The 111,775-nt window shown below is 58.4% G+C and overlaps 1 protein-coding gene across 5 annotated transcripts; it reads left to right on the top strand.

Moving 5' to 3' along the window:
• Window positions 1–7,301: 7,301 nt before the first annotated feature.
• Window positions 7,302–100,390, top strand: Scube1 (signal peptide, CUB domain and EGF like domain containing 1). 5 transcript variants are annotated; one of them, XM_003470559.5, is made up of 23 exons: window positions 7,305–7,462; window positions 10,394–10,525; window positions 23,997–24,125; window positions 45,162–45,296; window positions 60,325–60,450; window positions 63,742–63,858; window positions 66,223–66,312; window positions 74,089–74,205; window positions 78,540–78,662; window positions 79,603–79,719; window positions 80,851–80,973; window positions 88,213–88,332; window positions 88,646–88,750; window positions 89,557–89,673; window positions 91,407–91,544; window positions 92,681–92,884; window positions 94,698–94,859; window positions 96,066–96,233; window positions 96,599–96,760; window positions 97,670–97,867; window positions 98,764–98,916; window positions 99,130–99,209; window positions 99,577–100,390. In XM_003470559.5, exons 1-23 carry the CDS (start codon window positions 7,375–7,377, stop codon window positions 99,727–99,729), a joined length of 3,057 nt encoding a protein of 1,018 aa, XP_003470607.1. In that variant the 5' UTR covers window positions 7,305–7,374; the 3' UTR covers window positions 99,730–100,390. The 5 variants fall into 5 exon arrangements, with proteins under 5 accessions (XP_063099991.1, XP_003470607.1, XP_003470606.1 ...); XM_003470558.5 differs by lacking the exon at window positions 66,223–66,312 and having other exon boundaries at window positions 7,306–7,462; XM_013153140.3 differs by lacking the exons at window positions 7,305–7,462; window positions 10,394–10,525; window positions 23,997–24,125 and adding an exon at window positions 41,712–41,850.
• Window positions 100,391–111,775: the final 11,385 nt, after the last annotated feature.

Genomic DNA, 111,775 nt, shown 5'->3' on the forward strand with positions numbered 1-111,775 from the left:
TGAGTATGTATTTTGCAAATCTGGAACTCAAACCCAGTTCCTAGCACATGCTGGGCCCTAAAGCAGGCATTTTACTTTTTTTTTTGTCTTTTTCATTTTTATCGGTACCAGGGATCGAACTCACGACCGCCTGCTTGCAAGGCAGGTGCTTATGCCGCTGAGCTAAATCCCCAGCCCCATAGAGCAGGCATTTTAAATGTTGATAGTTAAGCATTCCATAAAGGCTGCTCCCAAATGCTTCCCACAGTGGTGCCCACTCCCGCCGTGGCCCTGGATGCTCTGATTCTTGTCACCTGTGCCAGCCCCTCGGGGAAACTCATCGTGTGTGTCATGATTTAGATTCAGATGTCTCCCTGAAACATGGATCAAAGCCAGGACCTTTGGAAGATGATTGGATTATGGGGCTGCCTGGCTGTTGGGAGGTTAGGGTCAGGGTTTGGAAGACGGGTCCTGGGAGGGGAGACCGGAAGGTTCTCCTTCCTCCCCCAGCTCCCCCCTCTTCTCTTGCTGCTTCCTGTCTGCTGTGCTACGGACTGTTTCTATGAGCCTGAATAAACCTGTTCTCTAATTCATGGGTGTCGGGTATTGTGTCCGTTACAAGAACGGTAACTAAGACGGTGTCTCATCGTAGACTTGGCCGAGACCTCGGGTGAGAGTAAAACCTTCTCATCCTCCCCTGGAGTCGCCTGTCCAGCCCTTTACCCACTCACCACAGCCCCCTGAGACTCATCACCTTGCCCTGAGGGTTGGGAGTGGCGGGAGCTGCTTCCCCCCTGCACTCGGCCTCCTTCCCCACCCCACCCCACCCCTGCACCTCCATACTCCTCGCTGGCCTTGTTAGTGAAAGGGTTGGCTTCTCCCTGGTGTCACTGCCCTGGAACACCACAGACAAGTCATCGACCCTCTCTGATCCTCAGTCTCTGCATCTGTAAAATGGAGTCATCGGGCTTTCGGGCAAGGATGTTTGAAGAATAAAGGGAGACAATAAACAGACTGTCCACAGGAAGAACTTATCTCCCCAGCTTCTGCTGGGTTACAAACTGGGAAGCTTCTGGACTTGGAGCCTCGATGCTGAGAGGCCAGAGAAGACTGGAGATTCAGGGCTCCGGGCCCACAGGGTGAGACCTCCCTCCCAAAGCCTCATGCACTTGGAAGTGGAGCTTTGGGGAGCTGATTGGGTCATGGGCTACTGTACACATTAATGGGTTAGTCCACTAACAAATGGGGTACGTTGGAAGAGGCAGCCTGGGGGCCCGTGGCCTGGAAGTGTGGATTTCCCTCCTTTCTCTTCTTCCTGCCCACACCGAGGTGGGCAGCCGTGTCCTTCCGACATGCTGCTCCTACCTTGGAGCATGTGGTCATGGACACCCCTCGAAATGCAGGACAGCCTGAGCTTCAGGCTCCAGGAGGAACAGGCCCCAGATGCACAGGGACTGGGCAGCCAGCACGAGGCAGCCGCACGGTCCAGGGGTGAGGAGTCAGGACCAGCTCCCAGGAGTGACGCTGCCCGGTTCACGGGCGCCCGGAGCAGCACAGGGGAACGGCGCAGAGAGGAGGGGACGGCAACCTATGCTGCACGCAAGGTCCGGCCTCCACCCCTCATGGGGCACACCCATGAGTGCATTTTAGGGCTCTGCGAAGTGTTTCTCAGTCTACTGAAGCTGGGGTAACACGACGCACAGCCACAGCCTCCTTCCAATGACCGTGGCCGCTTCAGGGTGCCCAGGTCTCCAAGTCACATGCCTGATCCACCCAGGCTGGCCTCCCTGTGCTGGCCCTTAGCCTGCCCTGCCTCAAATTTATATGGAGTGCCAGCTGCAGGACCAGCTCACCTGGAACTTCAGAGGAGTATTTTCCTTTCAAACGGAAGGAAGCAGAGGCTCAGAGAGGTTAAGTAACTTCCTTGAGGATGCACAGCTGGTGAAGTAGCTCCACTGGCCACTCCAGTACAGCATGGCTTTTGTGGTCAGCTGTAGGAGGTCAGCAGTACAGCCATGAGGAGCGCAGCTGGACCCAGGGGCAGGCCCTCAGCTGGCATCCATGCCACTCCGTGGGATACACGGGCCCAGTGGCTCCCGCTCCCTCTGGGATTATCACGGGCAGAGCTGGTCGCTTCCTGTGTCCCTAGCAGCGGCAGGGGTTCAGTGCTCAGTCAGTCTCTTTGCAGATGGAATGAACTCTCTCCTCTCTGCCTGCTGGGTGCTGTCACACAACTGAAGTTTTTCTTTCTTTCAATACTTAGCGGGGACCAGCACAGCCTGGGGTGGGGACACCTAATATTTCTCAGTCCCAACTTCCCCATCTTCAAAGCAGGGGACTCGAGAGTCCCAGCAGGTCTGGAACACTCCATCCTGCAGGTGTCCGCGGTCACGCTCACCGTGACCTGCCCCGGCTCCATCACATTCACAGGGCTAGACGTGGAAGGGCACAGCTGGCCAGGGTCCACTCCCGCAGCATTCCTCAGAGATATGGATGTCAAGACGAGAGGCCACAGCAGCTCATGTGTACGGGGAACCATTGCACGGTGACACTCAAACCTCCTCCGTGCCGGGGACAGTCTAGAGCTGCAGCAGACTAGGCCCCGAGAGGACCGGCATCGTCCGTTCAGAGTGGCACTCTGGGGCAGGCCCCTGAGCATGGAAAAGCTGAGGGTCCCTGGGCAGAGAGCCCTTGACTTCTTTCTGGATCCCAGGGACCCCACCCTGATGCTGCCGGCCAGCACCCCGGTTTCCCATCTAGATACCACCAGAAGTGACGATACTAAGGAGTCCTGAGGAATCTCTCAGGGAATCCAGACCAGCATCTCCTGCCACGTCTCTTCTCAGTGTCCTCCGTGTGAGTCTTGGGTACCAAGAACCACTTGCAGCCAGCTAGGTGGGGTCCAGGGAACAGGTCATGACCCCAAGGGGCAGGGGAGCCAAGGTGGGGAGGACACCACGGATCCGAGAGGGACTCAGAAAGTCAGATCCACAGGACTTGGTAACATCTTTCAGAAAAGCAGTGTAGAGACAAAAACTTGATTCCCTTCTGCCTGATGATTCCTCCACTCTGAGTTCATTTTAACAAAATAACCAGACATTCCCAGACAAGCGTCCTTTATAACAGAAAAAAAAAATCAGAAGCCGTCCCGACTAGCCAGGGAACGATGATACGTTCCTGTCTCAGAACAGCGTTTGAAAACCAATTTTCAAAAATGTTAAAAATCACATTTTAAGGGTACCAGGAGAGGGAGGGCGGGGAGAGGGAAGAAACGGAAAAAGAATAAAACCTGTTACATCCCGTCATGAATGTAATCGTTGTGTGCTGCAAACCTGCACTCACACAAATAAAAACTTTAAAAACTGTTTTTAAAGACTTCACACTTATGTTCTGGAATAAAATGAGAGGAATGGACGGCACGAATGCACGTGTTGACTCAAACTCCAAAACATGTCAAATGAAAGGACTCGGGCAGGAAAAGAAGCCGGATCGGTGGTTTCCTGGGTTGTGGAATTGGGGAAATTGTCTGGCAGGGCCAAGGGGAAATTCTGGGCGGGTAAAAAGTGCTCTCTCTCTCTCTCTCTCTCTCTCTCTCTCGACGGCAGTGGGGATGGTGCAGGTGTACGTGCTTCAAAAGCCCACTGAATGCCGCGGTGACTCAGAAAAGGGGCATTTTCTCCCCCTAAAAATTAACCGTAGAGTTACCATGGTCCAGCAAAGTGTATCCTCCATGGAACTGAAGGGGCCTCGAACCAGGACATCCTCACCAATGTCCCCAGCAGCCTTGTCCACCAGACGCAAAAGTGACGTGTGTCCGACCATGGGCGAATAGGTAAAGAAATTAATGGCATAAAAATACAACAGAGCATGATCCAGACTGAAAAGGAAATCAAATTTTGATGCACACGCCACATGACTGGACCCCAAAAATACTATGTTCTGCTAAGTGAGGCAAATCAAATGCAAAAGGACCAAGGCCCTATGTGTCCACTACGGCCGTGCCAAACTCCCAGGAGCAGGAGGTCCAGCCAGGCGCTGGGCAGGCGGGCGATGGGAAGTCGTGCTCACTAGGGACCGAGTTCCGTGTGGGAAGACACAACACGGGGAGGTGGTGGCCGAGATGGTTCCACACCAGTGTCGGGGGTCTTAATGCCACTGAGCTGTTTATTAAAAAATGGCACATTTTACATCATGTATATTTTGTCATAATAAATAAAAGGAAGTTAACTCATTGAATTACGTACTCAGGGCAGTGCATCGTATTGACGTGTAACAGGTTCTTAATGTAATTTTTTTTACATTTAAATAATGTAATTTCTAAAATGTATAAGCTCATGGGGAAATGATCGGAAGGAAGCAGATCAGAATGTTAACGGATGCCCCCTCAAGGCCTTTTTAAAACTGAATAGATGTGACTTTTTCAATAGGGAAAAGTGTGAATTTCTGTGAACAAGGGGTCCTTGCATGATTAGCAGCGGCAGGCCCGGCAGGTGAGTTCTGCACACTGGTCCGTTGTGCAAGCGCACCCCTGCCCTCCTCCGACCACACGGCAGCCCAGACACCCCGAGAGGAGCCCGGGCACAGCTCCCTGAAAAGACAGGGCAACACAGGCTGACACAGAGCCCTAAGGAACAAAGGGAGGAGGAGGGAACTCCACTTCTCCTCAGAGTCATGTGAGGCGTCACCAGGGGGAGCCAAAGGGCCCCAGGGCCCTTGTCACCTGCTTTGGCGCCCAAGGCCGTGGGTCCTGCTGACCCCCATTCCTTCCCACGGGGCAAAGAGTCGGGGTGGTCAGGGCAGGATGGGCCCCGCCGGATGGCCACAGGACCATTTCTCTGGAGCAGTAAGCATCCTCGGTTACCTGATATCTGTCCGCCTGTTTGTTTGTCCGGGGCACCGGCTTGTTCATGGGATGCTAATCTCTCCAGCCCTGACTAGGGTGCCGGCCCTGGGAGTCCCCCGTGTGGACAGAGACAGGGGAAGCACGAGGTGGGTAGGGTCCGAGGCAGGAGGCCAGGGGTTTAGAGATTCCCAAGGAAGCCCTGAATCCAGCTTGAGAGCAGGGATTGGGGTGTGGACAGAGAGAAGGGGTGAGCCTTGCAAAGAAGGGAGCGATGGAGGCTGAGGGGATACTCAGGCAGAGGGCAAAAGACTCAGGGCATCTTTGGTGCCAGGCCTACTAAGGGCACGATGCTGAGTTTGCCAAGCAAGGAGCGCGCAGGCCTTGGGAAGGTGACATCTCCTCCCTCAAGCTCAGGGGACACCGAGACCCCCTTGCTGGTTGCTGGCATTTAGATTCCCTCCCATCTACCCATCCCAGCCTGGTATAGCACACCAGGCTCTGTGGGTGGCCCTCCATCACGTCTCTGTCACACGCAGTGTGGCCTCACTGGACAGCCTGCGAGGGCCTTGTGGGAGGTGGACCTTGTCAAGGGTGTGCTCCTGGCCGTCTCTATGGCCTTGGCACATTCTCTTCGCCCATTCAATCTGTCCGCCAGGAAATTCCCTTCCTCCTGCTCCATGCCCAGAGGAAATTTTCATACATGTGTCTGCAGTCGCTACCACTCTGTTCCCTGGCTCTGCTCTACCGACCGCACTTGATTCTCTTCTGACAGGAGCCACTCTTTGTCTGTCTGTACATCCGGAAAGGGGAGTGGTTCACAGTGACCTTGACCGGAGCAATTACTTAAGGACAGGCCATGGACCAAACTTCCATAGAGGTAAACTCCCTGGGCCGTGGCAGGAGTCACAGTGTAACAGGCCACAGCTTGTCTCCACCCCCACTTTGGCTGTGGGGGCAAAGCCTGGAAAGCTTCCTGGTTGCTCAAGTTGAGAGGGTACCTGGCCAGGGTTGGGGGCACAGTAAGGGATGCTGGTTTTGGTAAGTCAGATCCCCCCAAACACAGGTGTTGTCCTGTTGCCCCATGCACAAGATAAATGTAGTTCTGGGGGAGAAACTGGAAAGCCACATGACTAAGAAAGGCATGGTATCTATCCTAACACCTCCTTGGGGCAGAGGGCACCCTAAATAAAACACCGCCAGGAGCAACCTTGAGGAAACTGTGGGTGCAGAGGCAGGGTAGGAGCAGGAGACTTAGCAGAAGCCAGACCAGCCCTTTCTGCCTCTCTGGCCTCTTTGGGTTACGCTGTGTGAGGGATCTTTGCCTCAGCCACCAGGCCAAGGCCACAGCTAGCATGCAGTGAGAGTGGACACGGGGAGGGGGCGGCACCGATTCCTCTCTGGGCGCAGGAGATGCAGAGGGAAAGGTTGGGCCCGCACTGGCGAGCAGAGGACAAAAAGAAAAAGTCCTGCCTTTGAGCCGGGCCTGGAGAGCAGGAGAAGAAAAAAGGAGCTCTTATTGGTGGTTGTCAAGGAGATGGGCCTTGGGGTTTGCTGAACTTTCTTCCCTGAGAGCGTCCAGCCTGGAGCTGAGAAGGGCCATTTATTCCCAGGCCCGCCGCCTGGCCTCGTGGGCTGGGTGGGCGGGGTCGCCGACTCCAAGGCCGAGGGCGTCAGGTGGAGACCCCGGGCAGCCAGAGCAGGGTGGCTGCGATGCTCCCTCCCGTTGTCCCCTCCACCACCCTCAAGTGCCCACCGATGGATTGGGAAGCCCAGGCCTCACCCTCACGGGCTGCACTAATCACTGGCCAGGCAGACGGCGGCGGGAGCTCCCGGATTGTCATCTGCCACCCACCACTCTGTCGCGGACGCAGGTCCAGACCCACGAAAGCCCACTGCACAGACACTGTCCCGGGGAGTGGCCAAAAGTTCTCTAAATGCACGCGCAGTCTTCGAGAGTTTGCCCCGCTGGACTTAGTGGCTGCCGGGGCAGTGCTGGGCAGCATCAGGAGCTCAGGCAACGTGGACAGATGACCGCGTGGACGGGTGGCCGCGTGGACAAGGCGTCGTCTTCACTGCTCGCCGCACTCCGGGGCTTCTGTCCATCCCCAACCTCAGTCTGCGGTCCCTTCCTTTGCATTGCGAGGGTCCCAGCTGGAGGTAGAGGGTGCTGACCCCCACCCTCGATGCCCGGGCTCAGAACTGCAGGGTTCCGGGGCACGAGCACAGCCCGGCCCCCCGCCGAGCCCCGCACCCGCGGGCCCCACCCCCCACCTGCCGTCCGCCCCGGGGGAGGGAGTAGCCCCGAGGCCCCCGCCCATCCCCCCACCAGCCGGCCGACCGTCTGCGCCCATTGGTCGGCCTCACTCGTAGCCCCGCCCACTGAGGCCGCGGGCCAATCAGCGTGCGGCTGTCAGCCCGTCCTCCGCGCCGGCTCTGTGGCTCGGAGCGCGGCGCCCGCGGAGCGGTCAGCAGCGCGGAGCGCTCGGAGCGGCGGTGATCAGAGCGTCCCGCGCCCGGCACGCCGGCCCGGCCCGGCCCGGCCCGGAGCGAGCATGGGCGCGGCGGCCGTGCGCTGGCATTTGTGCGTGCTGCTCGCCCTGGGCGCGCGCGGGCGGCTGGCTGGGGGGAGCGGGCTCCCAGGTAAGCCGCCGGGTGGGGTGGGGTGGGGTGGGGTGAGGTGGGGAGACCGTGGTGTCCGGGTGCGGCGGAGGCGCACTCCCAGGGGTCCCCCTGACCCCGCGCCCTTGGAAACGGCTGCAACCTCCGATCTCCCCGCGCCCTCCCCGCCTCTTTGCAAAGTAACTTCTGGGGCTGGCCCGGGGCCCCCTCTCCAGCCCCCCGGCGGGGCGCAGCAGGGGCGGGGTGGGCCGAGGCCTGGGAGGGGAAGCGGGGCGGGGGGAGAAAAGGAAGCGCCACGGCTGTGGCCGAGGGGGCCTGGGTGGGGAGGGGACCAGAGCCTCGAGGGGCGCTGCCCGGGGCAGAGGGGCGCGGGCAGGAGGAGGCCAGAGCCAGCCGAGCGGCGGAGGCCAGCACGGAGGAAAGGACAGGACGAGAGAAGGAGGGAGGGGATGGGGGGACCGACGGACAGAAAAGGAGGCGCAGGGGAGCAGACAAAAGGACGCAGGAAGACGGCGGAGAAAGACCGACGCGGAGGGAAGGGAGGAGAGCAGAGGGCCAGGCGCTGGACAGCAGGGAGGGGGAGGACAGGGGGAAGCGGGGGCCGGGGTCTTCGATGCTGCCCGTGGAGAGCTGGGGACGCTGGGGACGCGGGGCCCCGGGTGGACACGGAGGACCAGGACCGGAGCGACGGTGTAGGATGCGGGGGGCAGGGAGGGGAGAAGGGCGAAGGAGCGGTCGCCAGACAGAGTGAGACGGGAGCCGGGAGAGAAGACAGACTGACGGCCACAGGAGGACAGCAGAGGGGAACAGAAGGAACCGGACCAGACATGGACCTTAGAGCGGGCAAGGGGTGGGGTGTGGGGAGACCAGGCAGAGGTGAGGATGGGGAGCACCCCGTGGATTTCACAGGGACTCCTTGCCCTCCTGCTCTGTCCCCTCCACTCCCTGGTTGTCTGGAAGTGGCTTCTAGGCAAAGGCAGCCTCACAGCCTGTCTGTGTTCGGAGGTGGCCGGGTTTCTCCTTAGCCCGACCCGAGAGTCCTGCCAGTCCCGAGCTGGGTCCCTGAGGCTGTGATGGAAATCCTAGGAGTCACCCTCGGTGTGAAGGTGTCAGGCCATTTTTCCTGCTCTAGAGTTGGGGTTGAGCTTTTGTCCCGGCCCCATCTTCCAGATGCTGAGTTTTGTGGCACGTGCCCTCCCCCACAGCCAGGTTTGTGGGTGTCTCTTCCAGGCTTTGGGGGTTTTTGCTTCCATGTGTGCCCGCGTGCACCTCTGTCTCCTGACCCCTTCTCCCTTCTATGAAAGCCCAGGAGGGTAGGTGGAAGCCTAGCAGCTGGTCCCCAGTACCAGCAAACTAAAGTCCAAGGGAACCTGTGACAGGGATCAGGCTGCCCTCCCAGGGGTCTGCAGCTCAGGCCAGGCAGCAGTGTGACCGCGGATCGTGTGTCCACCAATCCCCCCACCCAGTGAAGAATGTCTGTAAGGGGGCGCCAGACAGCCCCCCCACCCCTCACCAGCACCCCCCTTTCCTGATGTGGAGGGGAAGATTAGAAGGCTCCTGTCCCCCATTTCCATGCGCTGACCCCAGGAAGGGGTGGGAGCCATGTCTAAGATCGGATGCCCCTAGGTCGTCTCCCAGAAGCAGCCCCACCCTTGCCCTGAAGCATGTACATCAGCAGGGCACTGACCACTGGCCTTGAGTCAGTCTCATACCTGCACAAGGGCCCATGGGTGCTCCAGGAGGCCCTTGTCCATGTTCCTGCCGGTACCGCCCTGTTGTGTTTGTTGACTGCCTTGCAGCCTCTTTCCCTCATGGTTTGGCTTCTGCCCAGCACATGCAGCCACCCTGACCAGTGTATGTGTGTGCGCGTGTGTGTGTGCGTGTGTACACGTGTGAGTGTTTGCACACATGTGTGGGAATGTCGGGTCCGCTGTGTTTCTTTTACTATCTTTCTTCCTCCGGGTGTGGACTGGAGCCTTGGGCTGGGTTGGGAGCTGGGGAGAGGCACCCCCACAGGTTTAGCAGCTAGATCCCTGGCAGGGAGAGAACCCACAGTGGACATTCTTGGGGTCCCAGCGGTCTTGCATGTAGCCAGAGGGATGAGGGGTGAAGATACTCCAAGCTCTCCCTGGGGACTCGCTGGCACCACTTACCGGGGTGCTTCTGTTTATTCCTTGTATGTGATCCGTGGCCGGGCGAAGCAGCACGGCTTCCAGAGCAGCTGGCTCTGTGGTGGGCACCAGCCTCTGCCCCCAGGAGCTGCCCACCTATATCACATGCCCCTGGGCCCCATCCTTAGCAGAACCCTGAGGGGAGAGAGCTTGACTGCTGCCAAGGTCCTCCTGGCCCAGCCGTCCCTAGAAGCTGGAGGGTGAGGGCAGGTCCACACCTTGATTCCAGAGTTGGGGAAGGCAGGATGCACGTCTGTGCTCGGAAGCACAGCTGACCTGGGTTCCCTGGTTGGAGGCCTCTGCGGGCTGGGGTGCGGAAGCCAGGAAAGACTCGCATGGCCACCATCTCTGGGCTAGACTGGATCCCTAATCAGGTCAGCAGCGTCCCCCAGCCTCAGTGTCCCCATCTGTAACCCAAAGGGGCTGGATCAGAGTTCCTCCGAGGATGCTGTGGCTCTGAACTCTTGAAGCAGGAGACTAGAGGCATGTTGGAGCGCTGTTCATGGGGAGGCCAGAGCACAGGGAGGATTTCCTGCAGTTCATTTTCCCGTCTCTGTAGTGGGAAGCACAGCCACCCTCAGCAGGATTGTTGTAGAAATGGATAAGTCCAAAGGCATTGGTCCAAGGTGGCTGCCCCGAGGGTGCCACCAGTCGCCACTTTGGGACAGTTGTCGCTGATCACCCCAGTGATCAACGGAAGGGATGATGGCGAAAGCTGCCCCGTCCACGCCACTCTGGCTTCTTCCTGACCACACTTCACCTCCATCTCCGTGCCCTGCAGGAGCAGTTGACGTGGACGAGTGCTCAGAGGGCACAGACGACTGCCACATCGATGCCATCTGCCAGAACACGCCCAAGTCCTACAAATGCCTCTGCAAGCCAGGCTACAAGGGGGAAGGCAGGCAGTGTGAAGGTGAGTGTCCACCCAGGCCCGCAGCTGCCCGGAGGTGGCCAGTGCCACCATGAGTGGTGACGGCACAGGCTGCTCTAGGTCCCCCCCTGCTGCCCCCAGGAGGCTGCGGGCTGTCCCAGGATGTGGGCTGCTTCCCCGAGGGTGGATGTTGGAGACGAGACTCTCACCCAGGTTTCAGAGAGTTCTGGTTTTTAGAGAAGCTGAGCTCGAATACCGTATGTATGTACCTGTCCCTAACTGGATATGGGGGTTGGTGGAAGCCCAGGGTGATCCACTCCCCCTGGAACCCTGACTTCAAATCAAAGCCTGTAGCTTCCTCCAGGAGCCCTGGCTCAGGTCCTCTGACTCGAGTGCCAGATACTGGGTTTGTCTGTCTGTCTATCCAGCCTCTCCTTTCTGCACCTGGGGTGCTGATTTGACCACCTGGCATTAGAAACTGGCAGGGAGAAGTCAGAGAAATGAGCACTCACATGCCTGTAATCCCAGCGTTCTGGGAGGCTGAGGCAGGAGGATTACAAGTTTGAGCCCACTCTGGGCTCCTTAGTGACTTAGTGAGACCTGTCTCAAATTAAATAGTGGAGGGAGGTGCTGGGGGTGTAGCTCAGTGCAGGTCCCAATAATACCCCCCACACACAGCAGCCATAGTGCTTTTGGGACCCAGGCCCTTCCAGATGGAGCCTACGGGGATCCGTATGGTCATCCAACCCTGGGCATGTGGGACAGAGGTTTGGCCTTGGAGATGCATGTGGCCCTGGTGAAGTCACTCATCCGAGTCTTCCCTGAGAGCACCCACTATACAGACGAGGAAGCTGAGGCTCAGAAAGAAGCATTCCGTGCGGGGTCCCCAGGTTTTACAGCAACATGGCGAGGACTGGACTCCAGGCCTTCTGTCCTCCCTCGGCCATGCTCTAGCAGCTCCTTCCCTTTGTCCTGCCCCCGCCAGCTCAGGTCTTCCAAGTGCGAGTTCATGTGAGCTCAGGAGTCGGGGTGACACTGTTCAGCTGTCTCCTTCATGGAGCCTCTGCCTGCGGCTGAGCGCTGGCATGTGACACCTCCTGGGTCGCACCTGCTGTGGGCATGTGCCCTGCTCAATCGCTCAGGGCCCAGAAGGTGGTGCCCACCCAGGAGGAGGCCAGGCTGCAGGCCAGGAGAGCAGGGAGTGAGTGAGGGGCCGGGTGGGTGGGTGGCCTGGCCCCTGGCAGCGCCTGGAGTCGGCCAGGGGAGGCTGCAGGTGAGCACTGTCTGACCCTCTGCTGGCCCCCAAACCCAGCCCCCCTGCACGGGAAGGCCAGGAAAGCCAAGGCTGACCTTCTGGCTCTGCCAGTGTAGGGTGCCAAGCTGACCCCTACATCCCCGATCCCAGCCTCTCAGGCCCATGCCTGCCTCTCCTGGCCCCTCCAGAGTCCAGCAGGAAATGTTACCTTTGCCCATCGTGGAGTTTGCATGAGATGAGCCCTTGTGAGATGCCCAGGGAGGGGTGCTGTGGGGAGCATGCAGTCCTGGGCCAGGGAGGCCCCTTCTTGCATGGTGTACTTGTGACCCATGTCAAGCCTTGAGTGGCAGCCCACTTCTGCCGTGAACGCCTGGCAGGTTGCCCTCACTGAGCCTCAGTTTCTCCTTTGGCTTTGTGAGCCCACGCTGCTCCCCACCGCAGCTCAGCCTGAAGACTAAGACACAGCACTGTGTCCTGGGGACCCGCCAGTCCCAGTGCGTGGCTCGAGGTGCTGTGTGTGGGACCATGTGCAGCTGTTCATGTTGTTACAATCCCTGCAGTCCCTGCCACCCCACCCTCACTGGTCCTCGCTGCCTCTCAGCGGCTGCAGCCCCAAGGGGGTGATGAAGGCTGAAGCTGTGTGACATCCCGCAGGGCTGGGCACCTGGGAGGTGACCGTCGTGGTACGACCCAGTCCCTGCCCCGCAGGAGCTTGCCGGCTGGTGTCACTGCGGACTGAGATTATGTGTCAGCAGCAAGTCTTCGTGCATACGTTTAGGACGTTGGTACCAAGAGCAGCCTGCGCGTGCCCTCAGCTGTCTGTTTATCGGCCGTGGGACAGATGCTTAGTGCCTGGTTCCTGGAGCATAAGGGTGACTTGAGTGAGGGTAATCAAAGCCTTTGAACACAGCCTGCCGGGGTGCTGTCACCGTGCTGATGAAACGGCAGGTGAAGGGGACTTCGGTGCTGAGGTTGTGTTGCTCGTGGCGACGGTGATATCTGTGAGGAGGAGGGCGACGGTGCTGATGGGGATGTGGGTGATGGCGGTGGTGACCGTGAGTGAATCCTGATGAGTTGGTCATCATAAGACTGTTCAGTGTGTGGAAAAAAACAAAAGGTGAGCTGTGTCTTCCCGAGGATCCCCTGGGCCTAACCTGGCAGGAAGTGGGGCACTCCGTAATGAACCCTGTGCATGCATCCGTATCCCCGTGGAGACAGACATCTGTGCCTCTTGCATGTAGCCACCTACTAAGAAGACCCAATTAAAAATTCATGGGCGGGAGGCTTCCCTTTGTGCTCCCGCAGCAGACATCAGTAATCGATCGTCACACCATCCAGGCACTTCATTTGGAGGTACAGGAAACCCGTTTTCTTCCTCTGGACTCCTGCATCTGCAGCCCTTGAGCTGGTGTGGGGCTCTGCAGGGGCTGGAGTTTTAGGGGGACTAAGTCCCCTGTCCTGTAGAGCTCAGAGACTGCTGAAGACTGCAGTGAATCCAGAGGGGTCACGGCAAAGCGTTCCTTGAGAGCCGGTGGCCCTCACCCCAGTCCTTCACAGGAAGTGAGGTTGGGTTAGGGGCCCTTAACTGTGTCGCCTTGGAGTTTCTGCTCGTCCTGAAACCCCCGTAGCAAATCCAGCACCCAGGGCAACCCGCCTCCATCCTGGGGGTGGATTTTAGTGCAGCTTCCATGGGACAGGTGACCTTGGTGTGCACAGCTTTGTGGAGGTGCAGCCTAGCACCCGTGGGGGGCTGGCTGTGGCAGGCAGAGCAGCTCGGAACTCGGGTAAGGCTGTGACTGAGGTGGGGGATACGTCCAGGTGTCCTCGGTGATTCACTTCTTAGCCGAACTGGAAGTCACTTGGGGTAAGCACATGCGTATGCAGACTTGAAAGAAACTTCACCATGTTTGGCAGGGAACCGTCTTAGTCTTCCTCTCTAGGTCTGTCCCCACCTCCATGGTAGCCCGTCACGCTGCATTGAGCTTTTCCTGGGCTCCCTCCTGGAATGCGGGTTCCTCTGGGGCACAGCCCATGACCTGATCCGCTCCCAGGCACCCAGCCGGGAGTGGAGGGCTTCCGCCCAGGGAAAGGATGGGGTGTATCCTGAAGGTCATCACCTCCGGGAAGCCCTCCCTGTGCACGTCCCTCCTCAGAGCCCCTGTGCCTAGGTTTTGTGATGACCTGTGTGGCTGCTGGAGGGCAGGCGGGGTGTCAGATTTGCCAGAGAAAACTGGGTCCAGGAAGTCAGCCTGCTGCCAGGTGTCCCAGCTGACAGGTGCAGGGCTGGATTCCAACCCCACACTGTGACGGCAAACCCCCAGCAGCCTGTCTGAAGGCATGAGGAAGGGTTCCCATCACTACACAGTGATGGAGCAGGCTGTAATGACCCTTTCATATCTTCCCAGCTGGCCCCACCTCCTTTGAGACAACTCCTGTGAATATGGGCTAGAATTGTGTCACTCGTCCCCGAGCTCAGCAGTGATGTCCCTCCGGCTCATCCGTGCACTCATCTCTCCCACACTGAGCTGTTTCTTTATCCTTCCCTCCCTAATCTCACCCCAGAAGCACTGTCTTGTCTTAGTCCCTCAGATTTGCCAGATCCTTCCTACCCCAGGGCCTTTGCACATGCCCTTCTTCTGTCTCTCTTCCTTTGGCTAAACCTGTGCATCCCTAGCTCACCCAGCCCCTTGAGAAAGGGCCTTTGGAAGCCATGAAGGCCAGCTTGCACTGGCCTCCTGGTCTGCATTAGGCAGGCCTGTTTGTGCTTATTCTGTTAGAGGGGCAGCCTGGGGTGAGGACGGAGCATTTCATTCTCTTTAAATACTTCAACTCATTTAACCTTAATTGCCTTGTTTTCATAGACATTTGCTAAGGAAAAGGACCAAATTATAGCTTGAATTGGGTCTTGCTAATCTTAATTAAAAGCTCTCATTTATAATCAAGACCAGGCCTCAAACGAGGAGCAAACCACCCTCCAATGGCTTGTTTAAACCACGGAGACCCTCTTGCTAATAACTGTTTAGTCTGAACCGGCAGCTCTCATCACCCCTTCTATGTGGACTTAATTTTTTTGACCATTTATTCAAGTGGATATTCCACTTGCAAATTCAACTCGGGCCTCTTCCAAAATGCTATAATTAAAACTCTTAGGGGAAATAAGTTTTTGTTTTGGCCACCGTATATTAAATGTATTACTATTTTCCTTTCTGTGTATGTGTTTGTGTGTGTGTGTGTGTGAGAAGAGGAAAAATGACAACCTTCTGGGCATCAGAGATCACAAAATGAGCATGTATGAGATGAATGTAAACAGTCACTTCCTGAATGTTATGTCCCCGGGGCCTACTTGTCAATCACTGAAGGCAGGCAGATTACAGACTGTGTCATTAAAGTGTTTTCACAAAACTCCTAATAACCTACCGGCCAGCCATTTAGTTTAACATCAGAAAAAAGAAGAAAAAAACCCCTGTAAACCCATCAGCCTTCCTCGGGAATAATGTCCGTGACCTTATTAAATCATTTGCATCACCATTACCGCGTGCTTTATTGAAGTCCAGATAAACTTCTGCTTCGGGGGAGGCCAGGACAGGCAGTGGGAGGTAGGCTGGGGGTGGCCCCAGGAGGAAATTCCCCTTCAAGTCTTAAAACATGCAATTAGCCACGCTAACCTGTGCTCTGCCCAAGATGAAAGCGCGCAAGTCCAGCATGCTGGTGGACCGGAAGCGAGTGGACGTCACTTAAAAACTCAAAGATGCTGTCCGCTGGCAACTAGCTGGTGTGGCTCGGAACCGGCGTCCGCTCCTCGGAGAGTCCTGGGAAAGCTGTGCGTTTGTAGAGGGGAGGATTAACGCACCCGCCGATGCTGCGAGCAGTCAAGCCCGAGAAGCAGGTCCACCCTCCGAGCCTCTGTTGGTGGGCATGTGGAAGGCCCACAGCGCGCCCGCCCTGCCAGGCTCGGGGCTGGGCCCAGGTTCTATTTCCTGCCCTTGACCTCCCGGGTAGTGGGAGAGACGGATGGGGCAAGACAGGATGACAGCGAGCAGGCCATTCAAAAATGCAAACCTGTGAAAATTGAAAATGAAAGAAATGCAGTGGGGGGAAGAAGAGGGAGGAGGGACGATGCCAGGGCGGAGGCCAGAGGGCGCGTGGAGGCTGTGGCCTCGGTGCCGGGCCAGGAGGCGGCTGGAGCCGGTCTCTGGTGTGCCTTCCAGCTCTGACGGCCCGTCCAGGCGGGCAGCACGGGGTCCGAGGCCATCTCGAGCCCGGTTTCCTCATCTGCTGAAGGCAGCCTGGTGCGTGCATGGTGTTTTTTGTCTCTAAACCCCTCTGAGGTTAGGGGCCTCTGTCCCCACCTCCCTCCCACCCCTGAGTCCCCAGCTCTGCAGGCTGCAGCCCCTCGGCCTCCCTCCCTGTCCTCCAGGCCCTCTCGCCCCCTCTTACCACTTCTTATTACAGTGGCTGTATTTGTTTTTCCATCTGAGGAATGCTAACCAGAAAAAACCATTATTTCTAAGAAAATAAACTGTGGGCTCGCTGGCCTTTGAATGCTACTGAAATGGATGTCGGCCTTCCCCAAAGACCTTGAGACAAAGAGGACCAGGGGCTTGTGTATACGAGACCAGGTCAGGGGGTCTCGAAGATGGATCTGAGGGGGTCCAGCAGATGGGCCGGGGCTGCGGCCCTGGGAGACAGCTCACAACTCCAGCTGGCTGCCGCAACTTCTGGCCCGGAGTCCTGACAGTTGCTGGGATTGACCGTGTCCCCTCCCTCTGGGTCCCCCAGACACACCCCGTCCCTATCCCTGGAAGACGTGAATGCCAGCCCCGGCCTCAGGTGTAAGTGTGTTGACTGCTAAGTTTAGGGAGGTTGGGAAGTCCAGGCACCTTGGGTGTCCGTCACGAGCTTTAATGGCACCTGACCCTGCCTCAGGTGGGGTAGTTGGAAGGGTGGCCGGCCCCACAGAGGACTTGCGCCTGGCCCGTCCACAGGTGGCCCAGACTCTGCTCACAGGAGGCTGACGAGCCCGGTGTGGCCAGGGGCCTGGCCCAGGGAAGCACAGGCGTGTAAGGAAAGAAGGTGGCAGGGACTCGGTCCCCCACAGTGCGGCCACTGTCCCCACATCCCTGGTCTGCCGACATGTGGGGCTGCTCTGGGCCATCGCCGCCCACCGGGGAAGGCAGAATCGGGAGCCGGCTTGCATTTTGCTCTTGGCTTTGCCACTTATGTGATGGGTGGTCGCTCTGGTTGTTTTCTATGAGTAGGAGGAAGTCACGACCTTCCCGCCTGGACCGTCCCGAGGGGGAGACCAGTTGCCCATCGGAGGGTCTTGGGGGGCCGTGGCTGTTATTATTATTGCTGTTCAGGGGAGAGTCCAGCAGGAGGCTGGGGGTGGGGAAGAGTGAAATCGGCAGCCCCGGCGGCTCGGGAGCTGTGCCGGGGTGGAGGGCGGGCTCGGGCAGGCGTGGAGGCCCGAGTGGGCAGCTCTCGTTTCCTCCGGAGGTCAGGCTTCCAGCTGTTCTATTTGGGGCCTCAGTTTCCTCTTTACGCAGCCTGAGGCAGCGAGTCGGAAGAGCTTTGGGGCTCCAGCTCTGCAGCTCCAGGTGGCTCGGCCTTGTGGCAACTGCACGTTCCCGACTGTCCTGCTGCGAAGTGCAGAGTGGCCCTCGGGCCTGCAGGTCTTCCCTGCCTTTCCCAAAGGAGACCAGGGCGACTTGCCCGTGCTTGGAAGGAGGGAGCAACGGGAGCCCCTGCTCCCAGCTGTCACCTCAGACCCTACTGAGGGTCAGTTTCCCTGGCCAGATTGCTAAAGTGTCCAATTAGGCCGGCGCTGGAGCCCCAGAGTGGCTGCCATCAAGGGTCCGGGACAGGCCAAGGGAGAAAGGCGTGATTACGCGGCCCTTCTCCTGTTGTAGTGGTCAGGGCGTCCCCCGGGTGCCGGGAGCCACACCCCCACTGTCATCCCAGCAGGTGGCATTGAGGGCCCTTCAGTGTGAGTGTCCTGTGCTTTCCCTGCATCCCGCCAGAGCCCTGCAGACCCCGCCAGCAGCTAAGAGCCACGGCAGCAATGTTAATTTGGCTTTCTACATTTTTTAAAGCCACTTCATTGAGATAGGACTCACCCCTCCTGTGACTGACCCGTGTCCAGCACACCAGGCAGTGTCTTTTCATAAATTCAGAATTCTCATCGTCGGGCCAGTGTTGGACTCTTCCCACCACTCCCCAGCCCTGCAGCTGTCCCTCCCCCCTCCCCCCTGCAGGCCTCCAGCCCTGTGGCCCAGGAAGCCACCAGTGGCTTTCTGTCTCAGTGGACTTGGCCCAAGCTACGCTGTGTGGCCCTCAGTGACCGAGACAGCTTTCAACCCGAAGCAGCCCACCCAGCTCAGTTCCAGGATCCCCACGTATTCGCCGTGTGGTCCTGCACAGGGCGGGCACATCTCTGACTCTTGGTGTTGCTACACATATTGCCCCGTGTATCCGGAGGTCGGCCAGCGGGCTTCAGGTTTCCACAGACGCTGGCGGAACACCCTGTGGGTTCTAAGGCTTAAGTAGAAGCGGGTGCCATTCAACATTCTTGTCCCCATGGGACCACAGCGTCAGGGTGGGCATCAGGAGAGCCTCTGCTGGGGTGCAGGGGACCTAGAGCCGGGTGACAGCTGTGTCTGTCTGCCAGGAGGTGGCAGAAGCTTCAGGGACTGGGAAGGAGCTTTAGGCACGGGGAGTACCCCAAAGCCACAGTAGTGGGGGGGCTGGGAGAGGGCACCCAGGAGCCGGAACCCCACGGTTATCTTGGACCACAAAGTGGGGTGGGGGAACCTTCCCACCCGCTGGCTTGAGCCCCAGTCATTGTGTGGGGTTAGGAATGGCAAAGCCAGGAGATGGGTGTTGGTTTTGCGTGACCTTTGACCTTTCCCGTAATTAACTGCTGGGCCCACTTCTGGCATGGTCCCCGCCTGCCGCCAAAGGGAAACGTGATCAATGGATGCCAGGGGTCCTCAGAGAACGGGGCTCATTACTCAGTCATTACAAACCCGGAGTTTAACCCCGCACCACCGGAGACTGGGGACTTAATCCTTCCTGCCGGGCAGCCAGAGACTATCTTCCCGAGAGCAGAGTGCAATTAGCCAGCAAACCGGATTAAGATTTATTCAGCAATAAAGGCTCAGCTCCCTAAGCCGAATTCTCCCCCAGAATGGGTGTCTGATCTGAGGAGTGCGTGGTTCCCCTAAAGCCCCAGACAAAGGAGAGGCCGAGCTAGCCCCGGGCTGGGCGGGAGGAGCTTTACCAGGGCCCGGGCTTTGCCCTCCTAGAGGAATGTCTAAGTGCCAATTTTAGGGCAGTGTGAGGAATGAGAAGACATTTTCAGCAATGATCTCCAAGAGCGGAGGGGGCAGCGCTTCAAAAACCCTCATCCTGAGATTTGGGGGGCAGTCCTGATTTTCAAGAAAATATCCCCCAAGCAGTGTTAAAATATCACGAGAAGGTGTTCTGGTTCCTTCAAAGAACCCTTTAGAACCCAGGCAGCATGCAATTCATAGGCATTTTATAGGGCAGCTGGGATCAATTTCGAATTAATTGGGGGGCATCCTATTTGGGGTGCACCACCACGGCTGCGGGATTGCGTGTGCATGCTACAACTTTAATATACAGCAAGTGGGACCTGGTGACCTTTTAAAATCCCACAATGAGCCATCAATGTGCCTGCTGTTTTTCTCTCCTCTGTCGGATGTTGGGAGCTGGCTTCTCTTTGGAAATGGAGTTTCTGTTAAAAAAGAAAAAAAAATCTCTAAGCTGGAAGGAGCAAGGATGGCCCTCGTCCTCAGGGGAGTCCCCTGTGGGGTGGACTGGCAGGCCGGTCACATCTTTTGCCTGCCCACTCCCTGCTCCCGTTAACTCTGGCTGTCCCCACGGATCTGCCTTCCCACCACCCCTCCAGGGGGTTCAGAGGTGACATCTGTCCCTGCTTTCCTCCTTGATGAACTGGAGGAACACGGGAACTTTGAAACCCCATGCACCCCAAGGATGCGGCTGGCAGCTTCTGGGGGCGCACAGCTGTCTCCTCCCGGGTGCCTGTGTGTGTCCTCCCACGTGCTGTCGGCAGGGCCCCTGCATCCGATTTCCGCCTCCTCAGAAGGACTCCAGCCGTTGCACAGGGCTCGCCTTTGGCCGGGTGACCTCCTCTGCGCGTGACCCAGGCCACAGGCACGAGATACAGGAGGTGAGGGTTCAGCTGACCTGCCGGATGAGCAGAGTTCACCCCCTGCTGTCCCTGGAGAATAAGTGTCCAGAGCTCTGCTCTGTCCCTCTTTCTCTAGCAGTTGTGGTTCTTTAGAGCTAAGAGCCTCATGGTTGTCCTGGAGGTCATCTTCCAAGGGTCGGTGACCTCTGGGTCATCATAAGTGCACTCTGGCTTTGCCAGAGATTTTTAAAAATTAGTTTGTGCACTTCTGTCTTCTATGTTAAGGCAAGAGGTTCGCGTGGTTTTAAAAACAAAAGTTCAATACACAGGCAGGAGGAAGGGGGCAGTTCCGCTTTGAGAGCCGGTGTCCTCCATTCTGGGTGCTGGGGAGGTCAAGCTGGCTGTCACAGATGCCTGCAGGAACACGTCACACCTGTCTCCCGGGTGTGATCAGAGAACTGATCCTTTAAGAGTTGCTTGGGTCTTGGGGAGCTCTTTGGGTAGCACTGAGGCAAGAGATGTGAGGAGCAAACCCTCCCGTGCTCTAGACCGTTTCCATCTTCTGTGGCCCACCCTGTGCAGCGGTCCGAGGAAGGAACAGTCTAGACGTTTCACTGCCTTTTCAGAAGCAGTCAATTGATGATGCCTTTGGTACGGTGGTCAAAGCACTGATCACCCTAATAGTGAAAAAAACTCACCAGAAATAATTTCACCCAGACAGTAGGCATAGACTGGAACGTCTCCTGGGCAAATTGAGATAGATGCATGATTCTCCTATCAGAGGATGCGACTGCCCGTCATTAGGCGGCCTGAGGGAATCTCAGACGTCACCCCCTTAAATGACTGCTTCAATTGCATTTTATAGGTACACTGACTCTGCAATAGATTGTCTTTCTTTGCTTCGGTTTATGGTTCATCTTCGTAAAACTGTGTGGGAATTACCAGATGTATCTCTGATCCTGTCACTAGCTCAACTTACGCATTTCTCTTTTCTCTGTGCTAGCAGCTTGTTCTTTTTAAAATCTTTCTTTGTGCGTTTCTGGATCGTGTTCGAAGGAATGAGTGAGCAGACGTTCGGGTAGGGGAGTGGACGGGTGTTTGAACGGTGGGTACGTGAGTAAGTGGGCTGGTTTCGGATGTGTGTGGGGACAGGGTGAGGGGCAGGCAGGTGTTGGGTGTGTTTGATGGGAGGGTGGGGGTTTGGATGCATGCATGGGGGGTTAGGCATTTGGATGGATGAAAGGGTGAGCAGATGTGAGGATGAGTAAGCAGATCTTCAGGGCAGTGGAAGAATGGACATACCGGGCTGAGTGTTTAGACAGATGCATGCATAAACATCTGGATAGGCGGTGGATTTCTGCAGAATCAATGGGCAGGCGCATATGTGACCGAATACAGGAAAGAGCGGCCAGCTCAGTGGACTTCGGTGGGTTATTTTAATATAAATAAATAATAAAAGAATGCTTGGGTGGGTATTTGAAAGGATAGGTTATGGAGTAAACAGATGAATGGGCAGTTGTGGGTGGATGGGTGGCTGTTTGGATAAATGGATGCCTGATGGGCCAACTAGTTAGCTGTGTGGGTAGACAGACAAACATGGCTGCGTGTGTGTGTGTGTGTGTGTGTGTGTGTGTGTGTGTGTAAGAATGGATAGATGGGGAGCCAGTGGGGCGCGTGTTTGGGAATAAGTAGGATGGAGGTCTCTCGGCACTCTTTATAAATGTCCTAAGGGTAAAATAAAGTGTATAAAGCAGCTTTGCCCGTGGCTGCTGTGCGACGGACATCCTGGCTCAGGAGAAAGGATTCGGGTTCTGCAGACTGAAAGGCCTTGGTTCCGGTCCCTGCCTAGCTGCTTACCTTGTGGCCGTGAGCCATGACCCATCCCTTCTGCACCTCGGTTTGTTCACCCATAAAAGGGGAGTCCGAGAACCTGTCCCAGAGGGCTGCCGTGAGAGTCACAAGGGCTGGCGTTGCTTTCAGGAGCGGATACTGGATCACTTTCTTCTGAGGTACAACGTGAGAGAAAATCCTTTTCCGGAGTATGAAATAAAAGTCCTTCTGCCCCGTCTAACTAATCCCACGTGAGTCACACACGCACCGTGGGGCAAGAGCCGCAGCCTGAATCAGACTGGAAAGCCTCCACTCCCAGCCAGGGGAGACATTGCTGGGCAAAATCATCCCAGGTGGTGCCTGTGCCAACAGTAATGGAAATGGGTGCCCAGTGGGCACCCGTGTCCGTGTCAGGGGTACAGGAATTCACACGGGTAGCCGATTCGATCAGACAGAGTGTGGAGGGAAAACCATATTCACTGCAGTGAGGAGCCTCCAGGAATTGAAGTTGGGTTATTTTGCCTTTGCAGTGTTACGTAGATGGGGGGCAGGAAGTGGGTGATTGTGGAGCCTGGACTGTGAAGAAAGGTCGGGGCTGAGGAGGGGAGCTGGGGAGCAGTCGGCGCCCCTCGGTTTTTATAAATCTCTGCCTCCTTCCAGTACACATGGTCCTACCCTCCTCCCTCTCACAGTCACTAAGGGAACTCAGTCTCGGGATTCAGAGCAAGGCACATGAGTTGCAGAACGGGGTCCTGATGCACCTGGCCGTCCCGGCAGGGCCTCCTGCTCCTGGACCTTCAGAGACCTAGGCTATCTGTGTGTCCCTCACTGTGGCTGGCAAGGTCCACTCCGGGAGTCGGTCAGTAGCCCAGATCTTGTGTCCGCTGTCACTTCTGCCCTTTTCCATGAAGTCATCCGGTCCACTCTGGGTGTCCTTGGCAGGCAGGAGTCGGGGCAGTGCTTGGTCACCTCTAGGGCAGTCAGGGAGCTTCCTGGCTCCTAAGCCAGCATCTGGCTCCAGGCCGACCCCTGCTGTGAAAGTTAATTGGCCCCCATGGCTTCCCCCATGGCTAGCAGCTCTGCCTTCTGGACCAGCTGGGAGCTCAGGTCTCCCAGGGCAGCTCCTCGGGCCATTGGGGAGCAGCCAGAGCTCCTCTTCAGGCTCTCCCCTCTCCACCGGCTGGTACCTCCCTGCTGCTGAGCTGGAGCTCCACCTTAGACTCCTCACAGCGGATGAGGGAAGGACTGCTTCTTCCTGCAAGACTGCCCCACAGTTCTGTGTCTGCTTAGTGCGGAACTCCCGCTTCTGGTTCTGCAGCGGGCCCTTCCGGAGCCTGTGGCAATCGTGCTAAGGTGTAGGTTGAGTTGCATCAACCAGGGAGTATTTGGCCCCAGAAGAGCCGGTGCCCCCAGGCCGTGGCTAACAGCGGTTCTCTGTGCCTGGACGCCTTCCCTAAGAGTCCTGTCCTGGGTTTAGGATCCCGGGGCCCGGAGCCAGGCTGCACTTGGGAATCCCTGTGCTCCGCTGCCTAGGTGTGCGCTTTGGCCAGGTTTAGCCTCCCTGTGCCTGCGTTTCTTCCCTGCCCTTGTAAGGCTGGACGAATGATTCTGGCGTCCACATCCAGAGTCAGTGTGGGGATAGAGGAGACAGTGACACATAGTCTTGTGACCGGGGCCTGAGTTCCGAAAGGCAGCTCCCTGAATGTTAGCTGGGCGAGTCCCTGTTCCTCCCGCTGGAACTCCAGAACTGATAGCCCTTTGACCTCCGATGGAAAATGCTGAAAAAGACTTATGACAGCAAAAAGGGTGACCTTTCCAGAGGCTCTTGGCCATTGTGTATGAAACAGAAGCTTTTGTTATACCAAGGAAGCCAGAGCGGTTGAAATGCCCACAGGGAAGGAAATTATCTGGGGGAGTTGGTGGACTTTCCTTTCATTCGAGAAGTCACGCTTTGTAAGTGCTGTGTAAGTCCCTTCCCTCCCTTTCCGGGCTGCAGGAGAGCCAGTGTGCAGGGTTGCAGACAGGGCCCTGCACGCCGTTGGTGCCAACAGGCTTCCGAGGAGCCAGGGCCAGGTTCCTGCCTGTTTCACCGAGGTAGGAGATGGCAGTCACCAGGAGCCCAGCACACGGCCCAGCCAGGGTTTCATGTTTGCGGCCTCTAGGATTCTGCAGAGTCCCCGGGTCTCACTCACATCCCGACAGCTGGGGGGCGGGGGCCCCAGGCTCTTCCTCTGACGCCTCTCTGTCCCCTGCAGACATCGATGAGTGTGAAAATGACTCCTACAACGGAGGCTGCGTCCACGAATGCATCAACATCCCCGGGAACTACCGGTGCACCTGCTTCGACGGCTTCATGCTGGCGCACGACGGGCACAACTGTCTGGGTGAGTGACGCCCCGTCCGCCCTCGGGCTCACCTGGCTGCCCTCAGCTCCGGCTCTCAGCACACCGGGAGCCGTGGGGAGTCTGGCTCCAGATTGTGCTCTGCTTGCCGTAGCAAAATGCTGCAGGCTGGATGCTTGAACAGCAGATTGACGCTGGGCCTGCAGCTCCGGAGAGCGGAAGTCCAAGATGTGGGGACCAGCGCGTGCGGTCTTTCTGTGGCCTCTCTCTGGCTCGAAGGGGGATGCCCCCTTTGCTCCGTCGTTCTGCTGTGCACAGCTGTGTCCCATGTCTCCCTATGTCTCAAGCGGATACCTGTTCCTTGAATAGGGCCCATCTAACAGCTCATTTTTATTTAGCTACCTCGTTAAAGGTCCCATCTTAAGTGTAATCATATTTAGAAATACAAGGGATCGGATTCCTTCAGTGTAAGAATTTCGAGGGGACACAGCCCCATAGTCTTGGATACCTCCATATTCCCTGGTTTCAATGTTGTGAGCAAGTTTGTAAGATGTGTAAGTGTGAACTTGAGAAACGGAAGGATGGAGTGGAAGGCGTCTCAGGTCTGCTGATGTATTTGTGCACCGCTGTCTCCCCGCCGCAGTGCTGGACAAGCCAGACAGCACGCTTTGCCCTTTTGTTTTCTTTTTGACATCGCGGGCACTCTGAGCGTCTTCACGTAGCCCCGTCACTGTTTTCCTCCTTGGGTCATCGTCTGATGAATAATTGCATGAGTTTCCTGGGACTGCCGTACGAATTTAAAAACTGCTTATGCATAAAGAGTTATGATCTCACATTTCTGGAGGCTCGGAGTCCAAAATCGAGCTATAGCAGTGTGCTTCCACCTGAGGGCTGGGGCTCCTCTGCCTCAGGCCCCGCTGTTAACACGCGCTGGTGACCTCAAGCATGCTTTGGCTTGGAGCTTGTGATGCTCTCTGTACGTTCCCACTGTCTCTTTGCCCAGATTCCTCCACCAGAAGCACCCCATCTTCACTGATCGCACCCAAGGCCGTATTTCCGTAAAAGGTCATACCAGTGCTGAAGGGGTGGTGGTGCACCCCTGTAATCTCAGCACTAGGGAGGCTGAGGCAGAAGGATTCCCACGCATTCAAAGCCACCCCAGGCAACATAGTCAGCTGAAGCCCAGCCTAACTACGTAGGGAGACCCTGTCTCAAAAAAAACAAAAACCCAAGCACCGTGGCCCAGAACTTCAGCCTCTGCTGGGCTCAGCACATAACTCCTCTGGTCCCCAGCCTGCCCCGCGGAGAAAGTGATTGGCTGTCAGAGTCCATCTGCCTGTCCCCACGGGTGATGAGGGGCCCAGCGGCAGGGAGGTAGAGGGCCGGAGCGTGGGTCTGGCAGCACTGTGGCTGTGGGTACATCGTTGGCTCTTGGTCCCTTGCTGGTGGAGGGAGGCTGTCAGGGCAGCTGTTTCCAGGGCCGCTGTGAGCAGGAGCCCAGAGAGTGTCCCAGCCGCTGAGCTCAGGCCTGGTGCAGGACGCTCAGCCGCGTGGTCCTGTGGTCCTGTGGTCCTGTGACCTCAGAGCTGCATCACCACTGTGGATAGAATCACGAGGCTGCCCACGTCGCCAGGTTGTGTGGAGGACGTAACAATGACATAAAGCCACATGAACGGTGCATAGTAGGTGCTAAGTAGCCAGCACACAGGTGCTGTCCTCACTCCGGATGGTGAGGCCACCTGGAGCGGGGGTTCTGATTTGTGCCATCAGAAGCCAGAGGGGATTCTGAGCAAACACTGCTTCTTTCGAGCTCCTAAAGGTTCCTGCAGGAACACTTCCCACAGTGGGACCAAAGGGTTTAAAGATCGTTAGGACTTTGTATGGGCCTCTGTGGTCTGTGCTTCTCAAGGGGCTCGCAGACCCCTGTCACGCCTGCTGGCTCGCTCCTGGATGCTGCGTGGGGTGGGCGGCCCGACACCCGCCTGCTGGGCACTTGGCCTCTTCCTGGCGTGGCGGCCTCCGAGTTCCCTGCCTGTTTCTGTTTAACGCAGATTGGGCCTCAGACCATCTCGTTATGGGAAACAGATCTGTGAACATGTAATTATGCTCCCAACAAGTACCAGACAGAGGTCTGCACAGCAAGCCACCGAAGCCCAGCAGGGCCTGCGCAAAGAGTTAAACCAACACGGGGTGCAAGGGGGTGAAAGCTGGGGCTTTGGAGAGGCAGCGACACTCAGCGGGGTGTCCAGGCTGGGGGATCCTCCAGGATAAGGGCCCGGTGTATGGAGGGCGGTGGCTTCTCCAGGCCGGTCTCAGGTGTGCTGCAGGGTGGCACTTCCAGGGGCAGCAGAGCCCGGTAGGACCCCTGAGCAGGGGCAGTGTGACTTGTGCTGGGCCACACAGCAAGTGAAGTCATTTCCGAGCATTTTCTGACGCAGCCCTCCCAGAGCCAAGGGCTGAGCTTCTCCAGTGTGTGCAACCTTTCAGGTATTAAAGGGCGGTTGGGGAATTGAGAAGCAGGTGGGAGCCCCCTGTGGCCTAGAGGACAGACCGTGGGGACTGGCATCCTGGGGTCTCACCATTTCCCCACTGCTCCGTGCCTCGGTTTCCCCACCTGGAAAATGGAGTGCCTCATCCCTGCCCTGTGAGGACTCGGGGAGATCACAGATGTAGAGCAGAGAGCAGTGAACAGGCACCGACCAGCCAGAATGCTGCAAGTGACCATCTGGCACCAGCTTCTGGGAGAGATGGGCTGGTTGGCTGCCTCCAGGACCTTGCGGGGTTCTGTAGGCTGCACTCTCTGTCTGCCACTTGGGGCGCCCTGTGGCTCCAGCATGCTCCTCTGTTGGCCTCAGCAGCGCCCAAGCCCGCCAGCCTGAAGACTGGTGGCAAGGTCCACGCAGATGTTTGCTCCGACAGCGACATGTCCACGTGAATTCTGGTCACTCTGAGCTGGCCGGACACCCTCCCTCACACCCCACCCGATACCTCTGAGAGCGGCCTGCAACTGGCTCTCCAGCTCCAGCACGCACGGAGAGCCACCAAGAACAGGACCTTTCTGGGCCCTCCACTCACGGCTGCGGGCAGACCTTTTCCAACACAGTTCTTTTTGTTTGTTCTTTTTCCTCCTCAAGTCTAAACTCCGGCTCAGAGCAATGAGACCTCAATTCCAGGCAGCTCCAACCCAGCCTGACCTTGGGAGCCCCAGCCCCTTCACCCATGAACCACCCTAAGAATTAAATGCCTGGTGTGGTGTCAGACAAGGGAGCCCCATACACTCTGGCCAAGACCAATCATGCTCCAAGGGCGAGCTGGGCTTGGAGGAACATGACAGCTCAAATTCTGGTGGCCCTGTGATGCACACTGTGGACTTTTGGACCAGCTCCTCAGACCCTGTCAACCTGAGTCCCCTGCCGGCTGAGGAATGGGTCAGTCAGTCTGGCTGCAGAAGAGCGGGGATTAAACAGGAGGCAGGGGTGGCTGTAAAGTTCTGTCCTGGGCTGTGAGTTCTGTCATCACTGTATCTCGGCACAGGTCCAAGCCAGCAGCACTGCCTTCACCTGACCCACCAGCACGTCTGTGTGTCCCACCGCGGTGGCGTTTGTTAGGTTTGTGATGGTTATCTCCATGTAACTTGTCTGCTGGGGTGTAAAAAGTGGTGTCTCCAGCATCGATCCCACGAGGCCACAGCCAGCCAGCCCCCGACAGCCGTGGGACTCGGGACAGAAGTGCAGACAGGCCTGCATCCGGCACAGCTCCTGACGGTTCCAGACAACACCGCCTCGATGCCTGCCGCTGCCACCTTGGCACATTCCTTCCTAGTGAGCAGGAAGCCGTGTTTGGAGTCAGGGTTCTGGGATTTCTGTGCCGGGATCTGTACTCTGTCCTGCCCTGCAGTGAGCCTGGGGGCTCCCTAACCTAAGTGTCGGCGCTCTGGCCTTTTATCCCCAAAGCAGCTGACCCTTTGCAGGGCTCAGACTTCAGTGACATTTGTGTGTCTAAGAACTGGAGACTTGGGACCCCTTGGGGGAGGAATCTGAGGGTCTCAGGTACCCAAGCTATGTGCTCCGGATATCCACGGTCCCTCCCCGCTCCGGATGTGAGACCTTGTGGGGTGCGTTGCACTACAGGCGGGCAGAGCAAGGATAAAGTGTGAGCTCGAGGACAGGGGTGCCCTGATTGAGCCCGTCCCTACCAGGGGTCCAGCCAGCCGCCTTGGTCACTTAACCACCTGCCTGGAATTTGGAATCGTCTGTGTGCTGCCCGGCAGAGCATCCAGGACAAGCCTGCCAGGGACCGAGCAGGGGCTTTGAGGGGCTGGCTGAGCCATTGGCTTGTCATTGTCTCCTGGGGTCCTGAGCCCCTCTGGTCATCATGACCCTCAGCCTGCGGCCATCACAAGTAGGAGAGAGACCCAGCCTGGTGCTGTTCTGTCTCCAGAATTTGGGCCAGGATTTTGTCCAGCTGTAACAATCCTCTGGGAGCCGCCCCCTAAATTCCTCAGGGGTGGTGAGCGGGACAGAACCCGGAGCACCCCAGAAATAAGTACCGAAAGCATTCGAGTTGCTTAGCAGACGTGCGTGAGGTGCATGGTGGATCGTTTTTTCTGGCCTGCGTTTTTGCAGTTAAACCTTCTGTTTTCTTTTCAATAAAGGAGGTTTTTTTCCTTGTGGAGATGGCTTGCCTGGGGCTGTGTCCTGGAGTGGGGCCAGGTCTGTCCTCCGGGAAGTGCAGCCCTCTCTCTATTTGACATCTTTATTGAGGAATTTCTCAAATATAACAGAAAATGACACCAGAGGGAATTGGAACCATGATGAGACCTTGCCCAAGCCCAAATGGCTGCTTTTAGCGGCATAATTACTTGAAATAGCAGTAGTTCTGTTTGAAAAATATTATTCCAAACTCCACGCAATTGGACAGCAGAGCAATATTTAGGCTAATAGAATAAGATATTTTTTCATCTTAAATTAAAACCAGCAGTGGATAATTTTTTTCCCGTCTCCACAAAGCGAGGCTCCTTTTTCTCCAGAGCCATTAGTTCACTTAGCCAGATGTTTTCTTCGACCTCGAGCTTTACCTTGACTCACTGAAAAATATGTTCTTTGAGTTCCTCACAGTTGGAGCCGGGCTTGTCTCTCCTCACTTTTTCTCCCTGTCGGACAGAAGTCATCCGTGGCCAGGGCTCAGCAGAATCAGCGATTTTTGCAGTATCGCTGGAGTCCCATGGGCACTTAAGGGGCACCTACTGTGTGCACAGCCTCAAGCTTGGACCCCTCTGCTGAGGTGAGGTGCAGGCCCTTTGGTCAGGGCTCCGCAAGCTGGAGCTGCCCACGAGCCTGTGTTCGTGTCCTCTCTTGGGTCTTCGGAATACCCTGACCAGCAGCCAGGAGTATTCTCTTTGTACAAACAAGGAAACTGAGGCTCAGACAGGGAAAGTGACCTTTGCGAGGTCACAAGGACCAGCCAGTGGACTGGGCCCAGAGTCCAGCCTGTGACTCTGAGCCTACCTACCCTGCCCTGTCAGGCAATGCTGCGCCCCACTCCTCATCCAAACCCCCCTGCATCCTCGGGAGCACCCGCTCACCAGCTGATGGCTTCCGGGGCCCCGCAGCCTCTTTCATCCCCCCAGCCCCGCTGCACTCTGAGCCCCTCGAGCCCTCTGCACATCTCTGCTGTTGAAAGCTGCTCCCTACAGCCCCCCTCAGCACTCAAGACCCTGCTCGAACCCCCACTGCCCGGAGTCTGTGGCCCTGCCATGCTGTCCCCCCCTCCCTCCCACTGTGCTGTCCCTACTTCCTGGGTCTCCCTTTGTCTGTCTCCCAGAATCCAGTGCGGTACCAGGTGCATCATGGGTATCTAAATACATATCCATAGCACAAGGGAAGGGAAGGTTTGTAAACATGGCCCATCACCGCAAACGCTTCACCCTGATAGGGGAAGAAGGCAGTGACCTTCCCAGCTGTAATGGGAAGAAGAGGCCCGGGCTTAGTGGTGGTACCAGCCCCCTCCACTTGCCTTTAGCTGATCATTTAAGCAAAAGAATCCATCTGAGCACCTGCCGTGTGCCGGGGAGCTGGGTGCTGAAGGTCCATACTGGGGGGTCTGGAACTGAAGCCGTTCCGGTACTTCAGAGCTCACAGAGCGAGGAGCAGAGAGTAAACACTTGTAAGGGAGCCGGGGCAAATCGGAAAAAAGTACCAGAGGCAGGTGGCAACTTCAGATGGATGGGATTCCAGCATACAACCATCTTGGTAAGTGGTAAAAACACTCTCTAAGGTTGGGCATGGTGGTGCACGCCTGTCATCCCAGCACTTGGGAGGCTGAGGCAGGAAGATCATAGTGCAAGTCCAGCCTACTAAGTGAGCTCAAGGCCAGCCTGAACTGCAGAATGAAACCCTGTCTCAAAAAGACAAAAAAAAAAAAAAAAACCCACCATCTATTCTCAGTGTGTATCTGTGGGTCCGAAACTCAGACAGACCCCAGCAGGAACAGCTGGACTCTGCACCTCAGTGTCTGGGGCCTCGGCTGGAAGACGTGGTAGCCAAGGGCTGGAATCGTCCTGCCTCCTGCCCAGTGGTTGATGTTGGCTGGTGGCCAGAACCCTCCGGGGTCACCTTGGAGTTGGTCTTTCTGCGTGGCCCAGTGTGAGCGCCTCCACGGCATAGTGGTGGGGTCAGCGGCACAGAACGTTTCCCATCCGGCCTCAGGAGTCCCTTCTTGGAAGTCACCCGTGAAGGCAGTCATGAAGGTCCGCCCGGATGTAGAGGAGGAGACAGAGCCAGGAGCCATGGAGGAGGAGAAAGTGGTGCCTGAAGATTGAGGGACAGCCCGGGGTCCAGGCAGAGGCAGGGCATGCATGTGGCCCTGAGGTGGGACGGGCTAGGTGCACTTGGGGACTGGCCATGGTGCTGGGAGTGAGGCAGAAGGCAGAAGTGAGTCCAGAGGGGCCCGGTCACCGAGGGCCTAGCGGACGCTGGGAAGGGTTGTGATTACACTTAGTTCACTGGGAAGCTGCACGACATTCTGACCCGGGGTTCGCACATTCTCATGGACAACTGGATTAAAAACAAAAAAGAAAAAATCCTGCTGACTGCCGCGAAGAGAATACACTTCGAGGAATATGTAGAGTCACGTGAGCAGGGACCAACGCAGTGGCCTGGGTCAGAGAGGGGGCTTGGCCAGTGTGCTAAGAGGAGGCCATGGCTGACTGCAGAGCGTGTTTTGGAAACAGCCAACAAGAGCTCCTGGTGGATGGGACATCGGGAGGAAAGAGGCCGAGGACCACATTCAACCACGGGGGGTTCACCTGGCCTTCTACATGGCTGTGCGCCGTGGCCGGGGTGGAGACGCAGCACCCAGGGGTCAGTCTGACTTTATCCTGTTTGTGAGGGTCAGTGGCCGTCCAGAGGGAACTGGCATCAGGTCCAGGTGCCTTCAGTGTAGTCAGACCTGGGGAAAACCATGAGAGCCATCAGCTTTGAGACGCCTTTGAAACCTAGAGGGGAGACGTGGATATTCATTCATTCTGCCCATTTCCCAGGCGCCTGGCCCGTGCCACACCCTGGCTGGGAGCTGGCAATATGCAGATGGTGCCACACTGCCTGCCACCCGTCTGCTCTGAGTTCCAAACCCATCACTTAGAGTGTGGGCTGGGGCAAGCAATTAGCTTCTCTGGGCCTCTGTAACCCCTTCTGTAAGGTGGGGCTGGCGGATGAGCCTGCTCGGTGCCAGGGACAGGGCAGGAGCCAAGTGAGATGAGCCCACCAAGGCCTCCACAGGTGGGAATTAGCTCCTCGTCCTGAATGTGATCAACGCCCCTCCCCCCCTTTTTAATTTTGAGATGGGGTCTCACTAAGTTGCCCAAGATACACTCAAATTTGTGATCCTCCTGCCTCAGCTTCCCAGACTGGGATTACAGTCATGTGCCGCCACACCATGCACCCAGCTATGTGTTTTTTGAGCTGACAAAGAGGCCGGGCCTCAGGCCAAGTGAACACAACACAAGATACACACATGTATGAAAAATCAGGAGGTCAGCTTACGACGGTGAGCCGATGGTCAGCCACAGAGGCGGGTGAGGAAGCGGGCGAGGTGTCTGCAAGCCAGAGGCCGAAGGATTCAATCCCAGGTCTGGAATTGAGTGCAGTGTTCCGTGCACATCTGCACCAGGAGGCCAGTGGGTCTGCGAGGGAAGGCTGAAGAGTGTCTGCCGGAAGTTTGGAGGATCCAAGGCAGAAGCCAGGAGACCACGTCTAAGCCACAGGTGGAGCCTGGAGCTCCTCAGAACAGAGCTGATGACCTCTCCTTCCTCCCTGCTTTTATACCATGCAGGCGCCGAGCCACCCTGGGGCGGGTCTTCTGCACCCTAGGCTGTAGAATTGCTAAGCTTCCACACGGCTCAAGTTGACACAATCAACCACTACAGTGGTCCTCGTGTCCTTCCTCCCGTGGCCGGGACTGCGTGGGCTCAGGGCTTCCACTCCCAGGCAATGACCGGGGTCCTGTCGCCTCATCCTGCAGTCTCAGTTTCAGTCGACACACATTGGGGACGCCTCCCTCTCTGTTAGGATCAGGTGAGGAGACGGCTGTGCAGATGCTTCCTGGGTCTGCCAGACAGAAGGCAGTAAGGAGGAGCTGCAGGGTGCCGGGGGCTCCTGGCCAGACCCAGAGCCCAGCTGCAGGGAGGATGTGGCTCAGGTGCCCAGGGGCTTGCGTCGGGGAGCAGCAGTGGCCACCCTGATGAAAGGGCCCGCCGGCCGGGGCCACAGCAGCAGACGGCGTACTGCTGCTCCCTGGCAGCCCAGCCCCGACTCCAGGCGCCTCTGTTTATTTGTCTTCATACTTCATCAGCCCCAGTGCATTTCTGACCAGGAAAAAAAAATGCAGACCATTTTAACGAGAAACTAAACAGCTCCGGACAGTCAGCCCCCTGCGCGTAAACACCAGTGTTTTCGAAGCGGAGCCAAGCAAGAGTCTCTTCCTGCGCTCTTCAAGCCCACCCCAGCCCCCACGGCTCTTGAGTTCTTGGCCTGAGTTCAAGTGATCCAGACACGCCTGGCTGCAAGGATTTGCTGTCACAGAGCAAGTGAGACTTGGGCCTTAATTCTCCTCTGGCTTTGCATGGCCGCTCACGGGCTGGAAATTCCTTGAGCTGAGAAGAAAGAAGCTCAGGGCAGTGTTACACATCCTTACAGATGGGCGTCCGTCTCCCCAGGTCACTGCGAAGTCCGGGTGTGCTGACGAGGGCCAGCTCAGAATGGTGGGGGGACGGTGGGGCTGTCTGAGTGCAGGGAGCCCAGGGGAGGTGCCAGGGTGAAGGGGCGGTGGGTGGAGCCAGGCTTTTTGGGCTGTTGACTTGCTGGGGGACCCTGGGAAATGGCTCCATCCTTTGTGCCTCGGTTTCCACTTCCCCTGGGCGCCAAGCAGCCGTTTTAGGATTTGGTGTGGTGTATTGACACCAGGTCTCATTTTCCGTAAGAATCCCGCACCCTGACGTGCCTGAGCCGAAAGGGATGCAGGTTTGGCGGGGATGGGAGCCCTGCTCACCATGGAACCCGTCCCTATCCCTGCAAGCCCTGGACACCCCAGGAGCATGGAGGGAACCCCCTAGCTAGGGGCTCCTCCTCCCAGCATCTTGGGATGTTGTCTTTTGTTGTCAGGGATTGCAAGGACAGCAAATACATTCAGGACACATAATTTATAGTATTATTTATACTGGTCACCCAAGGAGTCAAATACAAAGTGCAGGAAATCTGTCCCAACACTACAGACCTAGAAAACCCAGCCGCGGGCCTGGATCCCATGGCAAAAACCTATATGAGTTCAGGTGAAAGCCGAGAGCCCACGACAATAACTCATGCAAGTCTACTTCATGGATCTGCACTGGGAAGGCCCAAAGGTCAGCGGTGGAAGCTAGAAAGTCTGCACCAGTGGAGTGAAGGCTCTGTGCCAGCAGGCAGAGGGATCTGCACTGGAGCCAAGAAACAATGCTCAAAGTAAGGACCAGGGCTCCCCTGAAAAGTACCACAGCCATCCTCAGGACATCTTGAGCTCCTCTCCTCCAGTGATGATAACAGTCAAGCATGTGTCAGAAAGCCAGCATGACAAGCTTCTGGAGATTGAACAGCACACATCTTCCCCTCCAGAGCCAGGAAGTGATGCTCAAAGTGAGGACCAGAGCTCCCCCAAAGTCAACTGCAACCATTCTCAGTGACAAGGTCCTGAGCTCCTCCAATGATAACAGCCGAGTTCATACCAGGGGAGCCAGCATGAGGAGCTCCTCCAGGAGAACCAACAGCTCCAAACAACAGCAACCCTTAGGAGAACACAACGCCACACCCTTCCTGTCCACGTCTCCTTTTATGCTGACAGCGGTCCTCACGTGGGCCATCCACACTCAGCACCATGCAGTTCACCTGGTGTTAAGTTGACCACCAGCTTTGAATCCATAACAATGTCCATGTGAGTTGGCCTCAGGGGCCATGGCCAGTCTTTTTCTGCATCTTCATCACAGTAAAACAGGGTCCCTGTCATATCTCTTGCCTCATTTCTCAGGGCAGAGACCTGCAGCGAGCAAACGGCTCTCCTTTCCCTGACCACACGCCCTCCTGCGCTCACACCTGCCCAGAAGGCTGCTGGAATCAACTTCACAGCCCGAGTTGACAGTTCTGCTCACCCCCATGGGTCTTTGCCAGGTGTCAGCTCTGGAGGAACCCCCTGAATGGCACACCCTCACCTGGGAACCCCGAGACTCGGATGGGAAGATCTGCTGGTGCAGATTCCCCCAGGCCTTGACTCTGTGCCAGGTCCTTCTGGTCCCTGTTCCTAGGCAGTAAGGATGGGAATCGGGATCAGCCACGCCGGCCTCACTCCCAACTCCCTTCCGAGCCGGTGGTTGGGGCCAGCTCTCTGTCATCCCTTTGCTTCCAGAAAGGAGCTGTGCTGATGGTGGTGGTCCCTGGGGGTGCGCAGTGGCTACAGTGCGCTCCCCCGTCCTCCCCTCACCCCCAGAAGTGAGCCCAGGTCAGGGGCTGCGTCACCCACCAAGGTGGAGTGTTTGCTCAAGGTCTCCTTGTCTCTCCCTTGGGCTTAACCCTGTCGTCCCTACAGCCCTTGCCAGCCCCACCTTTGCATGGGCCTTGAGTTGGTGGCTCAGGAAAGAAGCCCTGCTCTGTCCTGGGCAGAGAATGTGAGTCCATAAACAGCAAAGAAAAACACCTTGCTGTGGACGAGGGCCGGCCAGGCAGGCAGACGCTTGCCGTGGTCATCTGTTCCCGTTCGAGGTCCCCGTGCCAAGGGCTGGGTCAGAACTCTAAGGGATAAACAAGAAGTGTCTTGGGAAGCCTCTTTAAAAATACCCTGCTACCAAAACATTGCCCGGGCTAGACACGGCAGCGGAGCCCAAAAAGGGGCATTCGTAACACGTGTGGGTGTCTCGGGCTCCAGCCCAGCGCCCTCTGCCAACATTCTTGTTTGTCTTGGAGCGGCTGGGCCCTGGGCAGCATTAGGGGTCACTGTGGACACACGCAGGACAGGCCCCTGTGGTTTCTAGTGGCCGTTAGCCAGCCCTGGGTATCGGCCTGCCCCAGCGTCCCTCCCCGTCACCCACCTCATCCTGGCCACATGCAGCTAGAAATAGCTGGCAGGGACACTGTGTGCCCAGCTGGTACCGCTCAGCTGTGGGAAGTGGGCAGCTGCATGGCTGCCCGGTCTGGGGTCTTATGTAACCAACCCACTGCTGCCTTAGTGACAAGGACAGGAGCCCACAGGCCAGCTTGCTGCTGCCACCACCCCCAGCTCCTCTGCCAGCCACCAAGGGGTCAGATACCAGGGCACAGCCCTGGTGGAGGCCCCTCTGAGTGTCCTCTCCTAGGGTCCCTGTGGCCAGGGGGAGTCTGACTTCTGCCCTCTGACCACCCTGTCATCTGGCTCCTGCCTGCCACTCCAGCTTGTCCTTGGGCCCCTGCTGCCCCTGGGCCCCTGTACATCCTGCTCCTCTGCCTGGGGACCCCTTGCGGGCCCTGGCACCGCACATAGACGCATGCGCATGCGCACACCCTCGCCCTCCTCCCCTGCGCTAGAATCGAACCGGGTTTCAGGTGTGTTTCCTCCTCCATCTTCCACACATAGAATAATCACAAAAAGCACTTGGAGCCAAGACAGGAGACGAGCCCCCACTGCCCGCCCACCCCTGCAGACGAACAGTTGTGCATCCCTGTGTTGGGGTCCCGTGGGGTCTGGGCGCAGAGGCAGCTCCGCGTGATCCTGGTCATCACATCCATGCATGCGCGCCGCCCCTCCCCCAAAAAGTGACATTTGTCCTGTGGCCCATGCCTTGCTGTGAGCGCAGGTCTGAGTGCTGGCCCCAGGAGCCTGGGAGACAGTGCAGCCATGGAGCCCTTTGGGTGATGCCAGGCGCTTGTGCGGAGGGTGGGGGTGGGGGTGGGCAGGCTGTGCACCTAGCTCAGGGTAGAGGGTCAGGTGGAGTCGGGCTGGGGCAGACAGGACACTTCAGGGAGTGGGGACAAAGCCACGAGGCGGGTGAGCTTGACCAGTTAGCAGCATGGGCACCGTGGTGGACGTTGGTGCTTTGCGAGGTGGTCGCCCTCAGTCAGCAGAGCCAGCCTTGTACTTTGCTTGTGGGTCCCAGGCCTGGAGCTTGATGCCCACAAGCGTGTGGATGCCAGAGGCTCCCCGATGCTCAGCTTGGCCCCCCACCCTTCCTTTGCACCCCAGGGCCTTGCTGCTTCAGTTGCCTCTGCAGACAGACAGACAGACAGACAGACACATGTGCGTGCGTGCACACACACGTGACCCACCTTCTGCTCCAGCGTGCCAATCCCTCCCTGGTCCCTAGCTGCTGGGTCAGTGTCCTCGCTGCCTCCTTATCCCTACAAAGAGCTGCTCCCTGAGCTTAGGCTTAGGGATCCCCTTCACGGGCTCCCTCCGCATGGAGGCCCAGGGTCCCAGTGGAGTGGCAGATGGGCTGGGAATGGTCACCCCAGCAGGGGCCCTGCATGTGTGACACAGCGGGGAGAGGATGCCAGTCAGGAGCAGGGAGGGCTCAGGTGCTACCCCCAGGGCCCCCCTCCTGGGAATCTGCCTGCAGACGGTGATCCCCGAAACAGACGGGGCTGTGGCTGCTCCGGACGCCCTTCTCGGAGGTCATCCAAGGGAGGGCGTGGAACAACCACAGGCCCAGGCTGGGATCCGTTCACCGAGTGGACAGGCGGAGGCCAGGAGGTTACTCAGGCTCGAGGCACAGCCTGGGGACCCTTCTGTTCAACCTTTCCAAAAGCGAACTGGACTTGAGGGCCACATACAGAGCGACATACACAAGTAGAAAACCAGCACGTGTCTGATGTGGGATTATTGACCCATTTTTCTCTGCTGTTTTTCAAAAGTCCCTCTAAGTTCAGAATCTTAATAGAACAATTTTGTAGAAATGTTACGGAGACCTGTGGTAGTTAGAGTTTGTTTCTGAGATGGAGTCTCGCTGTGTAATTCAGCCTGGCCTCAAACTCACAGCGATCCTCCTGCCTCAGCCTCTTGGATGCTGGGATTGTAGGCCTGTGCCACTGTACCCGCTAGTGACCAGGTTCTTGAGGGAGGAATACCAGGGACAGGAAGGGGCTGGCTGCTGGTGATGGGGCTGCTGGCGATGGAGCAGCTGGCCAGGGCAGGCGTGTCCTTCCCCTCCCATTCGTCAGCCAAACTCTGGAGCTGGGAAGGAAGCAGCTTCTGCACGACAGTGCCCGCAGCAGCCTGCCAGGGGAGAGGCTGGGGTCTTCCGCTCGCCAGCTTAGGAAGGAGGAGGTGCCGGGCACCAGCAGGAGAAACCAGCTCTGAACTCTGGGCTGTGGGAGGCCGAGGTCAGTCAGCACCTGGGGCTGACGCCAGGCAGGAGCGTCTGCACGAGGACCTACGTGGGTGTCTGGGGAGCCCCAGGCCCCCTCAGGGAGGGCAGTGTTTCCAGGAGGAGCAGGGCGCTGGCCCCGTCAGTACCACACCTGATGTCCAGGCAGCGTCCCTTTCTGGGCACGACTGTGCCCCCTCAGCTTGTTTGCCTGCTTCTCTCCTTCCCCCGCTCCAGTCCCCCCTCTTCCTCCCCACGGAAAGACATTTTTCAAGAGCCCAAGGCATCCCACAGACGTCCATGCCGCGCACGGTTCCACATGTGGCATCAGGGACCCACAGGGAAGGAGGTGGGCTGGCCACTCCCATCCAGTTCCGTCACCCGGCTGGGGACCCGGCTGGCTGCTGCCTCCCGAGGGCCCTTCCTGTCTACCCTTAGAGACCAGTGAGAAAGCAGGGGCGTGGTGGGCAGGGCCTGGCAGTAACACAGGTCTCTCCCATGGCTGGGGCCTCCGTCTCCACCCAGGATGTACAAGGATGCTGGGGGCCCAGTAGGGCCGGAGACAGGCCCAGCCCAGCCCCTGTCTGGGGAGGGAAGGCACCAGGTGGCGGGAGGGAGGGAGCTCTGGAGGAAGCAGGCCAGGTGACCCGAGAGGTGGCTTCTCTGCTCCTGGGGGTTGGTGGCCTACGAGCTGAGGCCCAGAGGAGGAACCAGCTCCACCACAGTGGGAGGGGGTGTCTCAGGCAGGGACTCAGGCATAGGGCCCTGCAGAGGGGACAGGACAGGCGTGGTCAGGGGGAACTGCAGTCACAGCAAGGGAGGCCACCGGGGGTGAGGCTGGGGAAGGGCATGCTTGTCCTTAGGGACTTGCGGGCAGCACGCGGCACAGCTGGCTGACACTTGGAGGTCGCACCTGGGTGCCAGGGACCAGGCAGAAGCCCAGAGGGCGGGCAGAGGCGAGGGCAGGAAACAGGCAGAGAGGGTGAGCAGGTGGCCTTGCACCTGGGTTTCAGTGGCAGGCGGAGCCCACATGTTTGATGTGAGGAAGGCAACACCACGCCAACGTCACTGCCAAGCGGCTGGCCCCGAGAGACTGGCAGGAGCAGCCATGTGCCAAGACAGGCATTGTCCTGTGCTCCTGGAAGCCGGGCAGGATTCGGCTCAGGCACTGGTAGCTCGGCGGTGTCTGCTGCACAGCCACCGAGTCAGCCTCTGTCCACAGTCAGGGGCCGTGGAGTGGACAGCTGGCTGATCAGTGTGGGTCTGCCAGGGGACAGGGATCTCCTGGGAGCAGCATGTGGCCAGGGAAGGGTGGAGCCTGCTTGAGCTCCTGCAGGAGGCAGTGTGCACAGAATGAGAGCAGTACTGAGCTCCTGCTCAGATGTCGGATGATGGATCCAGGTTCCAGGAAGCAGAACTCATGCAACTCAAGGGAGCCTGATTTCAAAATGGGCAAAGGGCCAGGCTTGGTGGCTCACGCCTATAATCCCAGCACTTGGGAGGCTGAGGGAGAAGGATCATTGCGAGTTCAAGACCAGCCTGAGCTAAAGTGGGCTCAAGCCCAGCCTGGACTGCATGTGGAGACCCTGTCTCCAAAAAAAGTGGGCAAAGGATTTGAGCAGACTTCTCTCTCCAATGTGATATGCAGATGACCAGGAAGTACAGAAGGAGCTGCCCACGTCACAGCCACGCGAGACACGCTGTCCCCCATGCTAGGATGGATGACTGTGGAAACAAAACAGGAAAGAGCAGACAGTAAGCTAGGGTGGGGAATCAGAAACCTCATTCTTTGCTAGTGGAAAGGTAAAATGCTGTGGCCTGTGGAGAAAGCCAGACAGTTCCTCAAACAGTTGGACACGGCATTTTCATATTGCCTAACCACAGCGCTCCTCGGTTTAGATCCAAGAGAATTAAAAACACCTGCAGAAAAACACGTACATAGCATATTGCATAGCACGTTCTTAGCATCATCATTATAACAAAAAAAAGAAGAATCATACTAATGTCCATGGACTAGAGAACAGCTAAACAAAATAGTATCTGTTGTGGAATATTACACAGTCATGAAAAGAACAGAGTTCTGACACCTGCCACAACACGGACTAGGCCTGCAAAAATTATGCCCCAAGAAAGAAGCTGGACACTAGGACACATATTGCATACTTCTGTTTATCTGCAAGCTCCAGAGTAGGCAGATCTGCAGAGACAGAAATTAGCTCGGTGGTTGCCAGGGGCTGGGGGAATTGGAGTTAATTGAAAATAGACGAGGCTGCTCTTGAGCCAGAGGCACATGTTCCAGAACTTCTGATTATGGTGGTGCAACACAGTCGATCACTACAGGTGCTGAGTGTGCCGTGTGAATTAAATGTCAATGACAACCAAGACGTGACGAGAGCCAGGGGGTGGTGTGTGGGGCGCAGGAGGAAGCCGTGCCACTCCTCTGAGTGGACCACACACAGTTGTGTCCAGCTCTTGGCCTTGTCCGGTACCTCAGGAAGCTGGGGTCCCCAGAGAGAGGAGGTGAGCGGCAGAGGCTGAGTTAAAAAGAGGCCGCTGGGGGATCCCAGGCAGCTTTGCAGGGAGCCCGGTGACCGAGGCAGGCGGAGTGCGCTCCTCCGGATGAGGTGCTGTCACATTCCCAGGCTCAGGGGTTGTGCCTGCTGCCCTTCATCCGGCAGCTGCTCTGCTGTCAGTGGTTCGGGGCCAGGCATGGTGCTAAGCACCCCGATTACTTCAACCGTCTCCCCCAAGGCCAGGATGGAGGAGGAGCCTGGGCCTCAGGTGGTGACGCGGCTGTGGAGCGGTTTCTTGCTGAGCCTTGGTGGAAAAGGGGCCAGGTCCCCTAGGCCGTGGTCCCAGGGCCATACCACAGGGCCTGTCCTGATGCTGGCCCGAGCCTGTGCTTAGCAACGTCCAGCAGTGGGGGGCTGTGGGGTGGCAGCTGGGGCCAAAGGCCGGCTCGGATGAGCGGGTGGGGCGGCTCCCGCAGGACCCTGTGTCCCCTCTTCCCCAGGCTGCTCGGATCTGGAATGCTGACCCCACTTGTACACCACCCTTGCACCCAGGCCTGGCCCGGCCCTGCCCCAGGGGCTGCGCACAGCTGACCTGCCAGGACATCAGGAGTCCTCACGGATGCTCATGAAGGTGGCAGGTCCTCAGGACTCGGCCGTACCCCTGCCTGCCCATGCAGAGCCCTGGAGCTCAGGGAATGTTCTGGTTGAGGCAGAACCCAGGCCCCAAGGCTGTAAGACCTATGTGTATTTTACCCGAAATCGAATCCATCTGGTTCTCATTTATTTACACTTAAATCATCAAATGCAATTTTGCCAGAGCCACTCACGCCTCACTCGATGGCCAAGAGGCTTTTCTGCCTAAGCCGCCTCTCGAGGGGAGCCAGGGAGGACTGGGCGCAGCCTGGGGCCAGATGGGATCGACCCGAGCTGCAGTCCAGCTGGCTCTGAGGATGCGCCTCTGCCCGCATCCCGAGCCTGGGCGGCAGCTGGGACACGATCACCCAATACCCACCCAGTAGGCTGCTGGGGGCCGTGCAGAGGATGGTGGGGTCCGAGCAGGACACCGAGTCTCTGTTTGGAATCGTGAAGCCTGCATAGAAACAAAGCAACCAGCACTGGACCCGGAAGCCATTGGGAGCTATAAATAACCTCCGACCTGAATTTTTGGTCCAAAGCAGGGTAAACAGGCAGCTATTAATAAAAACAAACACCAGCAGCTGGGCCAAAACGCAGCCCCCGTGGGCACCGCACGCCACAGGCTTCCCGGAAGCAGATCCAGCCGCGGCCTGCTGAGAAGCAGCTGTGCCAGCCGCAGCGGGGCTCACGACCCCAAGGGGACCTTCAGTGGCCGGCAGGGCCGGGTGGGAACCTGTGCCAGACCAGTGCACCACAGAGCAAGGTAAGGGTGGCCTGAGCCGAGGGACCGCTGCCAAGTTGTGTCCCAGCGAGAGTCCTCTGCAGCCACTGTCCCCAGGAAAGGGATCGGGACATGGGATGGAGGCCAGGAGACCAGTGCACAACCTGGTGACAACCTGGGTACAACCTGGTGACAACCTGGGCTGCGCCCTCCCAGAGCTGGGCCTTTGCAGTCCTCCCGCACTGTGCCTTCCTCGCTGACTGTAAATAAAGATGATGGCCCTGGAGGTGGGCAGCACACGGAGGTGGGGCCTGGCTCTCCCCACTCGGAGCCTGCTCAGGGGACCCCAGACTGGAAACAGCCCAGTGCAGCCCAAGCCTGGGGTGTGGGGGTGCTGTGCTGATCAGCTGCACGGTTGTCTGTGTCCGCCCTCCTCCCAGCAGCCTTTGCTCTGAGCACCTGTCCTCCTCCTCCTGACTCAGGTCACACACCTCCATGCTCAGGGCTTGGACGTCACAGCCAAGGGCACTTCAGTGGAAGCTGGGGCCACGGTGGACGTCCACAGCAAGTGCCAGAGCCCTGAGTCGGGGCAGGGAGGGCTGGTGGCAACGAACGCTGTCACGTGTGTGGTGACAAGGTAGCCAGCCTCACCGGCCCTCTGCGCACAGGACAGTGGCAGGGGACACAGGGCCGTGGACTCCCTGCAGGGCAAGCTCAGCCCCAGACAAATGACCCAACCTGCAGACCAGGCCCCCGTGCCACAAGGCAGGGCAGGGCAGAACCCTGAGAGCCCGACTCCCCGTCCTGGGCTCTGCCTGGAGGCCCGAGGTACAGGATGTCTGTCCTCCAGGGGTGGGAGTCAGGCCTGTGTCAGACACCTTGGGGAACACAGAGGGTAGCCCCCTCTTTGGCTTCACCCCGGGTTAATCGCTTCTTGTGAGGAAAAGGCAGTGTTTACAGGCCCTTGCATTTGTTTCGGATTATTCATCAGCGTTGGCGGGTCGTGGTTCCCCACTGGTGTAAACAGCCCTGTCACAGCAGCCCAGCCACGCTGCCAGGTCACTGAGGCCTTGTGGATGTGTGACATCGACTGCCCTGGGGTTTCCAGCCTGGGGCGAGGTGCAGTAGGCCCGGCCAGATGGCTGCAGATGGGTGGCACCCAGGGCTACCCCTTGGGGCTCCCATGTGTCCTGTGTACCTCATTTTGGGGCTCTCAACATGGGCAGCCAAGGACCAAGAGAACAGGGACAGCCACTGGCTATCCCCCGGGACTGGCTGCCAGGCCGATCAGCCGGACCTCAGGTTGGAGCCCCGCTCCCCGAGTGGCTGTGTGGCTGTGCTCCGGCCACTCCCGCTTTCTGAGCTCAGCGTCCTCTGTGTCACGTCTGCTGGGGACACAGCCGTCACCCGGGCTGCAGACAGTCTCCTGCTAAACTCTCAGGCTTCACTACTGAGAGGGTGGGTGAGGAAGACCCAGTGCCAGCCCTGAACCTTTCACAGCCCAATGCCAGCTGGTGACACTGGCCTGGAGCCTGCCGGGAGCCATCAGCAAGACTTCAAGGGGAAAGACACTCAGAGCCAGGGTCCCGGCCCTTCCTTCCGGCTCCCTGGGTCAGACCCTCGGCCTCCAGACTGCTCACAGCGAGAACCACCTTTCCCTAGGAGCGGTGGCCTTGGGGGCTTTTGGAGTTCGGAGCTGCACCCCCCTCCTCCGGCTGCTGCACATCCCCAGAGAATAAAGTCACCTCGCTGCGGGCCTCAGAGGCAGCCGTGGGCCCCGGGGTGGGAAAGGGGGCTGCAGTCCCGAGTCCACACAGGGCCCAGCGGATGTGACTGCACGGTGGAGCTGTCACCTGATTCTGCGTGGGTCACTCTACCTGCTCCTAATCTGCCCGTACCCTTCAGATGCCCGGGGTGAAAGGAACTGCCCGACACCCTCATGCAGAAGTACCTTCGTGTGCGTGGTGCGTGCATGCTGGGGTCAGCTGGAAGCAGCCGGTAGCTCACGTTGTCTCTGTGGTTTTATATATTTGCCTGTTAAAATGACAGTGCAGCCATGGGACATTAAGGTTTAAGAAGCCCTTCTTTCATTAAACAAACTGACAGAGTAGGGGTTCCAGCTGGGTAATTGAAACACGCTGTTCTGTCCGGGACCAGAGCCCCGCGAAGGCTCTGCACAGCCAGCGGACCCTTTGTGCCAGCGGCCAGAAACGAGCGGGCCGGCGTCCAGCTCTCCCTCCCGGGGAGCGGGGAACACTCTTGGCGGCCTTCCTGGCCGGCCCAGCAGCCAGAGGTCAGGGCTGCTCAAACCCTCTCCGCCCGCCAGGCTTTTGAAATCCATCGCAGGGCCCCGGCCTCGAGTGGCACAGGCCGCCCTGGCCTCGGCTCCCCGTGGCTCTGGTCCCAGGAGGGTGGCGGCTGTGGCTGGCGAGGCTCCTGTGCTGGGGGAGGCGGCGTGGGCTGCTCTGTCTTCCCAGAGATAGGGGGGGCTGACGACGTCGGGGAGCCCGGGTTTGGAAGTCTGTCCACCGGGCTTGAATCCTGCCTCTGCCACTTAGCACTAGAGACCTCGGACAAGTGACTGTCCCTCTGTGCCTTGGTTTCTGCGTGTGTGAATGGACAAATCAGGGTCTGACTGGGTGCTGTGGAGCTTCGGGGGCTTAACTTCAAGGGAAGGCTTTAGGACTGACCCAGCACACAAGAGGCAGCCAAGGTCAGCCAGCACTGCTGCTGCTGCTGGGACTGGCTATTTCTGTGGAGTCACTGTGAGGAGTACGGTTGATGAGTACTGCTGTGGAGTACTTCTGTGGAGAACCACCATGGAGTTCTGTGGAGAACCATCATGGAGTACTGTGGAGTAATTCTGTGGAGTACCACTGTGGAGAATCACCATGGAGTACTGTGGAGTACCACCATGAGGTACCACCATGGAGTGCTGTGGAGTACTTCAGGGGAGTACCATCATGGAGTACTGTGGAATACTTCTGGGGAGTACCCCCGTGGAGTACCGTGGAGTACTTCTGTGTGGTCCCCCTGTGGAGTACCTTAGAGTACCACGCAGTGTTTCTAAGCTGTACGTGGATAACATGGAGTACTTTCTGTGGTATAGCACCGTGGAGTACCATGAGGTGCCATGGAGTACATTCTGTGAAGTGTCACGGAGGGTTCTGTGGTCTCACACCATGGAGTGAGTGCCACCGTGGGTATAGCGTGGGATGCCACTGCAGAGTTCCAGGGTCATCCAGCACCACGCCTGGCCCTCCGAGGGCCAGTCTGGAGAAATGCCACCGTGTCCCGCCCACCGTGGCCCACCAGCTCCAGGCGTAACCTCTGTTCTCCTCGTCTTCCCTCAGATGTGGACGAGTGTCAGGACAACAATGGCGGCTGCCAGCAGATCTGTGTCAACGCCATGGGCAGCTACGAGTGCCAGTGCCACAGTGGCTTTTTCCTCAGCGACAACCAGCACACGTGCATCCACCGCTCCAATGGTGAGTGGGCCCCTCCAACTGGCGAGCACCCCGAGACCCGTGCCCGCCACGTGCCCAGCCCTGGGGACCTGGCCTGGCTTTGGGGCTGGCCTGGGTGGCACTCTGCGCTGCTGTCGGCTCTGTGTGAGTCCTCCCGGCTCCTGCTGTGCCCGCTGCACCCAGCCACTGGCGTTTCTCGAGTTTCTTGCATTTCTTTGAGGACACAGGAGGGGCTGCAGGTAGAGGACGTGACCGGGGGCTGCTGGCCTTTCTGGGGTGGGCCCACTGTGCCGGGAGGAGCCCCATCCCACATCTCTGTCTCTAAGGGAGCCCGAGGTCTCCCCGGGCCGAATGCCAGCCTCCCCCTGTGCTGCCGCTGTGTGCTCGAGAATCACCAGCCAGCCAAGTCCTGCAGCTCTGCAGCCATGCACCCTGGCTGGCCTGCCTGGGGACATCCTGGGGACAGAGCTTGCTGCAGCTGGGTCCTGCAGGCAAAGGCGCTCAGGGTCGGCACCGTGGTCAGGTCCTGGGGTTTGGGCTGCAGGCAGCAGGCGGAGTGTCAGGCCAAGGGCTGGCGCTCACAAAGGCACCGGGCGTCACTTGCCCCTGGACCCGGCTGATGCGGGTGGCCAAAGCCCTGTGCCCCTCCCCCACCACTGACCATGGCTGAGGAGGCCGCAGGCGCCGGCCAGGCAGAGGCCTCCTCTAGCTGACAAGTGGGGAGCAGAGAGGCGCCCTGGGCTGGGCTGCTCCTCGGGCAGCCGCCTTGTCCACCAACCGGGGCCAGGGGGTTGACTGAGCAGAGCGTGGGGTAGGAAGGAGCCCTGGGTCCAGCACGCTGGTGCCCGGTGCAGCCCAGGGGGCCGTGCGTGAGACTGAGGCTCGGCCTGGTTTCTATTAGAGAACAGTTCCCGAGAAAGGAAGGACGAAAACACTTAGAGTACAGAGCTCAGGGGAGCTCAAAGACAAAGCAGCCGCAGGATGGGCAGCGGAATTCACATCACGGGTTCCAGCAGCTTCTTCACAGGCAAATCCGGCCTGCTGAGCCGCGGCCCCCAGCGTCCACCAGAGGACACAAAGGCCGAGCTCCAGGGCTCTGGGGTGCTTGCTGAGGTCACAGCATGCAGTGGCTCGGGCAGGCAGGGGAGTGTGCTCTGCTCCCCTTAAACCTCCCACCAGGAGGCAGGGAAGGCCCTGGGCCCCAGCGGGGCTCCCGTCCATCTGTCTGCGGGGAGAACCAGCACTGTGGCATCCCCAAGGCCTGGCCACCCACCCCGGGTGCCAGAGAGGAGCTCCTTTCCCTGGGGGAGCTCTGGGGACGCCATCGTGAGACTCCAGGTTGGAAGGGTCAGCAGGATGCAAGAGGACAGCGGTGGCCTGTTTATCACCGCATCCCAGTGTGGCTTGTCAGCAACTGCCGGGCTGAGGAGGTGACAAACCTTAGTGTCGGCCACAGGCCTGGGCCTGGGGGAGAGGACGGCGCGCTGGCAGCCCAGGGGTGCTGCCTGCAGGGTTCTGCTCAGGAGGGAACGAGCTCAGGAGGACCGCAACGGGGTGGTGGGGCACAGCAACCAGGGCGAGGCCCTGCAGAGGCACAGCGTGTGATGTGGGGGTGTGGAGCTGAGAGACGTGCAGTTCGGGGTACAGTACACCAGGCCGGGCCCTGAGGGGAGAGGGACCAGGAGGGCAGGACGGAGGAGCCCCGGGTGAGGGGCACTGAGGGACCCGGCTGTGGTGGGGTTTGAGGTTCACGCAGAGGGCAGCAGTGAGAAGCTGGGGAGCGGAGGTCAGAGCCGATGCTCTCGAATTCCTCAGGGAAGCTGGGAACTTCCGGGGGTAGGAGTGCTCCCCCCACCCAAAGGCTCCAGGGGCCGCATCTTGGCCTGTGTGTGTGTGTGCGTGTGTTTTACTAGGCACGGAAGCCAGGCGTGCTCTGCCACCAAACTGTAGACCTGAGGGTTTCACTGAGGTGCCTCGGGACTTGGACTTGCGATTTTCATGCCTCAGCCTCCCAAAATGCTGGGTTATAGGTGTGTGCCCCGTACCCAGCTAGGTCTGATTTTTAAGTGAAATCAAAAATCCGCACTTGCCCAGAATGCAGACGTGGGGGTCTCGACGTGGGACGGCATTGATAGCCATGTTGGTAAAGAACTCTATTCTCTCAGTAGTTATTTTTGGGTGGAATCTCCCAGTTTTTAAAATCTCAGCAACAAAGCCCACCTGAACAGCAGCACAGGAGGACTCAGCCCCTTCCCAAAGCCAAAGCAGCAGCGTTCCCAGGGTCATAGGGGCTGTGTGGGGGACCCGGGGGACCAGGTGGACGCCCAGGACGAGGGCTAGCTGCTCACTGATTCAGCAGGAACAGGGACCTGGGGCCCGAGCGGGTCGTCCAGCCTCGGCCTCTAGTGACATCCAAGCTGCCCAGGACAGAGTTCTTTTCACCCACGTGACATCTGACTCCGATGGACCCAAAGCCCTTTGGCTAGTTAAATTCCTGCTGTCCCCTAACTTCCAGTACCTGCCCAGCTGTCTGGGGCCTCACAGAGCTGGGGGGAAACGCAGACAGTTTCTGATTAGGGGAAACCGGATGTGTGACAGGAGTCATCCAGGGTCACCCTAGGCTCCTGGCCAAGAAACCTGGCCCAGTCTGGGTGAGGGTATTGGGTCCCCAACTCTAGCTTGACCATGGCCGGGGCCATAGTCCCTCCTCTCCGGGTCTGCAGCTATGCAGGGGTCCAGTTCTCCCTCCCAGTAGGTGAGGGGCTCGTGGTTGAAAGCAGTCGGGTGCAGGACCTGCGCTCGGGGAAGGGACAGAGCCAGGCGGCTGCAGCTTGAGGTCTGGATCTGGTGACAGCCAGGCAGCTTGCTAACCCGTAGCACCGGTTCCGGCTCTGGAGCAGCTCACTCTCACCCCGTCCTCAGCCTTAGCCCAAAAGGACTGGCAGTGCCCTTTCCCGCCACAGCCCTGACCCCACTGCCTTGCCCGGCCGTGTTGCCTGTCTGCCCGTGGCCAGTGCCTTCTCACTCTGTCCCTCCTGTTCTTCTGTCTTTAACCTGTGCACCCCAGGAAGGCACTGCCCCCCAATGAGCTTTGCTCTTTTCTCCCGACGAAGACCCCTTTCCTTCCGCCGGTCTGACCAACGCTGAGCGGGGTTGGCAGGGGCCTGAAAGGTTCCCAGCTGCCTTCCTGTGCCGGGCCGAGGCAGCTCCTTGGTCCCAGGCACATGCAATCCCCGTGCACTGAGACGGGGGAGCAGGGGGACTCAGGCATGGTCGTGGGTGGCCTGGGGGGCAGCAGTGTGGCCCCCCAGACTGCTCTGGGTCTGCAGTCCAGCCGCTGAGCCCGAGCCCCGACCGCCTGCTGGTGCAGAGGGCACACGGAGTACAAGGCCCCGGACCCGTCTCCGCAGTGGCCCAGGTGCGGTGACAGATCCTTCCTGGTAGTCACTACCGCAGTTCCGGCACTTCGTCAAGCACCAGGAGCCCCAAAGCCATTTTCCAGAAATGTCCCTCAGAGCAGCCCCAGTCGGCTCGGCTCCCTTTTGTGGCGGTTTGGAATTTTGTTATGAACTCGGTTACAGAGACGCCATCTCTCTTAGAGGGAGAAAACCTTTGTTAGTGTTTCTCCCCTCCCCAGATGAAGCGGACGCTGCTCCTCTGACACTGCCACTGCCAGCTGCCCCGTGCCGCCGTCTTGGGGTGGGTCCTGCTCCGGAGGGCAGAGCCCTGGTCTCCAGGCACATCCTGCTCGCGCTCTGAGGGGCTCTGGGCTTGGGGCAGCTGTGGGCCTCTGGAAGGCCATTTTCACTGACCTGGAGCTTGCTCCGGACAGTGGGGATGTTGGACGATGGTTTCTAGTTCAACTGGACTTAGTTGTTGTGCTTAGTAAGCCCACGGATGAGCCAAACAGGTCATCCCGCACTCTGGGGGACTGAGGCGGGAGGGGCCCAACCTCCATGCCGGGCCAGGCAACTTAGCAAGGCCCTCCTAAAATTTTTAAAAAATAATAATTTTAAAGAAAGCCTGGGGGATGTGAAAATCCTAGATTCAGGAGAGGGGAAAAACCTGCATGTGAAGTATTTTAAGGATCCATGCGTTTTACCTGTGAGTTTATTAGAGGAAATATTCCAAGTGTAGCCTAGATAAAACAATAGGAAATAAAATTTTGCTTTCCGTTTTGCAATAACTGCAGGTTTATAAGGAGCTGCAGAGGTGATAGAGAAGTCCACGCGCCCTTTGCCTTTTCCTTGGTAGCCTGATGGCTGTGCCATAGCGGCTGTCTGCAGTCACTGAAAGCTCTAAAGGTCCTCCCTCACTGGCCTAAGTGACCTTCCATTTGTTGAGTGCAGTGTCATGGTGGGGAGGTTGGCACCGGTGCTGTGTGCATTTGGTTCTGTGCCCTTTTATTATTCCACGTCGAGTCCCATGGCCACCATCAAGAGTGTGCATTTTAAGAGCAAATGACCGAGTCGGGCATGGTGGCTCACCCCTGTCATCCCAGCACTCGGGAGGCTGAGGCAGGAGGATCGTTGCAAGTTTGAGACCAGCCTGGGCTACAAAATGAGCTCAAGGCCAGCCTGAACTGCTTAGCAAGACCCTGTCTCAAAAAGATGAAAACCAGGGGTTTAGCTCAGCAGTGTAAGTGCCCGCTTGGCAAACACGAAGTCCTGAGATCAATCCCTGGTACCAAAAAAAAGACAAGAAAAAAAAAAGAGCAAATGACCAAGCACTCTCTCCGGCACTGTCATGGGCCCTTTACCTGTCCAAAGGGGACTACATCATTTAGCGTCCAGCCAGCACACCTTCGAGAGTGACAGGAGGCTCTACCAGTAACCATGCCAGGGTAGCAGGTGTGAATCGGGGTGCCTCACGGGAAGCACGACCTTGGCTGGCTCAGTCCCTTGAACCCCAAGGTGGTGGGCTTTCGCTTCTTTTTCCAAGAGAGTTCTGACAAGAAGCTTTCGTCCCCAGGTCCTTGTGATGGGCAGGATTGGGGTGCTGGTGCCCAGACACCTTCTGTCACCTCCGCCTCAGAGTGCCCTTCATTTAGGCCGCCCAGCTCTCCCTGGTGAGGGCCCTTTGTCACCTAAGAGTGAAGCAGCTGCCAGGCCAGCAGGGCAGCATCCCCGTGGGTTTCGCTGTCCATTGGAGCAGGTAGTCCCTGGCCCCTGGCCCCTGGCCCCTGAGGCCTAAAGCCACCCCACGGCCGGAGGACCGAAAAAGACCAAAACCGTGCTCCCCGGAAATGTGGGCTGATGTGAAAGAGGAGGGTGCCCTGTCGGTTAGGAGCATTATCCTCACCACTGGGTTAGCTCTGGGTCACTGTGACAGATGCCTGAGAGAAACCCAAAGGAGGAGGTCTCGCTCTGTGGTGCGCCCGCCCCGAGGCAGGAGCATCATGGTGGAAGGGCCTGGTGAAGGAAGGCCGCCCTCCTCACGGTAGCAGGGAGCAAAAGGAAGGGGCTGGGGACGAGCAGTAGTCCCCAGGGTCACACTCCTGTCAGCCAGCCCACATCCTTCACCTCCCAATAATGCCAGCAAATTCTGGTGTCATCAGAGGACTGCCCACCGGTCACGTACGATCCATCCAATGGTTGCCCAAAAGCCCATTGGCAGCCAGGCCTTCCCCACAGCGTACCCAGGCCACGTGTGTGACTCGGGTGGACAGCAAGGTGGAGCAGGAGTCGGGCGGCCTGGAGGGTGGGAACTCACAGGGCAGCGTGACTTCAGAGCAGGGCGGCCCAGGGAAGGGTCACAGGGATGACCCAGAGGAAGATGGCGGCCGTGGAAGGTGAAAAGATGTGGAGGGAGAGTGGACAGGGGAATGACTGAGAAGTGACGGGTGTCTCACGGTGTGGCAGGACATCTGAGGGAAGAGTGACGGGGAGACGCTGTTGGGTCATTTCGCGTGCCTGTATCTTGTCATCTGAGCAACTACCTTGAAGGTAATAATACGCAATATATTAACTGTTGTTAATTTCCTATTATCCTGTTTTTGAAATTCTGTATCATTGTTTCTATTGGTTGTTTTCCCCCCTCTTTTAAATAATCAAAAAAAAAAAAAACAGCAAAAAAAGTGATAGAGCGATGTCTAGATGTCTGATGGGCAGGTAGTGGACCGTCTGAGAGAAAGTTGACCAGAAAGTGGTTGGGGGAAAGGTGGCAGGATGACTCGGGGGACTGTGACCAGGGGTGTCCTGTGGAGGTGAGAGGAAGCTGAAGGGAGGGGACAAGATGGCGGGAAGGTGACAGGACGGCTAAGGAAGAGCTGACAAGGGATGGCCGAAGGCAAGGCGACAGCATGGCTGAAGTCTGAGGAGACGATGGCAGGGTGGCCGTCCCTGGCAGAGCCGTCTCCCCAAGTTTGCACTCAAGAGTTCTTGAGGCTTGGGGGCGACGGGACCCTGCCTGCCCCAGCCAGGCCCTTCAGTGACCTGGTGCCTGAGTCCTCAGGGCACCTCCTAGCACAGCACCAGAGGCGCCACCTTCCCTTGTCCCGGGGCCCAGCATACAGAGAGCAGCCCAGAGCGGGGTCCCCGGGGCACGCAGAGGGCTCTGGCAGATGCCCCAACCCTGTGAGGAGTGGGGGAACCCCGGATGCACTCCCCTGCTTGGCCGCACGTCAGCCTTTAGGGTTTAAACCTAGTTCTGAGGCTGGGCTGAGGAGTCTGCTCTTTATAGTTGTGGAGCCCGAGAGGCCCAAGGGCTCGGTGCCAGCGGATGTGTGGGTGACGAGGGCTGTTCTGCTTCGCACGTGGCAGAAGGTACAAGGTCAAAAGGACCTTGCTCGTCCCCTCTAGCCTGTGGAGTCTCACCCAGGAAGGCAGGGCAGGGTCTCACGGCCCGGTCACCCCTGAAGTCTCCCCCTCTTAGCACCACAGCTCTGGGGACTCAGACCTTCACAGGACCTGTGCTCGCATGTTATGGTCCCAGGACAAATGTTCACTTCCAGCCAGCTCAGGCTGCTGAGGGCATGGGGGTGACACCCTGTGTGGGGACCTGCAGGGTCAGCCCAGCTCAGAGCTGCAGGGAAGCCCAGAACATGCTGCCTCCAGGACCCAGCCACTGCCCCCAAGCCTGTGGCAGTGCCCTACGGGCTCCTTGACCAAGGCCACGTGAGAGTCCTCAGGTGCCCGTTCTGTAGGCTTGGGTCAAGGCCAAGTAGCAGCCTTGGGGCCCGGACCGTGTCTAAAATCAGTGTCCAGGGCGTCTTGCCCACCTTCTCGGGCTGCTCCTTGAGCTCCTCTGGCCTTGTCACCTTCTGCCTGTCCTGCTTCATTTGGCCCGGCCTGCAGGACAATGGGCCGCTGCTGCCGCCCCTCACCCCCAGCCCAGCTCAGCCCTGACCCCTGGGTCAGGCCCGTGCTCAGGGCCCCGTCATGGCTCCTGCAGGCCCGGGCCTTCTGTCTTGGGCTGTGGGGACGGAGGCTGGCTCCCCTCGCCCCCTGCCTGGTGCAGACCAGGTGGGCGGGAGAACAAACGGCCCTGCACTCAGCAGGGAGATTTATGTTGCTACTGGAAGCAGCCTGGCCCGGCCCTCTGCAGTCCGGAATGGCCCTCAAGGCGGAGACAATAAATCCAGCCCATTATTTTTTACGAGCCTCCCACCCCATAAACAACTCTTTCTGCCTGGTGAGCCGGCTTCACACGCTTCTGGCCCGGCCTCAACTTGGCGCCAGGGGCAGGCACCCTGTGGCCGACATCCCCAGGTTAGCAGTGGCAGCTGCCCCACGCTGCAGGGCCTTTGAGCAGCCCAGAGTGGACAGCGCGGGGTAAAGGAAGCTGCAGCTCAGAGGACACCGGGGCAGAGCCACCTGGCCGGGCCCGACTCCTCATCCCCAGGCCTGCAGCCTTGATGTCTTCTCTGTAAGACGTGGTGGGCACGGACGTCTCTCACCACACAGCTGGCCGTGAGGGTCAGGACGGGACACACACGCGCACTGTGTCCCCTGATAGTGCCCGCCCCAGCATTGACAGCGCTGCTGCGTGGCCACCCCTGCATCAGTCAGGACACTCATTCCGCTCAGCTGAGCGTGACTGTGGTCCCGGTGCAGTGCCTCGACGTGGTGGAGAGTCCTGGGGTGCAGAGTGTAACCCGAGTGGCGGAGCTGCCGTGACCCCATTTCGAGGGGAGGAAAATGGACGCAGAGATACGGAGGCATTTGTCCTCGGGGAGGAAGTAGCAGGGGAAGGCTGCGAACCCAGCGCTGACTGGGCTAAGAGCGGGTGGGGCAGGGGCAGGACCGGGGTTCCTACACACCTGGGAGGAAGGGAGCCCCCTGCGGACCCCGCCCTCCAGCCGGTCGCAGCCTGATTGATGTCCCAGTGCCCCCAGGGTTGGGGCTCTGGTCAGACTGCGCCTCTCAGCCAGCTGCTTGTTGCTCTGCACCCCACACACACTGTCCCTCTGTCAGGAGGCCCTTCTGTCCTAGCCACGCTGTCACTGCTCCCAAGGGATCTGCCCCTGGACCCCAGCCTCTGCTTCGTGGGGCCTCAGAGGGAACAGTTGATCAAGAACACTGAGGAGGGACCCCAGAGCCAAGGCACCCCAAAACCCAAGGGCCCCTCACCCCAGGTCACAAGCTGGTCCAATGCTCGTTCTAAGAGATGGTGGCAGAGGCCCATGTGTGGTCACCTAGCGTGTTGGTTGCAAAGCCGGGACTCCCCCCAGACCTCCGGGTCCCAGGCTGGAGCCCATTGCATTCTGCAGCCCAGGCCTGGCTTTGGCCTGGGGTTTGTGAGCAGAGGCCATGGGCGAGAAGCCATGCACACCTTGGGCGCTGGTGCAGAGACCCCAGGGCAGCTGCCTGCTGGGCAGCGTGGAGGCCACCATGGTTTCCCACCAGGGCCGCACACCCATCGTGAGTAAAGCTCACCCCTGGGCCTTTCTTCAGATACCTTGGTGACCCGCCGGTGACCCACTGTCCGCCTGTCCTCTCCTCCTGCTCACCTCAGCCCCAGTGCTGTCACTCCAAATGAGCCCAGTGTGTCCTGTCACCTGTACCTGGCCTGCCATTCCCGCCCCCCTCTCATGGAAAGCTCATCTGCACCCTTCAAAATCCAGCCCTCTTTCCCCTCCTCCATGCAATTGGCGTGGACTCCCTGGCCAGCTGTAGTGAGCCATTCCGGCCCTGGGAAGGGCTGCAGGCTGCTGAGCAGGCAGGGCCGTGTGTGAGGGACTTGTGTGTCCTGCGTCTAACACAAGGCTGGCTGCAGAGGAAACACACTGCACAGAAGTGGAAAGAGCTCATCTCTCAAGGGAGATAAACATGTGATCCGTGTGCCACCAGGTCCCCAGGCAGGTGGGGCAGGTCCCAGCCTGGTCCCTGGGGCTTTGACTTGACTGTGGTGACACCTAGTGACCAGCGTGGGGAAATTCAGGCGCCAAGGAGCAGGAGGGAGGAGTTGGCCCCACGGGCTGAGGCTGGAGCTGCAGGCTGGCGTCGGCCACGCTGTGGGGCGCTGAGCAGAGCCTGCACCCCTTTCCCATCCCTTTACCCCTTCCAGCAGGGTCTGTCTGTCTGTCTCTCCTTGAGGGACAGGAAGCCTACAGCCTGGAGCCTCACCGAGGCAGAGCAAGGGTGTGAACTCGGGTGTTGAAATCACACTGCCCACCTCAGTGCCACTGCGGCCCACATGGGCCCCCCAGAACTGGCAGACGCCTGTCCACATGTGTGCAGACTGCCTTCTGTCCCCTCATTGGAGACAGAACCATCCCAAGGCAAGGGGGCCACTCCAGGGCATCCCCACACCTGCGCTGGCCAGGGCACCAGGTCGGGGCCAGTGCTGGAGGTCCAAGGCTGGGGTCCATCCCTGCTTCCCAGAAAGTAGTGTCCCTCCCTCCACTTTCACCTGGGAAGGAGGGAGGGAGGAGAGGAGAGGAGCTGTCACCAGGGCTGACCGCACCCCGGCCTCCGGGAGCTGGGCCTGCTCCGTCCACAAGGCAGGAGACCCCGGGCACACACCTCTGTCTCTCCGAGCGGCCGTGTCCTCACTGTGGGACGGAGCCTCCGATGGACCCTCGTTCTTGGCCATGGAGCAGCCCCGAGAGGAACACTGAGCAGGTGACGCCCACAGTCCGCAGTCATGGTGAGCTGAGGGGTCCGGTGAAGGGCAGCTGCTACTGGTGGCAGGCAGAGCCCCACATGTCTGCCAAAGCCCAGGCCGTGCACCCCCAAGCTCTGGACGCGCCCTGCAGTGCCAGTGCTGTTAACACACTAGCGTGGGGAGCGGGTCCGGACAGCCCAGCCAGCGAGTGGATGGGGGCTCCCTGTGTCGAGCAGCCCTCAGACTTAAGGGGAGAGGGAGACAAGTGGGAGAGGGAGGGGGTTGGGGCGACCTTGAATGCCCTACTGAGCTCTGGGCAGCAGACACCGGGTCTTACGTGGTGGGGAGACACAGTCAGCTTCATGCTCTACGAAGTGTCCTCCAAAGCTGCAGAGGTGCAGTCCTGGGGTGTGAGGTGAAAGGGCAGGCTCCCCTCCTCCTGCAGCTCTCAGGGTTTCTGAGGATGAGGCAGGGTCAGAACTGGGGCACCCTGGAGACGCGGCCTTGGAGATGGCCTTGGAGAGCAGCTGGGAAGAGTGCTCATGGCTCCGGGTGATGGCCAGCTGGTCCTCCAGAGGGAAATGGGAATTGAAGGGCTAGCGGGGAGAGCCCAGGCTGGCCGCCCTCCCTTTGTTCAGGGACTCTAGGGCAGGTGCAGGGCAGGTGCTGGGCAGGCGTGGAGACCAGCCCGACCCTCCTCGCAGGCCCCTGGCAAGTCACTGGGCCTGCTGTGCTCACTCGGGGAGGTACAGCATCCACTCCAGAAAGCATCCTGAGGCCTCCAGGGCGTTCATGGAAGCACTCGGGGCAGTGGGTGCCCGTGGGTGGAAGAGTTCTGTGTCCTGCCCGTCACCATGGGCCTGTCCTGCAGCCCAGTGCTGCCCCGTCTGAGAGCAGCCTGCGTGTATCCTAGCGTGCGCCTTTGTGACCTCAAGATCGTCCCGGAGGGCTGCGCACGGCAGTCTCTACCTCTGTCTGGTCCCTGAGTCTTTACCGTCGTCCACCCTTCCGGATGGACACTGTGTTCCGCTCCCTTGGAAGTTTGTGGCAACTGTTTGCTTTCCCCGCCTGCCGGCCTGGGCCAGGGAGGCAGTGGCTCCTCCACCCCGCCCCCACCAGAGCTCGGCCTCTTCCTTGGCACCGTGAATTTCTATTGAGAAGGGAAAGAAAATCCCGTCCAGCCAGAGTCAAGGCGAGAGGATTGTTCTCTTCCCGCCCTGCCTTCCCGCCTTCCCACGTGGTGGAGGGACAGGGATGCAGAAAGGGATGTTATTGATGAGGTTGCTGTGGCAACGACCCCCAGGAGGCACACATCCGAGCTCTGTTATCTCTGCCAGCCCACCCCAACTTCTGGGCTGCACCAGGCTTCAAGGCCGGCTGCTCTCTCTCTCCGGCCTCTGTGTGGGCCCTGCGGCAGCAGCCTAGAAGGCAGCTTCAGAAAACAGCTGGGAGAAGGCCTTGGGGAGCAGAGGGGACCCCGCCGGCCGCCCTCTGTGTAATCAAGCACCCCCTCCGGTCCCCCATGCCAACTGCCCTGGGTGGTCATCTTTGAAGGCCGCGTCCACTCGCCAGGCTTGTGAGAGTTTGAAGAGAAAGTGGGCTCAAGACCACGTGGGTGCATCGCGTCTTCCGGGGACCACAGTGCCCCCATCGGCCTCCCTCCCTGCCCCAAGCCTGGCCCTGCCACTACTCCTTGGTCCCGGCTGAGCTGGTACAACAGCTTCCCCTGGGTCTGGCCTACAGCCCTGTCCCTCCCACAGCCAGAGACGGTCCTGACTCAGCCACATCTCTGCCTGCTGCCAGCCCTCACCCCGAGGGCCTGGAACTCCTGATTTGCACAGAATAAAGTAATCATTCTGGAATCAGTGGACCTGGCCCCGGGGCAGCAAGCCCTCCTTCCTTGCCCTTCCTCCCACCCTGGCACCAAGGAGACACTAGGTTGGGGTTTGCAGAGTGTAATTGGATTTGCATGGGTTGGAGCCGATTAGTAGTAACCTGCCTGGCACCAGCTCTGTGAGGAAGACAGAAGCAGGGAGCTCCGGGGTGGGCCATTTCCCTGCTGTGAGCTCCCTGCCCTGGGGTGGCCTCGGGAGAACCAGGGAGGGGAGCCGGACCCCTGCCTGCCTCTCTCGGTGGGACGGCTGCGTTCGGCTCTCCCTTCCTTGGGCAGCTGGCAGTCACAGGCACCATGGCCTTGTCCAGCTCTGCCCTGGGTCCCTAATTCTGTTCACCCCAGAAATTGTTGGCTGCCTATCAGGATCTGGGGGGACCCCATAGCCTGAGTCCCAGTCCCTCTGCACCTCAGGGGATCTTTTCTATCTCATGCAGAGGGGCAGAGGGCATGGCCAGTGGGGACTGTCCAGCCCTGACCTCCCAGGTCCCCCAAGGGAGGTGGGTACAGTTTCTTTGGAGTAGTTCCCAGAGCTGGTGGCCTTTGATGCCCTTTATCTCCAGGAGCCCCCAGGAGCACTTGGCAGAGTCCCAGGGATACTTTTCTCGGACCCAACCACCTGAGGGTCCAAAAAGATCATTTTGGATAAAAATACCTTTGTGTTTCCCTGTGTTAAGTTTCTAGTTGTTTCTTTTTCTCTAGCTTGCTTTCCAGGAGGGTAGATAACAGTAGATATAACACACAAGCACAGAGCACAGACCCCCGAGCTCTCTGGGCACCTCTGTAACTATTTTTTTTTTCTTTTTGTCTTTTTGAGACAGGGTCTCACTGTGTAGCCCAGGCTGGCCTTGAGCTCATTTGTAACCCAGGCTGGTCTCGAACTTGCAGTGATCCTCCTGCCTCAGCCTCCCTAGTACTGGGATTACAGGAGCGTGCCACCATGGCTGGTCCTCTGTAACTGCAAAGAGGGTAAAGCCATCCCCACTGGTGGGCCTCGGCCCTCATTCTGAGAGAGAGGGGGCTCCTGTTCCTGGGTGGAGGAGAGCAGGGGCTGAGGGGCTCGAGGCCTCCCCGCAACTGTCTGAGAACGCAGCTGAGGCCTTCAGAGGGAGGCTGGGGCCCCATCTCTCTGTGTCTCATCTCTCTGTGTGCAGTGATGCTGGCTTCCTCTCCCAGATTCACTTCTGCCGGTAAGCAGCAGCTCGGCGTCCTGGGGTATCCTGAAAGCGCAGAAGCTCTAAGCAAGACCATTAGAGGCCGTGTCCTCTGAGAGGCAGGCAGGGGCAGGTTTCTGAGGCCTAATGCTCCGTGGTCTGAGGTTCCAGGGCCATACCAGCTCCCCGGGGGCAAATTTCCGGCCAGTGATGGTGAGCAGGGCTTCTCGTAAATTGTGATGCTTTGCCTGGAACTGGAAATTCAGTCTCCTCCTCCTCCCCAAGTGTGAGCCTGAGCCAAGCGGGGCCTTGGGCTGCTCCCCGCTCAGGAAGGAGCTCGGGTCTCCTCGGCAGGCCATGGGACGGAAGGGCGACACAAGCCGAGTCCACCCCTAAGTAACTGCTAACGCTACTCATGCTGTCCAGGGGCCAAGTCCTGGCCGGGGCAAGAAGTTCCCTGAGGACCCAGCAAGAGGCTGGGTGTGTCTCGGTGGCCTAAGGAAGTCCCTCTCCTGAAAGCCACCTCGCAAGGCGGGCTGCTGGGCCTGGCCAGGGCCTCGCAGGGAGCTCCCTTTCCCAGGTCTGCAAGGGGGTGGCACCAAGCATCAGAAGCCACCTTGTCTGTCCCCAAACACCTGCCTTTTCCGCCTCGGTGACCTCCGTGGAGTCACACAGCTGCTCCAGGAGGCTGTTGGCCCAGCCAGGCAGCTGCAGGGAGGCCTGGCCTTAGTGACTTTGCGCCATGCTGCTTCCTGGAACAGGCTCAGGGCTCCGGGCAGCAGGAAGCAGCCAAGGCAGGAGGCGCTGGTGCAGACGAGCCCTCCGCCCACCTGCGGGTGTGAGACGCAGCGCCCTGGCTGTGTGACCCAGGCCTCGGGCTCTTGGCAAAACTGACTCGAAGCCTCCTGTGAGGAGCAGGAAGTTTGCCTATTTAGCCTCGGGTTGCTTGGTTTACACCTTGGTCGTACCTTGCACCGTGCAGCAGTTTGATTTGATGTTTTGGGAAAATCGAGGTGAGGGAATAATACGAGCAGTAAAATCCAGTGAAGCCGGGGTCGCGGTGCCAGGCAGGACGCAGACACTTGTGTCGTTCACTTCCATTCAGGGCGTTTACTGTAACGTGAGCTTTAGAGGGTGCTAGGGACGGGACCCGTGGCCTCCTGCAGGCTACACCCCCATCCGTAGACCTTTATCTATGTCAGGCTGATTGTTGTTTGTTTTGCTTTTGGGGGGAAGAATCTCCCTATGTACTGTAGGATAGCCTCGAATTCATGGTGATCCTCCTGCCTCAGCCTCCCCAGTGCCAGGATTACAGGCTTGTGCCACCTCGCTCAGCCCCTGCATCTTTCAGTGCATCCTGCATCCGGCCTGGCTGTGTTTACAGTGCATAGGGCCACGATTTACCTAGTTGTGCCCCGGAGCAAGAAGCCAGCGTGTTCCTCAGGACAGAGGCCACCCTGTGAGCTCACCCACCTACAGGGTCCTCTCCCCTCTGTGCCATCCTGGAGGGTAGAGATGGAAGGCAGGTCACAGAGCCGGTGAGCGGCCAGGCCACGGCCCGACCCTTTCATCTGCCGGTGGCCTCTTGATGGACTTGTGACCCGCAACCTCTCACTTGACCCCTGACCTCATAACTTCTAAAAACTCCTCACAAATCATCAGGAAGATAAACATCAACTGGGGTCAACGGAAAGCAGCCGCTCTGGACAGACCAGGCGGATGGGCAGGAGACTGAGCTGCGGTCCCTCTAGATCCCGCCACCTCCCCGGGGGATCTCCAGGAACACCCCCGGCACAGGCCTGCATGGGTGCAGGGCTTGGGTGTTTCTGTGCCCACCATGTGTGCAGCGCAGTGCCTTTGAAGTGACACTTTTTGTTAGCGGCACCTTTTCAGCCTGAAATTACCTCTCCCACTCTGTCCCGGCCCCCAACCCCTCTCTTGTCTGTCTTTCTCCCAGAGGGCATGAACTGCATGAACAAAGACCACGGCTGTGCCCACATCTGCCGGGAGACGCCCAAAGGTGGGGTGGCCTGCGACTGCAGGCCCGGCTTTGACCTTGCCCAGAACCAGAAGGACTGCGCACGTAGGTAGATGGAGGCAGATGGGCCACGGCCCCACGCGTCTCCTGCCGCGGCTTTATCAGGGTCCAAGCAGGGTGGGGTGGGGGAGGGCAGGGTCCCTGCAGGGGCTGGGAGGGGGCTGGGCTGGTGCGAACCTGGGCCTGGTCCCACTGTCCTGAATGAAGGCTGGGGCGGGCAGGGGCTCCTGAATCCCAGTCTGCAGTGGGAATGGGAGGCTGGGCCCAGAGACCTGAAAGCCCAGGTGCCTTGGTGGCCTGGGGAGCCCAGAAGACAGAAGACAGGAGAGTATGAAAAGGCGGGGAGGGCGGCTCCAGGGTCCTGTGCAGCCCGCACCGACCTCACTGCCAGCGATCCCCACCGACGAGGCAGGGAACACGATCCCGGCTCATCTCGGGCAGAGAACCCACTGGCACCATGCCACCACGCGTTCCAAGACTGAAGCGGGCAGCAGGAACTGTGTCCCCCTCTGCTGGGACAAGAGCTTCGTCAGGCCAGCTGGGACTGTCCCTAGAGAACGTGTTCCTCGGCCCTCGGCCCTCGCCATCGGAGTAGGAGTAGCGATGGGGGTGACAACAGGCCGTGAAAGAAGTGGCAATTCCCCTCCCTAATTCTGTTTTTTTTTTTTTGTTTTTTTTTTTTTAAAGAGGAAAAAGAGAAAAACACAAAACAAACCAAAGCGGCGTAAGGGTACACGCAATACAGAACTACAAAACAAAACAAAACAAAACAAAACAAAACAAAACAAAACAAAACAAAAAAACATAACAGTAAGAAATTACCTGCTAGTATCCCTCCCTAATTCTGTTCGGAAGACGGCAGGCCCGTGTTGTCCCCCACCCTGAGTCACAGGGACCCTCCATCGTCACCTGCCCTCCAGGCTGGGGCAGCTCAGCCTCCGGCTGTCACCAGGGCCCAGGACCACAAGCTCCCTCTCTGGGAAGTGGGCGCCAGCCTCCAAGGGCAACCTCTGTGTCCCGCCTCGTGCTCCGGGTCTGGCCCTGGAGTGCACTTCTCATCGCTGCAGCTGGACAGCAAGCCCAGGTGTGGAAAGGCAGGACAAACAGACAGCCCAGATGGATTCCTGTAACCCCCAAGACACCGCCTGCCACCTAGCCACTTCGAGGATGGAAAACACCAGCTCCAGCTGTCCCAACCCTCCTTGTTTGGGGGCCACAGGGGAAAGGTACAAGACAAGAACACATAGGCAGCAGGAAATGGGTTCCTCCAGCACAGCTCAGGCCCTGTGTGGGCCCTGGAGAGACAGCTGCCAGCCAACAGGCCAGGCACCAGCATGTCCCTGGTTCTGAGATCCATCGGGAACAAGGGCTGTGTTAGAAAGCATCTCAGGAGGGGATTGCTTGGTCAGAGCAGCTAAGGCCTCACCCCGTCCCAGCCACCATGTGATCAGAGGAGGCCTAAGCACCCGCCTGAGATGCTTGCCCGTTTAAGGTCCAGCAGTGCGCCCCCTGCTGGAGTGGGTGAGTGTTGCCCCGCTGCCTCACCAGAGCCCACTGCCCAGCTAGTCTGGTTTTGAGCCCTCTATGGTGTTCACCAGGCAGAGTTAAAGGTGGCGCTGAGACCTTAAAGTCACGGTGCCACGGGCTGAGGCCCGGCTTAGCCAGCCTCTCTGGGTCAGGGGCACTGTGGAACTCTCCTGCCGACTCTCGGTGCCCTGAGAGCCAGCCCGATGCCCAAGCCAGAGTGCTCTGCTCCTTCTCTCCGGCTCCCAAGTAGGGGGCAGGCACTGCACATTCAGAGACAGCCTCACGAGAGACCTAGGAGGCCCAGCCTCGTCACTCTTGGACACAGCTGCCCCAGAGCGATGCTCAGAAGAACAGTGGACGCATTCGTGCTGCCCTGGAGCCTGCTGTGAAACGGGGACTCCGCCGGGGCCCGTGCTGTCCAGCAAACCTGGGCTCCAGCCTCCCTGGGATCTGTGGCTCTTGACCCTCAGCTTCCTGGAGGCTCCAGCCGCTCAGAAATAAGCCGTTTCAGAGAGACCAGGCTGCACCGAGCCCAGGTGAGAGACACTTCTGCCCAGAAGGGCCCAGGCCATGTCCCGAAGGTCATGCAGGTCCCTGAAATGTCACCTGGGAAGATGCATCACAAGTCACATTAACTGGACCATGTGACAGCCTGTGGGACCCTGGGGAGATGTCAGGCCCTGTCGGCCATTCTTTCCTGCTGTGGAGACCGCAGTACCCAAGGCCGAGGGGCCACCGCCACACAGGAAGGTCCAGGATGGTGAGATGTCAGTTCTGAAACATGGGTGCCCCCCGGACCAGTGACCAGTGACTTCCCTCTGCTGCTAGCCCTGCCGGTCATCCCTTAAGAGGACGAGATCATTTCATCCTCTCAGGCTGGGAATGTGAGACCCTTCTGACACCAGTTGGCCTGAGACCATTTTGTGGATTTAACCGTCATTGGTGCTCTACAGGTAAAGTAAGAGGCTAACGCAATGGGGGACAACAGGCGAGGTCTCCACGAAGACATGCTGTCCTCGAAGCCCGGGACCATCCCCCAGAGACCCTGGACCCCCTTGTTCCCCTTCAGCCATCTGTCTCCACCTTGCAAATGATAGCAGAGTTTCTTTCTAATAAACTTGGATTTACAGTTTTTCCCTGTCAGCTGCCTTCTTTTTGTTGGGTCACCCCAGGGTCACTGATGTTGGGGACCGTCTTGAGGTCATGGGCTGAAAGGCACCAGATCCTCCAGGCTGCAGCGGGTTGGGGGGCTCCAGATGGGTCACACGTTGAGGTCATGGTCAGCACTGCCCCTCGCCTGAGTTCTTGTGTGTGGGCCCTGCTGGACTCTGGGAGGGTGAGCTGTGAGGGGCTGGGGCTCGAGGTGGCTGGCTGCTGGGACCCAGGGAGCTGGCGGTCTGTGGGGACATCCCTCCACCCAGGGCTCTGACAGAACTGTGCAAATGAGCGTCACTTGGAGCCATGGCTCCAAGGTTGTCAGTCGTGTTAACAGACACTTGTCCCATTGAGCCAGCAGCGTTAAAGTGCCTTGCAACCTGGGAAGCATAAAGCTGTCCGCCTTCCCTTTCCCCATCTAGGGCCACCTGGGCGCTGACCCAGAGCCCATTGGGCCCCAATCCGTGTCCCTGTCATGTAGAGCACTCCATCTGAGGCCTGCAGGGACCTGGTGACCGCAGACCTCCCGTATCCGTCCCTGGCCATTGGGCCTTCCCATCCCTACCCACCCCGGAGAGAAGCAACGGCCACCAGCACACTAACCACTCTTGTTGTTCTGTTTATACGCACGTACGTACCCTTGCGACTAACTAGTAACCTGTAACTATGGAAACGGGGGCTGCCAGCACAGCTGCGAGGACACAGACACGGGCCCCATGTGCGGGTGCCACCAGAAGTACGCCCTCCACTCGGACGGCCGGACGTGCATCGGTGAGTAGGCGCTGGGCGGCCTGCGGCTGCAGCTGCCCGCCCACCCGGTTTCCCCAGTAGGGGGCTGCAGGGAACCCAGGAAGGCCCTGCAGGGGAGATGGCCTTAGCAGCTGTCCCCACCGGCAGCACCTGTGGAGCTCTCTCCTGGTCCCGGGGGGCCAGCTTCCTCCTGGGTCCTGCTGTCCCCAGCCTCCATGCGGGTAGGTGGCCCGGGGGAGGAGGAAGGCGGGGGCCTCGGAAGCAGTGGTCTGCAAAGCTCCAGTGTTTCCCGGCATGGAAAACACTGGACCAGATTCATGTAATCTGCATCCCCTGAGTTCCGTGGGTGCCCTGGCAGCCTGGCACACCCAGGGCCCCTCAGAACATGCTGCGAGCGGCAGGTGGCACTTCCTGGGTGCGGTGTGGTGCTTTGAGCTGCTTCGTGCGGAGCTGAAGGACTTCTTGGCCACCTGAAGTCCCTTCTGAGCGACCCTCTCCCTCCTCACCTCACCTGCTACATGGAGTCCTCCTCCGGGCTCAGATTTCCAAGGGGAGGCGGGAAGCATTGTGGTTCTTTCATGCTATAATCACTAGTAGATTTTTTTCCTCTCCCATTCCAAAATAACAGCAATTTTCTTTTTTTCACTGAAAAAAAGAGCAATTTCAGAGCTAGTGCCCAGTCTGCCCTCTTGTTTCTCTTCCACACTGCCATGTTAGGCATCCCGGGAGTCAGGGATCACGGCCGTTTCTTCTTCAAGGCCCCAGTTCACCTGGGATGTAGCTCAGTGGCACAACCGTTGCCTGCCTGGAGGGCACAAGGTCCTGAGTTCAATTCCCAGTGCCCAAAAATAAAAAGGCCCTGTTTCTTTTGCCAACCAGGAGGCATCTCCTGAGGGTCTTTGATGTGACAGAGAGGGGTTGGTGAGCAGGCGCGGGCACACGAGGCCCAGAGTTGCTGTCACGTTCCGCCCCCTGGGGCTGCGCCCTCGTGGCTGGGGAGCGGGGTGCCAGGGCTGTGCCCCTCCACCACCAGCACCCCCGCGGTCCGGGGCTGTCCTCACGGGGTGCTGCTGCCTGCGGTGGCTGGTGGCTGTCCCCTTCCTCTGTGTGGTCTCTTCTCTCAGACAGCCTTTTTTTAAATTTCGTTTTATCTCATGCCTCCTGCTTTTCTGGTGACGGTCCCTGATTGCCTGTCTCGTCTGAAAACTGACACTCATTCATTATTTTCAGAGCCAAAAGCCAAAACCAAACCAACAGATCAAAAAAAACAAAGCAGTTAAAAGTCAAACGGGGCCTCAGACCAGTGCCTCCATTGCAGCCTGATCCCATCTCGAACCCCTCGTCCCTGGCCTCTGTCCCTCCGCTGGCCTGTCCGCCTCTCCCAGCCACCCCGGCCTGCCTGTCTTCGTCTGCTCTGGGCCTCCGGGGTTTGCGGTGCAAACCTCCCAGCCTGTGTCTAACCCCCCGTGTCTGTGTCCTCCGACTCACCCTGCCTCAGTTTTTTTGTTTTTATTATTTATTTTTCAACATTTGCTGCATGTGACAGTCCCCGCTCGGATCTGCTTCCAGATCCCAGGCCGCTTTCTCTCCTCTCCGTAGAAACCATTTTCCTCCCAGCCCCGCTTTCTTCTGACTCCGCTCACCTCCACCAGCGTCCCCAGGGGAGCAGGGTCCCTCTGCACTGGCCGCCCAGCAGATGCCCCACCCGCTGACCTCACAGGCCCACTCCCCCGCACGCTCCTGGAAGCCCCGTGCCCCTGGCAGCACCTGAATGTGTGCTCCAGTGCCCGAGACAAGCAGGCAAACAGTGCTGCCCTAACCGACCCCGGGTCTCCTGTCTGTTCCGTGGGCCCACTGTCGTGTGCACGTGTGTCTTCCTGTGTGAGCCGCGTTCTTAATTTTGCATGAACAACACACTGTCCGTCTGTCCTTGCATCCCTGGGATGGGGCACCTGCCGTCCCAGGCGCGTCCATCCCCGGACCTTGTGGCTCTGCTCCCTTGTCCTGTGCCTCATCCCGTGCCTACCTCTGCAGCCCAAGCCACGGAGTCTGTGACTGCTGTGCCCGTCTGTGACAAGGCCGAGCTGCCTGCTTGTGTGGCCTCCCACTGCCCTCCCCCTCCTCCATCTGTCTGCACAGGGGCGCTGCGTCCCTCCGTGCCCCGGGTCGTGTGTGTGTGTGGTCACCCCGCTGTCCCGCACGCCCGCCCCGCCCGCGCTGCCTCTGCTTTGCCCTGGAGGTTCCTGGGAGCAGCCCCGGGCGAGGACGCCGTGCTGGCCTGCATGGCTCCCTGCCCGCCTCGCCGGGAGAGGCTGGCTGCTGGGCCGCGGGGAGCGGGCTCTCATTAACCACCGGCTCCGTGTTTGTCCCTTACTTGTGTTTTAGAGAAGGATGAGGCTGCAATTGAGCGCCCTCAGTTCAATGCCACGTCAGTAGCTGATGTGGACACGCGGGTGAAACGGCGTCTCCTCATGGGTAACGCTTCTCTTCCACTTCCTTTGTCCTGCTTGCCCGTGTGTGTGTGTGTGTGTGTGTGTGTGTGTGTGTGTGTGTGAGTATGTGTGTGTGTGATTGCACGCATGCTGGTGTGAGCGTGTGGCTGGCCTGAGCAGGTGGCCGTGTGTCGGCATGGTGTGTGTCTGCGTGTGTGCCCTGTCACACTTGTGTGTGTGAGTGCGGGGGGCTCCGCTGCCAGTGGGAACTCACTTTTTACTTTTTGAAGTTTTAACCTCCGTCCAACGCGTGTGGGCCTTTGTTTGTGTGTTTGTAGCACAGATGCCAGCGCCTCTGTCTCGTGGCCTGGGCCTCGGTGGGAAGGGGCTCTGGGGGGCATCCTTCTGTCTCCTCCCACAGCAGGGACCCCTCACTGGGACCTCCAGACAGGGCTGCCCCTGGGCCGGCGGGGAGAAACACTGCTCTCAGACGGGTGCGAGTGTAGACCAGAAAGCCTCCTCTGCGCCTTCCTCTGCCCCTCAGTGCTTCCACAGCAGTGGGGTCACCGGCTGCAGGGCCCCCAGAGCACAGCGGCAGCCTCCGGGCATCACCGTGTGGCCTGCTCGGTGGCGCTCTGATGGCTCGTGGGGGTCCAGCGGCTGTGGGCTTGGTTTGACCCCTTCTCAGAGGGAGGGATGGGTGCTCCCTGGTGCCCTGGCTGCCCAGGACCACAAGGCCGCTCCACAGTGCTGAGCTCAGCCCCAAGAGCCCGGCCATGTGGGTCATCATCAGTGTCAGGTCGCAGGTCCCTGAGAGGTCACCTGGTTTCCTGGTTCCCATGTGGCCTCCCAGGGCCCAGGCATCATAGCAGAGGCAGGAAAAGGGCCAAAGGGCCGCAGCGGGGGATGCAGCCCTGTGCTGGCGAGGAGGCTAATGCCTGGCCTGGGGCTTGGTAAACCCTCGAGCACGTGCTGAGAGGACAGGTGCCACCCGCTTCTCAGAGGGCAGCACTGGGCCAGCATTCCGGATGCACGTACCTGGGCACATGCCTAGGTGGGCAAAGCCTGCTGCTCACACCCTGGATGGTACTAATGGAAGTGGCGGGCGGGAGGGGAGGGACTTTGAGGCTCATCCCAGGCCCCAGCCCTGACTGGAGCTAGGAGCCAGCACAATAGACACCCTAGGAAGGTGGCCGGAGGGGGAGGTGGGCGGCTCCTCCCCTAGAGAACTCAGCTCACAGCCTCCCTTAGTAGGACTGATGGTCGGGGGACAGGGGCTTCCTGTCCCAGGCAGGGACTGAGCGCTAAGTGACCCCATAACCGCCCGATTCCTCTCCCATTGGGCCTCCCTGCAGCTCTTGGGACCAGCAGCCTAGGTCTCTCCCCGGGCCAGGGACATGGCCTCAGGGCCACCAGGGAAGCGGGCCTTCGGGTCCTTGTGGTAAAGTAGACTTTGGCTTTACCTGGTAGCCCCAGGAAGGCTCGGTGGCCCCCGGCTGTGTTAGCAGAGATGAGAAGGTGACCTCCCTATCCTACCCTGCGCTGCTCAGAGCAGAGCAGGCACCGGGCTGAGGTCCAGGCCTGCAGGGAGAGCTGTGGAGACGGCAAAGGGAATGGGCTGGGGACAGGGAGCCCAGCAGGTTTCTCTGGGACACCTGGGGCCTGCAGGGAGCCAGCACCCCGTTTGGGTCCTGTGGTGAGAGAGAGGTGGGACAGACAGACAGGGAGGCAGACACACTGAGGGCAGATCCTGGGCCACCTGGCCCCACAGGTCACACCCACAACCTCCCCCATGAGGACCATCTCTCCCCTGCGTCGAGGGGGCAGTTTGTAGCCTTGGCAGGAAGTCAGCAGAGGAGAGAGCTCAGGCCGAGGGCAGATTGAGACCTCTGGGCGCCCACCCCGCCCTGCCTTGCACACTGCACAGGCCACTTGTCCTGTGGGCCCAGCATGAAACCTCTCCCCACAATGTCCAGGGCCACATGCTGCTGCCTGCCCTGTCTCACCAGGACACTGAGGCGTCAGGGCTACCGGGGCTGTGGCTCTGAGACACTGTCCTTGCCATCCACAGGGGCCAGAAAGAGAAACCCTCCAGGAGTCGAGGGGCGCTGGCCCTCAACCAGGTGGCCGTGCCCCTGCGGGGTCCTCGATGGCACCCACCTCAGGGTGCAGGTCAGGTGTCCTCCAGCAGGACTGGGGAGTGGCGGAGTCACTCGCCAGCCCTGGGACCTCATCAGGTCCCTCCCCCAGGAGCATCCTCAGGGTGCACTGTCCCCTGTGGCTGCCATAAACGTTTATGCCACCTCCATGCCTCAGAGCCACACAGCTTGCTGTAGGTGGCAGCTCACAATGTGACACAGGGTCCCCCGCTGACATCCTGGTGCCAGCGGGCTCTGTCCCCACTCAGGCTGTAGGGGACAGGCCCTTCCTCGCCTTGCTGCTTCCTGCTCTGGAGGCCGCCACCCGGCTTGGCCTGCAGCCCTTTCCTTCAGAGCCAGCAGCCTGGCCACTCGGAGCCTCCCCCAAGGTCACAGCCCTTTCCCCACCCCTGCCTCCCTCTTTCACTCTTAAGGACCCTCATGAGCCTTCACTGGGCAGACCTCAGCCCACGGCCCTCGGCTCACCCACCACAGTCTTGCCATGCAGGGCCCGGGCTCCGCGATTAGCACAGGGGCACTTTAAGGAGTCACAGTAATCGAGGGTTCTGCCCAGGTGAGGAGAGACCACGTGTCCACTGACCCTCCCAGGGACCCGGATGGGCCATGCTGGCCAGGGTGGGTGTCCCTCTTTCCTGGGCACCCAAATTCTGCAGCCCCCTCTGCCTAGCTCTGCCCGGGTAGGGGCTCAGGACATCATCAAGAGCCTCCTCTCCCCCAGCCTCGAGAGGCAGTCATGCCCCTTTGCAGAGGCCACATAGTCAGCCAGCCGCAGCCTGGACCGAGGGCAGGCCCTGGAATTCCGTACCCCACCCCACCCCCAGGGCTAGCGGATGGCACCTGGGATGGGTGTACAGTGTGGGCTGCAGCACGGAGGAAGCACGCGGGGCCAGCTGTCGGCCAGCTGTGGGACCTTGCTGTATCTCTCCTGAGCCTCTGGAGCACGGGCATGAAGATCGCACCCCAGCCCCTGCCAAGGGTCGGCTCAAGGGGGGCTACTTGTCAGCCCCTGTCTGCCACAACACCTTTGTGCCCAGAGTAGGGACCAGACTCAGGGGCAGGGAAGTTGTGCCCCTGCTGGCCCTGCTCCTGCCCCCTGCTCTAATGTAAAACCTCCGCTGTCCTTCAGAGACCTGCAAGCCCAGCCTCTCCTGAGGTTGGTCTCTGCTGTCACCCCCACCCCTCAGGCCGCCTTCTACCCCTCTGGCCACCGACATGCCAAGAGTGGTCCCCAGGTCCGGGCATCTCTCCAGGCAGCAGTCTGAGCTCTCACAGGCACGTGACTGACATTTAGCATGCAGAGAACTCTGAGCAGGGCGGTCCTGGGGTGACAGAGGCCCGCAGGTACAGTGCCTGGGCTGCATGCAGCCAAGCAGAGTCCAGGAAGCACCCGGGGACCCTTGAACCCCATCCTCCACAGCCTCCCACCTCTGGAAGTTGGCGGTCAGTGTGGGCATTGGCCCAGCTGGGGACACAGCCCAGTGGCAGCATGGGTAGGGCCAGGGAGTGGGCACTTGGCAGATGGATCAGGTCCCCGTCTCTGCTCCCTGCTGAGGGACAGCCTAGGGGGACTGTCCATGTGTCCTGCACTCAATACTAATGGCAGGGCTGGAGTTCAGGAAAGAGGAGACCAGGGCCACCGTGTAAGGACCATGGCAGGCAGAGTGGCCTTTGTCCCAATACTGGGAGCCAGGGAAGGGTCAGCAGCCAGCAGGTGAGCAGAGTCAGCAGTCAGGCTTCACAGCTGGCCGCACTGGCTCAAGGGTGAGCAACAGATGCCAGCCTCAAGCTGGGCCTTGGAGTCCAGCACACAGGGACAGAGCACGCAGGACCCACCACTTCTGGTGAGCCCAGGGAGGCCCAGGCACGCTGCATGCAGGTGGGAAGCCCAAGGCCAGCCTGGACAGTTGTTTCCCCATTGTCCCCTGGTGCCTTGGAGCAAAACCTGGCTCACTGGCCCTGGCCCATGGCCCACTCTCACCTAGAGTGACCGCAGAGCCCCCAGCAGGGCCACACAGGAAGGGTGTGCTGCACACTGTCACCCCCACGTGACCCATCAGGACCCCAAGACCCCAGGAAGGGAGGCGCTTGTCCAGACACACACAGCTGGTGCCCAGAGCCTGGTTATCTGACTCGGAGTTCGTGCTCCATCTCTGCAGGGACTGAGCCCCCTCCAGGGCCCGAGGGAGCCCAGGCAGTGCCTGCAGGCAGCGTCCTGTCCCCACCCTAGCCCCGGGACATGAGGCACAGTGGAGCATCCTGCCACGGGCTTCCTGGCCTGGGACTTTCCCCTTCCCCCTTAGAGCCCGGCCAGCCCCAGGCCAGCCTTCAGCCTGTCACCCAAGTGTACTCCTTGGGCCACCCTGGCTCAAGCCCCAAGTCTCCAGCCTGGTCCGGCTCACTCATCAGCTTGGAGAGTCAGCCGCAAGCCAGCCCTCCCTGTAGCAGAGTGACCCAGACACAGGCCACTTCTCCAGTGCTGGCCCTGGACAGTCACCAAATTCCTCACCCATCAGGCCATCAGTGCTGCCTGGCCGTGTCACTCTGTTTCTCTGAGCCCCAGGTCCCCCCTGCAGAAGTGTCCCCTCTGAGGTTAGCAGGTGAGGTGGGGCTGTGCCAGCAGGCAGGCCATGCTGCAGGGGGAGAGGAAACCTTTTAGGAGGAGCCCTGGGAGCGCTTACCCGGAGATGGGGTACAAAGAGAGAGCTGAGACTCTCAAAGTATAAAAGGATCCTCGGGTTCAGCTCTGCCCAATTCCCCTTTCCAGCTCTGGGGCCGCAGTTCTGGTAGCTGGATCCACGCATGGATGGGCTTGGCCGTCCTGGCAATCGCAGGGGACCTCATGCTTTGGGAGGAACCTTGGTCTCCCAGCCCCAGCCCATTCTTGGGCCCTGTGATGGACTGGGGCTGGGACCCAGCGAAGGCCACAGTGTGAGGAGGCAGGACCGGCCCCCTCTGCTCCTTGCAGGTGACCTGGGACTGAAGCACCACCGCACAGGAGCCCGGGAATGTTTTTTGAGTCTCTCTGAGACTGGTGATCTGACCGTCAGTGTGTGGCCACTGGTCTTGGGGGACAGGATAGTGAGGCTGCTTTCTCAAGCTTTCCGAGATGGAAGCCAGGCAGTGCCCTGTGCTAATGGCCCCCTGGGCGGCACCTAGGACCCCACCCTGGCCACCTGTCCTGTGCATGCATTGCTCTGTGTGTCTAGGCCACTTGTCTGCCACCTGGGGACCAACACAGCTTGGGTGGGTCTGACGGGAAGCACCCTCCCTCCTGGCATGGTAGAGAAGGTGCTGGAACCTGGGCAAGGCACAGCCTGCCACGGTCCAGCAGGAGGGCTGAGCACAGGCCAGGTGCCCACTGCCCCCTCCACCCACACCTCCCTGCCCAGCACCAGCCCCGGAATGAGAAGCCCAAAGACATTCAGAGATGATCAGGAGGCTGAGGCAGGGAGCAGCAATGAATGAGAGCAGGATCTGAAGTCAGGCCACGTTAAGGAAGACACAGACCAGTCCCTGCAGAGGTGGCGGAGGGGCCCTGGGATTCGGGGGTGCAGGTGCAGTGGGACCTGTGTGGGGCTGCATGGAGTCCTGGAGCTGGGGCTGGCTGGAGACGGAGGTTAAAGGCTGTCAGGGGCTCCTGACCTCAGGGAGCTGGGGAATTAGGCACAAACCTATCAGGTCCGTCCAGCACTGCTGCCACCTGTTCCTTCAGGCTCCTTGTCAAGCAGCTGAGGTGCTGTCAAGCCCAGGTGCTGTGAGGGCAGACGCATGAGGCGTGGGAGGGACATAGGTGACCACTGCAGTGTGTTGACTGTAGGGCAGGGCTCAGCAGTCAGAAACAGCCCACAGGGCCCTGCCTGCGTTCTGCAGGGTTCACGGCTCCTGGCCCCAGGCTGGAAGCTTAAGCATTGACCCCTGTCTGGGGTGGCACAGGGAGGCTTAAAGCTACAGGACGGACGGAGTGTCCAACATGGAGCTCAGAAAGGGGGTGACCACCCATGCCGATCCATAGTCCCTTCTCCTGGCCTCAGTCAGCTGAGATTCCCCAGGCCCCCTTAATGCTCTGGAGGGTCAGGTCCCAAGGCCACAGATGGCCATGAGCTGCGGGCTGCCAGGCCAATTCTCTGACACCAAGGAGAGGCCCAGGCACCCCTCTTCCCCAGCACCCCACCCTGCCTTTGAGCAGAATCACCCACACTTGGACACTACAGTCTCTGCTCTCTCCCAGAAAAGAGGCCGAAAGGGCTCCTGGGAAGCTAGTTCGTTGCCCCTGCTTGGGGTGCAAGGCAGAATCTCCCCATCTGGGAGCAGAAGCCGCCATTTGGAACCCAGCACCAGGCCTGGTGCTGTGGTGCTGTCATGTGGGGTTGTGTGACATTTGCCTTGGCCCAGGAAGAAAAGCGCATCCTGGCTTCCCAGGTGCAGAGGGGGAGGCAGCCCCAAGGGAGGTGCTGGAGGGGGACCGGAGGGTGAGAGCAGGGCAGAGCGGCCCAGCTGCAGAGCCCGGGGAAGCGCAGGCACCTCCAGGAGGATGGGAAGGCGGGAGGCTGAGAGCCAGACTAGGGAGGGTCAGGGAGAAGGAGTCACCTTTTAGGGCGACCCCAGCTCTGCCCTTCTTGGCATCCGTCAGAAAGGGAGGCTGCGTTTCCTCTCCCCCACCCACCCCGTACCCCTTCTCCAAGGTGAAGTTCACAGGAAAGGCATGGATTTGATCTGACTGCCAGCCCTTGCAAACCCCCATTTCTGAGCTCTTCACAGAGGGAGCCCGGAGTGGGCAGCCAGGGGGAAGCAGCAGGGAATTCGGGGTGTGGGAAACAGGCTCTGGCGCCGTTCTGCCCCCAGCAGTGAAGGCAGGGGAGGCCCGGCCAGCAGCCTTTGCCCACCAGGTGCTCAGGCAGAAACCCAGGTGTCGGGGACTGGGGGAGGGGGGACAGCGGCTTCCCCTGGGCCAGGCCGGCCTGCAAGCCAGCCAGGCAACCCACTGCAGGCCTGCAGAGCATCACCGGCACCATGCGACGGCCACGGTGACCTCGCTTGTGCCCCCAGCCTCTCGGCTCCTTTGAATTCTGCAGAAGGGAAAAGGCACTAGACAGCCTCCCAACAGACAGAAACCAGATGCCGCTGGCGCACAGGTCAGCGAGAACAGATGTGAGGCCGAGGGCCTGGCGAGGTGACGGACGGGGAGCAGCTCCAGAGACCCCCTGCTCCGCAGGCTGCCAGGGCCCAGAGCCGCTCCATGGCGGGATGAGGCGGGAGCCCCGGCTGCTGCCTGCAACCAGCCATTGCTCTTGGAGCCAGAGTCCAGGCAGGGCGATCGGGGCCTGAGCAGTCAGATCCTAGGGCAGACCCTCTCACAGGCCCCGAATGGTGATCCTGAGCCCAGGGGCATGACCTCAGCCCAGGCGTTGGCCTCTACCGCTTGCACACGGCTGCTCAGCACACTGAGCCTCCCTGCAATTCAGGGGTGCTGCGCCACGCTGCCCTGTGTCCAGGGCAGACCCTGGGCTCAGAGAAGCTGCGTAGTGGCCCTGGAGTCCCGCAGCAAGATGGTCAGAGCCAGAACGGGCACAGGATCTCTGTGTCCTAGGCCGTCTCCCGCGGATGGGGAAAGATGTGGCCTCTGCCCTGAGAGACTGAGCCCTGTCTCTTTCCCTCCCCAGAGACATGCGCAGTAAATAACGGAGGCTGTGACCGGACGTGCAAGGACACGGCCACTGGCGTGCGATGCAGCTGCCCCATCGGATTCACGCTGCAGCCAGATGGGAAGACGTGCAAAGGTCAGCACAGGGGCCACGCTGCTGCGTCCCGGCCTGGCCCCAGCCGGTCCCCACCCTACCCACACCATCCGCCTCCGAGGCCACACAGCTGGGCCCAGCTGCTGGGTTGGGTGGGGGACGGCACTCGGAGGTCAGGAGCGGGGAGGGTCCCTCGCAGGGCTCCAGGAAATGCTGGTTCTAAGGCACAGCATTCAGTTCCTGGGCCTAAAAGATTCTGATGTCTAAGAGTTTGGCTGCCCAACAGGTGAACAGTTAGGCATCTCCGTGGGCCGGATTTCCTGGGCTGTCAGCTCCCCAGGGGCGCTGGGCTGGTGAGAGGTGCATGTGTCACTGAATGCCATTATGCCCCGAAGTTTCAAGAGAGTCTCGGCAGAAGGAGTAAAGGGGCGGGAGAACCCCCATCTACCATAGAAAATAAGGGATCCCCGGAGGGAAAGAAGGGAGCGGGCGACGGAGGGAAGGGGCCAGGAGGGAGGGGCCCAGGGAGAGGAAGTGGGGGCTGCTTCCCACTGGAGTTTCTGGGTGCTCCTGGGATGATGGGCTGAGGGAGGCAGGGAACGAGCGCTGGCCGCAGAGCTGGCCGCGTGCAGGGCAGCGCTGGAGCTGGCCCGGGCCTCTGCCTAACCTTGGCCAGGCTAGAGCCTGGAAGGAACAAGGACCGGACCTGCCGAAGCCCAGTCAATGAATATATTGAAAACCAAGGTTTGGGGTGATTTAAAAATAGTTCGCCGCAGGCTGTGTTTAAGCCTGTAAAAGTACACAGCCACGGTCTCTCCTTCCTTGCCAGCTTGCTGGGGAAGAAGCCATGGGTGTTGACAAAAATACCGTCCTTCCAAAGCCTGTTTATTTGAAAATAAAACCCTCCAAGGCCACCGCTCTGCCCAAGAATAGCCCGATGTGTTCCTGGCAGGCACGTGGGCAGTCAGGAGCCCTGGCAAGGGGGCCTCACAGCCCCGTGATGTCACCCAGGGCCAGCCACTCACCACTGGGGGACCCAGGCCTCACCATAGCTCTGAGGGGGGCTGCCCCAGGCACAAGGGCAGTGCGGGGCTGAGGCCAGGGCAGTTTGGAGCCCAGAGCTCCCCACTTGGGCAGGAAAGGGCCTGGGTGTCCTGTGGACAGGCAGACGGGAAAGGGGCCCCTGCTGCTGCCTCTGCCCCCACCCCAAGTATCCGATGGGCACCCATTCCCCAGCTCGTTTCTGAGGTCTAAGAGACCCCTGGCCTGAGCCCCGGGTTGCTTCTTGAAACAACCAGGCCCTTCCACCAGGCCAGCCCTGCCCAGCCTCCAGCCAGCCCTCATCTGTGAACCTGGAGCCCAGCCAGGGGCTGAGCCACCCCAGGGGCTCTCACGCCCTCCTGTAAAGGGGCTTTGGTGCCTCCTCTGTGACTCAGATGACACTGTAGAGGCCAGGTAGAAGGTGAGAAAATGGAGTGGAGATCTCTGTCTCTCCACGGGTGCGAGAACCAGAGGTTCTCGGGCCACTGAGGGCTGCTTACTACCCTCCAGAACCGGGTCCCCAGCTCTGGCTGGAGAGGCACCCCCAGGGCTGGGGCCTTGGCCAGGGCAAGCCCGGCCGGGGATTTCCAGTGACCCAGAGCCCCAGCCCAGGAGTTGGTCTCCAGCAACGGCCCACGCTTCAAGCCTGCTGAGGCTCCAGACAGGATCAAAGGAGCCATTTCAAAGGTTTGGGGTTCTCTAGAAGCCAGAAAGTCACTGGCAGCAAAACGGGTGGCCAGAGGGGTAGGGGTAACAGAGTTTGGAAAACCCAGAGCCGGAAGCCCTGGGCAGCAGGACCGCAGGTGGGGGGTAGGCAGGAGAGACAGGTGGGTGTCTTTGCTAATTGCAGAGACTGGAGGGGTTCCGGAGTGTGGACTGGTGGGGTGTGGCCTCAGCTTCCTGTCTGGGGCTGCATCCTGTTTGCTGTGGGCAGGTGGACATCTTTCAGCAGGAGAGAGGTTTCCCAGGCTGGAGTCTGGATTTCCCTTAGGGACAGCACCCCATCCTGAAACACCCGGAAGAGGCCCCTGGGAGAGCCCCCACCCTGCCTCTGCCCAGGACCCCATTGTGGGCAGCCCACAAAGAGTCTTATCTGCATGGCGTGAAGGTGCCCTCACCTGTCCTCCACCTGGCCAGCCCCAGCCCTTTCCCCCTGCTGATGTCACAGAGTGGCCCCATACATACCATGCTCCTGGCCCTCCCTGGGCTCCTGCCCCGTACCCTCACCCACAGGGCACGGGGCTGCCACACTGTGCCCTGGCGGGGTGGCAGAGGAAGAGGCACAGTTGTTCTGTGTGTGCCGACAGCTCGCCCCATTCCCCAGCACCTGCACACACCTCCCCAGGGTAACGTTCAAGCATCGCCTCCGTGGCTTCCTCCTCTCGGCCCTGGGGTCCCTTTCATGGACTGGGGTCACCCGTCTTGTCTTTCTGTCTGTTACTCCTGCACACTCTTGCTGGGTCCTGGGGTACCTCTGTGGTCCCCGAGGCCCTCTGAGACTAGTCAAAAAGGGTTCCCAGAGGGGAGCCCCCCACAGTGGCAGGGTGGCCGCTGCTAGAGGCTGAGCAGGGGAGGGTGGGATGGCAGAGCCCAGGCTGCGAGCTTTGATCCTGGGAGCCACCTGCCGGCAGGTGGGGGTCACCGTGGATTTGCTGTGGCCGGTGATGCTGGCTGCCCGTGGAGGGTGGGTGGGACATGATGGAGAGGGTACACAAGCAGAGCAGAAGTGGCACCCAAGGGGCTCACGGGAGGTGGAAGGGCCATGTGTCCCTGGTTGCTATCAGGTGGGGGAAGGAGACCTCAGCATTCCTGGGGCTGAGGACACCTCGGGGCGGCCCCTGCCTGCTTAGTGCCTCTCTAGCCTCCCTAGGGAAGACGCTGGCTGGCAGCTCAGTGTGCAGGAGCTCTGGGCCTCAAAGTCCTCAGGGTCCCGGGCCCTGCCTGAGGTCACCCAGGCGGTGAGGCTGTAGGATGGCACCCCCTCTCCCACTTGCAGCTTCTAGCTAGAAACATCCCAGGGCTGGGGCGGGAGGAACCTGGCCATGCCGAGCTCTCCCTGGACCTGGCCGCAGTGGCCTTTGTGCTTCCCTGATGGCCTCAGGGCCAGTGTAGGGTGCTGGGCAGATACTATCTGAAGTCTGCTCTTACGCTTGGCCCTGTGACTCAGTCTGTGACACAGAGCTCCCGAGAGACCCTGAGGGAGGCCTTGACACCACAACCTAAAAACCCCCGGAGGCCAGGGAGGTAGGTCGCTCACCCTGGGTGTCACACGGTCCCCTGACCAACGCAGCTAGCATCTAGATGTGCCTAGGTTGGGTGGGAAGACACTGCACAGGACAGTGCTTCAGCACATTGGGGCCACCATCACGCCTCCTGTTGGGCCTGGGACAAAGCAGTGAGTGGCTGGCAGAGGTCAGAGTCACCAGCGTAGGGCCAGTGGCTCAGCTTCCGACCAACGGGGAAGCAGGCTGGGGAGCCAGCTCGGGCCAGATCTGCGCGCAGAGCAGCAGGGAGGAGGCCTCTGGTCTCCCCTCACTTCCTGTTCACGCCTCCCAAGCAGGCCTGGCCCATCCTGAATGTCACCTCTCAGTTGCATGGGGTCCTGCAGGGTTTTATCTGCAGAGGCTGCCAGGTCCCAAGAGAGCTTCCCATCCCTGGGAACAGGGCCTCAGATGCCACAAGTGCCAGGCTGGCCTGGGGGCCAGAGGAGCAGGAAGAGGGAGTCACAGGGTCCCGCTGTGAGAGAGGAACCTCCCGGCCATCACTGTGGGTGATCAGGAATTGGGCCAAGGGAGTGTCAGGGTCCAGCTGCCCCTTGTTCCTTGCTGATTGTAGAAACAGCCAGGGCAGGAGGGACTGGGGGCAAGGCGGTGGCCAGTTGGTTGGGCTGAGACTTCCTGAACCAGGTCCTTTACCTCTCTGGGCCTCAGTTTCCTTATCTAACAGGCAATGAGAGCTGCTTTCTAATAGGTGGACTGAGGGCTGACCAAGCACCAGCACCCCAGTAACCCAGGTGATGCCCTGCATGACGAGGACGCTTCTCACTCATTTTGGGAGTGGACAGTAGTTGATCCCCAGTGGCCCCTGCTCCAGCCTCTCTGCCTGGAGGCTGCCTCCTGGGGGAGGCCACTGTCCCCCACTGTCCAGCCTGATATACGGGGTATCAGTGCCCCAGCCCTCCAACCCCTCGAGCCAGGCCCCAGCCCTGTGCTCAGCTGAGGACCCCGGGCCCTGAGTGACAGGGGAGTCAGGCAGAGCAGGAGGGGAGGACGGTGGCGGCGCCCCACCCAGTACCGAGCTCACGCCGTCGCCCCGCCCCCACCCCACCCCTGCAGACATCAACGAGTGCCAGGTGAACACCGGAGGCTGCGACCACTTCTGCCGGAACACCGTGGGCAGCTTCGAGTGCAGCTGCCGCAAGGGCTACAAGCTGCTGACGGATGAGCGCACGTGTCAAGGTGAGCCCCGCGGGCCTGGGGTCCCTGCAGGGTCCAGGGCCCTTCCGGTAGGAGAGGAGGTGAGCAGGTGGGTGCAACGGGCCCTGCAGGAATGTGCTTCTCCCACGTACCATGCGCTCCTGCCTTCTTGTCCTGTATCTGCACTAGGAGCTGCCTAGCGCAACCTGACCGCTAGTAGGTAGGAAACAGCCCCAGGGAACCATCCACCGGCCCCGCCCCTCTTCCCCGGCCTGCAGTGCCCAGACGGCTCCGGCCCCGAGGAGCGTGCTGCCACCTGGCGGATGGCTTTGCACACCACAAGCGCCTCTGACAGTCCCTTAGGGTCCCCGGCAGCCTGCTGGAAGCCAGGATGGTGGGAGCAGGGGGCTGGGCACAGGCCGGGAATCCCAGCCCAGGAGAAGCCCAGCAGCTGGCGTGAGGCCGCAGAGGCCTCGAGGATGGCCTGTGGGGAGGGGTTAAGAGGCGGCGGCACCGTCCCTCAGGACGAGGGCCCGGGGAGGGGCTCCATTTCCCCACAGACTACCGGGGTGCCCTCTGCTGGTTCTGTTCCATGGGGTTCCCGTAATTACAGCCGCGCCTGACGGCGGGACCCGCAGCTCAGAGGCCCCTTGTGTCCCCACTCCGTGGCTCCCTTTGGGCCCCCGGGGGAGTCCCAGTTGCCCTGCATGCGCAGTGTTACAGTGACAGGGCGGAGTCTGCTCTGCGCTAAGCTCTGCACCCTGCTCGTCTCCGGGAAAGGCGTGAGGTGGCTTCTGGTCCGGGTGCAGAGTTAGTGGGGAACGCAAATACGGGGGGCGTGACGTCTGCTGTGCGTTGGCTCTGTCCCGAGCCTCAGGCCCCGAGTCTGTCCACCCCGAGGGTGCCTGGGAGCGAGTGACAGGCTGTGCCAGCCGCTGCGCCCTGGAACCCCTCTCGGACTCTGTCCCCTGCGGCCCCGCAGACATCGATGAGTGCTCCTTCGAGCGGACCTGCGACCACGTCTGCATCAACTCCCCCGGGAGCTTCCAGTGCCTGTGTCACCGCGGCTACACGCTCTACGGGACGACCCACTGCGGAGGTCTGCAGCCCGCCCGCCAGGGCCACCTCCCCCTCGAGGCACGCGCCCGGCCGCACGGCCACCTGCACTGCACCCCACACCCCAATCCTGACCTCCACAGGCTGGGGGGCTGGGAGGGACCTCAGCAAGGCGGAAGGCGGAGCCAGAACAGAGTAGACTGAGCAGGACCGGGAGGAGGGGGCTCAAGCTGCGCCCCGGCTTGGGGACACCAGAAGCTCCAGGCGGTGGTGGCTGGGAAGGGGAGGGCAGGGCCGCAGGTTGCTGGAGAAGGGCCCACGGGTCACAGTGGGGAAGGGCTCCAGGGGAACCTTCTGAGCACAGCTTGGGGTAAGGACGGGGGGGGGGGAGGAGGGGGGACAGATGGAGGCCACTATATTGCTGGAGCATGGGGGCCAGGGGATGCGGCAGAGATGCAGGCAGGACTGTCTCGGGGCTCCTGACCCCAGGAAGACTTGAGGTCTGTTCCGGCTCACTGAGGACCCTGTGGCAGCACCTGGGGATCCAGGGCAGTCATGGGGAGCCTTGGGAAGGGAGCTGCACCCTGGGGGGGGGGGGGAACAGAGCCCAGCTCAAGGGCTTGGTACTGTCCTCAATGTGCCCAGCTTAGGTGGGAACTGGCCCACCTCCTATCACCTCTACCACCCAGCCTGGCCACACACTGGCTCTGGGTGGGAGGTGGGCAGCGGTACTGGGGGCTCCTGCTCGTCGCTGCACTCTTCTGGGGAGACCCTCAGTCTGCCCACTTTCTGGCCAGTCTGGATGGTTCATGGCGCCCCAAGTGTCTGATGTCCATCCAGAGATCGGTGGGGCTCCTGGCCAGAAGGACTCAGAGGTGGCTCTGTTCACACTAGCAGCTACGTACAGGAGGGGACAATGAGGCTGGGAAGGGCTTGTGTGGAGTCTGCAGTCAGGCCCAGGGGCCCAGGCCTGGGCCACCTCCCCTGGGCTGGGGCTCCTGCTCCACGTCGGACAGAAAACTGCCTGGGTTCCTTGGAGAAGGGGTGCATTTGGAGTCTGAGGCGCTTTGCACCCCATGGTGTCAGGCTGGAGTCCCCCGCGCTCCCCAGCCCTGCCAAGCCCTGGGTGTGGGTCCAGCCTCCCTCCCGCCCTCACTCGAGCCTCTGCTTCCAGACGTGGACGAATGCAGCATAAGCAATGGGCACTGTGACCAGGGCTGCGTCAACACCAAGGGCAGCTACGAGTGCGTGTGCCCGCCGGGCAGGCGGCTGCACTGGAACCGGAAGGACTGCGTGGGTGAGTGGGGGCGGGGCTGGTGGGGGGGGCACGGGGCTGGCACCGCCCCTTCCAGGACAGGTGGGGCGGTGACTTCTCAAGTGTAGGCCATGGTCCACGGGCAGTACCAAAATACCCTGCTCTGTCTTTCTGGAACCGAGGCTTGGAGGGAGCAAATGGAGGTCCTGTCTCCCCCAGAGCTCCTCCTGCGGCAGGGGGCGCTGCGAGAAACAGGAGTGGGAGCACAGGGTACAACGGCTGCAGCATCTGAGCCCCAAAGGGAGCGGGATGTCCGCCCCACAGTGAGGGCCCCAGTGTCTGAGAGATCGAGGAGGAGGAGGAGGAGGGCTTGAGCGCCTTCCAGGCCACGCCCCCAGGACTCCCCCTCCCCCCACACTTCACCTCCCGCCCTCCCGCCCTCCCCGTTAGCTCTGGGCTCATCTGTGGCTAACCCAATCCACAGGATCCCATGACCCAGTCACCGCCCAACACCCCACCTCTGAGCGCACAAGGCTTGGGGGGGCATCCGGATATAAACCAGAGCAGAAGTTCTCTAAAAGGTTCAGACTTCAATGATGATTTCCTTCCCAGTTCCAGAAAGTTCATAGCTGGTCTTCCAAAAGCACGGGCAGTGAGGGCTGTGGCCCTGCCGAGTGCGGTGTGAATCACTCTGCTATAAACCGTGTCTGCATATCCTGCAAGGACGATGCTGGGGCACCCCAAGTGAGGAACGTAAAATCTAACAGCCTCTGAGAGTAGTTATTTTTTCCAGGAGGAGCTGTTTCAGTCTTTCCAGAAAATAAACAACTATTAACGATGCTTATCTATAGCTCAGAGTCCATTTGGAGAGCTCGGTGCTGCCTGGGCATCTGGTTACCGACGTCTTCCCAGCTTGCCCGGGACCGTGTGGGTGACAGGCCAGTCAGGAACCAGGCATTTCCCTGCTGCCCGGGGAAGAGCCCGTCGCCAGCCCTGGGTGGCGGCACAGCCCGTGGGTCCCACTGGATGCTGGGATGTCTTCGGGGTGACGTTAGCAGGTGTCTGTGTGAAGAGGTCGAATGTGGCCTGGCCTCGCCAGATGGCATCCTTCTGGGTCTCCTAGTGGTTTGTAGTACCCCTTTCCAGAACAGAAACCAGGTTACAGTGAGCCCAGAAGGGCCTGACCCTTTCTAGTGATGTCCCGCTGTGCCATGTAAGGTCCTCGCCAAGGGATTGAAGGATCGAGCACCCGAGGCTCACAGCATGACCGGGAGACCGGTTCCTCTGACCTCGGGCTCCTCCGAGACGAGCAGTAAAGCTGTGTTCCCAGCATTGCACAGTGTCGCACTTCTGCAGGAGCCTCTCAGCTCTGTGGAATATTTACCCTTTTATTTTTTGGCAATATCGCATGCCCTAGAGAGGGTCACAGGTGGGCAGAGGGTCCATTTCATCCTTTTTTATTGAATTCGCTTCCCTCTGGGTGTACCATGTCTGGTCTATCCACTCATCAGCTGATGGACGGTGGTGGTGTTCGCACTTCTCGGCCACTGTGGCCTTGCTGCCGTTTTGGTGTGGACGTGGGCGGGTAGCTAGGGGTGGACGTGCTGTGTGTCACTTGGAAGGAATTTTCCTGAGCGGCTGCACTGTGTTACATGCCAGCACTGTGGGACCCTTGTTTTTGACTTTTCTTCCTGCTTTCCTGGGATTAAACCCAGGGTCTTATCATTGAACTACACCCCCAGGTCTTTTCTTAAACTTTTTTTAAAATCTAATTTTAAAGAGAATGAAACGAAACAAAATAAAACAGAAGAAGCCAATCAAAACAGTGAAAGTGATACAGACATCAAAACAGGGCCATAGCAAATCAACAATGGCCACCACAGTGTCTCTTGTTATCTTCAAAACTGCTCTCCATACCATCAGACCTAATACAATCAACAAAACAGAACAGAATAAAACCAATCAAAACAGAACCTTGAAGAAAACAATAAAACCGAACAAAACAAAACAGCAAGGAAGCCCCTATTTGCTACACTGGATCCTGTTATTCTCTAAACAGATGTTCAGACTGCTGGCCTTAGGCCTGCAAAGTCAGTCAAACAATACAATAATTAAGTTGTCTTTGTGCCTCAGTTACTCTCACCCCAGCCTGTGACCCTCCAAATCAGCTGGCTGTAGGGTCGGGGCACCCTTCTTGTCTCCCAGCCCAAGTGCCAGCTGGCTCACGGGAGGGCAAACTGGTTTCTTGTTCCTCTTCCCGCCCCACATGGGGGCTGCTGGCTCACAGGGTCTCTTCTTTTTAATTTTGAGGCAAGGTCTCACTGAGTCACCAAGTTAGGTTGAACTCAAACATGCAGTATCCCACCTCAGCCGCCCAGTGTGCTGAGTAACAGTGTGTGCCCCAAATCTAACCTCTGACTTTTTCCTGATAGCCGTCCTAGTGGATGTGAAGTGGTGTCTTGTGTTTCTATTCATATTTCCCCAACGCTGAGTACCTTTCATGTGTTTGTTGTCCACCTTTCTGTGTTATATGGAGAAATGTATCCTCTGTCCTTTTGTAATTAGGTCGTCTGCATTGTTAATTGTAAGTTTTCTCTGTTTTCTCTCTGTCTTCTCTCCATCAGTCAGCCTTCTGTCACTGTAACAAAATACCGGAGGTGAACAAAGTGGGAAGAATTTATTTTGGCTCCTGGTTTCCGAGGTCTCAGTCCGTGGTCAGCTAGCTTCATTGTATGGGGCCTGGAGCCAGGCAGAGTATCCAGCAGGGAGCATGCAGTGGAGCATGCTGGGAAACAGGAAGTGGGGTCCCAGTATCTCCTGCCAGGCCAACCCCCAATATGGCCTCATGGCCTCCCATGAGGCCCAGCCACCTCCCAATACTGCCACCTGCTGGAGAGCAAGCCTTCAACACCTGGGCACTGGGGAGATATTTAAGATCCAAACACAGCAGGCTTGAGGTAATTTTCTGTATGGCGTGAGATCGAATCCAGCTTTTTTTTTAACGTGGCTGGCCAGTTGTCTTAGCATGTCTGTCGGAAGGACCTTTGTTTCCCCTGTTGAATTGCCTTGGTGTCCTCACCCAATTCCATCCTGTTGGTGTCTTCGCCTGCTCTTACAGTGATATCCACAGACTTCATTGTGTAGCATTTTACTGAGTCTTTTAAATCAGAAATGTGAGTCCTCCAGCTTCGTAGTGCATGTTCAAGGCTGTTGTTGCTGAACTTTCCTTGATTTTCCGTACGAATCCTAGGATCCATTGGTTCCTGTGACAAGTCATGAATGATACTAAGCTGGATCTGTCATGGAGCATCCAAATGCTGGTTCAGGCACGCGCTCTGCTGAAGTGCCAGGACCTGGGCAGAGCTGTGCCTTCCAGAAGGGGAAGGAGAGCTGCCCCAAGTGAAGATGAGAAGATCACCAGACACCGTGATTAGTCACTGACAGGCAGAAAACAAAACGGAGCATTGTGGCTTCGGTGTTGGTCTTTGCAGTCCTGGGGATTGAACCCAACACCTCACACATGCTGGCTAAGTGAGTGCCAGGGTCTTACTGAGTTGTCCAGGCTGGCCTCAGACTTGTGATCCTCCTGCCTCAGCCTCCCAAGTAGCTGGGATCACAGATATACACCACCACGCCTGGCTTAGTATTAGATGTTTTGAGCTCACGGGCAGGTCGTGCTGTGAGTGGCAGCCTGAGACTGAAGGGTCGTTCTCACTCAAGGTCCACAGATGGTTCCGCTGGCTGAGCAGGCCCGGGCAGAGGCAGGAGAACTCACACTGGCAGCTGGGACCAGAGGGCCTGTGGGCTGCTGGTGTCTCTGTGATGGCATTCAGACCCCAAGAGCCAAGCCTGCCCTGGGCGTGTGTTCACTCAAAAGAGCTCGTGGTAACCCAGGGACACTCAACTTGGACCCTTCCTGGGCTCTTTGCCAGTCGCTGGTGGTGTGGAAGCCTTTGGCCCGGGGACCCGGTTTCTGAATCTTGTGCAGTGCGGCCGTGTGGGGGTCCCCCAGCCATCATTCAAATCATGTGCAGGAGAATCTCCTGGGACTTCTAAACTTCAGCCCTCGTGTGCGTAATGCACCTGCCGTCCTGGTGGCAGAGCCTGCCCAGCCACAGGGCCTCTGTGCCAGACCAAGGAATGGTGCTGGGCAGGACCAGGAGCACTGAGCCAGTTAGAAAAGACCCACCAGCCAGGCATGGTGGTCACACCTGTAATCCCAGCACTCGGGAGGCTGAGGCAGGAGGATCCTTGTAAGTTCAAGACCAGCCTGCGCTACTAAGTGAGCTCAAGGCCAGCCTGAACTGCATAGCAAGACCCTGTCTCAAAAAAGACATTTAAAAAAATGAAAGAAAATGCAAGATCCAACCACGAGGGCTCCCCAGTCACCCCAAGCTCCCTGCAGCCTCATGTTGGCTTCACCCATGCTCATGCCCATCCCCTCACATATGCTCACACAAGTGGGCGTCCTGCTCTGGGGCTGCCACCCTTCCCCCCTTCCCTCTCGCCTGGGTTCTCTCAGGAAGAATGCCTGTGGCAGGGCAGGGGGCTCAGGGGACAGTGCTGGCCGATCCTGGGTCTCAGGCTGCCCCCTGCCTCCCTCTTTCAGGATGGGCGGAAGCCACAGGCCTCCTGGGTAAGGGACCAAGGGCTTCACCACGCGTGCACCATTCAGGAAAACCACAGTGAGGCCTTTGCGGCCGTTGGCTTGGCTGTGGCCAGGCTTCTGCTCAGCGTGGCCACGTCTCCTGGGCAGTGGCGGTGGAATTGTGCGTGGTGTGGGGTCCCCGTCCTGAGTTCAGCCCTGAGGCCAGGGGTGCCTGCTAGCGGTGCAGGAGCAGCGGCAGGTCCTCCCCGACCCCCGAGTGCCATCGCAGGACCCCAGCCCATGCTGCGCAGGCAGGGACTCATCTCCCAAGCCAAGGGCGACGTTGCTCTTGTGAACAGAAGCCAGCCGGCCGCTTGTCTAGGGACGTGACATCACCCCCGACTTTCTTGCTGCACACGCGTGCTGAGAAGGCCCCAGGAAAGACGTCAGAACCCCAGGGGACATGCTGGGACTCTGGAGACAGAACCCCCGGCAGGGCCTTCACAAGAACCTCAGGGCCACACAGGGGACTCAGTTCCCCGGGGAGCTTGCTTTTCCCTAGGGCCCTTGCCCCAGGCTCGGGAGTCCTGGGGAACAGAGGAGTTGGGGTTCTGTCTTTACTCGGCTGCAGGTGTTACTCTGAGCACCACGAGGGGGTTTGTCTGTTTCCGCCGAATCACTCGCTTTCTCAGACTCCTTGAAAACATCCGGGCACGTTGTCACGGCTGTCTCTCCTCTGCCTCTGCTTAAAGTAACCGAGTGAATTGTATTTACTTGGTTCACCATTTGGAACGCTTTTACTTTGTCTTTTTGAGACAGGGTCTCACTATGTGGTTCAGGCTGGCCTTGAGCTCACTCTGTAGCCCAGGCTGGTTGCAGACTCCCAAGGATCCTCCTGCCTCAGCCTCCCGAGTGCGGGGATTACAGGTGTGCATCACTGTGCCTGCTACAGTTGGAACCTTTCCCAATTGTTTTTCTCAGGAAATGCCTCTGAGCCGGCCTTAGCTACTATAGTTCCAATTTTCCTTGTTTGCTTAAGCCTGTCTTCCTAAATTATGCTGGGGGGGTGGGGGGGGTCCAGACCTTCTGGTCCTTTCTAGCTGCTGCTTTTCATCTCCTTCAACCCCAAGATCCTCACAGGTGAGCTCCTCAGTGCAGACCCAGTCACCCAGGACAGTAATTATCCGGGAACTCCCGAAACCTGGAGCAGCTCCTCGCCAGCTCCTGCACTCTGGGGAATTTGAGTTTAGCCCCTTGTAGCTCTCGCCTTGCTCCAGACCAGGCTCTAAAGTCATCGAGATCTGTCTCTCGGGCGAGAGCTCCAGGATGGTGGGTTCAGAAGGCTTGGCAAGCAGGAGACCGAGGCCAAGCACACCGGTGACTGAGGCCGACTGTAGAGTAGCCAGCACGCTGTCTCCTCACCTTCGAGTTAGCAGCGCTCATAAACTTTGGCCTGTCCTGAGCGCCATAGTGACCGATGTTATTCTAAGTGGTTGCTGCTGGTGGTGGTTTAGGTTTGGTGGCAGGGAGGAGGAGGCAGTTTGCCCTGCACCAGCGAAGCCCGAGAGTCGGGGGTCATAGCCTGAATCCATGAGGACCCAGGAGCTCTGCCAGGACCTCTCGGCTTTGGCATAAAAAACCCTCAGTGGTCCCGTAGCCAGTCAAAAGCACGCACTTAGACTGCGGTCCCAGGTTCCCCAGCCAAACAGAGGCAGGAAAGCCATGTGACCCGTGGCTGCCTGCTGTCTTGTGCTCCCAACCACGGACAAAGCAAATAGATCACTCTAGTGGCATCTTGGCAGAACAAGACTGTCCTCACGAGGGCTTCCTCGGGGGCCGGGGGACGGTCCCTTCGTCCTCAGCAGAGAATCCTTCAGCCACCGTGCAGCCTCAGGGCCATGGTAGGGTGGGAAGCATGCAAGTCTGGGGTCTCCACCCAACAGGCCAACCCCGAGCACTGGGGGTAAAACTGCACATGCATCAGACGAGAGCCAAAGAAAAGCAGCGTGGGGGTTCAGTCCCGGGTACGGAGTGGGGTCTGTTATCCACACCAGCGGGCAGGGAGCCCAGTAAGGCAGAGCAGGGATGGGGTTCATTCTCTGGGGAGCCACACCCCACACCTCTCTTAGGGCCACGCACAGGACACAGGGAAGTGAGGGTGGCAGCTTCCGAGGGACCTGAGCTCTCTCCGAGGTGTCCTAACAGTGCCTGAGCCAGCCGCAGGGGGGCTGGTGGAGCCTGGTGCCCCCTTACTTGAGGGCACCCCTCCTGCGGTGAGGGACACTGATGAGCTGGCTCCCCCAGGGGCATCAAATCAGGGTCTGGGGACATTTTCTGTCCTCTAGTGACAAATCCACGCAGCGTCCTGAGTGCAGTCTCTGGCCCATGCCTCAAGGTTGTGTCCCCACTTGGTGCTGCCCCTCTCCTCCAGATGGGCAGGGATACTGGCTCAGGGGACCCAGCCCTGTCCCCTAGGAGACTCCCCCTGGGGACAACCTGAGCCTCCTCAACAAGGCAAGAGTCTGAAGGGAGAGGGAGCGGGCCTGATGCCTGTGTCCCCCATAGCCAAATGGACCTGGCCCCAGCATCCTCTCCACGTGCATCAGGCCCCGGCAGGGAGGGCGTTGGGGTCCTTGGTGCCCCTGCGTAGTGGCCTGCAGCCCGGCCACACACTCTGCCTTCCTTCTCCTCAGAGACCGGCGAGTGCCTTTCTCGGGCCCAGGGCTCCCCACAGGCCCAGCTGTCCTGCAGCAAGGCAGGCGGTGTGGAGAGCTGCTTCCTGTCCTGCCTGGCCCACACCCTCTTTGTGCCAGGTAACTCCAGGCTCTCCGGGGGTGGCCGGTGTTGGGGAAGGGGCTGCTTCCCTGGAGTCCCTGCTCCCTGCTGCTCTCGAGGAAGACCCTGACCTAGTCCTCCTGGGCATGGGGCCACCTGTCCGTTGGGCTCTTTAGGGTCTGGGCTCCTCCCTGTCGAGCCACTTACTGTGGGCATGTGGCAGGAGCAGGCTTGCAGAGGGGTCCATCCTGATCTTGGTCTCATTCAGCAAACCCCTCAGAGGCCTTGAGGATCTGGGGTCCTGGAAGGGAGTTGTGCCCAGGCCCCCCTCACCCACTGGCCTCTCCTCAGACTCGGAAAACAGCTACATCCTGAGCTGCGGAGTTCCAGGTCTCCAGGGCAGGACACAACCCAAGCACAATGGCACCAGTGCCGGCTCCGGGCCCGGTTGCTCAGGTAGGCCCCGGCTGTCTAGGCCACGCACCCTGGGGTGACCCCTCGGCTTTGTGTCCGGCACCATGCTGTAGGGATGGAGGGGCAAAGCCCAGGGAAGGCTCAGGTCAGGACCCAGTTTGGCCCAGGATCCCAAAGGCAGGGCAGAGCCAGGCCGTGGAAGCCTGGATGCTGGAGCCCAAGTCTCAGCCCAGCACAGTGGGCCACAGAAGGCCGTTCTGGCCCTGGACTCCGGGAGACCATTCGGAGAGGTTCTGAGCGCTCTGAGGCAGATCTCCCTGGGAATCCCTGCCCTGCAGGTTTCCAGGCACAGCATGTGCCAGCCCTCAGCCCTGCCAGGCCTCCTGCCACTCGGGGCAGGGTGTGTCCTCGCTGCTGAGATCACTGGCTGTGATGCTAAGACCAGGGATCACAGGACTCTGTAGGAACCCAGGATTCTGAGCGCCTGGGTATTTCAGACCCCAGCCCCTGCCCCTCCTTCTCTTCCTAAAAAGCCTGAGCCGTGCCTGTGGCTTTGGCAGGGAAGCAGGAGGTAACGGTATTCCTCTCCTGCTCCACAGAGGGCCTCTTGGCTGGACGGCCCTGGGCTTGAGCCTGACCTCCACAGCCCATGTGGTCATCTTCTGCAGCCTTGTCCAGAGGCACAGTTCCCCAGCCGAGAGGGCTTTTAGGGGAGAGTGGCCCACACCAAGCCCCAGCCCCAGCCCCACCTCGGGGTGGGGGTGACTCTCCCCGGGGAGCTCCCATCCCCTACCACCTCCTTGCCCACAGGAGAGGCCACCCCCTGGGGGAATTTTGGCTTTTCCTAGATTCTCCCACTGCCCCCATCAAGCAGAAGGCCCGCTTCAAGACCAGGGATGCCAAGTGCCACCTCCGGCCCCGCAGTCGGGAGCGAGCAAAGGGGACCCAGAGGCTGCCACTGCTGGGTGAGTGTGCCACCCTCACTGCCTATGAAGGGGGAGCAGGGGAGTCCCCAGGCCTGCAGCTGGGCCCCTGGGCAGGTGGGGCTGGATGTTCAGGGGCAGGGGTCACAGCCCAAGGGTTCAGGGTTAGGGCCCTGCAGAGGCTGGCCCTGTCTCATGAGAAGGAAGCCAGCTCTTGAGCCAGAAATTCGGGTTCCGCAGGGTCTCAGTCACTTCACTCATCACCAAGACACAATACTAAGCACCCACCACGCAAAGTGAAGGTTTGTCTCGGCTCACACCTTGCGGAAGTTCCAGTCCTTGCATGGTCAGTTGGGTCCAAGGCAGGAGAGCACAGCAGAGGGGCCTGGCGGAGGAGAGCTGCCCACGGCATGGAGGACAGGAAGCAGAGAGCAAAGGGGGTGGGGGAGAGAGAGAGCCGAGACTGAATATTGTAATCCCTTTTCCAATCCTCACAATCTAAAAAGTTATATTTACAATCCCACTGACACATTACTGGAATCCCAGAAAGTTAATGCCATCTCCAGTGCAACCCACGGCGAGAAGAAAGATACCAAGGCATATTCAAAGTTAAAGGCAGCCAAGGGGTTCCAAGGCCGATCCCCGTGAGGATGTGCAGACGAAGGCCCTGATCCTGGCCTCTCCCCCAATTTATTATCTCGAGGAGGAGGAGGCAGCTCGAGGATGAGTTAGGATGGGAGGACTGAGGTTAGTGGAGCTGGCTGGCCAGGTAGGGAGAAAAGCGGGCAGAAAGATCAATCTGCGTAATTCAATTTAGGTAACATTGGAATGGTTTCAGGAGGCTGTTGCTTCAGTCGCTGAGATGTAAACTTTTGTGGCCTGGGGCCTCACAGCCTCTTACTTTGAGGCTGGAGCTGACTGGCTCTGCCATCCCACCGTGCTCATCTTTTACAGAAATCACTATGCAAAGAAACAGGAGACTGTCAGACTGGCCTTAGGGATTCCGTGTCAGTACCTGAGCCGGCCTTATCTGCAATGCTTAGAGCCGAGTGAAGAGGAGGAGATAGCACAGCCAGCTCTGTACACGTCAGTCTATGGAAGGAGGCCTTGATTTAACCACTGTTGTGGCAGTTGTTCTGCATTCAAGGGGAGGTGCTCCTACACCGTGGTGACCAGGAAGCAGAGAGCAGAGAGGAGTGGGAGGGAGAGAAACCCAGGCCCCAGGGACCACCTCTTCCAGCCAGACACCACCTCCATCAGCAGAGCAGCCATGACCCAGCCATGACCCTCCCAATCCAACCGCCTCCCGGAAGCCCTGCCTGTGCACACATGAGGCTTTGGGGGGACATCTAGACCCAAACCATAACACCCAGCTTCCATGGGGGCGCTTGTCCTTGCCCCCCTGAAGTTAAATGACCACACAGCAAGGGCTTTCCACGTGGCCTGGCTGGGCCCCGTGGATGGAATTAGGGTGCTCACTTGGTGACCATTCTTGAGCTGCAGGCTTAGCTGTGGGGGAGAAAGGATGGCGTCTCCACTGGGCAGAGCCTCTGGAGGCCCCGTGCTGGGTTCATGGTCTCCTTCGTGAATATACATGAGGTGCCTGCATGAGCAGTGCAGGACCTGGCTCAGCCACCAGGTCCCCGTGAGGCCCCCAGCCAGCCCTGACCTTCTCTAGCCTCAGTTTCCCCATCTGCTCCATGGACTCTGGGCCCAGAGGGACCCTGTTCCCTGCCCTGGCCACCTTTACCACAGCGCCACCCTCCGTTATCCAGACAACTGCCACGTGGCTTCCATGACCCTCAAGTGTGATTCCTCCAAGAAGCGGCGCCGAGGCCGCAAGTCCCCGTCCAAGGAGGTGTCGCACATCACCGCGGAGTTCGAGCTGGAGCTGAAGATGGAGGAGGCTTCAGGTGGGTGAGGGTCACCCGTGAGCTGCCAGGGACCTGGGGGAGCTGTGGGGGGTGTGCGCCGGTGAAGCCAGGCTCCCACCAGAGCCATGGCAACAGGAGGTGGAGGTCAGCCAGCCAAGCAGGGGACACTGCACAGCCAGGGACAGTGACGGCAGAAGAGCTCCGTGCCCAGGGGCAGCTGTGGCCTGTCCCCACCTCCACACGTCACGGGTGCCAAGGGCCACCTTTCCTGCCAGCAGAAGGGCAGCGACCCTGCCATGCACTTCACAGCAGCGCGTTCCTCTAGGCTGCGAGTGCTCGGCAAGTGTGTGTGGTGTGTACCTGGCTTTGGGCGTGGGCACCGTGGCCCCTTCTGGGATAGCGCTGCAGCCACGCAGAGGCAGGTGTGCACACAGGCTACCCAGAACTGGGTGACGCCAGGGGTGGCCAGGCGTGAAGACCAGAGGCCGAGATCTAAGGCCGAGAACCCCAGGACAGGGTGCAGGAAGCCTTCCCAGGACAGCAGCCTCTGAGTCAGAGCTTAAAGGGGAAGCTCACTGGATGAAAGCAGTGGCAAGGGGCCGGGAATAGAGCTCAGTGGTGTAGGCACCTGCCTGCCAAGCCTAAGGTCCTGAGTTCGATTCCCGGTACCAAAAAAAAGAGGTGGCACAGAATGGCATGTAGGCAGGAGAGTGGATGGGCCCAGCCACAGGGGTCACATAGACTAGGGTGTTTCAGGAAGTAGGGGGAGATGGGCAGGTGGCTAGAAAGTGGGGTTCACAGTGTCTGGGTGCCAGTGGCTAAGGCAGGTGGGGGCCAGACCTCAAGGTGCTTAGGTTAGAGACAAGGCCAGAGAGCTGGACCTGATCTGGGGACAGTGGCAGTCCTCAGTGCGTTTGAGTCTCACACATACACACATGCACCCCATGAGCTGTGTCCTGGAGGTGACCTGCTGCTATGGACGGAGGCCTCGATTGTCCTTGAGTCACACCTCTCGGATCCCTGGGCCTCTGGTCCTTGAGCTGGACGCTGGCCCAGGCTGCTGCAAGGATGTGCTAGGGGTCAGGGGGGCACGCAGCCCTCCACACCCAGCAGGGCCTGGCGCAGAGTGGGCAGCTGCCAGCAGAGGTGAGTGCTGCTCCCGCTGTCACCCGCAGAGGCCTGCGACGAGACCTGCATCCGGAAGCAGGCGGAGCAGAGCTTGCAGGCGGCCATCAAGACCCTGCGGAAGGCCATCAGCCGGCAGCAGTTCTATGTCCAGATCTCAGGCATGGAGTACGAGGTGGCCCAGCGGCCAGCCAAGGCTCCAGAGGGACCAGGGACCTGTGGCACGGGCCAGGTGCTCCAGGACGGCAAATGCGGTGAGTGTCCACTCAGTGGCCCTCGTATGTGCAAGCCCCAAGGAGCAGGTGGAAAGGTCAGGCTTGTGGCAGGGACCAGCAGGGGGTGCTCTGGGGCCTACTACAGGTAGAGTTGGCATCATCCACCCGACAGTGTGTAGCTGGCAGCCACAGCCACACCTTGGAGCTCAGCTCAAAGCTGAGACTGTGGCCTGGGCACAGTGAAGGGACCAAGGGCCTCTTTCCGTTATTTTGATTTATTTGGGGTATTCCTAGCTTGCAGGAACATTGTCAAATGGAACAAAAAAACACACAAGTTTTCCTCACCTACATTTCCCTGTTGCATTTGCTGGGTTTGCTCCGGGAGGCTTTCTCTCCCAGGTATGTGTACGTGTGTAAGTGTACATGAGCATCTGTGTGCAATCCATACACCCCATGACATCTTTTTTTTACCTTCAGACTGGGGATTGAACCCACAACCTTCACTCTGAGCTACGTCCCTGGTCCTTTTTGAATTTTTAAGTTTGAGATGGCCACTAAATTGCCCAGGCTGGGCTTGAACTCCTGACCCTCCTGCCTCAGCCTCCCAGAAAGCTGGGATTACAGGCGTGTGCCACCAAGCCAGCGACTCCAGTACACTCAGCAGCTCTCCCGACCCTGTCCCTGGGCCCGGCTCGTATCCAGGGATGCAGGTCACACCTCTGCGGTCCCCGGGGTCCAGGCAGCCCTCTCCTGGTGTGGCACGCCTGTCTCTGTAGGCTGACCCTTGGCGCTGTCCACCATGGTCTCCTGGTGACAGCTGGGGCCTGGCATGTCGCAGGGCAGACAGACCTCGGCCACCATGCCTGGTCTTCTGCCCAGGGAAAGTGCTGAGGGTCACCGGCTCCTCCTCCTCCGCTGCTTGCCCGTTGCCCCTGTGATGGAGGAGGCTTTGCTGAGGACGGATCCTGGGTTTCCACCAGGATCCTGCTCCTTGGGGCTCCCACCCGCCACCCCCAGCTTGCCTTACCGTTTCCCACCCGGTCAGGACATCTCCGTTCTGTCAGCTCCACTGCTTAGCAGTCACCCATGAGAAAGAGTTCCCGCTGCATGCCTGTGTGTGTGTGTGTGTGTGCGTGCATATGTGTGTGCACGTGTGTGCGAGCATTGTATATGGGTGCATGCACGTGTGCACCTGTGTGTAAGGAGGAAGACTGAGGGCTTTGCCGCTCACACTGGATTCCCCAGGGCCTCCCCTCAAGGTTCCCTCTGGCCTCCCCAAGCCCTGTCCACAGACGCCTCCTCCAGCAGAGGAACGCGATCCCTTCCTTAATCTGCCGACTTCCTGTTTCCGCCTCTCCTCATGGATCTCCTCGTTGGCCCGACTAGCCCATCCCCTGGCCCTCTGTCCCACCCACAGCTCCCCATTATTCCCCCAGCAGCCTCTGTCCAGCTCTAGGCCACCTATCAGTGTCCTCATGAAACCCCCAGGCGCCATTCCGCCTGGCATCCTTGGGTACCAGCTCTGACACAGGAAGGGGACGGGGTGGGGGAGTCTGGAGAAGTGGCTGTGGCACGTCCAGGTGGAGATTTCCAGAGACAGCGTGGTACACGGCCAGCACATCTGTCCGGGGGGCAGGATGTGGGGCAGAGGGACCATGGGCAGGGCTGGAGGGGCCCAGAGGACCCGGGGTCCTCGTGGATGATGGCAGCCACCAGGGCTGCCTGGCTCTCCCAGGATGGACTGGGCCCTTGGGTGCGGTATCCACAGGGGCGTGGCTGGGTGGGCACCTGGCAGGCAGTGCAGCCCACTGCCCGCCATCGCCCCAGCCGTCCCTCCTCTCTGCCTCCTCAGTGGCCTGCGGACCTGGCACCTACTTCAGTGGAGAGCAGGGCCAGTGCGTGCCATGCGTGTCGGGGACCTACCAGGATCTGGAGGGCCAGCTCAGCTGCACCCCATGCCCCAGCAGCGATGGGGTGGGGCTGGCCGGTGCCCACAATGTGTCACAGTGTGGAGGTGAGTGTGGGTGTGGGCCCAGCTGGGAAGAGGCGAGCCGGGCCCCTTGCAGAGGCCCCCAAAGCACAGGCGGAAGCCGTGCATGGCCACGGAGTGTGATGCTGTCTACAGCACAAATCTCCTCAGTTACCACGCAGGCACCACTCAGACGGGGCACGTATGGTGGCTCCCAGGGCACCCCGTGCCTCAGAGAACCCCAAGTTCCCCGAGTGCTAGGCGTCAGGCAGCTTGCTAGACATTTCCCAGTGTGCACGTAGCCCGTGCCTTCCGGACCCAGCAGGGCTGTGGTGGGGCCATCGAGGGCACCATGGCTAGACCACTCTATCTTCCTCAGAACCCGTCTCCGGGCAAAAGCCACAGGTGTGCTGGGTCAGGAACTTTGCTCTACAAAAGAACTTCACAATTTTGGATCAGGCATGGTGGTGTTGACCTGTAAATCCCAGCTACTGGAGAGGCTGAGGCTGGAAGATCACAGGTTCAAAGTCAACCTGGGCAACTTAGCGAGACGCTGCCACCGAACACAAAGTAGAGTGTAGGGGCCGAGGATTTAGCTCAGCGGCGTAAGTGCCTACCTGGCAAGCACTAGGTCGTGAGTTCAATCCCCGGAACCCAAAAAATAAATAAATAAAAAGGGCTAGGCCAGTGCTGCCTGGGTTCAATCCCCAGTGTCACCAACCACTACACACACATGCACACACGCACACACACATGCACACAAACAAAATAGTTTTCCCCATAGCTGGTTGAAGCAGGGCCTTCTTTCGGTTTACCAAGCGCAGTTTGGTTTTCACAGGGCTTTAACCACTTAGTGCCCCCCCAGGCCCCTGTGAGGGTCACAGTATCCCAGCAGCCTTTTCTCCTCAGCCCTGGGAAGGGGGTTCCTGGGGGGAGCGGAGACCTCTCCAAGTGTGGCTGCCCCTGGAGTGGGAACTGTCAGAGCTTGGGGTGACCATGGGGGGAAGAGTCCCCAAGTCTGGGCTGAGAGGACCCAGAACCCACTTCCCTCCTGTGCGGGAACTCCTGCACACTGCCCCCTGCTGGACTACAGAACATTCTTTATGTTGAGCTGCAATCAGCTCTCACAGGGTACCCTGCCTTGGTCCCACAGGGGTGCCAGGCTTTGCCAGGCCACCCCACCCCACCCAGAGCCTGTCCCAGGGTCCAGACCACCAGCACCTGGTCTGAGCCACAACCTCTGACCTGCAGGCCAGTGTTCCCCAGGCTCCTTCTCAGCAGACGGCTTCAGGCCATGCCAGGCCTGTGCCCTGGGCACGTACCAGCCTGAGCCTGGGCGCACCAGCTGTTTCCCCTGTGGCGGGGGGCTGCTCACCAAGCACGAAGGCGCCACCTCCTTCCAGGACTGCGAGGCCAAAGGTAAGGGGGCCCACTGCCAGCCCGTGCACCTCCGGTCCCCTACAGGGACCCTCAGACTGCCGGGCCTTGGGTCTGACCCCTCCACACTTTCTCCCCAGCTGGTAACCCAGTGTCCCTGGGATGCCAGGAGCCACACAGTCCTCTATGTGCCTCTGTCTTGGGCCCCTCCTCATGCCATGTCCAGTACACAGCTCTCGCACTGTCCTTGTGTCCGAGCTAGGGCGGCCACTCAGTCTCCTGACTGTCCTGATCTCATGGAGGGGAAGGCTTTTGGGTGGGGGAGGTCACAGGGGAGGGCAGGGTGGTTCCCCCCACCGTGCCATGGCCTGGTGCACCAGACCCTCATCGTGTGTCCCCATCTACAGTGCACTGCTCCCCTGGCCACCACTACAACACTACCACACACCGCTGCATTCGCTGCCCTGTGGGCAGCTACCAGCCCGAGTTCGGGCAGAACCACTGTATCACCTGCCCGGGCAACACCAGCACTGACTTCGATGGCTCCACCAGTGTCACCCACTGCAAAAGTAGGTGTGGCAGGAGACAAGGCAGGCGGGGACAGGGGAGGTCGCATCTCGCCCTCTGAGAGGAGGCTCTGTGGGATGCCTTTGGGAAGCCTGTGTCCATCCTGAGCCCTAGCCCAGAGGGGCAGTGCCCACCTGGCTCGCTGTCAGGATCGCACCATGGCATTGCTTCCCTTGCTCACTAGATGTGGCCTGCGCCCAGGAGTCCAGGCCTAATGGACCGAATGCTATGTGCTGTGCAGTCTTTCTGCATTTTACCTTTTGCTAGCCCATTCCCTGTGGCCACGGGTCGTGTCTGGACTACCTAACAGCCTGGGAAAGGGCACAGTGTCGCCCCTGCAGCGGGGCACACGACCCTCAGAACAGGACAGCAGAGGAGTCCACAGATAGAGGGTTTCAACTCCTGATGGGTAAAAGCTTCTAAACGCTGGGGGTGGGAGGGAAACATCTCCCAGAAAGCTTGACCCGGAAGGTCCTGAAGCAAGAATTATAAGAGCTGAATATATATTTCATACTTAGCATTCAATTCATTTTGCAGAACTGACTTCCTTAGACCTTTAAGGCTGGGAACCATTCAGCTCATAAAAACGCCACCTCTGGCCTCTCCATGCTCTTAGTAAAGAAAGGAGAGCGTTTATCTGTCCCCTGGCTGCACTGACCGCCTGTGAGCGCTTGTCCCTGGCGGGGAGGGTGCCCAGGCCGCAGCCGGGGGGCTCTGCAAAGGTGTCTGCCGCAGCAGATGGGAAACCAGGGGAGGGCGGGAAGAGCTTCATCCCTGGGACTCGTGAGCCAGGCAGGGCCTGGGCCAGGGCTGGTGGGCATGGCAGGGCCAGGCGGAGGCAAGGCCAAGGACTCAGCTGGCCCTGCCTGTCCAGCCCAGCCTGACCGGATCCCCGGTCCCGGTGCCAACAGACCAGCACTGCGGTGGTGAGCTTGGTGACTACACGGGCTACATCGAGTCCCCCAACTACCCCGGCGACTACCCAGCCAACGCGGAGTGTGTGTGGCACATTGCGCCACCCCCCAAGCGCAGGATACTCATTGTGGTCCCTGAGATCTTCCTGCCTATCGAGGACGAGTGCGGTGATGTCCTGGTCATGAGGAAGAGCGGTGCGTGCTGGCCTCGGGGCTGGGGCTGGGGACAGACTGGTCTCAGCCACACACCAACACCCTTGCTCGGTCAGGTGCCCGGGGTCAGGGCAGGGAGGAGGTGGCACAGGGCATGAGCTTGGGCGTGGCTGTTGGAGCAGTGTGAGGAGGTTCCAGGAAGCTTAGAGGTGGCCTAAACAGGACCTAGCCAGGCCCAGGTGTCCTCCTGGCTGGGCCATCCTGCCAACTGCAGTGCCTCCCTCCCCCTGCTTCCTGTCACATACCCCTGTGATACCCCAGAAGTGCCTTCCTCCTCCCCTGGAGGCTTGGGTGAGCCAAGGGCCACCCAGGCGCACTGTGGAAGCTGAAGAGTTGAGCAGGGGCACCTTCCACAGGGCCATGGGCAAGCGTGTGCCCGAGTCCTGCCTGTGGGAAAGGAGAAGCAGCTGGGCGCCCCCACAGGGAGCTAGCAGAGGCCTCCAGCTGTGTGGAGGCTTTATTCACACCTGCTTAGTGAGGCTGCTGAACCAGAAAGGGTGAGGGAGCCGCCTGGGGTGCCTCATGGACCCGAGCCTGGACCAGAGCCACGGCCCCACCCAGCCCTGTCGCTGTGTCCTCCACCCACAAGGGCTGCTGCCCAGAGCTCACTTACTTCCTGGGGCGCCCAGGAAGGCTCCCTGGGGAACAATGGGGCTGGCTCCTGGCTCAGAGCAGGTGGGGACTCCCAAACCTGACCCCAGGTCGCCATTGAGACCCACGCAGCCCCCTTAGCTTAGAAGGACCAGGAGACCTGGAGCAGATGCTAGGGAGGAGCTGAGTGTGTGGGGGACCAGGCAGTGCCAACTGGGGGCCACCTGGGTGGGAAGTTGAGGCCCTGCAGGTCTGGGGCGCCTCTGGAATGGTGCGGCTCCCTGCAGCCTCCCCCACCTCCATCACCACCTACGAGACCTGCCAGACCTACGAGAGGCCCATCGCCTTCACCTCCCGCTCCCGGAAGCTCTGGATCCAGTTCAAATCCAACGAGGGCAACAGTGGAAAAGGCTTCCAGGTTCCCTACGTCACCTATGACGGTAAGGCGGGACCCTCACAGAGCCACCAGTGAGGCTGTCCTTGTCCCCGCAGGGCTTGGAGGGTCCACAGGGCAGCTGTCCCTGGAGGAGGGACACCACAGGGGGGAGCCTCGGGTGCCACAGCCCCGGGCAGAGCTGCGCCAGAACCAGGGAGGGCAGGCCGCAAGGAGAGGGTTTTAAGCCCTGGCCTTCCCCTGTGCCCCCGCTGCCCAGAGGACTACCAGCAACTGATCGAAGACATCGTGCGGGACGGGCGCCTGTACGCCTCGGAGAATCACCAGGAGATCCTGAAAGTGAGTGACTGAAGGGGACTCCTGGTACAGGGTCGGGGCTGGCACATCTGCCACCCCAAACCAGGAGGCCTGGCCCTGGGACCTGGCCGCAGGCAGGTTCTCAGCCGTGCTCTCCTGCCTGTGGAAGGAGGGCCTTCTCAGGGCGGGGTCTTGCAGGCGGCAGACCCCATCCACTGTCATTGCACTTAGAGCCCCTCTGCACTGGGCCTGGGCTCCCTCTGCAGCCGCTGCAGCCTGGAGCTGCAGAGCCACTGTCCGTACAGGGAGGCTGTGGACATCACTTAGCAGCGCCGGTCAGAGGCCTGGGGATTGGCTCTGAGCATTTGCAGCCCCCCCCACCCCTCACCCCTCACCCCATGTCTTGCAGGACAAGAAGCTGATCAAGGCGCTGTTCGATGTGCTGGCGCACCCCCAGAACTACTTCAAGTACACTGCCCAGGAGTCCAAGGAGATGTTCCCGCGCTCCTTCATCAAACTGCTGCGCTCCAAAGTGTCCCGGTTCCTGCGGCCCTACAAGTAACGCTCAGTGCTGTCCTGCGGGGACGGCGACCGGGAGGGAAGACTCCTTTCCCTCCGAGGAGGAGCGGAAGGCGGCCCCCTAGGCTCTGTGTCACCTCGGGAGAGCCACGATGTGTGTGGGAGAGCCATGGAGGACTGGGACGGAACCCAGGCCTCCCCAGATGACCTGCCGTCCCAAGGGGGGGCACTCCCTCCTTTCACCTCTTCATTTCCAAGACACCCAGAACGGGGCCTCCTGAGCCGCTCTGGCGGGATGCTGACTGGTCGTGACATGCCACGCCCACCTCACGGTGGCCAGCGAGCGCGCACCCTACAGGCGACATCTCAGGAGAGAAGGACTCAGCCGATGCTCTCCCCGGGACACCGGAGGCAGGACGCTGGTGCTCCCCACACCGGAAGGAAGGCCAGGGAAGGAGGGGCTTGGGAGCCTGCGGCGATGCCCACGGGGCTGCCGCGTCCTGCAGGCTCCTCTGGTCACAGGCACAGCATGTGGTGCCCAGTTGCTGGGCTCTAAGGACACCCTGATGGATGGAGCAGAGCTGCGAGGGGAGACACAGGTTTTGCTTTCCCTTGCTAGGACATCTAATTACTATATATATATGGATATAAATACAAGATTTTATATATATATTATATACTTCTATTTGTGGGTACGTTAGGAAGATGCTCCTTAGTGAATGTCAGTATGGGTTGCTGCTGCCAGCCTGCCCGGAGGGTTAAACCGCTCCTCCTGCGACTGGGGTGCCAGGAGAACCAGGCTGGCCCCAGATGCGCTTAGGAACCAGACTTGGGGGCTGCTGGAACATCAGCCCCACCCCATGCCCCTCATCACTGCCTTCGGTGGGACCCCAAGGACGGCAGCCTGCCCCCAGCCACAGACTTCGCAAGGGGCCTGAAGTCCAGCCCTGTGGCGACCCTCCCCGGGTGCTGTGTGGTGCCCACAGATCCCCAGGAAGCAAGGTTTTTCTCAAGGGGGTGCAGGCTGTGCTGGCCAGGGAGCCTGGAACAGCCACCCGCTCCTCGCCTGTCCCGGAGGAGGACAAGGCGGGGCGTGGTCTCCTTTCTGCCACTCGGTGCCGCCTGTCTGAGTCTCCCCTGGACACGAGAAGTCTGAGTGCAACCAGGAAGCCAGTGCCTGCCTGGGACACAGCCACCTGAGACCCATGGCGTGCGGGGCCTACATATCCTCACTGCTCGTCGTACTGAGCTGTAAGGTGTGCATCACAAATAGTCCGTCTTTTTCAGGTTAACAAATACTAAAAATTGCAAGAGACACAGGAAGAATCTTCAAGTGAATTCCAGCCACTGATTCTAAGTGGCCGTTGGGGCTCCTGCTCCCAGCCCTGCCTGACGGATGGGAGGTCTGAGAAATGCACATGACCCACTGAGACAGTGTCGAGACTGGCAGGTGACCGAGGTCATGAGGCTACGGCCTGATGCAGGGTCTCACACATCCTACAGTCCAGAAAAGGGGCCAGAACTCAGGAATGAGCACCGTTACATGCATCTACCAAGGCTGAGCCCCCGCTGCCACCAGCCGCCTTCTCCGCTGAGTCCCAAGCAGAGGATGATGGTGGCTGGGGTCTCTGCACTTGCTGATAGCCCTGCCAGGGGCCACACTGCTCCTCTACTGGTCACTGTCCCTGCTGGCCTGCCTCAGTTTCCAGCAGATATCCCTCCCTTTATCGGGTCCCAGAAACAAGAGCAGATGGTGAGTGCCCCACAGAGGACCCTGTGAGGGGCTCCGCCTCTTTATTAAGGCTCCCCCTGGAAATGGGGCCCACAGGATGTTCAGAGAAAGATCAGAGGGGACTTCTCATGAGAACCACCCCACAGACCATGAGGCGAAGCTGTTCTGCGAGGCTCCCTGTGCAAGCTGGGAAAACAGGAAGCTGGCAGCGTGGTTCAGGCTAAATCAACTGGAGAAGCCAGGCACTGGTGCCACCCTGGAGTCCAGAGGCCGGAGGACCAGGAGCAGAAGGGGGATGTTCCGGCTCCAGGGAACGTTCCCTTCCTCCACCTTTTTTGTTTAATCAGCCAATCAAGGGACCTCACTGTCGGTAGGGACAGACACCAGGGTCCAGATACTGCTGGCCACAGGGGCCAGGTTTGAAAGCCTTGAGAGCAACCTCTGACCTCTGACAAATGTGCCGTCAGCGTCGGGGCTGTCTCGGGTCCTCGACTGAATCCAGGAGCTGGTGGTCTTTGGTGCGGCTACCAGCCCCGGCAGGAAATCAGCTGGGTCCTCCAGCAGCGCTTGTGACGCATCACTCCAAGGAAGACGGGGAACAGGGCAGACACAGAGCCGACAACCTGCCCAGGACAGCGGCCACCTCCCTACAAACATCGGCCTGGTACAGTCAGTGCCCCAGAAGGCGGGGACCCCAACTGTCTCCCTCCCCCTGTACCTCATAGCAAGGTCCCATTGCTTCACCAAAGATACACATGGTGGCAGGCAGCCCTTCTAAGGGGGCAGCACCCAGCGGATGCCACTCAGGCCTAGGCTGAAGGACCAGGAAATGCCCACAGAACACACGGAGACGGGCAGAGAGCCCCTCTGCTCCCCGCTGCCTTGGCCTCCCTGGCACAGTCCTCCAGGAATGAGCTGGAAGCGGGGCATGCCGGAGTGTGCGCTGAGCCCCTGTCCTGCCTGGAAAGGCACAGTGGAAGAAGTCACCTCAGGGCCCAGGCGACAAGGCACGGCATGTGCTGCCTCCCAGCGCCCTCCTCTCAGGGCCCCCACAGAGCAGGCCCGGGGTCCCTGAGGCCTCACAGCCGCTGCTGGGCCATGCCAGCCTGGAGCCCACCGCGTAGACCCTTCGAAACTGTCCACCACGAAGTGAGGACTCTTCCAGTGTCTCCTACGTGCCAGGCACCCAGCGCTACCCTTTCTGTCCACACAGGTGGTCCTCTCGGCCCAGCAAGGTCACGTGAGGTCACTATCCTCACGTGTGGGCACCAGGACTCAGGGAGACCAAGTAACATGGCCAAGGTGAAGCGCTAGAGGTGGTGGGGCTGGGAATCCCAGTGGAGCCTTCCTGGTTGCCGGTAGGAGCTGTCACTGTGAATGCTGATTCACTGAATTTATAGGCTGGAGCCTCAGCCAGGCCAGCCTGGGATGAGGAGGGTGCAGGAAGGGTGCAGGAGGGTCCAGGAAGGGTGCACAGAGGCTTGGGGAGGGCGACCCCAGCAATGCTTCCTCCCTTAACAAGCATTAAACGTTCAGAGAAAGGTGGGCTTGCAGTCTCTCGGGGCAGGGGACAGGGTGCCACCTGCACCTGCTCCTGGTGTCCTGTCCTGCTGCTCCCAGGGATGCCCCGCAGCATGGCCCGCCAGGGACTCTGGTGCCCGTGGGCAGACGTGGGGAAAGGTAGAGGGCGGGCGGCAGCCTTGCAGCTCCAAGGGTTTGGTTTCCAGTCCGGAGGCGCTGGGAAGCTGCGGATTCTGCCGGCCCAGAACCCTAAACACCGGAGCAGACCGATCCACAGGGCTCCGGGGAGCCGCACCCCACCCGCAGCCCTCTCCTCCGCGGGTCCAGCCCGTCCCTGTGCTCACCGTCCATCTGCTGCAAGGGTGACGAGCAACACAGCCGCATTTTCCTTAGTTGCCTTGAACATTCAAAGCTTTGTTTTGCCACCATGGCCCCTCACATGCATGTAATGGGACATTTGTGAAAATCACTTTAATAATAAACAAGAAATGAACCTAAATACTGTTCTGCTGTCTCACTCATTAGGGGTCATGATTGGGGCTGAAGAAAGGCAAGTTGAATCCAGAAAAGAAAAATAAAAGTAAGGAATTTCCTGACTGCTGAAGGCTGAAACGGGCTGCCCTAGCCCTCTGGAAAGCAGGGCGGGGAGCTAGAAACCGACCTGCAGGGGGAGAAGCAGGAGTCCCGAGCTTCTGCCTGAAGTACCTGTCCATGCCACCAATGCCCTCTCCCCGCAGGACTCACAGGTGTGGCTCCGGGGAAGAACACTTGCCCAGCATGTGTGCGGTCCTGGGTTCCATCCCCAGCACTCCAGAGAGAAGAGAACCAGAGTTCAATGCTCAGTGTCCTGTTTTTTCTGAGAATACAGCCCGTGGCTTTCACAGCTTCTAAAAGAAATCTAGACCTCAGAAAGGCTAATAATCACCTCTCTCCTCAATCACGTGCTCTGTACATACCATATACTCAACAGGAAAGAAAACAGGTTATGTGACACCAGTTGACAATCTGAGTGGCCCATTTCTAGATTTAGCACAGTGGTTTTGATGTCCAACGAGGTGGGCACAGGGGTGGCTTAGTGGTAAAGCACATGGGGTTCCATCCCAGGACCTCAAAAATAAGTTTAAAGTGACTTCTCCATGTTTACCCAAGAGAATTAAAAGTAGGATTTGAAAGAGTATTAATACACCGTGTTTGATCACATGATGGAAATTCCCAGTTGCCACAGTGAGGCAGGCGATGAGGGCACAGGCAGCTGGCTGGAAATCCAGCAGCCAGAAGCGCTGTCGTGAGCTCTTGCCGCTGCGCGCCCTTCCCCAGTGGGCCCTCTAGCCCTGCAGAGCGAGCTTCTTTGCCAGCTTTCAGTTGGCCCACACACACTTCACAGGCTCATTTCTTACCTTTCATAATTGTAAAATCTCTCTGCCCTTTGTGCTTGTCTTAACCAACTCTTTGGTTAGCACACAAAGAATCTAGAAAAAATATCTACAGTCTGTACCATCCCAGAGCCCGGTAACGAAAGGGTTCAGAGAGCTCAAGTAAGCACTGGCAAATGATGGATAACACCTAGGTGGTACTCACCCTCCGAAAAGGTGCTCAGCCTCGCAAGTGCGGGCAAGCGCCCTGACCTCTCTCCTTGAAGGAGCAGCTGTCTCCATTTTGGATGACCTTGGCCCCGTCTCCCTGTACTGATACCTATGGAGCTGGCTGGGCCATTTCTTCCTCCCTTCAATTGGCTTTAAGCAGTGTAAGTTGGGCTGAGGAGCTGAGAGGCTGACGAGTCATCTTGACAGTAGCCGTTTCCCGCCCAGTGATTCCCAGAATACATGGTTGAGCTGGTGGAATGAAGAACCATCGTCCTGTTCCATGTTATCTGTCAACTGAGACTGAACCTCAGGATAAAAGGCTGTGACTTCCCAGGGCAAAAGGGCTTGCACACCAGAGCTGAGCACTGGCCCAGGGTATTAGATGCTACCTCAGCTGGGCTATGCAAATTGCTCTCTCTGCATTTCTGTTCCTCTGCTTATGTCAGAGGTCACCTCCGGCCTCCGACCCAGCTCAGCTCATGGTACTCACGGATTCCCACCACTGTCACTCATGCCTGAGCCTCTTCCCTCATGGAGGATTACTCAGAACTGGGTTGGACCCTGGCTCGAGGCCTTGTTCCGGCAAACACCGTCTTGGCTGGACTTAGGAGCCCCGGGCTCCCCATAACTGTGTATATGTTTTCGTGTCTTTTTTCTCACCTTGGGTTGCACTGGAAGCAGTCGATTGGAATTAACTCACTGGAATTCCAATAATTTTTCCATGTGATTACAAATGTAGACTTCCTGGACCAAGCTGAGGTCCAAGAAGGGCTCCCTCTATATAATAAAGTGAGAAATACAATCACACCAACAAAGGGATACCAAGTGGACCAGGTCGGCAAATACTAAGTGATCTACGGGTGGAGAGGCTATGAATCAGGTTAGTAGAAAATCTCTCTTTTAAAACATATGCATCAGGAAACATTAACAGTATCCGTGGCCTCACCTCAAGAAGAGCCAGTCTTCAGGTAAGCTGTGTGCCCAAAGGGTCCAGGGAAGATCACAGCGAAGTAACACAATTCAGTGTCACAGCAGCAAACACTGACCAACCGCGACCTGGTGCAACAGCAGGGCTCAATCTCCAAAGCGTAGTGCGGGAACAGCACCAGGGTGTCTGCTTGCCTCACCGAGCTAGAGACTGCAGTCAAGACAGCTGAGCAAGAAAAGGAAATAAACTTCACCTACTAGAGACGCTGAGGCAGGAAGACCACTAGAGTTTGAGTCGAGTCTGGGCAACGCAATGAGACCCTGTTTCTCAGTCAGTCAACAAGCAAGTCATCTAGATTTGAAACGAAATAAAACAATTTATAGATGGCCTAATCTTATAGATAGAAACTGCTAAGGAGGCCGGCAAAAAAGCTGTTCGAATGAAACTGATACTGGGAAATGAAACTCCCAACCTACTATACGTCCAGTACGAGTTTATGTTCTCTAAAATCAAAAAATGAATTTTAGGAACAACAGAGGTTAAGAGCAGAAAATATGTATTGAGAGAAAGAAAGCTTCTGTCCGAGAGAGACAGAAGAGGTCCCTGGTAGGTTGCCAAGGACTCTGTCTTTTCCAGGGACTTATATAAAGTAAAACCACGAGGGGAGATGGGTCCAAGATGGGGAAAACTGGGAACTCAAAAGGCAGGCGGGCCTGAGGTGGGACCGAGCTGTGGTCAACCAATAAGATTAATAAGATTAATTGATCAGGTAAAACTGACCAATGAGGAAGTCAGACACGTAGCTAGTGGGCATGTTCATGGAGCAGTGACTTCCTGGAGGGGCTGGGGAGCTCCTGGCTTCCTCACGGTGGCCCTATTTAGAATATCAACACTTGGGTGAGGTTGCATTCCTTTTGCCTTTTGTCTTGGGCTCCCCCACAGCGGGAGGTGTCTTTCTCCTCCAAGGTCACAAGGTGTCTGGGCCTTTGAGGGCCTAGCCCTGTCTGACTGCCAGTAATATTTCTGCCTGGCTCAGCTCACTGTAACAAATATTGTTCAACCGTCACTTGTGTCCGACCTCCATGTGATCACACACCTGTAATCCCAGCATTCAGGAGCCTGAGACAGAAAGATTACCGTGAGTTCCAGGCCGACCTGGACTACTACATAGTGAGTTCAAGGCCAGCCTGAATTATATAGCAAGACCGTGTCTCAAAAAACAAAAAATCAATCGTGTTTGGAGGAGGTTGAGGCAGGAGGATTCCACACTGAGCCCACCTCAGCAATTTAACCAGACCCTGCCTCAAAAGATAGAAAAGCACTGGGGATTGAGCTAAGCAACAGAGCGTCCCGAAATTTGTTTGTTTGTTTTATTCTTATTTTCAAAAAGAGTAAAACTAAACAGGACAAAACAGGGCAAAGCAGATCAGATGCAACACAATGTGACACAGATTTCAAAGCAAGACAACAGGAGATGTACGGTGGCTACCATAACGTCTCCTGTTTCCTTTAAATACTTGTCTGTATCTTCAGACACAATGAATTCATGCAAAACAGAATAGTATAAACCTGATCAGAACAGTGATGAAGGCATTACATGTTGTAACCTAGTTTTCACCACTGCGCCTCACTTTCTGTTCTGTATGCGTCTTACTGCCTACCCCTCCCCTTCCCTTCCTGTCTTTCCTGAGAAAGCTGTAAAAGCCTTAGGTAGCAGTTCCTATAACCCCTTCCTCTACCCCTCATCCGGCTATCTGTAATAAAATGTGCTGTTCTTTAAGAAATGCTTAACTTCAAAGAAATTACAGGAAGTTCTGTAAAGCCCAGATGCTACCTAATGGTGTCAGCGATTACAACATTCCTGTGGTTTTCGGCTTTAAAACCCAACTTTCTAGCTGTAAGGCGTGCAGTCTCCAAATTGGCTCCTGGAGACTGTGACGCCAGGCCTGGCCTAAAATAAAGCCTTTGCTCCCCAGATTTTAATTTCTTGCTTCCTTGGGTTTTGTTCCGGGATCCGAGCTATCACATTACAGGCCTTCAAAACCAGACAATAGAAAAATCAACAATGCCTGCCATAGTGTCTCTTGTTCTCATTCAAATTAGCTGTTCACACCTTCATGTATGTTGAAATTAAACAATATAAAACAGTCTAAAACCACTCTGAACAAAGAATAAAAGCATTACTGGATTTCACAACGTGATGATATGGAACCAGCAGTGGATACCATAATGTCTGTTTTTCTTCAAAGTAGCTGTTCATTTCATCACGTATAATATAATCGATTCTCATAAACTGTTTAGGAGAAGTTCTAGGTGTGTATAAGCCTTTACATGTACACCTATGCTTTCTATATTAGAGGGAAAAATAAAACAAAACAGATTACTAGAAAAACAAGAAACAAAAAAGACAAATAAATAACAATAACAAAGAGCCCAAAACAATAATGATACAGGCCTTCAAAACACGGTGGTAGGAACAGAACTGAGGTTGATATTTGACATAGTGATCTTCAAGAGCTCCTCAGGTCACCAGACACAAACATGCAATGATGTTGCAATCCTATGAATGTTAACTGCTTTGTTCTAGGAACTTACAGAATTTATAGCACAATCATCTTACTATCCTAAGTGTGTTTATACAAATTTAGCTATTTTTTCTTTTCCCTTCCTTTTTCTTTTTCCTCCTTTTCCCTGAGATATTATTTTTTCCCCTTGACCAGATTCTTATCCTCTCACTGTATTTATTGAGGATTCTATATCTTATGTACTCTTACCATTTCGTACACTAGGGAAACTATTCAGTATTTATACATACATGTGAGTTTGATTTATTTCGCTTATGAGTATGGTCTCAAGCTGTGCCCACTTATTTATAAATATCTCAATGTGATCATTCTTTATAGCTGAGTAGTACTCCATTGTAGAAATATACCACATCTTTTTTTATCCATTCCTCAGTTGATGGACACTTAGGTTGTTTCCAAGATCTGGCTATTACAAATTGTGCTACTATAAACATGGGTACACATATATCACTGTGGTATGATGTTTTCAGTTCTTCTGGGAATATGCCCAGAAATGGAATAGCAGGGTTAAATGGCACTTCCAATCCCAGCTTTTTGAGGAATCTCCAGACTGACCTCCACAGTGGTTGCACCAGTCTACACTCCCACCAACAGTGCAGTAGAGTTCCTTTTACCTACAGCCTCTCCAGCATTTGCTGTTGGTAGTTTTCTTGATCCTGGCCATTCTTTCTGGAATGAGATGAAATCTCAGTGTGGTTTTAATTTGCATTTCTCTAGTGGCCAATGATGTTGAACAATTTTTCATGTATTTATTTGCCATGTATATTTCTTTATCTGAGAACTGTGTATCCATCTCAGATGCCCATTTTTGGATTGGGTCTTTGAATTTCGGGGGTCTGATTTTTTTAAATTCTTTACATGTTTTAGACAGAAGTCCTCAGAAAAGAGGGACAGTTCACTAAGAATTTTTCAAAATTCATGGGTTTCCTTTTTACTCTGTTGGAGATTTCTTTCAGCATGCAAAAACTTTGTTTTGTCCTTTTGAGACAGGGTCTGTCTGTTTCTTTGTCTTTTTGAGACAGTTCAGGTTGACCTTGAGCTCACTTTGTAGCCCAGGATGGTCTCAAATTCACAATAAGCCTCCTGCTTCAGTCTCCCAAGTGCTGGGCTTATAGGCGTGAGCCACCATGCCCGGCTCAAAATTTTTTAATAAAATGAGATCCCAATTATTGATTCTGGGAAGTATTTTCCATGCTGTTTGATTTTTGTTCATGAATTCTCTACCTACTCCTATGTCTTCAAGATTTCTACCTACTTTGTCTTCCAGCAGATTTAGTGTTTCTGTTTTAATATTTAAATTTTGATCCACTTTGACTTTAGCCTAGTACATGGGGATAGGCATGGGTCTAGTTTTAGTTTCAGCATATGGAGAGCCAGTTTTTCCAGCACCATTTATTAAAGAGACTGTTTTTCTTCCAGTAAATGTGTTTGACCCCTTTATCAAAGATAAGGTGGTTGAGTGTGTCTGTAGTTGTGGTTGTATCTTCTAGTCTATTCCATTGATCTTCAGGTCTGTTTTTATTCCAGTACCATGCTGATTTTATTACAGTAGCTTTGTAGTAGGCTAGGGGCTTACCAATTCTATTTATTCTCTCAAAGAACCAACACTTTGATTCACTGGTTGAGGGGCCAGGGGTTTAGCTCAGTGGTGTAAGTGTCTGCTTGGTAAACATGAGGTTGTGAGTTTGATCCCCAGCACCATAAAAAAATAAATTGATGACTCACTGATTCTTTGTATTGTTTTTTAGTCTCTATTGCATTGATTTCTGCTCTGATCTTTATAATTTCCTCCCTTCTTTTGGCTTTTGATTTGACTTGCTCTTCTTTTTCTAGATATTTGAGGTGTAGCATCAGGTTGTTTATTTGTGTTGTTCTGTTTTCCTGATGTGGGAGTTCACCGCAATAAATTTTCCTCTGAGGACAGCTTTCATTGCATCCCAAAGGTTCTGGTAAGTTGTATTTGTATTTTGATTTGCTCATTGATATTGTTTTGCGCCGCGCGGCCTCTGAACCCCCGACCGGCAGGGGAACTGACTCACACGACACACCAGAATGCAGAGACAGAGGTCGCGTTTATTGACTCTCCACACAGGTCGTCCCCGGAACGTTCCTCCCTGATCGGACTCTCCAGTGGGGCTCTCTCTGTTGAGTAACCCCGCGTAGTCCTCCACTCTCTATGGTCTGCGTGTCTTCTCTTCCTCTCTACCTCCTGCTCTGTCCTTATATCTATAGTCCTGTCCTATAGGGTAACAAGGCGTGGCAAAGTCTGATTGGGGGACATCAGCTGTAGCTAGGCAGAAGCTGAGGGTAAGAATACGGAAGTAGGAAACGGGCGCCATCTTGGCATCATTCGATGGGAGGGGTAATCTACTGAAGGCTTCGCTCTTTCCTACAGGCCTCATCTGCTTAGGCAGGTCCTCTGGCTCGGCTCCCGACATCTCCCCCTTTTTTCTTTATTAAAGGCGGTGGATCTAAGGGTCCCTCCAAGGTATGATGTTGTTAGATACCTGGGAGTGGGCCTACTTTGTAGGCCACGGCATGAGAGAATGTAGAGGTCTATACCCCGCTGTGCATCACCTCATTTCGATGCATATCCTCGCGCTAGGACCATGCTTGAGGTGAGTGGTTCATTTTTTCGCAGGGCCAGGCTTTTGTGAACCGAACCTGGATGCATATAGACATTCATTCCTGCCTTCCCCCCAGCTTTGGGGCGGGTGGCACTGCAGTACCCTTGGTCTCGCATCTCAATGCCAACAACTTAGCTCCATGAGAGGACCCTAATAGAGTGGGGTCTGTCTTAGGTTGGTCGGGAGAGCCCCTCCCGCCTTACCCGTCATTGACTCCATCACTCATCTCCTCGGGGAAGAAGGATGCCATCCAGAGGCACCTGTCTTTCTCGGTCCCCAACTGATGCTTTCCTCAGTAAACATGATCCAGTTGGGCAGCGAGGAAGCATTTGGGGGCTTAAAGGTGGAGAAAACCACCATATCATTAGAGAGGGGCACAGTGATATTGAACTCATGGGAAGTAATCGGGGCATCAGGAAGGCATGGCAATCTAGCTGTACAGTTGTGGGCATAGGTTCGCGGGAGGGTTGGAGATGTAACTGAAACAATGGACAGGGCTGGGGGATGTAGCCCCCCATACTATTTCAGCATAAGCACCGTTAATCAGCAGTAGTACCGCCAGGCATATTTTATGCCAGTTGACAGGGCGCGGTGCATGAGCAAACAAGAAGGCGCTCCGTCCCAGGCAGACCCCAAAGAGGAATACCAGAGTATACATTACCACACCCAGCAGTAGGTGGTTCGGTGCCTCGGCTAGGGTGTCATTGTTCTCCTTCTGCGTTGTCAAGTTGGTCCTTAGCATTATGGTCCCCTTCTCCTTTTTCTTCCTTTGTGGGGCTTGGAGTCTTTCTTATCAATCGCTCCGGTACCCACAGTGGTTCCTTTTCCTGTGGGGACACACAAACCGCGCCTCGGTTCCAGCTGACCACTGGATCCGGGCCCATCCACTGTCCCGTTAGGACATCCTTCCACTTTACCCATCCTTTGTTGGCGGGAGAAGGGCTACAATGCTCCATCGCCGGGGAGCGATCATTGCAGTTTTGATTCAAAAAATTATATGTAAACAGTGCCATGGATAGTCTTGCTTTTGGGGTCAGGCTGTGGCCTATTCCCCCTTTTTGTTTTGTTAAGATGTTTTTGAGGGTTTTATGGGCTCTCTCAATGATGCCCTGT

Source organism: Cavia porcellus, unplaced genomic scaffold (assembly GCF_034190915.1).
Source record: "Cavia porcellus strain 051 isolate PalLab524CR breed Dunkin Hartley unplaced genomic scaffold, mCavPor4.1 scaffold_40, whole genome shotgun sequence".
NCBI lineage: Eukaryota > Metazoa > Chordata > Mammalia > Rodentia > Caviidae > Cavia > Cavia porcellus.

What these genes read in the sequence shown, in the direction of transcription:
- Scube1 (XM_003470559.5), top strand. Translation starts at nt 7,375, where the DNA reads ATGGGCGCGGCGGCCGTGCGCTGGCATTTGTGCGTGCTGCTCGCCCTG. An exon ending in AGATGGGAAGACGTGCAAAG is followed by an intron (nt 74,206 to 78,539) that starts GTCAGCACAGGG and finishes CCACCCCTGCAG; the next exon opens with ACATCAACGAGTGCCAGGTG. An exon ending in GCTCCAGGACGGCAAATGCG is followed by an intron (nt 92,885 to 94,697) that starts GTGAGTGTCCAC and finishes CTGCCTCCTCAG; the next exon opens with TGGCCTGCGGACCTGGCACC.